Source organism: Mixophyes fleayi, chromosome 6 (assembly GCF_038048845.1).
Source record: "Mixophyes fleayi isolate aMixFle1 chromosome 6, aMixFle1.hap1, whole genome shotgun sequence".
Taxonomy (NCBI): domain Eukaryota; kingdom Metazoa; phylum Chordata; class Amphibia; order Anura; family Limnodynastidae; genus Mixophyes; species Mixophyes fleayi.
In genome coordinates this window covers 96,346,417-96,490,595 of record NC_134407.1, presented here as the reverse complement: position 1 = coordinate 96,490,595, position 144,179 = coordinate 96,346,417, and the positions used below count along the sequence as shown (strand labels likewise).

Below are 144,179 nucleotides of genomic sequence, written 5' to 3'. Positions count from 1 at the left end.
GACCACTGAAAATTTATATATATATATATATATATATATATATATATATATATATATATATATATATATATATATATATATATATATATATATATAAAAAAGTGTAAAATATACCAGAAAATCTATATACATGCAAGAGGTAATATTGCTAAATCTTTCATGATTTCTCCCACTGGCTCAGTGGTTAGCACTGCTCCCTCACAAAAATGGAGTCACGCATAGGATTCCACCCAATGCCCTAACTGTGTGGAGTTTGTACATTCTCCCTGTGTTTGCATGGGTTCCTTCCACAGCCCAAAAACATACTGGTAGGTTAATTGGCTTCTAACAAAATGGACTTTAGTGTGGTGTGTGTGTGTTAGAAAATTTAGACTGTATGCTCCAATGGGGCAGGGACTGATGCGAGTGATTACATAGGACTGCAACTGAGCGCATCCTAGATTGATGCCTCATCTTCTACAAAATTTGTAAAGAACATGGAGTCCTACTGGGAGAAAGGCAAATTATATTTATCAATAACTTTTCCGTAGAGATACCATGGCAGTCATTACAATAGTGCGGTCCCCTTCTAGCCTTAGGTAAATACAGGAAAATGAAAACACCATCAGGTAGTATACAGGGCAGCTCCTCCTCTTACACTATGTCTTTCAGAGACTTCCCAAGCTGTTCCTATAACATAAGCAAATACAAATTAAACAACATAGGTGGGGCTATTGGCCTGCCATAGAGTATCCTTCACCTCATTCATCTTCGATCCTCTAAGGTGGCCATTACGATAGGATGACCCAAGGGACAATAGAAAAGAGGACAAACACACCCCAGATCAGCCATGCATGCTGCATAATCAAAAACAATTTTATTAAAAAGCCGTGTGGAGAACATGTCTCTAAAACTGTCCTCTTCTGATGCACATCTAGTAGATAAGATTTGGTGAACGTATGAATAGATTACTATGGAGCTGCTTTGCAGTGATCCACTGTTGTGGCCTGAGCCTCACATGCACAAGATGTTGCTACTGTTCCTGTTGAGTCAGCCTTCAGTACTTCTAGTACCTTATGTCCATTTATCTTTTATGACTGTGGAATGACTTTTCTAATCAATGGTCTGTTTGGACCTAGCAATAGGATGTTTCCCATCCAGTCGGGAATCACAAACTGCTGTTCTGTATTTTTAAATCCCTCTATTCTAGATAAGTACAAAGATATTGCTCTAAATAAAATGTGCATAGCTTTATTATCAGCTGGTAGAAAACAAAAGGAAGGTAATATGCCATCTTGATTAATATGAGGGCATTCACTGGGGCAGTGTATGCTAATGTGGGGGAGGAAATGTCCCCCGGGTGTTAATTATATTTTGTCCACAATCTTTGACCTTCCATAACGTTTCTCGGACATATCACAGAAACATATCTATCCCTTCAATAAACCAGTCATAACCTCAGAAGCATTAATATAACAAATTTGGTGGAATTACAACTGTATAAATTATGATTCTGAAAGAAGCGACTACAGTGGTTTTTCAAAAATCTTATGCATTTTCTTTTTGCTCCCATGTATAGAGTAGAACACTGATTTCCCAAAATACGAAGGTGTGTGAGTAAAGTTGTTAAAATAAATAAAAGGACAAAGTTCAGCAGGTGACAGTGTCATAGAAAGAAAGAGAAAAAAAAAAAAAAAAAAAAGTGTACACCAACAATCAAAAAGTAGATACATAAACACTTGGTACAATTGAAAGCCTATAAAGACAACCACCCTATAAAAAAAAGTAATTGCTGAACTGATTTTTCAGAAAAAAAAAATTGAAGGCGTACTCTATGGAGTTAATATTTTTATATTTTGTATTGGCTTAAAGGGTTATCTTGCTACGTAGTATTTGGTGTTCCCTAGTTTGTTTTTACCATGCCTTAGACAGTCTACTTTAAATAAGAAAGGAGAATAATGATCAGAGATTGCATGACTGTGATCTGCATATATCCAGTGAGTTTTCTGAAAGAATTTCTGGGCACTTTTTATAGCCAAAAGCCTTGTACCTTTGTATATTAAATCTAAAATTTGATACGTTTTTTTCTTGTTACTCTAACGAATCCATTAGCCTTTTATGAAGAATATTGCTTGAGCACGTTAACATTTTGAATGCTGGTGCGTGAAACAGTATTGAGGCGTTATGCCTTTACTTGCTGGTGCATGCATTGATAACCTGTCTGTAACAAGGAACATATAGTGTGCCAGCAGGTACTTTTGTGTGACAGTTTCTTGGGGTTCTATTGCCCTGATTCATTAAATGTATGGGCGTGAACACTGTTTGGGAGTGATTCAGCAAATCTATAGGCGAGAGAAAGATTGAGTGCTAGAATCATGTGAACCCCATACAGAAAAAAATGCAAGTGAGGGACGCTGAGAGCACGTTCCTGACACACTACTAGAGGGGATTAGATTAACCCATTGTAATAATCATGGAGGATGGAAGAGGAACGTCATGTAAAATCAATTATTCTTAAACAACTAAATATCAACATGTATGTGACCAGTGTGTCTAGTTTCGACTGTGTAACTGTGGATCAAGAGATTAGCTGAACTGAGTTTCATCAATAGCTTTCCTTTTTAGTTTGAATTCTATATTGGAATGAGCATGTGCACTTAGCCTTTGCTGACTCCGTGCAAGGTACTTGCAGTCCACAGTGCTAAATAGCACAACATACTATAATGTATTGGTAATATGTCACATTTCCTCAAACCCACCAGCGAACAGTTAGATTCTTGGTCTGTACAACCCAGGCTTTAACTAATTTATAGCAGCTCCCATGGGGAGTAGCTCTGCAAATGATAAACAAATAAAAGTCATGTATTTTCTTTTAAGCAACAGAGATTCATCCTGAACTAGCTTCAGCTAGCATATCTGTTTTGTTTGCAATGTATTTTCTTTTGACTACACATGTTGATAACAAGCAACTCAAACAGGATTCTTTTAACTGCACATTGTACAACATGTTAAAAGCTTGTCATCATACCTTTAAAAAAATTGTCTTTAAAAAAGAAATTATAACACTGTGTAAAAATACATTTATGAACTGGAGCATAGAAGTAACTTTGGCAACAATACAATAAGAAACTCCAAAATAGCGTTAATACTGATATTTTTATAGTTTGTATTCAAGACACCAGGGGGTAAATGTAACAAGCTGAGAGTTTTCCGACGGGTTTGAAATACCAATCAGATTCTAGCTATCATTTATTTAGTGCATTCTACAAAATTACAGCTACAATCTGATTGATTGCTATAGGCAACATCTCCACTTTTCAAACCCGCCGACAAACTCTCAGCTTGATACATTTACCCCCAGAGCTTAAAGTTAGTCTGAACTGGCTTGGACAAGTTGCAATACCCTCCCATTTATTATTAATACATTTCTGAGGAAAAATAGAATGTTCATTAACCCAGCTTGACTGTCAATTGTTCAGAAAGACTTCGGTACAGCAAAATAAGTAGGATAAATTTATAGTTTATATAGATAATGTAATATTGCAGATTAAGTATACATATGAACAAATGTAGAGTATTTAATAAATGCTATAAATGCCACAAAACTGAGATTTTCAGAAATTAACCACAATTGTAAAACAAGGTTTCAGTGTTTAACCGGACAGTTCAATTCACCTGTGTTTAAAAAGCACCTCTCCAGTCTATAACAGATAAAAAAATCCTCCTAAGTCATCAAATCAGAGTCTTTATGGCATATGACACAGATCAAAAAGATGCAAACGCAATCAATGGAGTTAATGTAAAACATATGGTCCAGCAGTAGTTTATGAATCGACCAATCCACAAAGTGCATTTCTATCATGTTTGGTAAGCTGACATTTTCTCTGTAAGGGAAGTTTACAAACACACAATATGCATTAACGCAATACAAACAACCCTTTATCAAGCACCTACATTTGTGCAAATGTACCAGAGTTGTAATAGGGTAAGAGCATGGATTGATGGGCCACAATGTCAGTGTTTGCTGGTCTGCAAAAAATTGCATCACCCAATGGGAGGAGATGTGCAGATTGAGAAATGGAATTATTTAAATGAGATTGCAGAGGCAGAGCCAGTATCCATCTGAGGTGGTGCGGCCCCCTCAATCATTGAACCCCATCCCCTCTGCTTAGCAGGCAGGAGATGCTGGACAGCATCCTCTGCTCCACAGACTCGTTGGCTGTAACAGCATATCCGAGCACCACACTTCCAGCCCTTCACGTTCAAGAAGGAGCTTCAGATGCAAGAAGTTGCTTGTTCATTCTCCTTCATGTCACCGACACCAGCTCACTCCTACCTTTTATAACTCAATCAGTTTTGAGGCGCCAGCCAAACCACTGGCACTGTAGTTTCATATAATGTTACAACCTGTACAAGGTTGGAGGACACACATTTAGGGAGTCCCCCCACTCCTCACAAGTCAGTATATAGCCTTTTCCTAGTATTCAGAAGTGGCAGATGTTTATTCCTAACTAGATACCACACCAAAATGTTGTAGCCCCTTAAAAAAAAAAAAATGAGAGTTTAACAATATTGCAAATTAAAACATTATATGTAACACTTTTCAGTAGCTCAAATGCTCATATAATAAAAAAAAAGTAAAAATGTAATCAATTTGCAAAAGTATTCCATGTACAAGTGTAAATGATACAGTACAACACAGGATACAATATTTCAATCATGAAATGCAGCACTCAGAGGCACTTTAGTTCACCCACATGGTGCAGTTGTGTTACAGAAACACAAACCGACCAACATAATAAAGAATCCTCATTTATCATCCTCAGCGTGGACAGAATAACCTCACTAGTTATCCAGATAAAAAAAAAAACACGAAAGGTTTGCGGTTTATACAATAGAATTTAAGGAAGAATAACTGCACACTTAATAATGTATACGTTATTGTAAACCGTCCAATGAAGGCTGCAAGAGAAATGGGGATGCCGTTTTTGGAAAGGGGGTGTGTACGCATAAGCACTGGACATCCAGCAGGCCACTGAACACTAAATCTCAGAGTAAGCACGATGGGGGGACGGGGACGCATGAACTATTACCTTAATGCTTTCTCCTCCAGCTTCTGTTTCTTGGCTTGGGGTTCGTCTGCTGCTACCTTCATGTTGCCTAGCGTGGGATCTCTGTATTTGGCGTGGTGAGAAACGAGTTTGTGCTATTACCGTATATCTTACTAGGACCCTCAAGCAGTATTGCTATGTGACACACTTCCTGTTCTATAGCTTTCCCTTGCACACTGCTCTCTCCTCCTGTCTGTGTCTGTCTGTCCTTGCCGCTCTCTAACCTACGTTCCTTTCTCTCGTACTGTCCTCCAGCTATCACTGCTGAGTGATCACTGGCACTATACAAACCCCGCCCCTCATCGCTGGCATTATACAAGCTCCGCCCACTCCAAGACCTCGCCGGGCATGGTCACCATCTGGGGTCCTGTCCGGGCGCTTGGTAATAGTAGCCCTCAAGGGCGCCTGTTTTTTGTTTTTTTTTTAAAGTTAGTATAATGACAAATCGACATGTTCTGCATAAGGCGACCTTTGACACGTATGTATGATTTCAAGTGACGGATAATTCTCAGCGTAATTACAGCGTCATACATTTATCATCGTCTATAATAATTATTACTCAAGATTAGTGGACCAAACAAATCAGAGCATTAGGAAAATGGAGATAAGGCTGTGAATAATGAATTAAACCTGCAACCTGTTAATAGTTAGCTAAGGCAAGCTAGCTGACTACGGGTAAATTACAATGAAACGATTTACTACAGTTAAAAAATTAAACTCTCACATTAAACTATGCTATCATTTACACATTTATTAATGGTACTGACGGGCAGTTTAAGTTCCAAACCCTGTGCTGTCCAGCCTCGGCATAATCACCGTATACATATATAGAGAAGTTTCCTGCAGGCAGCGCCATGGTGCTCTGTCTGGTGAGGTCCTAAAGGCCATCTTTGTTGAGGCAGTACTGGCTGGATGGATGATGTGTCTGCTTAGGACGACCTGCTGATTTCAATTGATTTACTTCGGTAATTTATTGTTTTGTTCTGACCGTGTGTAACTTTATTCATAGTCTTTTAATTTTGTGTCGTTAGTTTAGTTTGTTTTTTTTTTGTACACTTTAGTTTGAAAAAGTTGCTAAATTTGTTAAAATAACATTACATATTCCTGTCTTAACTGGAAACATTCATATATCACACTTCTATGCCAGGTATTTATAATCTTAATAAACATTGTGAAAATGTTTCCCAATTACAGAATATATATATATATATATATATATATATATATATATATATATATATATATATACTCTCAAGTTAAAAACATGTTAATTGATGGATTTAAGTATTTGATCCTCATTCTTTACCCACTAATATCAGCAGATGTAATTAGATTTGTATGTTTTTAAAACAAATATGCAGTACAATTCAGACATCAGTTACACCATGATTAAACTGCTCTTTTTATTCCATATGTCGAATCTAAATCAGATTGTTCACCTGTAAGTGTCAGTTTATCAGTTATGAGCTCATCAGCTGGAGAGAATTAAATTCACTGCATGGTTTGAGGAAAACTCTGCTTTATTAGGTACAAGTCCCTATCTATATAGCAAAAATCACATATTACAGAAAACTACGCCCCAAAATGTTTTAGCCACTCATGCTCCCTTTACACAGATGTTAGTACATTCTCTCATTATCACACAGGAAAACTCCCCAGGGGGGGTTGGCTTATCGCCTATCTGCGATATCCAAGGTTCTAAGCATAGCCTTGCAAATAATGAATTACTCCTACAAAACAGGTGCATCTAATCTGTCTCTAAGCTATAACAGAACAAAATGGCTATAAGGCAACAAGATGGCGTCAGCTTAGCAAAATCACATTTCTCATTTCCCATCTTTTTATTCATTATTTACCCTAACACTACCTATCAGAGATCACATTCTTGCTGTCGCTTGTTAATGGGTACTTATACACATTCACCCTTGTAACAGAACATATGAATAGGGATGCCTAAAACTGGATACATAGAACAACACATCCCCCACCAATAGCAAGTCCATGATCCCTTTTCTAGCTGATAGATGGTCAATGAGTTGACAACCGTCTTGCACCCGCTGCATGTCCTGATGTCAGATCTTCACATATATCAGTGAAAATGAGAGGCTCTGGGGCCCCTTGTGCTTCCTTTTTGTCTTTAACTATGGATTTTTTTAGGGAAGGAAAAAAGGAAATGGAGGGAGAAAATAAACAGTGCGCTTGGCAAGTGTTATATGTCACTTATTTCACAATAGAAGGGATTGTCCATTGTGCTCCATATCTTCATAAGGATAGGCTTCAGTAACGACCACGTGGATTCCAAGGAAAAGGTTCTTGGTTTCTGCACTGATCACAACTGGCAGTAGTACTGAGAGTTCCACAAGGTTCACACTCATTAGATAGGGTGTACAGTACAGCGGTTAAGACAGATGTGGTAACTTTAATTTTTCTGGAAGAGAAACACTTAGCTTTAATACACTTGCTAATAAGCCACATCATCAGTTTTATTAGTATATATATATATATATATATATATATATATATATATATATATATATATATATATATATTAATAATACGGATTAGTAACAGTCTTTGAAGTACAACATGTATAAAACCTGATAACCATCCTCCTATACCCTTGAACCAATCGGCCAGGTACAGCCATGAAAACTATCCTTCTAGATAAGAATCTCCAGTGTGCTCCTTTAAAAATTTATATTTCATGTCTTAATTTTTTTGTAAGTGTTTATCAAACATTTTCTCTGGATCATCTGTGGCACTAGTTAAAAAGGTGCAACCCTGGGCTTCAATTTACATATTTAGGGTCAGGCAGTACCCTCCAGACTAAGTTGTCAGGTAATCCAATATTAACCTATTGTCTTGTGTAAATGTAATAATGTGTTGGGCCACAATACTCACAAATACATTTCTGTATTGGGTGTAAACCCGTACAGTCATGGGTTGTTCTTTTCTTGATTTGGTTGGGTTAAAATTACATATTAGAATTTTTCTCATTATGTATAATGATCTCTACATTAGTATTGGCATGAGTCTGGTTCTTCCAGACCTAGCTTTCCTTTCTAGACTAGTACACATCTACAGCCTACAGCAAAGGAACATAACATGCAATCAATATTCCTTCTGCTAATATCAATGAACACCACTCTCTGGTCTCCCTTGGACCTTTAAAAAACTTGTAGAATACATTTTGCTCAGACTCCCCTTGTCTGAAGATCTTGTAGTGTGATGCGTATATTCAGGTGCTTCCACTACCATGGGAGTCGTCAATAAGACCTAGAAAGGACTCTCATATCTGAGTTCAAGACTCCTCCTGACGTGCTTTTTCACGACCACCCAGTCCCCTGGTTACAGTTTAGGAGTACCTGCATCACAATTAGGGCCCGGAATGGAAGAAATCACTTGACCATGTATTTCAGTTAGTTGTTTCTATAATAAAGCAACATAGTTCAACAAATCACCATGTACATGCTGTAGTTGCTATGGAAAGTAACAGCCTGTTCTGTGTGCTGTGCCAAACAGTATCTCATTTGGTGCTAAACCTGTCTTTCCTAGCAGTGTTTCTTACTGAGATCCATGGCAGGCCTGTTTCAGCCATTATTTTCTGCATTTTCAATTTCATAGCACCATTAAGGCACTCCACACATCCCGAACTTTGGGGTCTGTGAAGGGTGTGAATAGCAGATATGATTCCGATGTCTTTTAACAGTTCCTGGAATCCTTGCACCGTAAAGTGTGTCCCTGTGTCACTTTCAATGACCTCTGGTACCCCATATCAGCAGATTACCTCACTCGTAAGTTTCTTGGCTACTGCTTTAGTATTTGCTTTCCTATACAGTCATGCCTCTAGCCAGTGACTAAAGAAGTCGACACAGACTAGCACATTCTCAAAGACAGAGCATTTGGCAAGTTGTATAATGTCTATCTGTATCCTCTTATAGGGATACTGTGTCTGGGGCGTGCTTTTCCATAGGACAGACTTACCCGGTTGTTCTTTGCACAGACTAAGCATCCTGCCACTAACACCTGTGCTGCTTGGGCAAACCCTGGTGCTATCCATAACCTGTTAGTGAGTACAACCATAGCATCTTTCCCCAGATGCACTTTACTGTGTGCTATATTGGCCATAATGGGATAAAGTGCTTTTGACAGACACAAACACTGCCCTTTACACCACTATCCTTGCACTTCTAGTGCTTCATGTCTTTTCCTCATTCTCTGTTGCTTGTCTCTGCATTAGTTGGAGTGTGGAACAGTCAAATTTGTCACCATGGGGGGTCACCATGTAAATAGACTCCCTGTGGAGTACTGGGGCTATGGCAGCTTCTCGTGCGGCCTGGTCTACCACTCTATTTCCCTTAGCTTCGGGGGTAGCGTCTCTGTGTGTGTCTTCATCACTGTTTGGAAGGCAGCTGGAACAGTGAACAGTGTCCTGATATGTTCAGCATGTTGACTAGTTTGCTTGCTGAACCTATAAGTCCCTACTTTTCCATATAGGGCCATAAACATGTGCAATTCCAAACGCATAACTTGAATCAACGTAAATGTTTACTCTTTGTCCTTTTGCATATATGCATGCAAGTGTCAGGGCCTTTAATTCAGCTTCTTGTGCTGACATGTGACTCGGTAGAGTCTGTTGAATCACTCTTTCTGTATGTGTGATTACAGCACACCCTGTATAAGGAACACCACCTATGTGGTAAGCGTGAGATGTCTGCATTTGGTAGCGATGTATCTTTCATATCAGATAAAACCAAAGATCCTTGTCTCATTAGTTCTACACAATCCTATTTTGTGTTTGCATTTTTTCTTCCTGTTCAAGCTGGGATGGGATTTCCCCAAATCCCTAGGACAGTGGTTCCCAAAATTTTGCAGTTCGCGGCACCCTTAGAGTTTTCAAATTTTTTCAAGGCAGCCCTCCAATATAATTATTGAGCAGTCCTGTTTTAGAAGTAGTTGGGTCAAAAAATTGTAATATGTATTTAGGTCAGGACAGAATTACTTATTTAGTTGTATGCAAAAATGCCCCCTCTGCATCCAGACACGCTGCCCCCTCTGCATCCAGACACGCTGCCCCCTCTGCATCCAGACACGCTGCCCCCTCTGCATCCAGACACGCTGCCCCCTCTGCATCCAGACACGCTGCCCCTCTCACGCTGTGACCCCCTCCGCTGTCGCCCTCCTCTGCCCCTGCTGTCGCCCTCCGCTGCCCCTCTCACGCTGTGTCGCCCTCCTCTGCCCCGCTGTCACCCTCCTCTGCCTCTCCTCTGCCCCGCTGTCACCCTCCTCTGCCCCGCTGTCACCCTCCTCTGTCCCGTCTGCATCCAGACACGCTGCCCCCTCTCTGCCACCAGACACGCTGCCCCCTCTCTGCCCCCTCTCTGCCACGATGCCCCCTCTCTGCCACGCTGTGTCCCCCTCCGCTGCCCCTCTCACGCTGTGTCCCCCTCCGCTGCCCCTCTCACGCTGTGTCCCCCTCCGCTGCCCCTCTCACGCTGTGTCCCCCTCCGCTGCCCCTCTCACGCTGTGTCCCCCTCCGCTGCCCCTCTCACGCTGTGTCCCCCTCCGCTGCCCCTCTCACGCTGTGTCCCCCTCAGCTGTCGCCCTCCTCTGTCCCTGCTGTCGCCCTCCTCTGTCCCTGCTGTCGCCCTCCTCTGCCCCTGCTGTCGCCCTCCTCTGCCCCGCTGTCACCCTCCTCTGCCTCTCCTCTGCCCCGCTGTCGCCCTCCTCTGCCCCGCTGTCACCCTCCTCTGCCTCTCCTCTGCCCCGCTGTCACCCTCCTCTGCCTCTCCTCTGCCCCGCTGTCACCCTCCTCTGCCCATCCTCTGCCCCGCTGTCACCCTCCTCTGCCCCGCTGTCACGATCCCTCTAACTCCTCTGCTCCGCTGTCACCCTCCTCTGCTCCGCTGTCACCCTCCTCTGCTCCGCTGTCACCCTCCTCTGCCCCGCTGTCACCCTCCTCTGCCTCTCCTCTGCCCCGCTGTCACCCTCCTCTGCCTCTCCTCTGCCCCGCTGTCACCCTCCTCTGCCTCTCCTCTGCCCCGCTGTCACCCTCCTCTGCCTCTCCTCTGCCCCGCTGTCACCCTCCTCTGCCTCTCCTCTGCCCCGCTGTCATCCTCCTCTGCCCCGCTGTCACCCTCCTCTGCCCCGCTGTCACCCTCCTCTGCCTCTCCTCTGCCCTGCTGTCACCCTCCTCTGCCCCGCTGTCACGATCCCTCTTACTCCTCTGCCCCACTGTCACCCTCCTCTGCCCCTCCTCTGCCCCTCCTCTGCCCCGCTGTCACCCTCCTCTGCCCCGCTGTCACCCTCCTCTGCCCCGCTGTCACCCTCCTCTGCCCCGCTGTCACCCTCCTCTGCCCCGCTGTCACGATCCCTCTAACTCCTCTGCCCAGCTGTCGCCCTCCTCTGCTCCGCTGTCGCCCTCCTCTGCCCCGCTGTCACCCTCCTCTGCCCCGCTGTCACCCTCCTCTGCCTCTCCTCTGCCCCGCTGTCACGATCCCTCTAACTCCTCTGCTGCGGGCCAGCCATATAAAAAAAAAAGAAAGAACACAGTAACTTACCAATCCGCCAGGTGCCGGGACCCAGCAGCCTCCTCTCTCCCGCAGCAGCTATCACTGAATATCGACGTCAGTGACAGCTGCTGCGGGAGAGAGGAGTCTACTAGTCCCGGCGCCCAGCGGATTGGTAAGTTACTGTGTTCTTTCTTTTTTTTTTTTTATATGGCTGGCCCGCGGCACCCCAGTGACAGCGCCGCGGCACCCCTGGGAGCCGCAGCGCACAGTTTGGGAACTGCCGTCCTAGGGGATCCTCGATATATACAGGTACTTCTCCCATCTTTTGAAACTTGCTGCAATAAGGCAGCAGGATTCAACATTGTGCACTACTTAAGTGTAACGATACAGGGAGTTAGCAGTGCTACCTAGTCTGGCTGCTGAGAAGTGTTTTGTTTGTGCTTGATTTAAAATTTTTGTTACCGCATGTGGCACCATTAGGGTTACTGGGTGCCCTAGCACAATATCTGTACTTTTCCAAACACTATGGCCGCTGCAGCCACTACTCGTATGACGGGGGTCTAATTGTGCAGAGCAGTATACAAGTGACCTCAGCTTGCAACCATGTATCTGTGTCTGTACTCCTTGTGCATGTGCACTTACTTTATAACAAAATAATGTGAAAGGCTTGTCATAATCTGGCAAAGTCAGTGTTGGCGCTGAAATTACTTCAGCTTAAAATTGGTTAAACATTTGGCTCTGCTCAGAGGAGAGTATAAATCCCTTGCTATCATCCAGAAGTGCTATTGCAGGAGCACAGATAATAGCTCTTAAAGTCTTAAGGCTTTTTTCATTTATGTACAAACATTGAATTCCCATGAATGCATTAACATACCCATGATTCAAAGAGGTATTTACAGTATATGATGATTATAGCACAGTAAGTAAGGGCAGTGAATGTCTTTACAACACTGATTGACTCAAAACTATTATGAGGAGAAAAAATAAACATTTTGTTATCTATCATAATTTGACATTATATTGCATTACTTTCTTTGAAACCATCTGATATAAAATTTGGTTAAAAAAAAAGCAAAAATAAACCCAAACACTATTTCATATTCAACTATGTTAATCCATTTCTCCTTTTCTCTTTAAAAATATACCTTCTACGACATACAGAAAACCCATCTAGTTCATGCATTTGCTATGCGAATAGCCCATAAACTCTAATATCTCTTTCCAAAACAAGGTAATCATTACTCAGCAGAGTCTACGTTCTTTAAATCCTTCAATAGTTTTTACTTATGTTTATTGTGGCTGTAGACCAAAACATATTTAAAACTTCTATTCATTGGAAGTTGGATCAATGCAATCTGGATTGCCTAAAGGGTCTTTGCAGCTGGACCTTCTGTGAAGAAGAAAAAACTTTTTTGCATAGAGATTAACATTTATTCACTAGGAATTACAGTAACTATCATGCTTGTCAGTATCCGTACACCTTTATCAAGTAGCCAGTAAACATTTTTGTGCAGTGAACAGCTGCTAAAAGCTTAACTGTGACGCTATGCGTTCCATGCCATGATTTCCTCAAAGGGGCAGTCCTTAATCTCACAAACAGGGAATGTCAAAGTGACGAGACCTGGGCGTTCAAAGCCACTCTTTTCTCATCATCACCTAGTACAGCCCCCTTGAATAACACTAATATGTTTCCTGGGTTTACAAACATTCAATCTGTAATCTTGGTTCCAGGCATACAGCCATTTGGAAGCAATAATGCTTCTCTTGTAAATAAGAGTACTCTCATTAGATACCTCACATTGTGTCTGTAAATCACTCAACATTTTCTCAACAAAATCTCCAGTGACCAAATATTCACACATATTTCCAGATTCTGTGATTTCCATGTTAAAAGTACAAATATATTCACAATTCTCGCTCACAGATGACATTTTATCTCGTAACATTTCTTTATGGGCATAACAAACCCTCCTGATTTCTGAGAACATTCATCAGCGCAATTTTAACACAGATAAAAATAGCTTGCAATATATCTGCATGTAAAAGCTCACTCCCACAATTCTCAACTTCATTAAAGAGAAAGCTATTTTTCTCAACTTCAGAAACAAAATTACTTTGTTCAAATACAGAAACGATTTGTTGGACCCCAGCCAGCTTTGTTCTGATACTAGTAATAATAGTGATAATGTACATTATTTACGGTCTTGTCCGTCCACTAAATCGTGCAGTAACGGACCAAAGATTTTAAAACTTCTTTTGCATCTCTTCAAAAGCTTACAATTACAAATGTACAACTTTTTCAACCTTGAAACATGTCTCTTGTAAAACGGTCAAGACAGACAAACACGGATCTCCCTCACACGCAGTAAGACGGAGATAAAACTCTCATACAGAGAAAGAAAAATTAACTGTTATTTTCCAGCCTACTGCTGTGGAACTACAAGTCCCAGCATTAGACTAAACACAATTTTTTTTTCTTGAAATATTGAAGTATTCTTGAAGAACCTTTTTATCAATGTTACATACATTGCCAGATAACAAAATACAGTCCTTCTTATCTCAACACACTGAAATCTTTTACACAGAATAAGGAAGGGGCACATTTCACTCTTTGGACTGCGCAGCATCAAACATACATTTTTAGTACACAACCTACTTGATTCATTATTTTAGTCATTATCATTTAGCTTGTGATACATTTAGCCTATCCACATATTTTGCGACTTTCCAGATCTCTTAACATTCCTTTGCCACCTCAAACTATCTCATGGCGTTTGGGCTCAATACCCCTTTGTTCTTGTCACATTACCACTTGCAACACCCTTGTTTCTCCATTAACACATATCAATTCCTTCTTTGGCTATCTCCGCTTTCTTGACAAATTACTTCCAGACCTTCTACTCCCCACACATCCTAGAAATCTGTGCATCATTTCTATGGGGGGGGGTTGCTGTCATCTATCTGCTTACTGTCTATATTCCCCTATATTGACAGTACTTTTGAGTCCCAATAGAGACTCTGGTCTAGTTTCTGTGGGTTGTCCCAATTGTGGCAGTCCCGTTCTGTGGACTCCTAACAGTGAATGACCGGTTCTGTGGGCTCCATACACTTGGGTGCCCCTTTTGGGCTCCATACACTTGGGTGCCCCTTTTGGGCTCCATACACTTGGGTGCCCCTTTTGGGCTCCATACACTTGGGTGCCCCTTTTGGGCTCCATACACTTGGGTGCCCCTTTTGGGCTCCATACACTTGGGTGCCCCTTTTGGGCTCCATACACTTGGGTGCCCCTTTTGGGCTCCATACACTTGGGTGCCCCTTTTGGGCTCCATACACTGGGTGCCCCTTTTGGGCTCCATACACTGGGTGCCCCTTTTGGGCTCCATACACTGGGTGCCCTTTTTGGGCTCCATACACTGGGTGCCCCTTTTGGGCTCCATACACTGGGTGTCCGTGCAGAATAGCCTGACAGCATCTGGGTCGAAGGTCTTAAAACTCTTTCTAAACTTCTTGACAAAGTTCTGGGGATGATGTATCACACATGCACTCAAAATTCACTCATCTTTCAGAAATCTAATTACCAATACAATTACAATAAACACTTGATTAGCAACTGTATAATTCTGAGACTTACAAATCTGCGTGCCTGATACCTTAGACGGACATGAGGAAGCTCTAAACAGAGGAGCCTGACGAATAGAAAACTCTACTTACCCGGGTTTAGTCAGTCCTGTGTCCAGGGCAACCTCCACTTTTCTGTCCTTGGTTCAGGGCAGCAGTCTCGGTGTCGACCTCCAATGCTGTCGAATCTAATTCAGATTGTTCACCTGTAAGTGTCAGTCTATCAGATATGAGCTCATTAGCTGGAGAGCATTAAATACACTGCATGGTTTGAGTGTACAATTAGCTCTGCTTTATTAGTTACAAGTCCCTATCTATATAGCAAAAATAACGTATTACAGAAAACTACGCCCCAAAAGGTTTTAACCACTGATGCTCCCATTACACAGATGTTAATACATTCTCTCATTATCACACAGGAAAACTCCCCAGGGGGGTTGGCTTATCTCCTGTCTGCTATGTCCAAGGTTCTAAGCATAGCCTTGCAAATAATGAATTACTCCTACAAAACAGGTGCATCTAATCTGTCTCTAAGCTATAACAGAACAAAAGGGCTATAAGGCAACAAGATGGCGTCAGCTTAGCAAAATCACATTTCTCACATATGTAATATAACCATATATTAATATTATGTTATGTTAATGTAGTGTAATTGTTGATCACTTATTTTAATTTTATCCAGAATGGATAGTTAAGGTGCTTAGATTTCCATTCCAGCACCTGAAATAAGTAGATACGGCAGTGGATCCCAAACTTTCTTAGTTCAAGGCACCCTTAGGGTCTACTATCCACTTCACTAATGAATGAGTTGGGAGGTTGCCCTGCTCTCCCAGGAGTCTGGGAGGGCTCCCAGAAATTCGAAGGTCTCCCGCACATTCCGGGATAGTAGCCAACTATGAGTTAAGGTACTCCGAGCCCCATTCCAGCATCTGGAGTAATTGGCTAAGGTACTCAGAGCCCCATTCTAGCACCCGGGATGAATGGATAAAGTACCCAGACATCAATTCCAGCAGACAGAATGGATGGCTAACATACTGAGCGCCCTTTCTGGCACCCAAATTGGTTGGTTAACGTCAGAATGGATGGATTATAGCTATGATATATATGTCATACTTGGCCACTCTCCCGGAATGTCTGGGACACTCCCAAATTCCGGGTAGGACTCATGGAAGAGCAGGCAATTCTCCCGCATTCTGCTCTCTTCCTAGTGGCCAGGATGAAAGCCTCTTTGACGCGATTCATGGTGATTAGTGTCATTTTGGCCCTCCGTCAAAATGACTATTTTGAGTCGGGCCAAAAATGAAGCATTTTGCTATGCTCTGCCTCCCTCCGTCTTCATACTTGGCCTCCTTTCTCCTGGTGGACAAGAATAAAAGTTGGCAAGTACGATATGCATATTTACATAAGCAATGTGTATGTGTGTGTATGTGTGTGTATGTGTGTGTATGTGTATGTGTATGTATATGTGTATATGTATATGTATATATGTATATGTGTATATATATATATGTGTGTGTGTGTATATATATATATATATATATATATATATATATATATATATATATATATATATATATATATAAAATCAATTTATAAACACTACACACAGTGCAGAGAACATGGGCTTGATTCATTAAAGAGAGTAAGGCAAAAAAAGTAAGTGAATATTCTGGACAAATCATGTTACAATGCAAGGGGTACGAATTAGTTTATTATTTTGCACATAAGGAAATACTAGCTGTTTTTTCATGTAGCACACACATATTTGATAGCTTTTTTTTTTTTACATTGAAATGTAAAGTTGAACTAGGACATGTCCCACTCCAACTATAAATTTGTCCTTGCATTATAAATGTACACACACACCCACCCCTCCAATGCAACATGGTTTTGTCAAGGTGCAAAGTTACTCCTTTTTTGCTTTCCTTTCTTTAATGAATCAGGCCACGTGTGTAGCAGAACAGAATGCACTATACAGGGAGAGAAAACACAGCAAGCTTCACTCAAGACACTAAGCAGCAGAGGGCACTACAGGAAACCGACTCATTCCGGTGTTCCCTAATTACAGCAGCTTTGGCTTTTACCTAATCCTTATGTTGGGCGTTTTGTTACCTGACATATAATGCGTTTCCACTTAATTTTAGGGAAGGACTTCAATCCCTTGTTTAATGTAATGTCATCAATGTTGGAACACAATACCCCCTCCCCCCACCACCCCTTTCCCCCCTTACTATGGTGTTATAAAAACTGGATCACATTAGAATTAGTCAACCTGGCTTGAAATCTCTTTCACTGCATATATAGCTGTACCTGTAGGATACAATATCCCTCACCATTTGATCCTCCTTTTATACTTGAGAATCCAAAGCTGGTAGCAGCTAGTAAAACATTTTAGGAGGACTTAGTATTTTAACCCATTATACACACTAGTTTATTAAATGTCTTTCAACATGCTAAATTGAGCTTGAATATAGTTATATTTTGAAGAGAGGTTCTTGTAGTCTGACAGATAAGTCCTATTTACAGTACAGTAGTTTATCTGCTGTATTACTTTTTCTACCCTTATCAGCCAAACAATATCTGTTTTACTTTTGTTCTATTTTGTTGGGGTTTTACCACTTATGGCTATTTTAATATATACTAATAAGAGTAATATTTTAGTAGTATCACCAATAGGTTGAAGAGGATTAGGTGTGCATCAGTTTTATTATCACTAGTATTTGATGCTTAATTACTCAATTTACATTTACTAACAATGGGCAACTATTGTTTTAGTAACAAGAAGAGTTCTGCAGAGCATGCACTGTTTAAGAATAAAGTTTCTTTCTAATTTTGCTTTTCAGTTTACATACAGTTAGCACATTTATTACTTTAAGTTCAACCCATTTTCAGTTCTATAATGTACTAAACTGGCTTATATCCAGTTCTATATCATACTAAATTGGCATTTTTATAAGATTAGCCTGAAACTGCATAAATAGATGATGATGATGATGATGATGATCCTGAAAACACCATTTCTGAATATATCAGAATTTGGTCAAGATGGCTAGAAAATATGTTTGGTCCAAGGACTGTGTTGGCTTGTGATTCAGTGTTTACAGCCCAATGGCTAAATCGGCCATGGAACCAGCTATTTGCCACATTTTGCTATTGTTAATTTTTAATGAGGAAGGCAGTACATGCATAAATCAGGGACAAACAGGTCAAAGACAAAATAAATACATACATGGAAACAAAGGGTATGGAGGGGATCTGCTCATAAGAGAGCTTACAATCTAATTGGAATAAAGCACATATGAAACAAGTGGAGTGTGTATGTGTCTCAGAATGGAGACTGGGACAATTGTGAGGGAAATAATGAGTAAAATAAATTGGTGTAGTGTAAGCTCTAATAAATAGGTGTAGTTTTAGAGAGTGTTTAAAGATAAAAAGGTCGATCTGAGTCTAATCTGGCGTGATAGGGAATTCCATAAGTGGCTATTGGCATGGTTGAAGTCTTGAATGTGGGAGTCAGAGAAGAGGTGCAGGTCAGTGGTAGATGTAAGAGGTTGAATGAGAGATTCTTTTAAGATGAGATGTATGAAGGTCTGGTGTTGAAGGTTTTGTAGGCGAGTGTGAGTTATTTGAATTTGATTCTAGACCCCACAGGGAGCCAGTGTAGGGATTTGCAGATGTGGAGTGGTGAGAAGATCAGTTTTACTGCAGCATTTAAAAAGGTTTCAAAGCTGGTATAGATGGATGAGACTGTCATATAGGAGGCGGTTGCTCTAGTCAAGGAGGTAGATGATGAGAGAATGAATAAAATGTTTATGGTAAGAAAAGGGGAGTATTTTGAAGGTGGTAGTGACAGGAATGGGAGAGCATACCAAGACAGGGGGCATGGGAGTCTGAACAATTTGTGATGTTGATGGTGAGGGAGATTTAAGAGGAGGTAGTGACTCTACGAGACAGGAGGATGATAAGCTCTCCTTTGGACGTGTTGAACTTTGCTATCTCCATATGGATATTCCAATGATATATAGAGACAGTTTAAGTAAAATTATGCAGATGGACAGAGGTCGCAGGAGGAGAGGTAGATTTGGGTGTCTTCAGAGTACAGTAAGCCATATGAGCAAATTAGTTCACCAAGAGAAGAGGTGTATAGCGAGAAGAGCAGCGCGCCGAGAACAGAACCTTGTGGGACCCCAACAGATAATGGGAATGGAGGAGAGGATGTGCCATTGGTAGAAACTCTAAAGGAGCCGTTTGATAAGTAGGAAGTAAACCATGAAATAACTGTCATTGAGGCCAATGGAGTGAAGGGTATGCAGAAGAGGTTGATTAACAGTGTCAAAATCTGTTGTGATATTACCACCTTAATGCTCTCCCCCATAAACAGTACAAACATTAGATACATGTAATTTCCAGGCAACTTTGTATTGAGGTCTAAATTCTTAAATTAAACCATCTGATCGCTTCTCAATATGTAAAATCTTTCTAGTAATGTATTACCGAAGAGAATGCTAACAACACTTATCATTAGTAGATAAGACAGAGAATTGATGTACCGAGCATTATTGTTCACAACCCAAGATAAGTGAATTATTGTACGTGCACATACTAGAAGAAGTATTCCAAGACATACAATTGTTATAAGAACACATGTTCTTCCAAAAACGGACAAGACACTAGGGCACATAACTCCAAGGCATTACATTCTGACAGATATATTTTGGTATGTTGTAGTTCCCTTCACATCCATTTATTTCAAGGACAATGAGACTTTTTTTGAAAGTGGAAGACAAGAAATGAAGGGAATATCCATGAGACATTTTACAGGTTTTTTTTTTTTTTAATGATCATTGGTATACTGGAATTGCCATACACATGTTTTTGAAGGAATATATTGCCGTTTTGACATATAGGGACAATCAACCAGCAGGAATTATTAATCTGGATATATTTTATTTGTAATCAATAGATAATGCTACGCTATAACTTATTTTTATTTATTTACCTTTCTATTGTGCAATTTAGGATTGTTTTATATGCTACACACCCATTTCATGTGATCTATGATGACATATTATTTATTGCTTTTTAAGGTCTATTTTTTTGGTTTTATTATATTGTGATTTATATTATTATAACCAGGTTTGCATGCGTTATATTGAAATTTTATGATTTTTTTATTAGAGAATAAATTTGTATGTTATGTTATACCAGCGCTCCTATTTTTTTCTATACCATATCAATTGAGACATTCCAGTAGGATGCCTATTTGGTAGCTGCCAGTATATTCAGCGTAACACCATCCTTAGATGGTGTACACAATTAATAACGGTCTCAGTTCTGTAGAGCGCCAACACCTGTTTAATTAGTAGAAAGTCTTCCAGACTGCAGCGCTCTTTTCAGCTTTTGCACAGAGTAAATACAACAAAATATGATTATAAATACGCTTCCTCTTCCTAGGAGTAATGTGTGTCTAAAATGAAATTAAAACCTAGCTGTTTTACCTTGCGCTGATCATCTTGCCTTCTGTACCAATTAATAGACAAAACTTAAGCTGCTATTTTTGAGAAATCTGTGATTGGCCTTCAACAAGCTTGGCCAACCTGTTGCTCTTTAGGTGTTGCAAAACTACAAGCCCCAGAATGAGTTGCCAGTTGATAGCTAGCAAGTAATGCTTTGATTTATAGTTCCACAACACCTGAGAGCCACAGGTTGGTCAGGCCTGGCCTACAACATACACCGATCAGCCACAACATTTAAACCACCAGCCTGTTATTGTGTAGGTCTCTCCTCTTTCCCGTGTCACCAAAACAGCTCTGACCCCTCACAGCATGGACTCCACAAGACCCCTGAAGGTGTGCTGTGGTATTTGGCACCAAGAATTTGGCATTAGATCCTGTAAGTTGTGAGGTGGGGCCTCCATGTATTTGACTTGTTTTTCCAGCTCATTCCTCAGATGTTCAATCTGATAGAGTTCTTGGGCATTTGGAAGGCCAAGTCAAAACCTTGAAGTCTTTATCATGTTCCTTAAGCAATTCCGGAACAATTTTTGAAGTGTGGCATGGGGCATTATACTGCTGGAAGAGGCCACTGCCATCAGGAATTCAGTTGCCGTGAAGAGGTGTACTTTCTCTGCAACAATGTTTAGATATATGGTACATATCAAAGTAACATCCACATGAGTGCCAGGATCCAAGGTTTTCCAGCAGAACATTGCCCAGAGCATCACACTGCCTCTTCCGGCCTGCCTTCTTCCTTTAGTTTATCTTGGTGCCGTATCTTCCTCATGTAAATGACACACACGCACCCGGCCATCCAAATGATGTAAAAGAAAACCTAATTCATCAGTCCAGGCCACCTTCCATTGCTCCGTAGTCCAGTTCTGGTACCCGTTCCCATTGTTTGTGCTTTCAGTGGTGAACAGGGGTCATCTGACTGGTCTGTGGCTACGCAGCAAGTGCCAATGCACTGTGTGATCGGAGAACTTTCTATTGTAGCCAGCATGAACTTTTTCAGCATTTTGTGCTACAGTAGCTGTTCTGTGGGATTGGACCAGATGGCCTGGCCTTCAATCCCCACGCACATCTATGAGGCTTGACAACCATGATCCTGTCGCCGGTTTACTTGTTGTCCTTCCTTGGACCATTTTTGGAAGGCGCTAACCACTGCATACCAGGAACACCCCACAAGACCTGCCGTTTTGGAAATTCTCTGACCCAGTTGTCCAGCCATCACAAAAGTCGATCACATCCTTACGCTTGCCCATTTTTCCTGCTTCCAACACTTCGACTGACTATTCACTTGCTGCCTAATATATCTCACCTCTTGATGGGTGTCATTGTAACAAGATAATCAATGTTATTCACTTCACTTGTCAGTAGTTTTAATGTTGTTTTGTAACACTTCACACATAACACAATTAAGTGGAAAAAAAAAGATCCTCTACCTATAACAACCAATCGGATATTTGCTTCAGTTTCTTTAATTAGAAAACTGACAAAATATGGTTGTTTGTCTATGGGTTACAGAAACTTCTTTTCCTATGCAATAGGCTTTGTAAATATCCCCTAGTGTGCCACATTTTGTGCACTCAATCACATGAACCTTTAGTTGTAGGGTAATTGATATTCTCAGAGATCAATAGGAACACTTATCAGTAGTCTCCAAAGTTCATATTGGACCGACTGATAAGATACATTTCTCATATTTGTTCACGTAAGCTGTGAATGAAACCTTTCATTGGCTCACCTGTTGTCTTTACTATGGTGACTGACCACATGTGAAATATTAATATAGCCCAGATAATATATCTGGAGTAATGACACATAAGTATTGTGGAAATTATACAATAGAGTATATTGCAATAGCAGGTATAATCTTCCAGAGTAACACATTCTGTAGGGGCGACTTTATTGTTTCCGTTTAATTCCATATAATAAGTGTATATTATTTATTATATATTTATAATACTCACAGCATTCCTATCCAATTTTGTACCAATAATTTGTTGACAAACCACATAACAGAAATTTTGACTGATACTTGTCTTCATAATTTCTTTAGAAGATGATTCACAGCCTCTTCCTCGTCAATGGTTCGGGTGACATTTTCTTGGAGAAACACTGGAAAAGCGTTGTGAGCCGCTCGGTCTGCGACTATTTCTTTGAGGCTCAGGAGAAAGCATTAGATGTTGAAAATGTGCCTCCTGTTATTCCCACCCCGCATCATTACCTTATCAGCATCTATCGAGAAAAGATGTTCTTTGTGGCAGTCATTCAGAGTGAGGTGACGCCACTTTTTGTGATTGAATTCCTGCACCGAGTTGCTGACACCTTTCAGGTAATTTATACAGGAGTAAAGTTTTTCTTGTTGCATAAACTACACTTTTTATGGAGGCAGCCATTTTAGTAGGAGAACCAGAACCAATGAGAGTGCAGCCTACCAATTCGTAATAAACCTATGATATCAATGAGGCATGATCAGAATGATGCACTGATTCCCAAAAGACTGCTTCCAGTGTGTGAATACATATCAAGCAGTAATTAGAAAGAGCTTAGGTGGGAGTAGTTACAGTGTGATTACAAGTTAATGTTATCATGTTCTTGAACATTTGCGCTTTATTCAGTGTGTGTGTGTAATATTTCTGTAATTGTCTGGCAGGATTACTTTGGAGAGAGCTCAGAGACATGTCTTAAGGATAATGTGGTTATCGTGTACGAGCTGCTGGAGGAGATGTTGGATAATGGATTTCCTCTGGCAACAGAGTCTAATATCCTGAAGGAATTGATCAAGCCCCCAACAATACTGAGATCTGTTGTGAACTCCCTCACAGGTCTGTGACACCATCACTTGCTATTTCCAAGGCACTTTTTCTAATAGTGTATGTGGTCAACACAGTAGTCAGCATTGCTGCCTCAGTGCTGGGGTCATGGGTTAAATTTCAATCAGCACTCCTATCTGTGTGCAGTCTATGTTCTCCCCGTGTTTGTATAGGGCTCTTCCAGGTACATTAGTTTCCTCCCACATTCCAAAAATGTGTAAATGATCACATATTTTCTGCATAGTACTGTGTTATAATTAGCACTATATAAATAGAAATATATTTCAGCTGGTTCATTGATTGCGATGCAGGAACACACAGAGGAAAGGAGTGTTTTTCTTTTGCACAACTTTCCATTATTTCTGAATATTGACTTGACTTTCATTAAAATAGAGTTTGTAATTTAGATATTTATAAGCTTCCAACAAAAGTATATAGATCACCATGCTTAGTTGGTACATTGCATTTTTTACTATTCTGATGGTAGCTCTCATTGCTTGCACCTTTTAGTGACCCTATTCCTGGGTAATAGTCCCAAAATGCCTGTGTAACTACTTGTGAGTAAATACCCTGAGGAGACAGCTGATTAACTGCATTATATCTAAAGTCATTTGAGTACACTTCAGTGGACAGGCAGTCAGTGCAGTTTTACACTGTGGTCAAAGTGGATATTTAGAAATGGAGCTATGGAAAATGTAAGTGAATGGAATTTGATAGTTTTAAAATCAAAAGCGGTTGAATTGTTGGCATGAATTACCACCGTATACCAGCCCATTTCAACCACTGGTTTTACAGATTAAGAAGACCTAATAATACTAATAGCCTTGGTGGAACAGTATGGAGGTTACATTTCATTAAAGGAACATTACACTTAATATCATTTTTATTCTTTTAGTAAACTAAACAGCTTTATCATTGTTCTAGAAATTTAGTAGGTTCTGTTTTTGTCCTTACTGCTTTTTTTCTTTATAAACACAGAAAAGTATTTTTTATTATTGATGAGGAAAGCAAATGGCGTTTCACTAATATTTAGAAAGGCATTCAGACTATAGACAATACTGTCTTCCCATTTATTTGTCTGTTCACATCCAAAAATAGTGTCTTATAGTTACACCACACTATGATATGTAAACAATTAAAATGTCCAGATAAACAGCGCTAAATTGTACCCAAAAATCTCTTGAAAAATGTGTTCAACATACAATAAAATGTAACATATGTATAAAAATGTCCAAGTAGCACAGTAACCATCTATCTTTGATTCATCATATGAAATCCCTTCAATGCTGGATATGCAATATGTGTTCACAAAGAAAGTTGTGACTTTCACCTCACCATCACCTCCGTATGAAAAAATGAGACATCAATTCCTGCAAGAGGGTATGGAATAGTGGGCATGTAGCAGGTTCTTTATCACTCTTCTCCGTTTCCTCTTGAATAAAAATATCTTGCTAGTATATGTTTCTTTCCTCGTGATGTCTGTGTCCTCCCCCTCCGCCTCGTTCTGTCAGTATGAGAGACTCTTCCTCTTCCTCCTATGCTCAGTACGAGGCAGGAAGCGGCGTAGATCACACGATCTCATGGGATGAGATTGACATTTTTATACATATGTTACATTTTATTGTATGTTTAACACATTTTTCAAGAGATTTTTGGGTACAATTTAGCGCTGTTTACCTGGACATTTTAATTGTTTACTTATAATGCAATAGGTTTGTGTACCCTATTTGTCCTAGATATCTGGCAGCTTTTTTGATCATTGAGCACTGACTGTTTTTTTGTTTTGATTTTTGGACCACACTATGATATGATTATACTATTATATTAACGGAAAGTATATTTCTGTAACCTCCTCCATACAATAGTCAGGTTACGTAATCTCTAGATAAAGGGTGTGAGTTGGAACTGTTCTTGTGTTAAGAGGCTAAAGGTAAATAATGACTAAGTGGAATGTTGCTACCCACAGCTGCTGTGTTCTACATGACATGTGCAGGAGCCATTACAAGTGCACATGTTCCTGTTCAATAACTACTGGAATCAATTTTATGCATCAAATCTAAAAAAAGGGGGACATTTTTAAAGCAAATCCATTAAATAAATAAATAAATAACAGATCTGGTGCTCCTACATGCATCAAACCTTGGTTGCAGAGAGTATTTTTATTGTATGTGCTTCAGAGGATAATTTACAGGTGTATTGATAACCATAGAGCATTTTATTACCTGGTTTTTTTAACCTTCTCCTCATTTGTATTGCTTTGTTAGCTACAGTTTTTATAACTGCCCCAAAGTAAGGTAAAGGGAAATTAATCTGCACCATGAATATGCATGTTTGTTTGTTTTTTTTTGTTTTCTAAATTGTTCAGTAAAAATTTCGTTATATACAACAGTGTGCTCAATGTTTGCTCTTCATATTCTGAACTCACAGGGATGTATTTTTCAGAAGTTTTGCAGTGATTGGCTCCCAAATTTAAGGAATGCTTCATTAAAATAAATAATAATATGCAACATAAATACGTTTTGACTATCGGGGACTCTACATATGGTGTTATTAAATGTTAAGTAAAATAAAAAGAATCAATTCTCATGCATATTTAAGTTTTACAGAAACATAAAATTATAAATCCATCTTGAAATTGACAAATGTACACTTTACAATCATGGAAAACTTTTAACAATCTAATAATTTATTTCTCTCCATCTTAGTCCTGTGGCATTAATTACTATGGCTCAGACAAGCTTGCAATCCACATTTGCAGAATTTATTATAGTTGCTATTTGCCAAGTTCAGTGAGTATTAGTGGCTAAACAAGCCAGAATGAACTTTATATATTACAAAACTACATTATTATAAATTTCAGTGAGGAACTCTGAAAACTTGGTTTGGTGTGATACCTGACCCGCACAGGATCAACTTTGTTTCATTGAATTTTTTCTCATTTAAAAGGGAGCAGTAACATGGGAGAAACATTGCCCACTGGACAACTCTCAAACATTCCATGGAGAAGGGCAGGAGTCAAGTACACCAACAACGAGGCCTATTTTGATGTAATTGAGGAAGTGGATGCTATCATAGACAAATCGGGTAAAAAATGCTTTTCAATAAATAATCTGGCTCCTATCTTGCCTGTCAAACATGGCTTTTCATGAATTCAGGTACTGGCGACTGTCCCACTGTGGGGGTGTAATTATATAGCAAGGTTGAAAAAAGTCATAAGTCCATCAAAATTAAGTTTTTATTAATTATAATTTTGGTGATTCAGAGGAATGTAAAACAAAACCCACCATTGTGTGACATTTGCCGAATTAACCCTGTTTAAGTTAATTTCTAACACTAGAATGGCAATGTGATTATTTACTTGGGTCAATCGGCTCCATAATGTCCTCTTTTTATAGGTACAAATCTAGCATTTCTTGTAAGCGTAGACTCTAATCTTAAATCTGGTTACTGAATTTACTATTAACACTTCATCTTATGAGGAAAATCACAATTTAACTATCCTTGCAGTATGCTGATTTCTTCTATTCTATTAAGTCAGAAGTTTGTCTATGTTGACTTTCCCAAAAATTAGGTTGGTTTAAGTTGTGGAAAAATAGACCCCTTTTTATATGTAGAAATATATCGAACTTTAATTTAACCTTCCAATTCCTTTTATTAATTTAGTTGACCACAATATTCAACATGTGGTCTCTGCTGCTACGTCAGTTTTTTGGGGAGGTGAAAGAAGGGAAGATAGGCGTTTCCCTTATCTGTTTTCCCAACTGTATTCAATTGTATGTGTAAATGGCATGGTTAATACATTTATATACATTACATTTCACCTGCCAATTCACAGCCCAGTTTGCCACTTTGACTAAATCTTTGTTTAGCAAGTTACTATATACTCTGTATTAACAAATCTACACAGTATCTCATGTCATCATTAAACTACTTTTTAGGCCATATTAAAGTAATTCTATCGTTTTCAAATAAGCATTGCCCAAGCGATTGTATTGTGTTTCCAACTCACAAAGTAATTTATTTTAGCAGATGCAAAGTTTAACAGTTCAATACATGATTATAATATAATACAGTACAGCCAATACCAAAAGATACATACATACGGCTGCATTTGCATTCGCTTCGCTGCGCTCCCACGGGTACCAGTGGACAGTAGTTCACTCTAGAATACTGTGGTCAGAGAATGACTGAAGCTAGTGGGAGCACAGCTATGATTATATACATTCAGTGTTACAGAGAGAACAATGCAGATGACGTGGCTTGCTTCTATAGGTCCAGGATTGAGGTGGGTCCAATGTAAACAGGTCATAGGCTAGTTCAAACAACTCCCTCAAAGGCTGAGGGTTAACATTCCAGATGATTCTCCCGCCCAGAAACCAGTTACAACTAGTCCATTAGTATTTTACAGTTTGGTATCACTTTGACTATTTATTCCCTAACATCAAAAACTAGAGTATGCAATATTCGATCTCTTCAGCGAATGAACCGGGCAGCTGCTGATGAATAGGGGATTAAAATGATATCAGACATGACACATTTCCTACAACCTGAACCTTAAATAACACTGAAGTGTACATGTAATTATAATATATAAACTAATAATAAACCAAATACTATCTGCTCATAAATCACTGTATAACGGAACCAATATGAATTATATAAATAACTAAATGTTGTAATGCGAATGTGTGCATGCTTATTTTACCGTGCGATTGCAGTATGCCACGTGTAGCGTGGCATACTGAGTGCAATCACACACTAAAACAATATTAACCAATATACTTTCGTTCATCCAATTATAGGACTTTGACAGCCATTTACAATATTATTAATAAAAAAATTGCAGAGGACATACTGATCCATGTGGCACACCACTAGTTCCTTTTAACCCAATCTGAATATGTTCCATTTATAACTACCCTATGTCATCTAACATTTTAACTTATCTACCCATGTACATAGCTTTTTGCCTCAGATATAGCTCTCATTGTATGTCTGTTATGTGGTATAGTATCAAACTTTTTCAAAATCCAATTGCATCCATTATATCGCTGAGATCCAGTTTGAAATTTATTTCCTCATAAAAAGTAATCATATTTGTTTGGCATGACTGGGCCTTTATGAAACCATGCTGACACTGTTACCAAATTATTTTTACAATATATTTTGACTAGAATGTCTGTCTGTTTGTCTACAAAATCTGGCTTGCACATCTATAATTTTCAGGTTCAGATTTTTTTGTTCCACATTCACTTTCCAACAATTGTGCCACACTGACTCTGTTGGTGTATATAAACATTGTGGTCAGTGGACTGCTTTTTTTTTTTTTTTTTTTTTTTTTATTGTTTTTATTTATTTTCCACTATCTTTTTATAATATTTTATAGCATGTTTAGGCTATTCCTACACAACATATGTACTAGATTATTTTACTCATTTGTGAATACAGACTACAAAAATGATTTAAGAGGTTAACTTTCTCTTTATTATTGAATTTTTCATAGTATGTTTTACGTGACCAATATTATTGTTTTAATTGGTTGGCGTTTTACTTGCTTGAAAAATTAGGCTTACTACCTTTATAGCAATCACTTTTTCAGTTTAAATTTTTGCTAACATTTATTCTGACATATTTTGGTCTCCCCTATCTCCACCTCTTCTATGCTGTTCCTAACCAGTGCCTGTTCAAGGAGCATCAAACCTTTTTTTTTTTTTTTTTTTTTCTCCCCCCCATGTTCATTAACCTTAATGTTGTCAGTTGCTCAATTAGATCAAGAATCTGGAGAATGGTTTAAAGAGGACAAGAAAGTTGTCTATTTACTGTTGGGCAGTATTGAAAGTGGAAAACGTTGTGGATACAGTGAAATATCACAATCTACTACCACTCATTCATTTAATCCGTTTAGTTTTTCTCCTAAAATTCTGCTCGGTTTAGTTACTTTGTCATTTTGTGAGTTTGAATATTTTTATTACATTAATTGAAGTGTGCCCACAAATCTGCTTTTCTGCAAAGATGCTATAGAAAAGTGCAAAGTAAAGACCAAAGTAATTGTAGTGGGATAAATTGTAATGGCATTCTGAGTAAATAACCCACGAGTACTTCACAGGTTAAACTGTGAAACAATATTTTGGTGGTGGCAGTTTTAAAAATAATAAGTGTGTGATATAAAAGGGGATTTAAATCATTGCTTGGCAGACCAGGTTGTTTTGCTGTGATTTAAACCTTTTTAAACACACGTCACGCAGGGTCAGTTAAGTGCTGGTTTGTAACCTCAAAAAATATCCTGGCACTAAAAAAACTATGTTCTCAAATGATCAAAAAGCTGGTGATCCAATACCTGAGGGCTCTCAACTAAAAAATGGACAAAAAGCAACCATGACGCACTGGAAATTGTTATACACCACTGACCAATTGCAGAATCCATGAAGCTTGAAAGATATATTGAGTATTTATTATAATAATTGATAAAACAATCAAAAGAATAAAAGCATACAATGCAATAAAATAATCAGTGCACTGATGTAAACACCACAATCTATAGAATAATAAAAAGCATATAAAATATTTCATGATCACCTTCCTTTCTTATTCTAGGGGTCAGACACTCATTAGGCTTTGCAGAAGCTGAGTCTGGGGATCTCGCTGATTTCGCTCTCTAAGAGACCTAAGAAACAGGCTGTTTATCGCCCACCCCACCCTCCCTCGCTTCCCCGCAGCTGTTGGACATGGTGTCTGACGGTCAGCAGAAACTGAAACAGTTTCGGTTGCCAGGCAGATTCAGATCTTTCTACCTACTTCCGGCATCAGTTAAGTGGAAGGGAATCCCTAAGGTGGATCTCCTAGTGGATCATTTGTCCACGACTTCACCCACCCCTACTCAAGGTAGAGTCTCTCTGCAGGACTCAACTGACAGGAAATGTGACATTATTCTCCGCTCAGCCTATGTAGCAGCAGGGAGCTTGTTTAGACCCACCATGTAAACAGCCTTGGTTAATAAAGCCATTCCGCTATGGTCAGCCGTTGGTTAAGAGTATCCAGGCTAATGTACCTAGAACTGAGCTTCTAACATTAGCTAAATGCATCCATGAGGCCGTGTCGGTCAACTCTAGGTTCTCGGGCCTCATCATTGCCCGCCGCGCCTTATGGTTACGTTCCTGGGTGGTGCATGAGGACTCTACACACACCTTAGAAGTTTCACCATTTGATGGTATTGCGCTGTTTTGGTCCGAAATAGAACGGGTAATTCAGGTGGTCACAGGAGGCAAGGGTACCTTTTCACCTGTCAACTCCACCAAACCAAAGCTATTCTGGTTTCGTTCCTACGGGAGTGGTTTGGGTGCACCTTCTAGAGGGCAGTCCTCTGCTCCTAGAGGAGCGCACCTCAGAGGCCGGGGCTCGGCAAGATGTGGAACCCCCAGGCCAGTGAACAAGGCTGCGGCATGAACAGATCCCACTCCAGGATACTGTGGTGGGGGCTCATCTGCTACGCTTCCAGGAGTGGCGGTGGGCAGCAACTACAGACACTTGGGTGCAGGGGATTGTCACGCGGGGTTATGTCATAGACCTAGCTCAGTCTCCTGCAAGGCAACTCTTATCCACAGCTCTTCCCTCTGCCATCAGGCACAAGGTACTTCAGGATGCCATCAGGAAGCTTCTATTGCCTGGGGTAGAAAAGAGGCAAGGGTTTTTTCTCCAACCTATTCCTCGTCCTCAAGGCGGTTGGGTCATTCTGTCCTATTCTAAACCTGCAGACCCTCAACAGACAGGTCCGCGTGCTCGGATTCTGAATAGAATCCCTGCGAACTGTTTTTGTAGGCATGGAAGAGGGAGAGTTCATGGCTTCTATAGACATCAAGGTCGCTTATTTACATGTGCCTATATGGAAGAGACACCCATGTCTTCTACGCTTTGCAGTACAGAAACATCACTTTCAGTTCAGGGCACTGCCTTTTGGTCTGGTCACCACCCCAGTGTATTCACCATGGTGATGGCAGCCCTCTTGCAATCCCAAGGAGTCAGTCATTCCCTATCTGGACGACCTTCTACTGAAGGCGCCGTCCAAAGTTCTGCTTTTACACCACATACGATTCAGTTTCAAGAAGCGCACTGCTGGGTGCTGAACCTTCCCAAGTCCTTGCTCAACCCGACTCAGTAGACGCGGTTTCTGGGCCTCAATTTGAACACTGTCTCCCAGAGAGTCTACCAAGAGGTATATTTACTAAACTGCGGTTTGAACAAGGGGAGATGTTGCCTATAGCAACCAATCAGATTCTAGCTATCATATTGTAGAATGTACTAAATAAATGATGGCTAGAATCTTATTGTTTGCTATAGGCAACATCTCCCCTTGTTCAAACCCGCAGTTTAGTAAATATACTTCCAGAACTCTCATCTCAAGTATCTCTTCTCAGTTGTATAAAGCTATAGGAATCCATGGTATCGGTGTTCGAGGTGGTGCCCTTCGCATAATTTCATTCTTGTCCTCTCCAAAGAGAGAGATTATTCAAAAATGATGCCGCTCCCATGAACATTTGGACAGGCAGATCATCAGACTGTCCAGAGCCACGCACTTATCTCCCTCTCAGTGTGCTGAACAGATTCAAATCTAGAAAAGAGCCAGTCCTTCTGCGCATGTCATGGACCCTGGTCACCACAGATGCCAGTCTATCAGGCTGGGGCGCAGTCACCTGGTCTCTCCGGTTTCAGGGTCTCTGGTCTTCTCAGGAGACACTCTACCCCTCAACGTCCTGGAACGAAGGGCAGATCAGAGCGTTAATTCAGGGGCAACTGTTTCTAACCGGGAAACCCTTGAAAATCCATTCAGACAACGCCACAGCAGTGGCTTATCTAAACCACCAGGGGGAACTCGCAGCTCCATGGCAATGTGAGAGAAAACCAGGATCATGTCCTGGGTGCAAAGTCATGTTCCAATCATCTCTGCTATCTTCATTCCAGGGGTCGTAAATTTGGAAGCCGATAGTTGTCACCAGGTCCACCCAGGAGAATGGTTACTCCACTAGGAGGTCTTTGCCCTTCTGGTGCAGCGTTGGGGCACTCCAGCAATCTATCTCATGGCATCCCGACTGAATTTCAGGTACCTCTTCACAGCTCGAGATCATGGGATCCTCAAACAGATGCCATGACAATCCCATGGAGCTTTGCACTCCTGTATCTGTTTCCTCAGTTTCCCATGCATCTGCAGGTGCTAAATACAGTTAAAAAATGAACATACGCCCACAATTCTGGTGGCCCCGGATTAGCCACGCAGGGCATGGTTCTGAGACATTCAGGGAATGGCGGGCGATCCATCCTTCAGTCTACCTAGTCTTCCAGATCTTCAAGTTCAGGGTCCTCTTCTTTGCCATTATTTACATCAAATGATTTTGATGGTGTGGTTGTTGAGACCTTGATTCTCCAAACGAGAGCGTTCTCGCGGTGTGGTGAGCACCATGATCTGAGCACGAAAACTTTCATCTTCAGCCATTTACCATCAGGTCTGGAAGGTATACATCCTCTGGTGTGAATCTCGAGTTTGTAACATTTTTACAGACTGGTCTGCATAAAGGACTCCATCTGGGTTCGTTTAGGGTGCAAGTTACTGCACTCTCTATATTTTCAGCGCTGACTGGCAGTTTTACCAGAGGTACAGACCTTCCGTCAGGGTGTCTAACTCGTTCAGCCGCCCGTTGTACATCCAGTTAAAGCATGGGATCTCAACCTTGTGCTGAGGGCTCTCACTAGAGAGCCCAACATCCCTTTGAGCCTTTGGTTTCAGTGGATCTACACCATGTTACTTGGAAGGCGTTATTCTTAGCCATTGCGTCTGTTCAGCATATCTGAGCTGGGAACGGTTTGCTGCAATCCTTTATTCTTGGATTTTCACGAGGGTAGAGTGGTTCTTTGCACTAAACCCTCCTTTGTTTCAAAGGGGGTATCCTGGTTCTATTTGAATCAGGAAATTGTTGTTCCAGCATTCCATCCTTCTACATCTTCAGATGACACTTTACCCTTGTTGGACGTTTCTCGTACACTTCCGTGTTATGTCGATCACGCGGTTTCTATTAAAAGACCAACAACCTCTTCATTCTCTATGATGTGCATAAGAGGGGCTGGCCTGCTTCCAAGCGGTCCATTGCTCGTTGGATCACTTCCACCATTCAGTTGGCTTATGTCCATGCCCCTCACCCTGTGCCGGAGGCTTTGAAAGCACATTCCACTAGGGATGTGGGCGAGTCTTGGCCCCGCCACGTCATGGTACTTTGGCGGAGCAGAAGTGGCAATGTTGTCGTCTGTTCATACTTTCTCAAAATTCTACAGGTTGCAGGGCTTTACATCTGTGGCAGCTTTGGTATGTCCTCAATGTAACGGAGTGTCCCCCCAATTGTAGCAAAGAGAGAAGAGGATTTGTACTCGCCGTAAAATCGGTTTCTCCGACTCCATTGGTGGACACTGCGAACCCTTCTTTTCCTCTGAAATTGGTTCTGTTTGGTTATGGTTTTTGCCTTGTTGGCTCTTCTTCTTTGCTTGGTTAAACAAAACTAAGCTTGCTTTTTCAGAGTTGGTTCATAGTTGTTGAGCAGTGGGATATCGCCAAGTATGATAAGTAAGTGCTTAAACTCCTAGACCATCTACTATACCCTAATGTAACACAGTGTTCCCCAATGGAGTCTGAGAAACAGATTTTACAATGAGTAAAAACCCTCTTTTCTGTGCACTTTTGCAAATTGACTTCGTGTTAAAGTGCATGCTGTATACAGGGTGTACTGTCAATGGAATGTCTGCAGATCACATTCTTTACAGAGGGCCATTTGCTGTAAATTATTACTGTACATTGTTATCCTTCAAATATTGGACAGGTGACTGAGTACATTGAAAAGAGAAACTACATATTGATACTCAAGTTCTAACCTTTTTACTGTATTTTAATACTGTGTAACACTGTACAATTCATGACCCATCCTCAGCTGATATAGGGGTTATCTAACATTATTTCTATTTCCACGGCAGGTTCCACAGTGTTTGCAGAGATCCAAGGAGTGGTGGAAGCCTGTGTTAAGCTGTCTGGTATGCCCGACCTGACTCTGTCTTTCATGGTAAAATAAGTCAATATATTATGTCAACATTGTTATTTTTTTCCTTTTGATAATCCTATGGTATTTAGTTTGAAATACAAATGCTATTCGTGGTTGCACTAGAGTTGTTGGGAGTTGTCACCTATGGCTGGGTTTAAAGTCGCAGATCTCTCATATACACTAGCTCCATTTTCTGAAGTTTTCCCAAATGACTTATCTGACTCGCTAAAAAAAAATACAAAGATTTGTACAAACAAATGACTCAGAATGTACAGAAAATCAGCAATTTAACAGCCCATTTGAAGCACTACCAGTTTTCATTTTGTCTTTTTTTAGATGCCTTCTGTATGTTTGTGCTAAAAATTCCTGCTCCTAGTCCACATCTCTATATGTACCACTCCTATTCTATACTGGTGGTAGATGTGCTTTACCTTGTGACAACTTTGTTCTAAAGAGGAGAAAATGGGAGAGAGCAGAATAGGACGTCCGATCCTTACAAAGCTATTTACAGTGAGAAAGGGCTTTATATGAAAATTGCTGCAAGTAATGTCCTGCTAATACTCTTACTCTATTCGCAGAACCCGCGGCTCCTGGATGATGTCAGCTTCCACCCTTGTGTACGTTTCAAGCGCTGGGAATCAGAAAGAGTTCTCTCCTTCATTCCCCCTGATGGCAACTTTCGGCTGATGTCATATCGAGTTAGCTCACAAAAGTATGTTCTAAAAATCTAAGTTACGCAGTGAGCAAGATCCCTTCACTAGCAGCCCATACAGTTTATGCAGCTAAAAGATAAAATACTTTGATCTTTTTCATAGTATATGAAAAAGATCAAATATAGGGCTTTATTTATTTAGCGCCACTAATTCCGCAGCGCTGTACAGAGAACTCACATCAGTCCCTACCCCATTGGGGCTTACAGTCTAAATTCCCTAACACACACACAGACTAGGGTCAATGTTAGTAGCCAATTAACCTACCAGTATGTTTTTGGAGTGTGGGAGGAAACCCATGCAAACACAGGGAGAACATACAAACTCCTCATAGATAAGGCCATGGTCGAGAATTGAACTTCACAAACATATTTATCTTTTTCTCCCATAGCCTGGTTGCCATTCCAGTATACTTAAAGCACAACATCACCTTCCAGGAGAACAGCTCAAGTGGAAGGTTTGATGTGACTGTCGGTCCCAAGCAGAACATGGGAAAGATTGTGGAAAGCGTTGTGCTCACTGTAAACATGCCAAAAGTTGTACTAAACATGAACCTCACCCCAACACAAGGAACGTACATGTTTGATCCGGTTACCAAAGTAAGTCAATTTTTTTTTAACCAATTCACTATTAGGAAGCAGTATTATTAGTGAACGACGAGGCCCCACATTATTATTAGTTGTGGCAGAGCCAAAAATAATCATGAAACTTGCCTGATTTTGTTGGCAATTAACTGAATTGAGTAATGTCAGTTAACTTAATATATTTCAGCACTATTGACACTATAGCCACCCATTGTTTTCTACCACTTTGTAAATTTATTTTGATGATAAAGATAACATATAGAAAAACAAGTCATGCTTTCATAGTTTTCCTTTTTTGCCTACCAATCCATTTAATTGAGGCAGTAGTACTAACTACTGTGCAGTAGACAATTATTGGTCAAGTCCCTTAAAACAGATATTTTACTTTTGCCCAGTCTATCCTCTTTCTTACACCCCCTCAGAAAATGGACACCGAGCTGATCTACACAGTACAAAAGACAAAGGAGTCAATTCTTAAACAGTCATTTTATATTTGAATAAATATACAGGAATCTGTTATTTTCTGTCTGGTGGAACTGAGGTTTGATATTAAATCCCAACTTTATATTTACTTTTAATTCGCTGTCACAACCAATGCTTGCTGGTCATGGTACAACATGTGCATCTGCTGACAAATAAACCAGCCTTTAGAACAGTCCCTTAGATGTGTATTCTGTTAGGTGGTTGCTAACTGCCTTGATCATGATGTGACTTTTGTTGTGACATGTTGCATCTAGTTGAGTAAAATGTATCCTTTCTATTGCTACTGACTGAATGCAGAATCTGCTACTTTTTCACTGCTCTTCTTAATTTCATAGATCAATAACTGACCCTATTTTTACTTTTGCTGCTTAATCGCAGTGAACTTGCCACATTGGGGGTAGGACAATGTTTATCTGCCATATTCTCTGTATGTATTCACCACTAACAAAAGTGATTAAATCTGCTTTAAGTAATACATTTAATACGCTTTTATGTAATTTCTAATCTTGGAAATTAAATTTATATATGCTGATATACCCAATTATGATATTGCAGTTTACAGAAGAATTGTCAGAATGTCTTGAGCAGATTAACTATAATATAGGGGACGGGTCACTAATTTTATTTCAGAGTTCCAAATATATGTAAATGTAAAATTGGACTGATGTCAACTGTCAGAATATAAAATACATAAATAACTATTATAACTTTGTATTAATTGATGTAAGTTAACTAGCCTCACCAGTTATGGAGTATTGAGGTAAAGTGACAGTCCCTTGCTATGCAGCAGCTGCAAGTAGTGGAGAGATGCCTTAATAAGGGATGAGGGTCATGCATAGAGGTGTAAAATAATAGATTATGAAATTTATCTGCCTTATCTGACATTGTAAATGATTAAGGTGCTGACAATAACATTTTCACTGCTTTCCATAACTAAAATATTTCACATTTATCCTAATGGGGAACACTTGTTTCGAGTGCAGTGAATGAAGCTTGAGCAGTTTTGAAATTACTGATGACTTCTACTGGGGACCCAGCCACTACCGCCAGCTGTAGTGCCTCGGATCTCCAGGCCACCAGCAACATTGAACCGGGACACACACCAGAAGCGCAGTAACAATAAGTGGCAAACTTAAGTCTATCTAAGACCATGCAGTGCGTAGTTCAGTTATCCTCTGCCTTGAAAAGGATCCTTGCAACTGTCACCACATATGGACCACTCAAGCATCTACTTCTGATGGTCCACTAAGGCCACCCTTAAAACCGTTTACATGTAGACAGGGGCCTCAGTGCCTTCTCAGATTCCAGTTCATTCCCATCATTATCCATTTTGAGCCCAACCCTTTGGCCTGGCTACAGCACCAAGAGTATTCACAAAGATCACGCAAGGGATGGTAGCCCTTCTCATGTCAAGAGGGTGACAGTCTTCTCTTTCCTGAATGATCTGCTGATCAAGGTGAATTCCTTGGCCTTGCTTCAGTCGCATGTTTGGGTTACCGCTTCGGGTTTAGAGACTGACTGTTGGATAATTAACTACAGGTGATCCAACCTGACCCATTCCCAGCATTTGATCTTCCTGGGCCTTCTGTTCCCAGGGTCTTTGGACCTGGGAAGAATCCAAGCTACTGATCAATATGCTGAAACTCAGAAGTATTCAGCGCTCTAGCCACAGGGCACAAGTTTGAGGAAGGACCATAAAGGGTCAATCGAACAATGCCATGATGGTGTCTTAGCTAAATCACCAGGGGGGCAAGAAGAGAGCCCTGGCAATGAGAGAGACTGTCTGAATTTTTCATTTGGTGGAACAGAATGTACCAGCCATTTAAGCAGTCTTTATCACATGGGTAGAGAACTGTGAATCAGACTTCCTCAGCAGGTCCTTCATCCTGGAAAATGGTCCTTTCACCAATAGGTATCCCAGCAGCAAGTACTATGGTGGTGTCTTTATGGTGAACCACAAAGTTAAGCTCTTCTGCTTCAGAACAAGGGATCTGCAGGCATTTTTACTAGACATCATGTCGGTTCCTTGGAATTTCCAAAGTAAAAAGAAGATGGAGTTCAGGTGATTCTTATGGCACATGACTGGCCCAGGAGGTCTTGGTACACCAACATCCTAGGCATAGCAAAAAACCCAAAATGGCACCTTCCTCCAAGACCAGACCTGTTAAGCTAGGGCCCTTTCTTCCACCAGAGTATACATCTGGTGGAAGAAGGGGCCCTGTATTTTTTTCTTTTATTACATTATGAAAGTGCATTGACATTTTATCACTATTATTGAATTGATAATCATCTGTACTACATCTGTTGTGCTTTTACTTGTTCACTGCATAAGGGTCCCATTTATCAAGATTGGCCACCTTGATAATTGACCAATACACTACTTATTGAAGTGCTCAACTGAATAATTCTATCTAAGGGTCAGACTCATAACTGATTGTTTGAGAACATTCACCGTTAGTTTATGTACATCTCATCTTTCTGTCTTTTCTCATCTGAATATGTTTGGCATAAATGCATGGTACCACCATAATCTTCTATATCATTGGTAATTGTAACATGATTATGTTTATGGAAGTTTGATCATATCAACATTTAAAATCATACTATCAGACGCCTTGGGAAACTCCTTGTACAATTGTTAGTTAGAAGAGTTGGAACCCCCTCCCCCCCATCCGCCATACACAATATCTTGGGAAGCACAGACAACTATTTTTTTTCCTTACATACAATAGTTTGAGGTACTAGTATTATCCACAAAGTTACTGATGGAATGATGATACATGATCAAACAGTACTCGTTTTTGTACAGTTTTGGGCACAGCCTGGCAGGAGGTAAACTAGCCCTCTTTTCCGACCAGGCCCCAAGAAGTCTGAAATATTTAATTCAAAGATTATCAGGAAGTGAGTTGTTTTTTAAACTTGGATTTTAAATGCAATGCAAAGTTACATTTACACTAATCTGTTACATCCTAATACTTGTATCCTGAATCTACATTATTTAGACAGGTTCCTGTCTCTCTAACAAGTGACAACAGGTAACAACCTCTTGCTGGGCTTTCAGGCCAAAGCAGGTTTTTGTCACTTCTGCGTTGAAAAAGATCTAATTAGGCTAATTGGGGTTTCCACTAACAAAGTTACAAAACCAAATCATGACATACTGTCTCAGAAGCTACAAATCAATACCTCAGAAATTAATTAATTTCCTATACAGAAATACAATATAATAAAATCGGTACATTTGCAAAGATAAAAAGATACACCGTATCTCTAATTAAAATAGATATCTACAATAAGTTATTCTTGTGTTATCCAGCCACACAAGGGGTTCTCTGACACTGGCGCCCAAACCTTGATCAAAGCTCAAAAACCTGTTTTAGTTAGGAATTATAGAAATATTTAAATGTCCTTGGGTGTTTACTTATCTGCGGGTTTGAAAAATTGGAGATGTTGCCTATAGCAACCAATCAGATTCTGGTTCTCATTTATTTAGTACATTCTACAAAATGACAGCTAAAATCTGATTGGTTGCTATAGGCAACATCTCCACTTTTTCAAACACACAGTTTAGTAAATATACCCTCTCGTGTGAATTGAAGGTGTTTCCTACCTTTTCATTCAGGTTGGACAGGTTACTTCTATTCCTGGAGAAGAGTCTGGAAAGAGGTTAAAAACCTGGCTCCTTGAATTTTCGGGTCCCCGTCCTGTTTTATTTTCGAGAAAAGTAACACTTACCTGACGTTCAGACCTTCTTGCTGGGAGTGAGGCATGTGTAGACTCAACTTTGCAGAATATCCTTCTTTTGAGTCTGAGTTGAAGTACTTTATGTGGAAGATCACTTTCCTGTTTGATATCTCCACAGCCCGTAAAGAGAGTTTCAGAGTGGGGGGACTCCCATCTTCCACAAGGATTGGGTTCTGCTTATAACTAAGCCTGCCCTTCAGCCCAAGTTGGCCTCCAGTTGCCACCTGAACGAAGATACTGCGATTCCGGCCTTGGGCCAGGATAAGTGTCCAGAGGAAGAGGGCTCCCTGGACTTGGTTAGGTACTCACATATTTACATGGACAGGACTGAGGATTTACGCCGTACGGATGACCTCTTGGTCCTATATGATGTCCACACGAGAGGCTGGCCAGCCTCTAAGAAGACCATTGCAAGGTGGATTACTTTAATAATTTACCAGGTTAACATTGTGGGGGGGCTGCGCATTTCATTAGATCGGCCAGTGTCTCTTTGGCAAAACAGCACAGGGCCTCTGAGCAGCTGTGTAGTACAGCTATCTGGTCCTCAATGCACACCTTCACAAATTTCTACAGATTTTATACCTTTGCCTCCAAAGGTGCCATTTTTGGAGATAAAGTGATGCACACCATGACTTCTGAGCAAGCACCCTTCCTTATGTACAGCTTTGGAACTTCCATAGCGTTCCAGTGTCCCCCATTCGAATGAATGAGGAAATGGGATTTTTGTACTTGCATGAAATTCTTTCCTGAATCGAATGGGAGACACTAGATGCCCTCCCTGTATGCTCTTTGTTTTTGTTCCTTTTTTCTTTCTCGTTTTCTTATTTGTCACTGTTATCCTTTTGTTAGGATTCTGATTCTCTCTTTTCCCTCTTGGTTCTGTCCTTGGGGGCTTTGTGGAACAAATATTAAGATCTATAGGTCAGCCGATGGGGTATAGACGGGGAGAAACTTCAGCTGTGCCGGTTTTAAGTGCCCAAGCTCCAGTCACTGCACTCTAAAACAAATGGGGAACACTGGGGTATAGAGAAAACCATAACATTATCTCCACTGTCATTATTAGGTTCTTACCTGGGACATTGGTAAGATAAATATACAGAAGCTACCTAATTTAAAAGGAATCTCCTCTCTGCAATCTGGAGCCCTAAAACCAGAAGAGAACCCCAGCTTAAACATTAACTTCAAGATCCAACAGTTTGCAATATCAGGTCTGTATAATTTTTTAGAGTTTTGCAAATCAGTCTGCGCTCTTATATCTTGCTCATGCTTGCTTGGCTACCCCACCCCACAAGTAGCCAATTAGCATTATCTTAATTATATAATCTGCTTGATGCACATAAACATGTAGAACAATACATAAACCATAGAGGACTATATTTTTAAGAGCTTATAATCTAGAGCAAGGTTTCTTAGCCAGGGTTTATGAACAGTTGTTCTTCCTGTTAATTTGACATTTTCAAATTATGTTATTTTGGTATGTAGTAGAGTAATAGTTACTATTACACTTGGTCTTCAATTGCAACGTTACAACTTTAGAACAGTTTCAAATGTACCTTTTCCATTATAATTATGGATATCTGTTGAAATATAGTAGCATTTTAAAGGTAACTCCACAATTTTCTTTTATTTAAACAAACATTTTTTCATATTAAAGCTTTATTTGCACTTTTTATTTTTTCAGGAAGTAGACATTATGGGTCTCTTCCGTATGGGGAGTCTACTTATTTGTAAAGCTTATTTTCATGTTTCTTTCATGTGTAGTAAATTCATCTAATGCAGAAAAATTTTGGGCTTGCACTGTTTTGTGAGACAGTGGTTTTGTAGCTTTTATCAGATTTTCAAAGGTGTCTGTCGCCCATTAAATGCAATTTAGCTAGGGGTTGTGTATCTTGTTCCACAATGACTTTACTGTTAAAAGGCCATTCTGTACACATTACCTTGTATTAGACCTCTGGCCCTGCTTATTGCTATTCATTGTGTATAACATTCACCTTTTATATTTTTGCTGTACTTAAAGTAAATGAGAAATTACATTGAAGTAAATGCTAGTTCCTATATATTGTTTCTATCTGTAGATACATTGATATTATCATCGAAATGGAAGTATGATAGGCCTGTGACTTGGCCAGCTGCTAATCTGTGCTGGTCAATACCATTTGAGGAATGGGATTTTAATGGGAACTTGGCTATAATGGTTTTGGTTGTTGTACTACTCGTTTAAAACTTGTTGTTTTCAGTAGTTTAATAATATTTGTTTATGAAGTTCATTTACCAGAAATTAATGGTAATTACAAATATTATCAAAATGAAATACAATTATATTCTGTCAAAAGAAACAGTCTGAAATTTGCTTGGTTAGACTAACCTATTTAAAAACAATGATTTTAAACAGTCATTTGCATATCACTCCATACTCCTTAATACTGCATACAGACCCAAATGGGGGGTGGGGAGATAAATATTGCATAAATTGGGAGCACTAAGACCGCCTTTCAAAATGTTCTGAACACAACTCTATCTGCAGGACTAAAGGTGAATCGACTGGATATGTACGGTGAAAAATACAAGCCTTTTAAAGGAGTGAAATATCTCACAAAAGCAGGAAAGTTCCAGGTGCGCACATAACACATGCTACATCTATACTGCAAGGAGGAGGAGTACACAAGGCCTATTCCAACCCTGAACATGTCTCCAAATGTTTTCACTTGTGCCTAGTAACAGTACAGATTCAAATTGCGATTTAGGGACTCTAGAAATAGGCAGTAGTGGAAATGCCAAAATATAAAAGGGAACAATCTGGTTATTCCACAGAACTGAATATATATACATTTATTATATGGGGTGACATTGAATTGTGCCTTCTCCAAATAATGAATGAGTAATGTTACCTGCCAGTAGGGTAATGGAATAAAATAATGGATCCAAATCAATTCTAAGTCCTTTTTTATGCTGCTGTTTTTTATAGGAGTAAAGACAAATACCATAATCATCAAATATCTGCCAATTTCAACATTGCAATGAAGTTCTTTAATGTAGAATTTTTTTTTATTTTTTTTGACCATCTATAAAAAAAAAAAGTGCTATTCATGTATTATACATATCTCCATTGTATCTATTGCATGTGTGAGGCCAAAACTACATTGTAGTCATCTAAAGCTGGGGTACACACTACAGTAATTATCGTGTAGTTCACACAATAAATGTGACTATTTGGTCAGATATCGCATTAGTGTGTACTCTCCTATGATCATGTTTTATCGTACCAAAACACACCGTATTGTTTGATTTGGTTTTCTAAAATCCCACATTTGCCCGACCGTTTCATTGATCGTTATTTTTGGGAAGTGTGTATGGACTCCCAACCAGCACTGTAGGCAGATCTCTATAGTGTGTGCAGACACTACTTTCAGTAGCTGTTATGAGATACGAAGAGCATAGATCTGCAGGTAAATTATGTAGGTGTGTACACATAAATCGGCATGCTCATTCGGACATTATCATTGGTAAAATTGTTACACAATTTGCATCTGCAGTAATTTTATGTAGTGTGTACTCAGCTTTAAACTAGTTTTTATTTGTGTATCACATTTTATATTCCGTGTATAAGATGTATACACACCACTGTAATAGAACACTGTCTATTATGTTAATCTTTATGAAATATCCATTATTCTTGCCTTTATTCCAGCATAAGCAAATGTATTGAGCCTTTCACTGACCTAGGTTTGTCCATTGAAGGATTTCTTTTTTTTTTCTTTTCACCTGTACCATCAGCAAAATAGCTGGTATCAGAATGTTGGAAAGTGTTAGATTGTGGTTTATGTTTAAAACTTAAAGGAAAAAAAGAGTGATAATATAATTGGTGTCATCATGTATTTAAATTATGGTTTATGTAACACTGCTTCATGTGTACATGAAGATAGATGTGAAAAGCCAGAGTGACTTCTTGTAATATGGTTTGGGTATAAAATGTTTAAATTAAAAAAAAAAAAAACACACCCTACTGAACTAATGTTGTGATTGAATTATTTAGCTTTAAAATTCAGTTTGTAATGTTCATAACTACATATTTAAAAATCTCCATACCTTCACAGATATATTTTTTTAAAACTTTCTATTCTTCCCAAAGTAGATTAATTTTTATACTTGGGTTAAGTCTATTGTTGGGGGACACTGGAGTGTATATATAGTGCAGCCAGGAGCACGGACACTACAAACTATTTGAACCGTAGCTCCTGCAATTCTATACCAGGTACCCACCAGAGCCTGTTATTTTTTAATCAAGCCTCAGAGGCAGGGCCGCACTAAGGGTATTGGCCAGTTCCTCCTATGGACCTCATTGAGGAACAAAAGACTTTCTTGCTAATATCATATAAGTCATGACAGCAGTCAGAGACAGTCTGCCTCTGGAGACCTATCCTCTTCCAAGTACAGAATCACTTCCAGTCTATTCTGAACACCTCACAATTAGAGATGAGCGGGCTCGGATTCCGCTAAGAATCCGAGCCCACCCAAACAGTGCGGATCCGAACGGGATCCGAGCACTGTTCGGATATTTCCGACTGGCAAAAAAATGAAAATGAGGCTCTGTCGTCCAAGTCTCGCGTCGAATCTCGCGAGGGGTGGGGGAGGGAGGGCCCAGAACAATTCAATCTTGTACCTCTTTTTTTGGCATTATGTGCTCAAGCTACCTCGGTGCAACCTTTTGGCCTAAAAACAATATTGTGAGGTGTTCAGAATAGACTGGAAATTAGTGGAAATGATTGTTATTGAATGTTATTGAGGTTAATAATAGCGTAGGAGTGAAGAAAAAAACACAAAACTGGTTTTTAGCACTTTTTATGTTTCTTTCAAAATCCGAATCCAAAACCTTTGGTCAGGTGTTTTGCGAAGCAAATCCGAATCCAAAACACGAGACACCAAAAGTGGCCGGTACACATCCCTACTCACAATATTGTTTTTAGGCCAAAAGGTTGCACCGAGGTAGCTTGAGCACATAATGCCAAAAAAAGAGGTACAAGATGGAATTGTTCTGGGCCCTCCCTCCCCCACCCCTCGTGAGATTCGACGTGAGACTTGGACGACAGAGCCTCGTTTTAATTTTTTTGCCCGCCGAAAATATCCGAGCAGTGTTCGGATCCCGTTCGGATCCACACTGTTTGGGTGGGCTCGGATTAGCGGACTCCGAGCCCGCTCATCTCTAGTTAGAAGATATCAGAGATTGTATGATTTTTCTTAGGGCAAAATTTTGTTTGTTTTTATATTTTTTGGGGGGAAGTTTAGGAGTGAAGAATCTTCTGGATCAGTATTTGAAAGGATTCATAGTGTATCCCTGCAGTTCCTGGCAGCGGTAGTGGAATTTAATAATTGGTCCCAGAAAAGGAGTAGACAGGCCCCCACCACAGATGAAGCTGGGTAGGCAGAAAGCCAGTCAAGACGTGATAGCTGAGCATCTGGCAGTCCAAGCCTATCTCCCTCACTTAATACCTCCCCCTAGAGGCAAAAAAGATTGCACTCTGCGTTATTAGATCATTGTTTTTCCTGTAGGAACATTTCTTGAGAAGTTTTAAACCTTAGCTCTTGGAGCATTAATGAGAGGCACCCCTTGCCCCTGTATTCTGGCTGATCTTATCCATCTCGGGTCCAAATAAGACTACTTTGGGAGGGTAAAGACTCTAAAATTCACTTAAGACTCCTGTGGCTGGATCATGTAGAAATAACTTATCGAAGATATTTATTTTAATTAAGAGTGCAATGCACCTTTGTATATTATTGCAAATGTACTTATCCTTTTATAGTGATATGCATTTTGTATGGAAATGTATTAACTTCTGAGACAGTTGGTCATTTTTGGGTTTTGCAACTGACTAGAGACAAGTAATGTCATATGAACTAGACCTTTTCATCGCTCACTGACAAAAATGACTGCTGAGCCTGCAAACCAGGAGGTGGTAATTATATTTGTTGGCAGACTCACTATGAAAGTGATCACAGATGAATGAATTTTGCAAGTTAAACTGCTTTCAAAGCCCCACTATAGTGGGGCCGCTAATAGTAGTGTTAAACTCCTCCAGGCTGCTTTATGTGCAGGATGCATGAATCAGTCTGGATTGGTTAAACGGGCAGGAGGCTGGATTACCTCCTGCCAAGCTAGTGTACAATTTTTTTTTTCAAGAGCCCTGTTTTACACCGAAATGCATTATACCATCTGTACTTCTGGATATCACTAATACCTCAAATTAGGACACATGAGCAAATAAAACATCACTGCTTAAAGAACCTGCTTTGACAACTGCTTACTCTGCTGTAGTTCCTGTCACTTGCAGATTAGACCAAATCTAATCAGTTATCCACCTGTTCTGAGGGTGTGACCCTGCTTCCAGTACCAACACTCTCTGCTACCCTGCAGCTCTGGCTAGTGTGATAGGCCAGGGGAACCATCCACAGCAACCCTGCTCTGAAGAAAAAAAGGTCATGAGTACCAGCAAAGGAGTACAATAGTAGCAAATGCTACCCAGAAGGATGCAGTTCTTGGTGCTGCTAAGGAGCCTAATGGTGGCAGCAGCAGCAAAAGACCCTCCTTACTTCAGTTAGAGGGCACAGTTGGGATAAAGAAAAGGGGATGGTGGCAAGGCAAGCCCAGCAGATCCCCCCATTAACACAACAGGGTGCCGTAGAAGATCGATCCTGTCACAACTCCACATCTGCCGCCGACACATTACACCAATTCAACATGCAGAGACTGCATCCCACAAGTAGTCTGTGGCTCCCTGAATTTGCTCTACTAAAGGCAGCAAATTCAGACCCTGGTCTGCCAGCTATCAAGTCCTGTCAGCTGTTCAGACCACCTTTCCACAGCTTTATTAACTTATTCTTAAAGCTGCGCCCCCTCCCCTTCCCTCCCTTATGTGAAGTGACAATAAGGCAAGGTTGGAATACAATAAACAGAACAGTCAAAAGAATAGGTAAACCTGCCATACATTCCCAACCCAGTAAACAGTTATAGTTTTGTGGGAATGGGGTTCTGAGTGAGTTCTAACACTCGGCACCAGAGATATAGAAAGGGAGAGCTGGACAGGAGATTTTCCGCCGCTTCTGGTGTGCTTCACATACAGAGTGCACTTGCCAAGGAGGCAAAAGCACAAAAATAACTTCCGCCCCAAATGACACCCCCATCAGACCAACCCTGTGGCTAGCAAGGCCTTATTGTATCAGTAACCCCTACCTGACCAGCACATCCCTTATAGAAGCAGCCTTAGAGATCAATGCAGCTTTAATTACCGTATCTCTTCCAAAACAATGCTGGGAAAGAATTCTAATTACCATATTGCCTCCATGCAACCACAACATGGGGCTGTGACTCCTCCCAGAGTAATAAACTGCTGGGGGTGGGGCAGTGGCAACAGCTGCACCTTCGATCCCCACTCCAGCATTGTACAGGTGTCAGTGTTGTGCAATACATTGCCCCCTTTAGACTGATTTATCTGTTGCATATGCTACCAGTAATACAAATTAAATAAATATTAAATAAACTTAATAAAACTGAAGTAGTGGTTTGGCATGGCTCCTGCACTGTAGGGCACATTAAAAAAAAAAAATAGGGGGGAGAGCTACAGTTCAATTTCAGATATTTAAAGTTGGGATGGGATATCGAAAGAAAACATTGGTTGTTCTGTTGTTTTAAACATTGGTTACAAAACATTGTTTAGTCCTAAAAAAAACTGGCTACTTAAACATATAATACACTAATAAACTTCTGAAATCATCCTTCTGTTTATCTAAATGTAGGCTCAGTGTGTGTGTAAATATATATACACACAAATTATAAAGATGTACACATTTTTTAGCAGTACAACATGTTTTTGGGATAAAGCAAAGTTGTTATTGAAGAAAAAAAACACGAAGCATTTACAACAACAAGTAAAATTTTAATGAAAGAGGTCTGCTTATCAGTCTCCTTTCCTGCAAATGAACCTGGTACAGGAGTCTGCAGCACGAGGACGTTTGCTCTCAAGGTAGCACTTTAAATTAGATGTGTCTTCACATGTTTTCATGTGCTTCCTGCAGTATTTGCAAATAGCTGTCTTGTGCTCATCATCAGCTTTCCTTTTAAAGTGTTCCCACTTTTGGATGGTGGCATTTTATTTTTAATACAACACTAGAGACAGAGTAATGAAGTAGTGTGGTGTTTTGCGCTTTGCTGCTGGCGGCTCCTGCTGTTGGTAGCAGCCAGTGGTACAATACAATACATTAATGTCTATCCTCTCCATGTCCTGATTCGATTTGCACAGGCACAAACAATACACACTGACAAACTGACAAACAGACTCTCTCCATCTCATAAGTCTCACGCAGTCTTCTCTTTTAGCCTTTAATTTATTTATTTTTTCCTCTCTTTTCATCCACACACACTCTCCACTCCTCCTCCCTTCACTCTCTCTGTCTCAGGACACTCAGTCTGCTCCTCACCGATGACAACGCTGTGTCTGACTTATGCAGAAAACACAGTGAGTAACTGACACTCACTGCTCAATTACCAATAGCTGCCAGTCAGGCTGCCCACCGAAACCCCCCCCCCCCCCCCCCCGTCCAATGTGTTGCTGCTGATTGGCTCACCAGAGTGTCTTTCACTCTCAGCCCCCACCCCAGCAACAGTATGCACGCTACCATCCCTAATTTAAAGTGCCTGCGCTCCTGGCTGCACTCTTAACCCAATGTCTCCAGTGTTACAAAATAGGACGTAGGAGAAGCTATACAGTACACTGGCAGGACGACCTGTCAAGAAAGCACAAGGATGAGACCAATGAAATGTAAATGGCTTAGAAATATATTTCCACAGCATCATTACTTATTTAAAGTTGTGTGTTCTTATGGATGGATCTATATTTATTTTTTTCTTAATTAGCTTTTATGAATATACAAACCGTTGTATGGCTGAGTATATTTTGTGTTTTCCAGATAAATGTTTGCACATGTTAATGGAAAAGAAGATGAGTTTGTGCTGCCAATTAAATACAGACATTACTTAAGATTTCAGTATATAAATGGTTTATTTCTTGGTTTGTAGTGACCAAACAAAACACAATTAGATTAGATATTCAAGGTACAGATCACCTTGTTCTTAAAATGTGTCCCAGGACATAGGGCAGGTATGATGTTAATTTACCCATTTTACTCCTTGAAGGGCCCCCCCCTTAACAACAAAAGTTTGACTAGCTTAGTAACTTTTTTTGTTGGTTTTTACAGTACGTAGTGGCTACAGCCAAGAAGTAACAGTCTTGTTGTCACTGAATTGCTCTATTAGAGGTTAGCATGCGTAAAAAGGCAACATGGCATTTTCCATTCAAAGAAGAAAAAAAAAAGGACTTAATTAGCGCAGTGTAAACTAGAACCATACACAAGAGCACAGCAAGATTTGGCTAGAAGTGAAGGCATACCAGCCTTGGGATGCAAAAAAAACAAAAAACTGTTACTTGGGTCAAGACTAGCCAATATCCTGTTCACATACTTGTGACTGTTCTGATGCATTCAGCTTGTTATGTAAACACCCATTTATGTGACGTGGAAGAGTAGGATATAAAAAGGAAATTTGCTCTTTCAGTTCAAGATGAAAAGCTGAACATTCTTGTGTGTGGACCTAAAAAACCCAACATTAATGGGATTGGAGGCCTCAATTTGTCACTAAGGATTAAACATGATGCTACATAATGTTTTCAAGGGAGAGCAAAAAGGATAAGTAGCATATAATGCTACCCACAATAATGTTTTTTGGACAATCTATGATCTTTGTCCTCCAAACCATTCATACATAATTTAAGCACATCCCAATATCTCTGAAGAATTGTCCCATGATAGTCAGATTCAGATTTTAAATTTATGTTCCAACTGCAACATTTCATTTTATATAAAAAGCAGACATCTACCAGGAAGTATAAATGATCACCAGCAATATCCTCATACCATCATTACTGGCATTGCATCACACATAAGGTAGAAGTGCTAATATTATACATTCTTCATCTCATTGTACTGCTCTCCTACTCAAAAGGACACTTAATTAATATTTGTACAAAGTCTACAATTCTCTGCATAGTTTGAGAAAAAGAAATTAAGAAATAACGTGGATCTTAATGGATGCAAATAACACTAAATTAGAAAAAAAAAAAAAAAGTATGGCAGATTAACAAGCATTTAGTGTTATATTTGCTCGTGATGCTTGCATTATACTTTCATTATCAGTGTGCATAAAAATATGAAGGCAGTGCTATGTATGTTGGTGGTAAATATGTAATGAACATCAGGTTATGAGATCTGGTGTATTGCACATGGACTGGTCTCTCCCAGAGCAAACACAATGCTAAGGTCACTCCATGGTAAAGAAATGCACTATGGGGAACAGATATAGCCTGAAGCCCATAAAAATATCAAAATGGTGAGTTAAGCAACTTACTGATGGAGGAGCCTAAGGATTGCTAGACAAGACTTGGTACCAAAATAAAAAAAAATAAAAAGTCTTAATTGTCTTTAGGCTCATTTAGAAAGCAAATTCCTCATCAGTGTGTGATTAGACTGTATTTGTGTGCTTTTTATATTCGGCGTTTGAATAGTTTGGCTCCCAGTGAAGTGTTACTGGTACCATGGAGTTTTACGGGCCCAACGCAGCGTGAATCCAGCATCTGTCCGGATCTTGATGGATGCTGCTTCAGCCTCTCTCACAGTCTCTTTTACTGACTGCATGAGGTTCTGTGCATTATGTACAAGCATTTCTGTTGCCTGAGACAGAAAATAAAATAGTAGTTTATAATACATCCATAATAATGAACCACAAACATAAACTAAAATTTAATCAATCTGTGATAAACATGAAGTTATAAATGGTAGGTATCTAAGAATGTTCTTGTGTACATAAATGAAGTCAAAAATTAAGAAATAGATGTCATACTGGCACTAGTATACTGGAGGGTCATTTAAAAAAATAAAATTAAAATTATTTGATAGGAGATAAAGTTCTTGTATGAATGGGAATTTGCTACATTATACAGTAACATTCTATCTATATCCTTGCTAATCTCCACACATGAAATAATCCCGTATTGATAAATTCATATTGCCATTTATTGCATATGAGTTTTAATATAAAAATGAAATTACTTTTTTTTCTACACTGTGTTTTCACATTTATAAGGCTAGGAGGACACAAGCAATTTTAGATTAAGTCCTGAAGACTGAAAAATCACATAAGTATCATGCTCCCCACACCTCTTGTATTGTAAGCTCATTTGGGCAGGGCCAGTTTTAGCTTCTATTTCATGTCATCGTATATAACTTGTTGGTGTCAATACTCAACGCTAAACAGAGGGGATCATAAGTCAGTGCTTTATAAATAAAAAGATAATGCAACATTACAGTATTTTATGTAATTAATCATATGAGAATAACCACCTAATGAAGAAGAAAAAAGTTTAATGAACAACGTCCTGCCTTAGATCCAGTGTTAGTCTCTTCGCCGATGCAGATAAATCCGATGCGGAGGATGACAAAAGAAAACCGATTTCAGAAGAAAACGACAAGAATATACACAGACTTACCTGATCAGCGACTGTCCACATATTCGATCCTAGCAGAACACTGACAGGAGGTTCTTCCGAATGCACAGGTGTCCGGCAGTAGTGTCTGCCGTCAGTGCGCCCTCAATGATTTTTCATTTAAAGCGGCAATGTCAGGACCACGCAGGTTAACTGTTGAGAGGGGTCCCGAGATTGCCGCCTTAAATAAAAAATCATTGAGGACGCACTGCGGTTGGACACTACTGCCGGACACCTGTGCATTCGGAAGAACTTCCTGTCAGTGTTCTGCTAGGATCGAATATGTGGACAGTCGCTGATCAGGTAAGTCTGTTTATTCTACTCGTTTTATTCTCAAATCGGTTTTCTTTTGTAGGTGTCCTCAGAGTTGGATTTATGAGCATCGCCAACGCGTACCCCACTCCTTAGATCACCTATGAGCTCCTGAATAGATGATGAATCATTCATCCCATTAAACGCTACGGTGAAGATAAATTGCCCAAGTGTTATTTGAGATTCTAGAGATTAGAAATAACTTGTGTATTACAACACTATATATATAAAACAATACCTTAAAAAAAAAAAACAGTCTTTCAGAGATTAATAATTTGATCACTCAACTAAAAATTTAGCACTACCCTAAAGCCTGATTTTGTCTATCTCACCTGCTCAGACTCTTCATCACTGATGTTGGTCCTTCCCAGCATAGTGGCCTTAACAGTGCTGAGAATCTTTAGCTGGGTGCTGATAGTTGGAATCCTCTCACACACCTGCAATGTATATGGGATATCATGGGAATTATTTCATGAAAATGTTCAAATATTTTTTAAATTCATGCACAAAAATGTATACCTGTACTGTAAAGTGTAGAAAAAATGCAGCACGCTGCACTCCTAAAAATACTTCAAAACACCTGTATTCATCAAAGCTCATCATTTATTTTTTTTATTGATAGGGGCAGATTCAGTTCAAAATTATAATCCACAGAGTGCCTCCGGAACAACTGCAATGTTGGGATATCGTAGCACCCAGACATGTGTGCAGCCGGACATCGTGCTGTTTGGTGGCACATACCATTGAATTGCCCCCAAATGTTTGCCCTTGCACACAGAAACAAAAGCATGAAAGCCACATTATGCCATTTGCTTATTGCAAGTCTTTATACTCTTCTATTCACATGACAAGACTTTCTTTCACATTGTTCGAAATTTCCCATTATAAAACTTACCAATGGAAGCTTAACTTTAGTGAACAACCAAGAAGGGCTTTTAAGAAAACAGGTTTGTTAATTTTAAAGGGGAAAATAAATATTTTGATCTGTTGAGTAAAGAGAACTGTACAGTCCTGGCTTTTTGTAAGTTAATCACTACGTGCTGCCTTTTAGCTGTGAAAAAAACAGTCTCACATTCTGATACACTAACTGGGATTAATAAATCTGTCCTTTTAGTAGCAGTGTAACCTGCAGATTATTTTTATATCCATTGTCTGTTTATATTACAAACAAAAACAGCCATAAAGAACAAATAATTAGCATTGCTCTTATTCTATACATCACAATACTGACAAGTTTGAGAAAGCATATTCTGGTAGTTCCCAAAAGTGGATATTATAATATAGCAGCGAAAAATATCAGTTCACAGATATGTTCTCCTACATTGAGTTTTAAAGGAAATGTCATTCCTAAATGACTAAACCTAGACTGACTAGTCGATATTGTACAATTCATAAAAATACATTTTCATTTACCTGTAGCAAGTTAGTACGGATCCTCTTATCTGTGCACTGTTTAGCCACTTCTTTGGCCAATTTGGTCACCTCATCTGAAGCTTTAGCAATGTCCTTGGCACACTGAATAAGGGCTCTCTTGTTCCCGCTGCCTCCTCTCACAAGACGAGACATTTCTGCCATGAGCAGAGCCATGCGCTTAGCTGCTGCGATGATATCGTTACCCTGCAATGGGAAGCAGTCAGGGTAGATGTGTAAGAAACCCATTTAATTGCTACATTGATCACCCACATTTGTGCTAGGCAGCAATGTACAAAAGTAACTTCAGGAAAGAAACCTACAGCATTAATTTGCAAGGACTAACTCAGTAAAACAAAGCAGTTGGATCTATATTACTTGTCTGGTTAGCAGAATATAGGTGGAAATAAATAGTGCTCTAGCTTCATGTGTTTCTCTCAGTGGCATAAGTGGAATCTTGCCAATTTAAAAAGAACTCGTTATTTTATCCAATTCCAGATTTTAGACTGTTAACAAAATGAATTTATGTAGGACATTACTCTTAAATGATTGTTTTTGTAATATATTTAAAATCTTCTGAAATTCTGCCACAGAAACACCAATGAGAGGTGCTAGAAACAGACTTGTTAGACTTCCAGTATTAAAGATACCTGCATGTTGGAAAACCAAGACTTTTCACATACCACAGTTAAAAATCAGTGACACAAAACACTGAGGGGTACAAGAAACACGTGTAAGTGTGGACAGTTAAGGATGCTGTAAACAAATCTGTCATATGGAATGGTTTTCAATGCAGGATACAAACAGCAGAACAGTCCCACACGTGAGTCGTCCTGCCAGACTGCACTGTATGGAGATTTGCACGCCGTGGATTAGTACTAAACAAAGCAATACAGTTACATGCACCGATGGAAACAGTTAGTAATTCCACACCTGCAAGTAAGGTAATATGAGGCTGTGAAATAGTGGGAAGGTTCTACATTCAGCACCCATAAAGACTACTCAAGCATTTTTACCCAAGAGAGCAAATAGGTATTCTAAAGAACATTAAAATAACACCAGGTTTGGATTGCGTTTTAAAGGATAATTCCACAAACATTGAAAACACAGTTTTGAGTGGAAAATATTAAGTAACCCCACAGATTGTAAGATTGCAAGCAAAGCCTTCTTAACTCAGTCTGTACTACCCAGTATTGTTTATTACTGTGTATGTTCCTAATTGTAAAGTGTTACGGAATTTTCTCACACTATATAAATACATTTTGATGATACTGATGATAGTTACTCAGGAGTTCAGCCTTCAAGGTGGGTATCTAAAAATATTTTCACACAACCAATGTTGCTCCTTCTGAGTGTTTGTGAACAACATGCTGCCTATCAGAAAAGAAAAAAAAAGACTTGGTCAGCAGGAGTAGGTCAAGTACAGCAGACATTGTTGCAGCCCCTTTTGTCCTTGCTGACCTGGTCTTTTCTGGGATAGGCAGCTTGTCCACTAAGGTTTGACTGTGAAGGTGCAACAGGACACAAGTCATTGGGGTTTAAGACAGGATTTTAAGTCACTGAATTTTCATTTTGGCTGGAATTTCCTTTAAGGGGCCAGCACTATTATCACTGATTGAACTGCACTCAAAACTGTTATTACATAATAAACTTCTGAGTGAAGCAATAATTTCTTGCATATTAAAATGCCATCAAATTCTTTGTCTTACTATAGTAAAACTTAAGCTACAAAACTGTTTTTTTTTTTAGCATTAAATACTTGCAGTGATATTAGATGAAAGATTCTTTGAAGTAATAAAGGTGCATTTTTTGTCATAGTTATTTAACATATAATAAGTCTCATACATTTTAATGGTTTTATTGTATGCTGCTACTAATTATCAATGTATCAATGTTGGTTTAGGAGTGCAAAACCTAAATCAATAAGCTCAAAAATAATACTTGACTGAAGATAGTTGTTATCTGATGCGTGCCGTCTATTCCAGCTTGTCTGTTAGTTATATCCTAGTTATTTCTAACATGTATATATGCTTGCTCTTATATACCTTATTGTATCAAATACTTATTTATGAGCATAGATCTTTGTTCAGGATTTATAGGCCTTTTTGCAGAGTAAATGCACCTGTACAGCATGCAATCAGGATTGTGAAATCACTTTCCCAGCGCTGAAAGAACTCTGCAAGCATGTTCCATCGAGCAGACGTGACAGGATAAGAACAGAGTTAGAATATTTATTAGGGAATGTGATTTCACGATCCAGATTGCATACTGTACATACACGCCCGCTGCAAATACTCTAAAAAAAATGCAGTTTATGCTTATAGGTCTTTTGCAAAGGCAAACCATTATAGTAGAAAAACTATTACATTATTTTTGATCTAAGGCATATGATCTTAACATATTTACTCACTATTGGATTATTTTTATCGTTGGGCATATAAATGTATAAATTGAATCTGTGCTTACATAATGAATAAGGCATATTGGGTATCATGTTTAACCAGAATTAATCTCCTTACAATTCTTAAATCCTGAACCAAGATCTGTGCTCATAAATAAGTATTTGATACAATAAGGTATAGAGGAGCAAGCATATATACATATTAGAAATAACTTATACCTAACCATCAGGACATACCTAAAACAGACAAGCTGGAATACACTGCACGCATCAGATAACACTATTTTTCAGTCAAGTATTATTTTTGACTTAAGTTTTCTGCTCCTAAACGAACATTGATATATAATTATAAGTACTGTGGAGTGAACAGAATGGTATATGACTTTAAGAGAATGTTGACGGATTAATATCTTCAAAATAATTAATGACATTCATAAAAAGACATGATGAAAGGTTGTATTAAAAAAAAAAAAAAGAAAAGTATATTGTATAGCAAAATTAAGTACAACAGTTTTTATTATTGTTTTTTGTTTTGTTTTCTAAGTGCAAATAATGACTAAAATATTAGACCATAAGTGCCTGACAGAGAATGAACACATTATCCAAGCTTCAATATCTTACTTACAAGTAACATGCTCAGAGGGCTTTTTAGATTTCTCACTATTTTGGGATCAAAAACACTTTTCAAAAACGTTTGTTCCAATTTAAACAGTTTTTTTTCCTCCTATCCCTTCTCCCCTATAACAGTCCAGCACATTCTAATCATAACTGGAAGGTGAGTAAGAGAAAACAAAAACCCACTTTAGTACAGTATCTTATAGACAGTATTAGTCACAGAGAGCGATCAGCAGTCTGCCATAGACAGTGGCTGCAAAAGTATTGCCATGGTTTTGTATTAAAGTAGGCTACTTTGGTGGAGGAATGAATAAGGAAAAACGATAAATCCTTTTAATAATCAACCAAAATCAGGATCAAAGTGCACTAAAATCAGAGTACATTTTAGTCAGTAAATCAGCCATGCTTGACATACATGGAACCACTGATGTACATAACATATTTATCAGTTAAGGAAGCACAGGGTAATTTTAAGGCCTAGCTAACTTTAGAGCCCTACTCAAAGCAAGCAATCAGACTTGCTTTTTGATTTATTTCTATGGGTAAAAAGGACATTATCTGCACCATATTAAAAAATAAACCCTTTTGTGCCTTTATAAATTTGACATAATTATAACTTTTGAATACCATTTTCAAGTTATACAGAAAATATTTCCCAAGACTGCTAACTGTCAAAGACAAGACAATCACACTGCCATTCCAAGCCATGCGTCTGTTCTCTGTGTAAGCAAACGGTATTCACAAACCGTGAAACAGCGATAACAGCAGGCAGCATAGATGCATGTTGAAGACATCCACTATTGCCCCTCCCTCCATAAGCTACCTTGGTCCTGGCTTATTTCATATATTAGAACCTAGGGGCAGGTACATTTTACTGACAGAACCATTAAAGTGTAATTTCATGATGAGAATAGCATCCTACAACAGTGGGTAGATTTTACATTACCAATGCACATTATAACCACACAGTGGTTTACAGTTTCTTGTAAGTGCTCCAGAACACTACAGCAGTCATAAGCTTGCATCTATGGAAACTGGTGTATGGGACAAAGGTGAACAAATACAACCACCTGAATGTAAGGGTTCTGAATGTCATTTTTCTATCCCATTTCTGAAAATGAAGGTAAATGTTTGCTTGGTTGCTATGAGTTACACCTTTATCCTGTGCATTTATTTTCAATGTCCCCTAGTTTCTCTTTATACACTTCCTGACATGCACATATTAAAGGTGTTTAAATTGATGGCACCTGCTAAATGTTAGTAACTTCCAGGTACCGACAATAAAATTATTTGTCAGTGCGTCAAATATATTATTTTAAGCAGTGTTCTCTTTTCCTCATTCTAAGTAACTCTTAATTGAATAATGACTTATGTTTTGTGTATCATTTAGAGAGAACCCACCATGTTCATAATGGGGACGTGTACAATTTAAATTAACACATAGGAAATGATTTGCTCTTTCATTATTAATAAATTAATGGGAAATTAACACCAATAAGATAAGATGATGCATATAAAACACAATTTACTTCTAGTCAATAAAGTATTTTATTGTACAAGTCTTAAGATTATTCATCTATATACTTTGTCAATGTGTAGATATTGGTCAGTATTAAGGGCACATTTGTTTTTTTAAGAAGAAGCTTAAAACATAAAAGTACATAAATGCTCTGAGTTCCTCCCACACGGACTCATTATAAACCCAGTGGAATGGATATGTATTCATCCCTGGTCATTAGCAGACATAAGGAAAACCTGTCATACATGTCTACAAATTAATTGGCAGATAAGTGTTATAATACAAACTAATAGTACCAAGTCTTTCAAAAGTAATTATTTTCTATCAACCCATTTGATTACTTTTTTTTTTATAAAAGGTGTTTGGTGTTTTTCTGAGTGAGAAACTATATGGCAATTCTATTCATTTACAGAACTATCTGATTGATACACCACCTTTCTGTCTAAAAGATCATGAAATAAGCCTAATTGGACTACCAACTCAACACATCTGAATACATTAAAAAATAATCCATACACAAGCCAATATCTATTGATGAAGCCATACATGGGCTCACAGACACAAGCCAGCACGTATAAACAAGACACTCAGCGACACTATCAGCTTGGCGCAGACGGGATGCGCAAACCGTGTCATGAATGGAAGGACAGGGGTGAGATGCACATGGCACGGTGGAGGATGCATACTTTGTAACCATTGAATACCTTACTGGACCATTTGGTAGCTTCCCGATGCAAAGACTGAGCTGCGGCCAGCATTGGCTGGTTAACAGGCTGCCCCTCAGGCACTAGGAGCAGCTCTGGCTCATAATCATCTTCAATGTCAGAGGAGAGGGCAAATTCCACTGACGCCTCCTCCTCCTCCTCTTCCTCACGCTCCTGCTCTACCTCAGACTCAACGGCTTCTCTACCCTGCGGGGTAGTTTGAGCAGGGCTTCCAGGAGACTGGGAGGGCAGGGAAGGGTAAAGAAAGGGGGACAGGGTTAGTATCAGAAGTAGGAGGTGGGAGGAGGGCAAAGGATTGACTGCACCTGAAGCCAAACCGTGTGTGTGTGTGTGTGTGTGTGTGTGTGTGTGTGTGTGTGTGTGTGTGTGTGTGTGTGTGTGTAAAAGTAGCATTTTTCTATTAGATACATAAATGTTACAACAATGGTATTAAAGAATACTGCTTAGTTACAATATTTTAAGTTAATATGATTTACAGATTCCAGGGATAGATATATACACTTAAATATTTAACAATTTAAAAAAAAAAAGAAAAATCATGTTACTACAAGCTTAGGTCATAATAAAACAAATTATGGGAAATTTACCACACACTTAATGGATGAAGGTTATGATGGAAGCCAGCTTGTGGGGGAAAAAACTGGAACCCTTAGTAGATTTCATTGGTCCATTTGCTTAATTTGATCTTAGTGTTTTGTAGTGGGTTACAAAACCTTTGTGCCATTTACATAATAAATTCAAGAACTCTGCTAATTGTTTATTTTTATACACACATAAGATCATAGACTCAGATAAGTCTATGAAGAACTGTTTGTTTTTTTGTGGCCAAGTCATAAATGGCACTTATGCTGTAAAAAGTATTGGAGAGGCAAAACATTTATGGATTGTATGAAAGTAATCCTAGCAGCCTTCTTTTTCTATACACTTCCACATCAAGATAAAACACTGTAATAAAGTGTTTGTGATAATTTACCTTTTCTGAAGTATACTTTTTCAATGCTTTGCAAGACATTTTAAGAGAGAAAAAAGGTCATGAGATATAGGACATTACCTAACATTTTTATTTATGGCTGGGTGTGCTATGATAGAACAATACAAGGTTGGACAGAGTTAAATGGAATAACAGTGACACAGAAATGGAACTATTGTTTAAATCTTTACTGGTTGGTACCTTCTTAGATTTCACGGTTATCATTAAAACTGGTAAATAAACAAAAATGTCCCATTACAGCTTAAAATTCAATTGAAATTAATAAATATTAATTGTTAGTATACAGAACTTCAGGCATGAACATCAAAAGGTGTGTACACAATACTGCACCTATGAACCAACACGGTCAATATCTTTAGGAATGAAATCAGCTACGGTTTTCCAATAAAACCTTAATGGAAAGTAAACACATTCTAAATCTAGTTTTAAATAAACTTATGGTGACCAAAGTGGGATGTAGTTAAAAAAAAAATCAACACCAAAAATGTCTACAATCGTGGGTACATATGCATAAGGTTGACAGTCAAAATGTTGACATAAATCACTAGATTTAAAACGGCAATACATTAAAGAAAAAAACAAAAACCTGTGTGCAACTCCCCTAAATAGCTTAAGCAACCCTAGTGCGGCCAGCCCCTGCTGATACTAGCAAAATCGGGGAGACAAAATGTGTGGCGTACCCCCGATTTTACTATTATTGGGCTTTGCCAGCCTTTGCTGGCGGCACTATAGCAGGGAAAACCGCAGCGTGAGGTCCTCCTGTCATAATGACAAACCAGCCCCAGACTGGTCAGCACGGAGCTGGATTCCATAGGGAGAATGGGTACGCAAAAAAAAAACAATGCGGACCCCACTCCTTGGTGCAATTGAGCTCTTACCATTGAATCAGTCATATATATTAGAACATATAGATTTCCCACAACTTGAGTCCAGGCAGTGGAAATCCTCCATTTTATAAATATGACTGAACTAACCTAAGCGCTCATTTGCACCAGGAGTTCTTATTATGTAGTATTGTGTCACTAAGAGGGTTTTTTATTTTGCAAAACCAAGGATCCTTGAATTTATTACAGATGAAGACCCTAGATCTAGATGAGAAATAAAGAGGGTGAATGAAGGTATTGTTGGGGTGTTTTTATTTCAATTAAAAGACTTTTTTCTTTCCGCACTACAGTTCCTAGTTGGCACTGGGTGCCAGGGCACGCTGGCACTTGTGGCTTTCTAGGTGCCAGCATGCCCTGGCCACCATGGGTATGCTGGTGCTTGTAGAACTGCAAGGACAAACATGCCCAAATACTTAATGGCAGCCTGAGCATGCTGGGACCTGTTAGTGCACCAGGGAGAGAATGCATTTTTACTAGCAAATTATTATTACTGCACACCCACCAGTGTGGGAAAAGCCCTGATTAAACCTAGGAAGGGGATCCACATTTTTTTTTATTTTTGTTCGTACATTTCCTCCAGTTTTGTTTTATTTATGTATTGCCGTTTTAAATCTAGTGATATATTTTGACCATCAACATCACAAGCCTGTACACATTTTACATGTGAACATTTTAAACGGCGTCAACCTTATAAACATGCAGATATGACTACCAACCTAATAACTGAGTAGACATCATGTCCGTAGACATTTTGGTGTAAACATTTTCTACGGATGACATTTTTTGACTGTCGACATTTTATACCCAATCCACCAGAGTAACCATGTAAAATCACGGTTATACATATCTGTTATGAAAAAGACAAGGTTTTCTTCTGAAGTTCCAATGTAAGGTACCTTAACAAGGGAACACCACCTTCAGAGAACTCTATCATGCAGATCTGATTATTTAAGTTTCTTTGGACACAAAACAGAAGTTTATGTCTGTGCATTGGTTACAACAATAGCTACACAACAAACCTGCTGAATTTAAATTAAATATCTGCCTACACGATATACTTTTGTGAAGGTGAATTTCCCCTTCAACTCCCAGGCAAGTCTTTGAAGTTTTACTTGGCTTAGCTATCTCATAGATGAATTTGTTAATTGCTCACTGGTAGCCTTACTTCTGAGAAATCACACCCCTAGTCACTGACTTGACTGTAAAAACTAATATTCTTTGTTGTACAGCATTCTTCATGGTACTTTCCAATTCATAAGAGCTGGAATTGTACAACTGATAGATGTCAAATTTTTTTTAACCAGCAATTTTATATTTTAGTGTAAAAGCAGGCTGAAGAAAATGGAAAAAGTACTTATAAAAACCAGACACATTCATTAACTACTTACCTGTCCTGTTTAGATATACAAGATTATTGGTGATGAACAGAGGTGCACAAACTTTTTGGGCTGAAAGCCTCATTGAGAGATCATATTCTTTTATTACAGTGTCGTCAAAACCTTTCTTGCTTAGGTATGTACTTCGCATTTGCTACAGATCCTCCTGTTTGCAGTTATGTCATGTCTATCAACATTGTTAAAAGGATCCGTAGGGACAGAAGTGTGTGCACTTTTGTGGAGATGCGCCACAAAAGAGGACATGTACTGGGTGTGTTCATGTGACATAGGAAGGTGCTATGCCCCTCCCCTGTAATACATTCCCATCACCTCTCTAGCACCACATTTATTCACACCTCTCCCTGTTGTAGTAACACATTTCTCCTCCACATTACCCCTTGAAAACACATTCCTGCCTCTCAACACCCCTGCAGAAACATGCCCCCCTCCTCCATCATCATCCCTGTAGCAATCTATGATCCCTCTCATAAGTCCCAATTCCCTATCACTCCTACAGCATCTAATCCCCCACACACTCCCGATTAACAGCACATTTCCCCCTAAAACACCCTACAGCAGCAAATTCTGAAAATTACCATCCTTTGCACAAGTTTCTGAAACATGCAACTAGATGTTTTAAAAATGGCTGGACTTCACAGTAACCCTACAATAGATTGGTTAGTTACCTTAACAGTTGCTCAGTGGACCTTTGGCTATAATAACTTCAAAATTCAATGCAAAATAATTGTTTCATTTCTCAGCAATTTGTACTATAAATATCTAATATTCCTCACATTCTCAAAGTGTAAAACTCTGAATTAGGGGGTTAATTCCCCCAGGGTATTTAAACATTCTTCTCATTCAGTCTCAGCCAGTCATTTGAACTTCCTTCGGAAAACCTCTTGTCAACTAGGCATAGTCACTTAATAAACATGAACACATTTTAGATTACTGAAAGTAAATGCTATATGCATGTATTGTTCCACAAAACCACACATTTAAAACAAAGAATGGTTGTAGATTACAAATTGGGCACACTTTATCAACATTCTCCGGCCCCTTCCTTATGTTTGAATGTGTAGGCTACATTTATTAACTTTACTTCTGTTCTATTACGAATATTTTCTGTATGTCATGTTCCTCAAATATTACCTTGCTGGACCACTTGCGAGCTTCATCGTGAAGCTGCCTTGCAGCAACCATCATTGGCTGATTCACCACCTCGCCCTGCTTCTGCTCAGGAAACTCCTCGTCCTTTTCTTCAGGAGGAGGTGGTCTGGGTGGTGGAACCTCTCCCTCAGGAAGTGGCGGCTTTGGAGGTGCAGCCTCATCAGACAACTGGTAAATAAAAATACACCATTAAATAACAATTTTGAAGCAAAATAACAGGGTTAATGCCTATTCAGAGGATAATGCAGCTGCCATTTTTGAAGTCTGTTTATATATATGTCAGGCTTTAATGAAATTTAACAGGACATATAGTCTGAAAGTGATCCAGATTCTAGTGAATATTTACGAGGCAAGGACAGGTCCATAGTAGAAACAGATATTCCCCATTCCTTTAATGCAATTAAATAAATAAAATACCCTACTATGTAAAGATAGCAGAGACTCACCCGCAGATGTTCCAAGTCAGGGGGAGGAGGTGGGAATTCTGGCTCCGGAGGCTGGAATGCTTCCCTCACCTTGGCCACAGCTCCCAAAATCCTGTAACCAGAGTCCAGGAAACCTTTCTGTAAAGCTGATGACAGTAGAGGGATCCCTTGAGTGTATAGGACATGTAAAGAAGCAATTCTTGCTTTTCAAGCTAGTTTTTGTTAAATAGGAGAGTGCACCTAAATATTTATTAGACTTAAAAGAGGACTGTCCCTGAAGAAAAGAACAGAGAGTGGAGGAGAAGGTGAGTCTGGTGTGCTGGATCTGGCGAGAAGAGATTTCTTGAAGGATGAAGTTGATATTGATTCCCGACCAGGGTCTTGTGTGGAGTTTGTATGTTCTCTCCGTGTTTGCGTGGGTTTCCTACAGGTGCTCTGGTTTTCTCCCACACTCCAAAAACATACTAGCAGGTTAATTGGCTGCGTGTGCGTGTGTTAGGAAATTTAGATTGTAAGCCCCAATGGGGCAGACACTGGTGTGACAGCGTTCTCTGTACAGCGCTTTGGAATTAGTGGCGCTATATAATAAATGATGATGATGTTTCTTTTGAAGTTGGTGGCAATGTCCAGTTCAGTCAAGAAGAGGGCAGTGCACAGAAAAGACTTAAAGGTGGCAAAAAGGCAATGGGTGCTGCCCATCAGGGGTGAATATTAAGTGCTTAAAGTAAATTGACTTGGCAGGAGATATTAGTGTAGTAAGAAGACACACTTTATGTTCACTTGATCTTGCAATAAATGTTCAGTAAAACAGATGTTTCTGAGTAGGAATGAATTAGATATGAAAAGTGCAGAGTTACATTATTAAGCTATACAACTTTGGGACATATTTGTACACATAGTAAATTGCCAACTGTACATTAGCACACCCTACAAGTGCCTTGAAAGTTTTTCCTGTGCATAAGCCATTTTGGACAGAAAATCGAATTTCCTTGCATACTTGAGTAGAACTGTGTTCCAAATATAATACTGTAGATTTGAAAGTATCCATGTTTTACTTCACAAGTTGTGCTATACACATTAAAAAGGTCCCCATTTATAGTTTTAAAAAAGGCACAAAGTTGCTCTTGGACAAACCATGATGCAAGGAAAGCAGAGCAAATGCATTTATTGTTAGGCTGCTTTACCATGTAGCACACATATATTGGGCAGCTATAGTTTCATTACGCAATTTAGATTCGAGTTACCATATACAAGCTAAATCTGTCCTCGCATTTTAAATTTTTTCCCCCTGCAGTGCAACATGGTTTTGCCAAGTTGACAACTTTTTTTTTTTTTTTTCCCTTTGCTACTAACTTGAAAATGACGGCCAAATATGTTAATTCAACAGAACATATATTTTTCTTTTACAAAACACTCTCCTGGGAAAACTAACTATATATATATATCTATATCTATCTATATCTATATCTATATCTATATCTATATATATATATATATATATATCTATCTATATATATATATATCTCTATATCTATATATATCTCTATATCTCTATATCTATCTATCTACTATATAAAAGCCTAGTGGCGTGTGTGTGGGAAAAAAAAAAAAAAAACAATCTGCACCGCCACCTGCTGGGCGAAGTTATACACTGACCTACTAAATTCTTAGTGTGTGTGGAAAAAAAACCCTCAGAAAGGGCTGAAATTTGGTATACTAAGATGTTTTTAATTTGTTAATTGTTAAAAGTGTTTATAAAGATTTTTAAAAAATATATATATTTCTTGAAGGAGAAGTGACAGTTGGGAGTGGTTGGTGGTTGCCGGGGGTGACAGTGGGGAGTGGTGGTGACATGTGGACAAAACCACGTTAAAAAAGGGCGCTTGCATCGGGAAATAACGCTCTTTCCCTGAGGAGGCCTGGCCTAGCCCCAAATGCAAGACAAGAACCTTTTTAACACCTTAAGTAGCTGGATTTGACTAGAATGCACGAGTATCATGCACGGGTTAACGTGTGTGTGTGTGTGTGTGTGTGTGTGTGTGTGTGTGTGTGTGTGTGTGTGTGTGTGTGTGTGTGTGTGTGAGATATATATATATATATATATATATATATATATATATATATAATTATTTTATAAAAAGGAGCATAACTTTAACAACCAAAACTTTACATTTACATTAAGTAACTTTTCATTACAGAGTCCATTTCAATCTATCTTAACTTATCATACGGGACTGAAAACATGGTTTTATTTTCAGTACAAGTTTCCAAACTTCTTATTCCTTACATTTCGATAAATTTGTAGGGGGGAAAAAAAAAAAAGTAATTAAAAAGAAAATAAATATTAGTCTGAACATAAACTGTGTCACAGATGAAATAGAACTCCTGCTCTAATGGCACAGAGCTTGTTTTTGAGTGTTCCCCCCCCCCCCCCCCCACCCACTCAAGACTGCACAAGAAAAAACTATTTTATGTCAAATGTCTGACTGCTTACCAGGGTCCGAGATGTTGCCAGCTACAGCTTTGGCCTCTAAAACCATAGGAGAGATGGTCTTACTAAGCTCATCTGATGCAGTCTTTACTGCCTCACGGAATTTTGGATCCTCCGAGTTCTCCACCTCTCTTTTGGCCACCAACAAAATGCGGTTTGCACGACGGGCAATACTGGTGGCTCCAGCAACCAACATTTGGGGCTGCATATTGGCCATGGCCACTTTGCATTTGTCAATATCTTTCTTGATAGCTTCCTCTGATGCATCCAACAATGACCTTGTGTCAATAGCTTCATCTACCAAGCCTAGTACAGAAAAAAAGGTATTAAGCGAAGAGGAATAGAAGAGTCATTTTATATTGTATGGGAAAAAAAGAGAAAATAAAAAAAAATGTGTTATTTATGCAAGTATTGGCAGTAACCACGTTTGGTTTGAAAAGAAGCAATTGGCAATAAAATTTAAGCACACCTGTCATCTTCTCTACATTATCAATCCACTGATTTTTCATGGTTTCAAAGTGCTCATAGGCAGCCTGGTTCCCAGGATTACTCAACAGAATGCGAGCGGCAGACACAACCTACAAGAAATACAAACTGTCTATTAAAAGAAAAAAAAAAAAAAAAAAAAAATTATCTTAAAACACAGTGACAAGAGGTGTGAACAAGGCATGGTAAGAAAATATAAAAACATACAAACCCAAAAATGCAGAGCTACAGATCTAACTGTCTCAATAGAAAAAAGTGGTCTGGGTCACGAATAATATTGATATAAAAGTGGAATTTATAATGTCAAAATATCAGAGTAAAATTCTATACTGCTAAATGACATACATACATACATACATACATATATATATATATATATATATATAATTTTAATTAGTCCATTACGGATGTAAAAGGAGATATACTGCTATCTCGTTTTTGACCAATATGGCAACACAGTGCTTAATGGATACAGCTACAACATTATCCGAATATTCCATAAAAAAAACAAGGACAGACTTATCTGTATATGACCGGATGGCTTGAATCTGAAGAGCCGGCGTTGGTTGCGGCTATCACCCGCGTGTGGGACCAACCCACTGTGCAGCTGTGCAAAGCTCTGGGTCTGGTGAGAGTAGTAATCAATCAAGTAAATGCAGAAAGATGTGCCGTGTATTCCCAAAATCCTAGCTGATCAGGTCCTGAGCTGAATCAAATACAGCGGCTCATGTATCAGTTCACAAATCTGGAGTTGGAGTTGTTAGGAAGTCTCCAAGTGGTCAATTTAGCAGATGAGATGTCGAATAGATGTAGATTAAAACAACTTGACTAGATCAAAGTACCCCGAACGCGTTTCATTACAGATTGTAACTTCTTCAGAGGGAATGTTCAGATCCTTTGGAGGCTCATAAGAGCCTTATATGTGTTACACCTTCAATCAACTAATCAATGATAATATCACACATCCTTGATTTATTCGTGACCACATAAATCATGGTATATTGAGAAGCAAATTCCTCCTTAAATAAATCACTAATACCAAATATCTTTTGTATTACACATTATGTGCTATTGCTCTATAAATTCAATAGAAACCTTATACAACAGACTAATTGTTGTGACAGATTCATAATGGCAGGAATAAAGAACTAAAAATATAGCATAATGACTCAGATACTGCCCTATGTGCCATGATATGGCAAAAATGTGTGAGTAAATAAAATAAATGCATATTGCAAGATAATATAAATCTACATAAACATTGTAGAAGCACATGGATAAACAATATATTTTTATTTTTTTATTTTCTACAATATATATTGTTTATCCATGTGCTTCTACAATGTTTATGTAGATTTATATTATCTTGCAATATGCATTTTTTATTTTATTTACTCACACATTTTTGCCATATCATGGCACATAGGGCAGTATCTGAGTCATTATGCTATATTTTTAGTTCTTCATTCCTGCCATTATGAATCTGTCACAACAATTAGTCTGTTGTATAAGTTTTCTATTGAATTTATAGAGCAATATAAAAGATATTTGGTATTAGTGATTTATTTAAGGAGGAATTTGCTTCTCAATATACCATGATTTATGTGGTCACGAATAAATCAAAGATGTGTGATATTATCATTGATTAGTTGATTGAAGGTGTAACACATATAAGGCTCTTGTGAGCCTCCAAAGGATCTGAACATTCCCTCTGAAGAAGTTACAATCTGTAATGAAACGCGTTCGGGGTACTTTGATCTAGTCAAGTTGTTTTAATCTACATCTATTCGACATCTCATCTGCTAAATTGACCACTTGGAGACTTCCTAACAACTCCAACTCCAGATTCGTGAACTGATACATGAGCCGCTGTATTTGATTCAGCTCAGGACCTGATCAGCTAGGATTTTGGACACACACGGCACATCTTTCTGCATTTACTTGATTGATTACTACTCTCACCAGACCCAGAGCTTTGCACAGCTGCACAGTGGGTTGGTCCCACACGCGGGTTATAGCCGCAACCAACGCCGGCTTTTCAGATTCAAGCCATCCGGTCATATACAGATAAGTCTGTCCTTGTTTTTTTAATGGAATATTCGGATAATGTTGTAGCTGTATCCATTAGCCATTAAGCACTGTGTTGCTATATTGGTCAAAAACGAGATAGGAGTATATCTCCTTTTACATCCGTAATGGACTACTATATATATATATATATATATATATATATATATATATATATATATATATATATATATATATATATATATATATATATATATATATATATATATATATGCCATTTAGCAGTATAGAATTTTACTCTATGATATTTTAACATAATAAATTCCACTTTTATATCAATATTATTCGTGACCCAGACCACTTTATTCTATTGAGACAGTTAGGTCTGTAGCGCTGCATTTTTGGGTTTGTACATTTCTGTGTTTTTCAGGTGGGTGCAGCCACCTGTATATCTGCAGCTGCTCGACCTTCTGTACACGCTTAACATTATTATATTTACCATATCGGCGCCATTTAGGGGTTTATTTGTTTTATGGTAAGAAAATATGAAGACAAACTGGGAATCAGTTGAGTAGTAGCAGAGGATGAAATCTCTTCGGTTCTTAATACACAAGTGAAGAATGTATAATTGCATTTTCTAGGTCACTGGAAAAGCTTTTATAGATTTCCTTGTCACTACCAACATTCCTCAGGAATAAGAGGATTTATGTACTTACGTTAAATCCGTTTCTCTGATTCCGTCTGGGGGACACTGCTTACCATGGGTTGTGGAGGGGAGCACGGGAGTTGGCACCTAGCTAGTTAAGTTTAGCACTGCTGACAGACCCCTCCCCTCTACAATCCCCCTGCCTCTTCCTGTTCAGTTAATTAAAAAGCCCAAGGCGAAAAGGCCAATCAAACAAGAGCACACAGAGGAAAAGCAGAAGGGAGGGATCGCAGTGTCCCCCAGACGGAATCAGAGAAACGGATTTAACGTAAGTACATAAATCCTCTTTTCTCTTTCATCCAGTCTGGGGGACACTGCTTACCATGGGGACGTTCTAAAGCAGCCCCCTAAGGGTGGAACCACTCTGAAAGTCCCGCTCGTAGTGCACTACGAGCGAAATTTGCATCCGCAGATGCAAATACAACATTAAACTAATAAAATTTTGTAAAGGTGTGGACAGAGGACCAGGTGGCTGCCCTGCAAAGCTGGTCTGCAGGAGCCCCATTTCTCGCTGCCCACGACGCCCCTACCGATCTGGTGGAATGGGCCGTAAGTCTCTCTGGCACAGGACGGTTAGCCTTTATGTAAGCTTGCTTAATGGTTGCTGTAATCCATCTTGCAATGGACTGTTTTGAGGCTGGCCAGCCTCTTTTATTAGAATCATAAAGGACAAACAGAGAATCTGTACGTCTAATCTGAGAAGTTCTTTTGACATAAATGCGGAGAGCCCTAACCACATCTAACTTTTCCATAGACTGTTGATCAGAATAGGAAGTAGATGAAAAGACCGGAACTACAATTTCCTGGTTCAGATGGAAAGCCGAAACTACTTTTGGAACAAAGGAAGGGAGGGTTCTTAACACCCCTCTGTCCTCGTGGAAAACCAGATATGGTTCCCGGCAAGACAGAGCTCCTAATTCTGAAACCCTACGTGTAGATGCAATAGCTAAAAGAAAGACGACCTTCCAGGTAAGACAACTAAAATCTGCCGTAGGTAATGGCTCAAAAGGAGGCCATTTAAGCATATCCAGTACCAGGTTAAGATCCCATGGTGCTGTAGGCGGAACGTAAGGAGGCTGAATATGTAAGACTCCCTGAAGAAAAGTCCTGACGTCTGGCAAGTCCGCTAACTTCAGGTGAAAGAAAACTAAAAGCGCTGAAACCTGACTCTTAATGAACCTAAACGGAGCCCTGTTTCCAGCCCATCCTGAAGGAAAGCCAATAAGGGAGACAAAAGGAAGATGTGTGACAGGACTTATTTTCGCACCATCTAACATAGGCTCGCCAAATACGATGATAGATGCGAGCCGAAACCGGTTTTCGAGCTCGCAGCATAGTGTTCACTACACTGGGGGAAAAACCCCTAGCTCTCCAGAGGCTGGCTTCAACAGCCATGCCGTTAAACTGTAAAAGATCCTAATCTGCGCTTCCTAGTAAAGACAGAAAACACAAAACAAGCTGCCCAACAGGAGAGCAGAGGAAACCCCAAATCCTCACAATAGAGAAGGAAAGAGAAGAACTCCTAGGCACTAAAACAATCAAAACCAAGTCACAAGAAAAACAAAAAACACACCAGTATGTATTTTGAACATATATTGCAATAAAAAAAAATAAAAAAATGTAGTGTAATTGTTTACATAATAAACAAAATTGCTTCTGGCCAGATAGCAGGTGGAAATGTTAAAACAATGTCAAATATAAATCGTGAAACGATATTTGAACAACTTCTTTGCCACAAAATTTCCAGTTGGAGTTCACAAATACTTGGGAACTATTTGTGAACTCCAACTGGAAATTTTGTGGCAAAGAAGTTGTTCAAATATCGTTTCAAGATTTATATTTGACATTTTTTAACATTTCCACCTGCTATCTGGCCAGAAGCAATTTTGTTTATTATGTAAAAAATTACACTACATCTTTTATCCTTTTATATTGCAATATATGTTCAAAATACATGCCGTTAAACTGAGCTGAGGTAAATTCTGGTGACAAAACGGACCTTGGAGAAGAAGGCCGTCTCGTGATGGAAGACGATATCCTTGTCCTACCGCCATGGATATTATGTCTGCGTACCACACTCGACGCGGCCATGAGGGAGCTATTAAAATCACCGGCCGAACACCTTGCCTCACTCGAGTAAGCATGGGAATCGGGGGAAACAGATAACCCAACCTGAATTCCCATGACATGGACATCACGTCCACCGCTAAGGGGTCTCTTGCACTTGCGCAAAACCTGGGAACTTTTGTGTTGTGTCTGGAGGCCATGAGATCTATATCCGGAAGACCCCACCTCTGAACTAGAGACTGAAATACTTCCGGGTGGAGGGACCACTACCCTGGCATCATCGCATTGTGACTGAGGTAATCGGCCTCCCAATTTTTTATTCCTGGAATGAACACTGCCGAGATTGCTGGAACATACTGTTCTGCCCAAAAGGACAATCTGAGCTGCCAATCGCATTGCAGCTGCACTCCTGGTTCCTCCCTGTCTGTTGACATATGCAACAGCCGTGGCATTGTCGGACTGAACCCTGACTGGGTGGCCCTGAAGAAGAGTCTGGGCCCCCCGGAGAGCTAAAAGAATTGCCTTCAACTCTAATGTGTTTATTGATAATAAAATTAAATGAAAAAACCTAGCAGTTACTAAAATACTGCCCAACTCCATGGGCACCTAAAAAAAACTGAACAGGAAGAGGCAGGGGGATTGTAGAGGGGAGGGGTCTGTCAGCAGTGCTAAACTTAACTAGCTAGGTGCCAACTCCCGTGCTCCCCTCCACAACCCATGGTAAGCAGTGTCCCCCAGACTGGATGAAAGAGAAAACATACATCTGCACACACCCTGTGTGTTCCGTTCCTCTATGATTAACGACTGCAATCAGAAAAGCTGGCCGTGACTTGTAATGTGTAAGATAGGCTAATGTTGTAACAGGAGAAGAAAAGCAATTTTTGCACAATGGGTTAACTAAGGACGAGACCTGAGAAGAGATAACTTTGACAACGTTATCAAGGTATTGCTTTCTATGGTTACCAAGTTTGTTCTTTTTTCAGGAACAATCCAGTACCATAAATAAGGGAGCTGGTCACAGCAGGATGCCAGATGGAACAGGCAAGTAGTCCTCACTAACCAAGTCGTCTTCTTAAAGATAACGGTAATCTTGTTTTTACTATATTCTGTCTAGTTTTTGTTTATGTCGTTTATTACTTAATAGGGTCAATTTCTATCCTGCAATGTTTACAACATCTGTTCTATGTCTTCCAAGATATAGTTCCCCAGTGTCCAGGATCTCAGCAATCAGGGTTGTGCAGACAACAGCAACTTTAATCAGTATGCGCACCCGGGACACCAGAATGGATCCCAGATAGCTTTAATTTTTTGTTTCAGTGTCTCTGCGTTGGGAATGCTTAATGTCAGTATAAACATACTCTGTTGGATTACTGTTTTATTGTTCTATTTGTTACTTCTTATAGCAAGATGCTTTTGTTGCACTTTGTTCTATGTTTCCGGGTGGATGAGACTTGCTCGTTTGCCTAGTCCCACCACCTCAACTTGGGAATTGTGAGAGATGACAGATTAGTCTCCACCTTCTCTTCATTGTTACAGTTTGTTTTATACACTGGCCTTCTCGCAATCTGAGCCCAACCATCCTGTACATGCTCAGACAGGCCGAATCCCTATCTTTCCTGTGGGCTCAACATCAGTGCCCTCCCTCTTTGTTAGCTGTTCACTCTCTTTCCCTACCTCGCTGCCCCAAACATTTCCCTCACCTTCCCTGTATTCACAGCAACGTTTATCTTTTTTTTTTTTTTTTTTATCTCCCTACTCTAGTTACTTTTGTGGTGAATCATGTCCCTTATGTCTAACTTAATGCTAAGGAATTTAATACCCCTCAGGAGAGATCACTCTTGCACAGAATCCTTAAAGATTGAAATGCTGACTTTGTATTTTTACAGGAAACACATTTTAAGCACAGCGGCCATCCTTTCCTATCATCCCCTAGGTTCCCAACAGTGGAATATGCTTCATGGCCGTCAAGAGGAATGGAGCGGTTATGATCTTTAACTCTGTATCATTTCAGCTTACCGTCTATCTGGATCATGAGGGACATTTTACTAAGGAAGGACAACAAATTATTACATTGGCAAATTTGTACACTCCCAACTTGGGTCAAATAGATTTTTGAGAAATTCTTTACAGAACTGAAAAAGATGCACCAGTTCCTCTTACTAATAGGGAGAGATTCCAACACTATTCTGCCGCTTGACTTGGATAGTTCAGGTTCAAGGCACACCTCACTCCCGAGAGCGAACTCTAGAGTGCTTCTTAACACACATAGCCGGGGCTGGTTTGTTTGATGCTTGGAAAGCCCATAATCTCATCTCCCGATACTATACCTTTTTTTTTTTGCACCCCCATAAACCTTACTCCAGAATTGACATGCTTATGAGATGCAGTAAGACTATGCAGTTGCTTTCTAAAATGGGCATTCTCCCTAATCAGATCACTGTGTGATCAGGGCTTCATTCGATCTCCTGAATAAATCTCAAGGTTGTTTTTCCTGGAGGCTGAACAAGTCCCTGCTTAAGAGCCTCCAATTTAAAGAGCAAATGTCTGCTCAACTCCAGGAATATATTGATCGCAATTTGACTTCAGACTCTTTACTCCCTACTGTGGGGGAAGTCCACAAATTGGTCACTACAGATACACTAGAGATTAAGCATCATTCTTTTCACAAAAGAAATTGCAAACTCACAGATTTGGTTCCATTACCGCTAGATTGCAGCAGCTTGGGGACATTCATAAACAGACCCACTCGGACTCTGTTTATGAACAAATCCTTCCCGTTAGAAGAGAGATCCAATTGCTCCTCACTGACAAAATTGAACAGGCCAGCTGCTGGTTGAACCAGAAATTCTATGAAAGTATTAAATCTGACACTATGCTTGTGAATAAGTTGAAAGCTAAATGGTCTACGCAAGAAAGGGAAGGTTAATTATGATCCCACTGTCATTAATGGATCTTTCCACCAATTCTACAACTCTCTTTATAATCTACAAAACAATGCCCTCCATACCAGCTGTTCTACAACAGTACCTAGATATCTGCAATCTTCCTAAACTAAACTCTAGCTTCCAATATGAATTCAGACATAAGGGCGGAAGAGGTGAAAGTGGCACTAAAAAAATCAGAGACCTTCTGAAGCTCCCGGCGCTGATGGCTTCCCCATCTCCTACTACAGAACCTTCTCACATATTTTACTCCTGCATCTGACCTCTATTTTAATCATGTCCTTCACGGTGATAGGTTTCATTCAGACACTATGCGCTCCACCATTATAGTTATCCACCCTACCTAACAAAGACCCCATGATAACTATAGGACTATCCCTTTACTGAACACAGCTGTCAAACTATTCACAAAAATCTTTGCATATAGACTGAATGTACATTTAACCCAACTTATAGATCCTGACCAAATTGGTTTTGCCCCCATTAGGCCCTTCCTAACACCAGAGGAACGGTGGATCTCCTATTTGATACTGGCCTTAGCCAGGAGAGCCTATCAAAAGCCTTCTCAGCACCTAATTATGTTTCAACCCCTTAAAAAAGTAGATTTTTTTTGTCAAGTTTCTTCAAGCCATCCTGGACTTATACCATAACCCTTGGTCTTTGGCCTCGATGAATGTCTTGTGCTCCGCCGGCTGTAGTATATCTAATGGTACCAGAGACAAAGCTATCCCCTCTCCCCCCGGATTTAAGCATTGAACTGCTAGCCAATGAAGTCCAACAGTATCCAGATGTGAAGGACATCCAGATTAGAGACCGACATTATAAAATTTCGCTCTTTGCAGACGATGTACTTCTCACCTTGACCTTGCCTCAGATTTCTATTCCTAACTTGTTTGGTTAAAATCTTTCGATTTCTACAAAGAATAAACCAAAAGTGAATTATTCCAAATTGAAGACACTTGCCCTTCACCTTCCCTCCAACATGAAGAAATTATTAGAAAGTAATTTTGATTTTCGGTGGCAACCCCTAGCAATTTGGTACTTGGACCCTCACCAAAACTTGTGACCAACTTTTCCAGGCTAACTACCCTCCTTTGCTGTGTCTCATCAAACGAGATTTACACATTTGGAGCTCCCTCTATGTTTCATGGTTTGGGAGGATCAATGCAATCAAAATAAATGTCTTGCCCAAGCTGCTGTGTATCTATTTCAAACTTTGCCGAAGAAGATCCCAGATTCCTTCCTTCTCTCGCTCCAAACCTTGTGTGGCAAATTTATATGGAGCGGTAAGAAACCGAGACTTTGTAAAACTTGCCTGGCTACATCCAAGTATAATAGCGACATGGGCCTTCCATTGTTTTAACATTATTACCATGCAAAGCAATTAAGTGACCTTATATCATGGCAAACCAGTTTGAGTCAATAAGCAGGTTCATATTGAGAGTGCGATGTCAGTAGATATGAGAGGGAGATATCTGCCTTGGATTCCTAGGACCAACAGACCAGCCTCAGCCTATTCTGTCCCTCTGTTGGCTTCACGTTGGAGATTTGTTATAAATTAAATAAAAAAATCTGAGATGGCACCATACCCCTCCTCACTTTCAACAATTTGGAAGCACCCTCTTTTTACCCCTGGGATGTACTGCAGCTTTTGTCCAACCTTAGCTAAATACAGGTTTGGACAGATTTCTCCACATCATACAATATCTATAAACCTAGATGTTGAGGCTATATTTCAATTCTATATAGCTCTATTTTGTCTGCTTACTCCTTGCCTATGGAATCATTTGAACAGGCTTGGGAACAAGATTTTGGAATAACGCTTGATGGGGAAGGATGGCTGCTCATTCACCAACATGTTTGAAAACCCTCTATCAACATGACTGTACGAGAGAACACATACAAAATATACACAAAAGTAAATGGTCCCTGACTTCTGGCTCCTGGACTAAGCAGATGTGCCCTTTGAGCTCTCTATTGGGGCCCAGTATTTACCACCACTCTAGACCCCAAAATCATCTGGAGTTGCCTTGAACCTGCTTTGATGTCCATCTTAACCATCTCAATGCCCTCCTGGGATGCTCAGATGTCCTCCTCTATTGCTCCGTTAATGGAGGTCTCCATCCATGCAGACCCAATGCTTTCTCAGAGTTATCCAGCGGTCTCCACCAAGCTTCCCTGCTGCATCTCTCCTCTGCAATGAACTGCAGTTATCCATACATTTTAAAGCTCTCCCTTCACCACAGTCCCCAGTATGGCGGCTTATACCTGCACTGCTTTCTGTCTAACCTCTCCATTCCAGTGAGTCGACCACTACTGATACTTCAACCTGATACTTCACCTGCTATTCAGCCTCTATACCGTGGTTGCTGGTCCAGGCCCCACACTGCACAGAGTGTTCTGTTACGGTATGTTAATTTCATCACTCTATTTGGTATCTCACTCTGCAGGTTGTTGCTCTGTTACTAATTATTAGATGCTGCTTATATCCCACTGTCTCCGTTAGTGCCTCTCTTTTCTTCCCCCTGCTCCCTCCCTTTTCCCTTCAATGGGTCCCTCGCCTAGCACCTCAACACCGGTCCCATTTTCTCACTAGAGCCCACTGTTCTATTCCTTCTACCTCCTCCCTTTCTATCCCCTCCTCTCTCCTTGCCAACACCCGCATCATAAACCCAGCATTCCCCACTCCCCGCTCTCAGTTACTTCATTTGCAGTAACTGCACTGTATCCATGCCTTCTTAATATCAAACTCATTTAACCACCTTGCCATCACTGAAACCTGGCTCTCCTCCTGATACCACTTCCCCTGCTGCTGTGCCTTATGGGTGTCTCTCTTTCACCCACAGTCAGGCCTGGTGACCGTCCGGGCAGTGGTGTGGTCAAGCTCCTTTCTCCCATTTGTACTTTCAGAGTCATCTCTCCTGAGCCTTCCCTTATGTTCTCCTACTTTGAGGTCCACTACATCAGTCTCTTCTACCCTATCCATTTCAGACTATCTACCACCGCTCTGTCTCCACCTCCCAAGTCTTTTATAGCTTTGTGCCGTGGCTCCCCCACTACCTCTTCAGATGTTCTCTCCACCCTCCTGGGCAACTAACCACCCCAACGATAACCTCTCTGACCCGGCTTCAATCAAACTTCTTGCACTTTTGTCCTCCCTTCTTTAGTCACAATGGACCTTCTTCCATCCCATTGTCTTGATCACTCTCTTGACCTTCTCTTCTCCCACCTCTGCGCTCTGACTATACATTCCCTCTTTCTGACCATCTTCTCCTCTCCTTCACATCTCCTGCACCTCTCCCCTCACCCAAACCATCTCTCGCACTAGGCATAATCTTGACACTGCGTTTTTCCCTTCCTTGCTCGAAACGCTCCTCTCCCCCTTAACTACCATTGCCTGCCCATCAAGACGGTCTCCCTCTAAAACTATACCCTTCTGCCCTCTATACTGCTGCCGCCCACCACCTATTTGCTGCCATCGTTTCAAACCCCAACCTTGTCACTAAAAACTTACACAGTTCCTTCAAAAATGCTCAAGCACTACTGACCACCTCTGAAAAAATCTCGCTCCCTGACAGATTTCCTTCATTTCAAGTTTATGCTCTCCTCCTACAGCTCTGCCCTCTCCAAAACCAAACAATCCTTCTTCAAGTCTCTCATATTCGCTAAATGGTAGAAACCCCGTCACCGCTTCGCTACTTTCAATTGGTCTCCAGAAAATTGACTACCACTTGTATAACTTAGTCAGTAATAAAGACACACTTTAAAATGCAAGTTAATTCAACTCAAACTGATGTTTTGGCAAAACTTTCCCTCAACATAATGAACAAACCAGGAGTTCTACCATTTATTTCTTCATTACGCAACAGCATTCTTAAAGACATTAAGTGCCATCACGTAACATGTCTTTGTATGTTATTAAATAGTGTTAAAAAGCATCTAAAAATAGAGATAAAATAAATTTGAACCTATCAAAAGCCCTAAAGCTTCGGGGGCTATGCGGCCTCTAGCTATTCAGTTACATTTACCATACCACACTATATATAGATATATATTATTTGAGGTAATGTGTCTACCATCTCTTCCTACTCCAATGTTATGGCCACCACTTGTCATTAGCCACACCTCCAAATTTTAGAGCTTTGAATGGATTACTACACATAAATGATTGACAGAAGGTTTCTGGGAGGAGATAAGAGAATTGTGTGACAGACAGAGGAAGTTACTGTATTTCTTGTAGTGTTTATTTTTAACTAGAGTACCATTTAATCTAACTAAAATAGGTAAAGTCCTATGATAAGAATATTATTATACATTTAAGTCTTTAAAACAAACCTGAGGTGTTAACTCCCTGGCCGACTTTACAGCTGCTTGTATTCCTTCTACAGTGGCTTTATTAGCGGATCCCACAGCTGCTGCTTTCTCTGCAGTGGCTCCTAGGCGAGCCGCGTGGTTCTCAAAGTTGGCAGCTCTCTCCTCAAAGACCTGTTTCCATGTTTTAAAAGAGGATAAATTATATGAAATGTATTACAGTGCCAGAAATGAATAGTTGGAAGACTAGTTGCAACTAACCTCTTCTCTGTTTGGTGCGTCGGGTGGTGAAGTAGCTGCCACGGCTAGGAGTTTGATAGGAGTGGTGGTGTCACTGAAAACATCAGACACCTCCTGTGTCATCACTTCCTGCATTTTCCCCTTCAAATCCTTTATAAGGAATAATGGAACATTATCCACAATTACAATACACAAGTCCTCTTATGTTCATTATAACTACTTATGTATTTACACAGAGCTGTATGGGGGTCTCTCCTTCACCCATACAGTTTGTTACCTTCTCTAACAAGAAACCAATAGTATGGAAAATCCTATGTAACAGATGGTCATAAAATTATGTAGCAAGAATGTGACAAGTGCAATTACTTTCAATGCATCCTGAAGCTGAGCAGCCACAGCACGGGCCTGTGGTGTATCTCCTTCACCCCGTGCAGCCATCTCAGCAAGCTGTCCTGCCAGTTGCTCCACACGGTCACATTTCGCCATCATATCCTGGCGGAAAGGTCCCATCATAGAGTTGGCCAAGCGACGACCCTCTGCTACTAGACCACGAATGGCAGCCTGACCTATACAAAGAAGAAAACAATGCATCAGCCATAAGTCTTCAAAAATAAGAAACACCTTATAGGAAAATGCCAGTAACGTTTAAACATTAATGAGGGGTCTGTACGCAAGCTAGATACTGAGCTATGGTAAATTAACACTGTGTTCTACATCCATTTTCATTGGTGGCACAGTGACTAGCATTGCTGCCCTGACAGCGCTGGGGTCATGAGATCAATTACAACCTGGAGCCTATCTGTCTGGAATTTGTATGTTCTTCCTGTCCTGTATTTGTGTGGGTTTTATCTGGGTGTTCGAGTTTCTTCCCAAAGTCCAGAAAAATACTGGTATGCTAAATTGGCTGCTGACGAAAAATGGGCTCTAGTGACTGTGTGGTGGGGAACTTAGACTGAATGGGGGCAGGGACAGATGTGAATGATTAAATGTTCTCTGTACAGCGCTGTGTAATATGATGGTTATATGTAAAGAAACAATAATTTTTTACATTACATTTAACATCCTAAATATTTGCTACTTTTTTTGGATATCATCATCATTTATTTATATAGCGCCAACATATTCCGTAGCGCTTTACAATTGGGGACAAACATAGTAAACTAATAAAAAAACTGGGTAAAACAGACAAAGGGTGAGGAGGCCCTGCTCGCAAGCTTACAATCTATGGGACAATGGGAGTTTGACACACGAGGCTAAGGCTAAGTCTACATTTTGCATTTCGGCCCAGCCAGGCTGCAAAGGTAAAAGTGACTCATAAGCTAAATGATCCTGTCACACTACAATGTTGGTCAGGGGGTAGTTGTTTTGTGTGAAATTGTGTAACGGGTGGTATTAGGGTAAGGTAGTGAGGTTAAGAGGGTGGTTCAGGAATATTATAAGTTAGTCTGAAGAGGTTTTGAAAATAAGCCAGTGAATAAAGGAAACTGACACAAAACCACTATGTTCTAATATTCAAAAATCCATAGAGATTGTCACAAACTTGAAAGTAGACACTTTAAAGTACATATAAGTTGAGATGCAATGAAGTCAAATTTAATAAAAATGATTTTACGAGGCAGTCGGTCCAGGCAGTCCAAACAGAACTGCCAAAAGCGATTGGGTCTCAAGGCCAAATTGCATGATCTTGGGGATAGGACAAACCACCTTGAAACTAAAATGGACAAAGTTATTCCTCTCACCGGGACACGTGGCTGATGTCCAGCGCCTGCTCCATCTGAAGGAACAGCAAGAAGATCAAGAGAATAGGGACCGGTGTAATAATTTGCACATCAGAGGTATTCCGAAGGTGGTGGATCAATCCCTCCTTGATCAGTACCTGAAAAGACTTTTTGCCCGTCTCACCCCTGCTACCCCGGAGGATCAGCTCCTCTTGGACAGAGCCCACAGAGCCCTTCGTCCTCAGGAATCCTCCCAACCTCAGGATGTCATCATTCATTGTCACTATGTCACTATTACACCACTAAGCAGGCAATTCTGCGGGAATCTCGCAAGACTGATTCAATCTCATTCAACAATGCTTCCCTGAGAATCTTCCAGGACATTGCCCATCTTACTCTCTTAAAGAGACGAGAATTGAAACCAGTAACATCCATTGTCATGACAATAGCATTCGATATCGCTGGGGATTTCCGTTTCGCCTTCTCTTCTGGCATCCTAACAAACGCCACTCAGCCCGGACCATGGCGGAGGCGGCCAGACTTCGAGACTCCAGGCCCCGGCCCTTCCTATTCATCCCCTGATGCAAGGATCGAGCTCCAGCTCCTTGGGCACTATCTCTCCATCTCGGAGGCTTCCAGCTAACGAGTGGACGACTATGACAAAAGCCACTAACCCATCTGCTTTTTTTTCCCAGCACGTCTGGCCCTCACTGGGGGAACTGGGGTGGCCCATCTTCCACCTCCCGATGGCTCTTAGGATCTTTTTCTTGAACGTCAAAGGTTTGGACAGCCCACAAAAACGCACAACACTTTATCTTACACTCAAACATAGGGCTGACATAGTCTTTCTTCAAAGAAACACACTTCATCCGTCACTCACATCCGGAATTGAAGTCTAGACTATATCCTTCTTTCCATGTTTGCAACCCTAGACAAAAGAAATGGGGTGTTGCTACTCTCTTTGCCTCCCATGTGACATTTGAGCTGCTAACCTCACACTCTGACCCCCGACGGTCGCTTTCTAAACCTGGTGGGAAAACTCAACAATACCTTATGCACTTTAGTTAATTTGTATGCCCAGAATCAAAATCAACACTTTTTTTGCTGCCCTGGAATCTTTGCTCTCACAGGTATGCCAGGGAAAGGGGATTATGGCAAGGGACTTTAATGTCGTAGTAGATGAAACTGTTGATAGATCATCCATTCTGGCTCCCCCCCTGGCGGTTCGGAGTTCTGTAAATCTAAGGCCTTGTCGTCCCTCCTCTCTCACCATCTCCTCTGACTCTTGGAGGCTTAGAGAACCCTCCGCCCGAGACTATACGTTTAACTCCCCAGTCCATAGCACCTATTCACGAATAGACATGGTCTTCTTCAGCCACGATCTGTCCCTGAAGCTCCAGGCAGCTCACATAGACCCAATGTTCTGGTATGTCCATTCTCCCATAACTGTTGACCTCTCAGATATAGTCTCCCGCCCTGCCACATGGGGCCTTAATGATACTATACTTCACAACCCACAACTTACTCTAGAGCTTCAGACCCTTCTAGAAGGATATTTTCTCCTCAATTACCTTCCAGATATGCCTCCCACAACCCTCTGGGAAGCCCAAAAGGCAGTGGTGCGGTGGCCACCTTATCATCATGGCCTCATGCCGCAGGAAGCTGTCCATCTCTAAACGCATATCATTGGCTATACAACTTCAGACTCTAGAGTAACAACAGACGATACTACCCTGGCCAAGCTCCTCAACGTATGGTCTGATCTGAATCTCCTTCTCTTGGAATCCACTGCTGCAGCCCTGAAACGGCTGAGGCAAATGCTTTACAAGAAGGGAGACAAAGCAGATAGGAGCTTGGCCGCTCGTTTCAAGGCTCAGAGATCTCAAAATAACGTTATGGCTTTGAAGTCTGCCTCTGGCTCACCCATTTACTGCCCCGACCAGATCGGTCGCGAGTTTCAGAAATTCTACTTTGCATTTTACAACTTCGTTAGACTGATCCCTGGGAGTGAGCCCCCTGTGGATACCAGAGCAGCTTTCCTGAGACAAGCAAACCTCCCTACACTCACTTCTAGCTCAGCCCAACAATTAAACGAGGAAATTACGTTGGAGCAAATTCAGCGGTTATCAAGGCACAAAAGACTTCTAATACCCGGGTCCGGATGGCTTCACTCAGTGGTAGTCAGTTTCACGATAGTGACTACCCGACACAGAACAGAACAACATGAGGATTCTGAATGAAGACTACACCGACCTGTGAAAAACCTACTTACCGGAATGAAGATGACTTCACATCACGACTCCCTGTCTTGCCGGCTGGAGAAAATGACGTCATGAGCAAACGCGACTTAGCTTAAAGTGGCGATGGACGGACCTGCCTGTCATTTATGTAATGCAAGTACTCTTTTAGGGGTTAATGCTAGAGTTAGGGTCAGGATTAGGGTTAACCATAACTCCTAACCCTAATATCCCTAACACCCCTAACCGCCAAAAGAGTACTTACATTACATAAATGACAGGCGAGTCACTCTATTTGGCATCCCATTTATCTCAGGTTCTGGTTACCTATCTTCCCCACCAGAATATAGCCTGGGTAGACTTGGAAACCCACTTCATCGGGATCCCTTCCTTGGTATCTCTTTGGGGCCTCCCTAACAGACAGACCACCAGAGGCCTCATCCCTCCAATCTCTTAAATTTTGCCTGTCCCTATGAGACACCTGTCGGGTTAAGAACAAATTGTCCTCCCTCATTTCACCTCTGACTCCCCTCTGGGGCAATCCACACTTCCCTCCCGGTAACTCCTCACAGCAATTTAAGCACCGAACCAGGCAGGCATGAGCGGGAATGGGAGAAGGACCTGCCCCCCCCCACCCCCCAGATGACTCTTTTTGGCAGGAAGTCAGGGAGGGTATTCCCAAGAGCTCAATCTCTACCTCAATCAAGGAGACGGCCTACAAGATGTACAAAAGGTGGTAATATACACCAGACAAGCTGACTAGAATGTTTCCTGCGGCCACTCCGGGCTGCGGTCAGAGGGGTACAATGCTACATATATGGTGGACCTGCCCTCGTATAGTTCCTTACTGGAACATGGTCCTTGTACTTATAAATTCCATGTCAGTACAGCAGGTTGATATGGACCTTTGGTCATTTCTCCTCTCTTGCCCCATACCTGATGTGATCGCCCCTTCCAACAAGCTAATTTCTCACATACTGGCAGCTGCCAAATCCCTAATAGCCAAGCATTGGAAAGACCCTAATCCTCCCTATATGCAGGAATTACAGAATTACATTGGGCATGTCGCAAGCATGGAGTGTATTACATACTATCTCCATGACAACCCCATCAATTTGATAAGGTGTGCGCCCCGTGGCTCTTGCAAGCAAGCCATAATTGCCTATGCGCTCAGGCTCCTCCTTCCGCAGTTGGACCATAATGTTTGGGCCGCCTCCGGATCCCCCAGGCTGGGTGCGGTGCATGGTAAGAATCTTGTTCTTGCTCATGTTTGATTTTTAATTCTGTGAGTCACTTTGTCCCCAGACGTTTTGCACATATTGTTTGTAGCTAAATTCCTGATGCCATTAGTGCCTTTCCAATTTTCCTACCCCCCTCACTTATGATCCTTTACCCTTTCCCCGCTTCCCATTTATATAATACATAAAACTTAGAGGACACATCTTGTATATTCATATTTCTTTTTGAGCATTATGCCGTTTGTATTTTTCCTTTTGTCTCCTCTTTAAATAAAGAATTTAAGCACTGGAGTGGTTTCCATTTTTGGGTCCATGTCGTCTTTCTTTCATTCAGACCCAGCATTATGTTCGAGAGGTGATATCGCTCTTCTCAGCAGTTGATTGGGATAACCCTCTTGATACTTTATTATTAGCCGTTTCCTCCAAGAAGGGAGCGATCTCGTCCAACTATGCTTTTCTGAGAACTATAATAGATCACACCAAAATTAAGTCGGGCCTGAGTGGATGGCTGCGCCATTTCCCCCAATTAACAGAGCAGGTATTGTTGAAAGAGCTGGCCACCTCGATGAAGCTTTTCCCAGCCTCTATATATGCAGAGATGTTCCTCAACATATTCCATAGAAGCTACCTCTCACCACATTGTCGAAATATTATTGGTCTCTCAGCTGATTCTAGGTGTCCTAAATGTGGTGAATCCCAAGCAGACCTATACCATTGTTTATGGGCATGTCCTATAATCAGGGCCTTTTGGACCCGGGTATGGAGGTTTGCAACTGCAGATTTAGTTAATTATTTGCCACTCACTCCCGAATGGGTGGCATGTGCGACCCTCCAACCTTTAAAATGGCTACACATTAATCTTAATACAACCTCAACACATTCTTATCACTCATCCCAAAATGTCCCCACATGCCTCCAACTGGCTACAAAATTTCACCACATACCACTTGCTTGAACATAGCGCCACATGTCCTTCACACCACCACCACCACTTTTACAGCTGGGGCCCCCATAGAGATGGCACGTAGTGCACAGCAAACTGAATTCCCTTCACCTCCTCTGGTATGTTGCGTGACCTACATGCGTTGAACAGAGGATGTCACGAGACATGGATGTTGGTTGCTCCCTATCAGTCTTATGTTCTACTCTATAAGAAAGAGAACAATAAGTCTGATCGGGAGCAGCTGGCTTGGGCCCACAGGAGAAAATTCCCCGGGCTGCCTGCTTCCACCACCGACTTAAGGGTAAATTTATCTGAATAGCCTGTTGCTACAACATTTCAAAGAAGTGGATCACAAGTTCTTTTAAGAACACAAAACAAATTAAAACAATGTTTTAAATCTTAACTTGGAAAGATATTCTTTAATCAGAGAGAGAACCAGTTCGTTAAAAAAAAAAAAAATATATCACACTCAAGCTGCATTCATCTGGTTCTTCTCTTTAGATTTTAAGCTCTTTCACAGATTTCATCATATTGTGCTGTATATGTCTTTATTAAATATTGTAAATATTTCAGTTATATGATCATCATTTGTGTATGTGATATTATCTAAATGATCAACATGGTCCATAATTTTGACAATCCCCCACATTATACCATATACACAACAAGTATCTAACAATTTTTTTTCTTACCCACTCCCCGATCATCCACAGAGGGATTGTCAATCCAGCGTTGGGCCTGCTCCACTTTCCCTTCCATATTCACTGCAGCTTTCACAGGGCGGCTGTTGGCCACAGCACGGTTCACCTTAGTTTGCAGGTTCTGCAGTGAAGTTGCAATCTGCTTTGCTAAGGCACGTGCTTCTGGGGAGTCTCCTTTTCCCCTGATGACAAAATGAGATGTCACAATTTTGCATGCAAATACATTTACACCAATAGAGTAATTAGAGGATTTAAAAAACGTGAAAGGTTTTAAAATGTGTATAATTTATGGGAATATCTGTATCATCATGAACGCACAACCTCCACCTTACTACTTACTGACGACGAAGGTCAGTCAGCTTGGCAGTAAGAGCTGCTATCTCCCCTAAGGAGCGCAAGATGTCCTCTCTGTCTTTCGGATCCTCACACAGCTCAGCAATCTTCTTCGCCTCAGCTAGGATGCCTCGAATGTTCTCCTCTCCTTCTGGTCCACCATTGGGATCTGCAAGCCAGCTCTTTGAGATGACAATGTAAAACAGATTAGACAACTGAATTAGGTATTTCTTAATGGTACAATTATTACACATTACTAGGGCTTCAAAAAAGCTTGCATTGAAAAAGTTAAATAAGTTAAATAAGTTAATATTTTGTGGGAAAAACCGTACAATAACTGCATACTGTTAAATGTACCATCAAGAAATATATTACAACAAAGCTGAAAATACACAGTATACATAAAGAGATTCATTTGTGGGGCAACTCAATGAAATTATAGCTCATAATAATCAATTAAGACATAACAGAGGTAATGTACAATAACATTTTTTTGTATCCAATTAAACATGGTTTGAACAATGCATTTTAGAAAACACACCATTTACTCAATTATCTTTAAAAGGAATCGAAGTCTGTTCTTTTCTAATTTTAATATCTAACTTCTAGAAAAATGGTCTAACAATATGCTACCTGATAATAAAAAAAATATTTTTCGTCTCCAGGTTTATTGATCTAAAATCAGTATGCTCAAGCCAGTCCTCGTTCTAAGAGCATCTATCTCACACTATAATATCACTTGCACAATTGACTCATGTAGACAGGCTTAGGATACCTAGGCTATAGACAACACCATTGTTGATTAGGGAGAGAAGTAACAGTAAAAACAGCTGCTGGTCCAACAATAAAATCTTAACTATGACTGAAAATGGTCATCATAGATTTGTAAGGTATCACATTGCTCCATAGCGCTGTAGAGAATACAGGATATACATAAAACATGGACATACAAGGTAAACAAAATAAATGCATGACATGAAAACAAAGGGAGGGCTCTAGTAATGATAGAGCTTACATTCTATGTGGAGAAGGCACAGCTGAAACAAAATGTGCAAGTGTGGAGATTGGGCAGCTGTGAGGGTGCTTTAGTTAGCCAGAGTAGTATCATTGGGGATAACGTAAGCAGCTCTAATAAAGAAATGGGTTTTTAGATAACATCTATAAATTTAAACGCCGCGGGGGAGTCTGATTGAGCGTGGTAGGGAATTCCATAAGATGATAGCAGCATGAGAGAACTCTTGTAGGTGGGAGTGAGGTGGTTATCAGAGTCAAGACAAGGAGCAGGCCAGGCCAGAGGTAGGTATAGGATGGCGAGAGGAGTATTTTGATATGAGATTTGAGATATATGAAGGGGTGGTGTTGAGGGCTTTCTACATAAGGGTGAATAATTTGACTTGGATTCTGGAGGACACAGTGAGCCAGTGTAGCGATTTACAAAGTGGTGCAGCAGATGTGGAGAGGTGGGAGATCTGATCATTTACACCCAGGCCTACAAGCTAACCAGACAGTAGAGAAGGATATTCACTGCCTAACCCATGCACCCATGCACCCCAGGACCACACACACATACTTTACTGACCCCAGGTTGGGGTTAATATAATAGAGAGCAGTTTCTGCAGCTTTGACACAAGAAGGTCCAGGATGTGACAGTAGGGTGCACAGGGTCCAGCAGTCAAACAGAGATGGCAACAGTTGGCAGCTGAACAGATATTGAAACAGCAATGACAGTTGAGATTAGTGGCACCAGCAGCTGATTACAGATGATCGTTCAATAGATTCTAAAACACCCTTGTTTTTGGATGTAAAATCAATACTCAGTTTTGCTCTGATGTGTACCAACAATATTCAGAAATACCCAATGCTTTATATTTGTGAGAATAATGAAACGTTGGAGCTTGGTGAAAGGCCTGAGTGAATGTGCAACTTACTCTAACTGCGGTCTGCATGCAAGCATATAGAATATATAAAAATGTCTGTCAATTACATATTTCTAAAGGGCATATTTAAACAGTCAACATACTTGTACACATTGGGGGACATTTATGAAAAATGGTGTTGTTGCTCCTAGAAACCAAGCACATGCTAGTAATTATTTTTCTAGTGCAGTTTAAGGAATGAAAGCAGATAGGTGATTGTTTGATGACATCAACAATAGTGCATTCATTTTCATAAATGGCTCCAATGTATATTTGTTTTTCACGCCTGATCACATTACACTTTGACTGCGTTATTTCATGTTGCTCAGTCTTACCTGGGCAGCATCAATCTTCTTCCCAATCGCCTGCTTGGAGTTTGTTAGGGCTTCCAATTTGCGGGCAGCATTCTCTACTTTAGCTGTTAGGAAATCTAGTCCCTGAGATACCTGTTGCGATTTCTGCATGGCAATAGGAGTAGCTCCTTGACCCCTTTATAACAGAGGAGACAACTTTAAATGCATCACTTTAAAAATAAATTTAAACTTGGAACGGTTCTCTAGATTTTCAGTAAAATCTAGAGAACAGAACTGACAAGACAATTTTAATTTGCACTAAATTTAGCACTGCACAAACACAGTAAAAGACAAAAAAATAATGTATTAAATGATGAAATAAATGAAATGACAAGCTATTACAATAAAATACATTTTCTGCAACATTACAAATTTCATTTTACATAATACATTATAAAACTATCTTGAAGTTTGTTTCATTTTTCATACACAGACATTTCTAATCTGTGAGCTGTTAAAAACTGAAATACAAAAACTACCTTATTAGAAATAGCAAATATTAGACATATATATCTAGTCCTCCTGTCATAATAGAATGTAGAGATATTTAATATTAGACATATCCATCTGAATTCAGCGTGGTGGAGAGTGGGAAAGTTCAGTTGCTACTAGTCACTGGTATTTTTAGAATATAAACATGCTCCTCTCACCATTTCACTGGAGGAGGGAAGAGTTCCAAAAATGTATGAAATTTTTTTTTTTTTTTTTTTTTTAATAAAACAAACATACTCCCATGGATGTGCCATACAAAATGTATTGCAATGCTTATACCGCTCTACATGATAATTTGACCAGTATTAGCAATACATGTACATTACAGAGGGCACCCTAGTGACCACCATACAATACAGAGGGTACCCTAGTGACCGCCATAGAATACATAGAGGATTCTTGTGGTTGCAATACAGATGGCATCCTAATGCATACAATACATATAATACAAAGAGCATTCTTGTGACTGCCACACAAATTAAGCTATTGTCCTATTTCCCTTATGCCCTCCTAGGTAAAAGCAAAAAGTATTTTTTAAACAGAATATGGAGTTAATTTACCTCCATTTACAGACAATTTACTTCCATGCTTTCCTTCCCCCAATTTTACAGGATCCCCTCCATAACTTGTTAGCACATGTCTTTTTGTATTTAAAATATGGCCTAAAGGCCTGTAGAGAGTACATTAAGAAAGAAAGGAAAACACCCTTTAGCATTTTAACACAATGAACAAAATTATATATATTTCTATATAGGTGCACAGCCAGTGGTTGAGTCTGGAGTAAATAGTAAGAAGTACGGCCTATATTGGTCAGCCATTATTGGGGTATCTGCAAGATCACCCAAAAGATGTTGAACAAATTTACACAATATTGCACTAGTTGGCAGGCCCTAAACATATACTACATATAATTATAAATATATATATATATATATATATATATATATATATATATATATATATATATATATATATATATATATATATATATATATATATATATATATATATACACACACACATACATATATACACACACACGCCTTTGCTCACCCCCACAAATGAATTGGCTAACCTAACTGCAGGTGTTTAAGAAAATACTGGTTTGAAATTCCTTGCTCAAGAGTATAGATTGTTCTGTGGGATAGCCATCATCATCATCTGTTTCTATTCACTGCCTACACCACCATGTCTCCGCGGCCCCCACCCCACTCAGCAACAAGCACACAAAATCGCTGCCTGTTGCAATCCAAATAGAGGACCGCTCCTAGCAACCAAGGAAGCCTAGGGCGGATCTCACATAGGAAAATAGGATGCGACTGCTGCTATCTCCTCCAGCCCACACACTCATCACCTTGACTGTTAGTCTCCCCTGTGCACTCATCAACCCCTACTGTCAGCCCCCTTCCAGCCGCGCGCATCACCCCCACTGTCATCTACGCCCCCCCTGCAAGCATCGCCCTGACTATATGCTAAAACTCCTCCCCCCCCCCCCCCTGCGCTTATTCTCCCACTGTCGGCTAACCTCCACAGCGCTTATCGCCCGACTGTCAGCCGCCCCTCCCCTTGTATTGGGTGTAAAAAAAAAAAAATTTGAACAAGAAAAAAAAAAATGCAGAGGATACATGAGGCAGCCTCATTAGGGCACCGGCCTACTGGGAAACTTCCTGGTAAAGCCTATGCCCAATTCACCCCTGACTTGAACTTAGAGCAGGGGACTTGCTAGATTAGTGATGTGAAATGTTATATTGATGAGAGTTCTTTGGTTTCTTAAAACATTATCCATAAAAGTATGTGTGGACTACATTTTAGGAGAGCTACTTGCTACAAGTTAGAAGTAGATAATTCCGTAAACACCCCTTACCTAAACTAACAGCTAACCGAGAGCTAAATATACAAATGTTTTTTGATCGGTATTGTGGGGTGGTGGCTGGGATAGTGGCGAGGATGTTCGATATGGTTCCGCATGTATTGATTGTCGCTATATCATATTTTGTCTTGCACTGGATGAGACTGACCTTACTATGTTCTGTGCTCCTGTGTCTCTACATGTTTTCAAATCTTGATAATTTCCAATGTAATATTTTGACTGTTTTGGACTGTTCTCTCATGCTATATGTGTCCAGCTATAGCAATGGTTGGAGCTTGGATGCCATGTACCCTGGGACAGCTGATGTGTTTACCTAGGATGGGGATATGGGGGCTTAAGTTCCTCTCCTGGAACGTACGAGGACTTAATGACCAGGTCAAAAGATCTTTGGTCCTCACACAGACCAAAAAATATAGTCCTGACATGGCGTGCCTGGTGGAGACTCACTTGACGAGGGAGTCGTCTCTTGGCCTTAAAAAGTCCTGGGTCAGTTGGGCTTATCGCTCTGTCTACTCAACGCGCTCAAGAAGGGTGTCTGTTCTGGTGAGAGAAAAAAAATCTACAATTTGTACTGGAGGAGGTGCAGCTAGACCCCTATTGTCACTATGCATTTCTCCGAACCTTGATAGATAATTCTCCAGTTATACTCCTAGCTGTGTACATCCCCCACTTTTCAATTCAAAAGTGCTCAAGAAGGCCTCTAAATTTATTCTCATCCCATCAGATTTTTTCCCACATAGATCTGGCCTTGATCTCCAATAGGCTGGCTCCTCTGATCAGAGAAATCTGCTACCTTCCTAGGGGAATATCGGACCACTCCCCAATGCTGATGGTCGCTGCCCTTGTCTCAGATGCTGGAATTCGATTTTGGAAACAACCCATTTTGGCTTACACTTATGGGGACAGGTAGTGATCTTGTAGTGAACCGGGAGGGGTTCTTTTCAATTAATATAGATAAAAAGTATAACTCACGGCGCTGGATGGATCACATATGAATGCCAGCACCACGAACAATGGATCACTTTAACATATAGAAAAATACATAGGGCAATATAGTCCCAACAAAGTGAGTAGAAATTTTCTATGGTGTCCCTGGGGTCTTAATCCCTCTTCCAAGTGTGTCTTAAGTGGCCAGATGATAAATGTAACCACGTGAGGGGGTCCCCGCAGGGGATAGGCTTACAAGATGAATCCTTGAAATAGTGCACATCTAATCACATCTGATGGTAAAGACGTTATCTTTTTTCCGAATTAACTCCAATGGTGAAACATTCACAAAAATAAAAAGATCATGGCATAATATCATTTATTAAAATGCAGATTATAAAACATTAAGACAGAGGTTGATGTGCTTCGAGGAGCGTACCAGAAATAGGAAGGATCAAACAGCTTAAATAGATGACAGATAAGTAGGTTTACCCGGGTCCAATAAACTCTCAAATGGCTATGCAGAATCTCCAGATAGTCCTATGAAGCTTCTCCCCGTTCAACCAACGCGTTTCGAATCGAAAGGATTCTTTATCAAGGTGTCTTTTCTTTTCAATTAATGCCACCATAGTCAGACCACCGGTCCTTTGGGATGCCTTCTGATTTGGAGTAGACATATTTATTAACACTGCTACCTGCTGACTTGGTTGCATGTGCAGAAGGAATGGGCCAATTACTTACTTTTCTCCAGGCACGCACAAGGGGATAAGAATGGTAGTCTCATGGCATATCTGGCTAGGACGAATTACAAAATAACTCTATATCATATCTGCAATATCTGACTGATCAGAGACTACCCATTTTCAGATGGAGTGAATTGCTATTGTGTTCCGAGCCTATTATTCTGATTTGTACACCTCTAGGGCGACCATCATGCGCCCCAGCTGCATGACTATCTATGTAGGGTACGTCTCCCCAGGTTCTCCTTAGATGGTGCAGATTGCATCGAGGGTCCCAGCACTGTAGAAGAAAATGAGACAGCAATAGCATCTATTCCTTGTAACAAAGCCCTGGGTGGTGTTGATGGTCTGCCCATTGAGCTGTACAAAAAATTTGTTAGCTTCTTTATCCCTACGCTCCTAGACCAATGCCAGGAGTTTTATGAAGCGGCCTCTCTGCCGCTATCCGTGTCAGAGGCGGTGATAGTAGTTATTCCCAAGCCAGGTAAGGACCCGCTATTACCCGACTCATATAGGCCAATCTATTTATCGACAACTGACGTAAACATCTTGGCTTGAGTTCTTGCTATGCAACTAAACACGATCATTGCCCAGCTGATCCTCCCAGACCAGGGAGGTTTTATGCCGTGGAAGTCCATAGCCATCAACCTTCGACACTTGTTTACCCATCTACAGATGCCTGGTAGTCACAGCGACAGGGAGGTGGTCGTCTCCCTGGATGCGGCCAAAGCGTTTGATTTCATGGAATGGCAATATTTATGGGCAGTCATGCATAAGTTTGGAATTGGTCCCAAATTCTTGTCCTTGGTGCAACTGTTGTATTCAGCACCGGTGGCCAGAATTTTTCTAAATGGTCACACAACCTCCCTGTTCAATTTGGGCAGGTGCACAAGGCAGAGGTGTCTCCTCTCCACATCCCTGTTCGTCATTGCAATAGAAACCCTGGCGTGTTTGATATGCGCGCACCCTGGAATTTGTGGCCTCAGGACTGGGGACAGGGAGGACAAGGTTGCGCTTTATGCCGACGATAGTCTCCTGTTCTTGAAAGATTCGGAGAAGTGTCTAGACACATTACTAAACCTGTTAGTATTTTTCCTATTGGCGGGGGTCTCCCGGAGAATGTTACCAGGTCCCTTCCATTGCAGTGGACATTAAAACTTAAATATCTAGGAATATGGGTCACGAACGAATAAAACTGCAGATCAACCGCAAAAGGACTGTTTGACTTATGAATAAATACCAATATTCTGCATTATTTATTATTAATATCCAGGTGTTATTATATTTATGTTCCTCTCATACCTAATTTCTCAATCAAGATATAATTATGTTTCAATGTATAACAATATCATATAGCACTACTAACATAATTGGACAACATTTCTTAAACCTAGATTTAAACTTGTCTAATTGTATTTAGTAGGTCCTAATAATTATCTTTTCTCATATAATTGTAACACTATAAAACCAAAATAAGGGCTAGTGTGTTATGATAAATCCTGTTTGCTAGATGTTAATAAAACATCCAGTTATAGCATTAGTATGCTTAATAATTATATAATTGCATAACATAGATGATACCTATATAAATCAGGAGATCATCCTTAGCAGTGCGGATGAGATAATTTTCATATCAAGCTGATGCAAATGATCTAATAGAGTGGTTTCTGCCTGATAAAAGTAAGGTAACTAATATTATCACCTAAATAATAAGCCAAGTTTAAAGACAACCTAACCTAAAATTGGGGTAGTGGCTGAAGGTGCCAAACCCTATGAGAGGTAAAAGTAGTGCTTTTCATAAAGTAGGTATGACTCGGGAAAACAGAGCGAACGCTGACGTGTGTTTCGCTCAGAGAGCTTTGTCAAGGTAACCTGAGTCAGGGCAGTGTGCTTTATATAGCCGGTGGGGCAAACCCCCTATGGCGTCACATATTCTAACCAATCGGAGATGCCATTAAATGACAGCGATTGATGGCACTTTCAACCAATAGGAGGCATCCACGTGAAAGATGTCCGGTCTCCACTAAATGGCCATTGGTTCTTATCAATGAGGAAGTGATACTGGTTAATAAACAGAGATTTTGGATGATCGTAAGGTAAGGGAAATGGAAGAGCGTGATTTATAGTAATAATCCTAACATATAAAAATAAATGGAAAGATGGCTGTTTATTATGATTCAATGATCTTATTAAAAATTACATACATGCTCAATCCAACTCTAATTGCCCAAAATGTGGAGGTGCTTCTCCTACCTTTTGGCATCTGCTCTGGAGCGGTCCTGTGGTTGGAGACTTCTGGTCACGGGTGGAGATATATATACAAAAAAAAGGTTACTACTATTCCATTACTGTCCCCAAAGACCTGTGCATTCGGTTTGAGGGTTGATTTGTTATTAGGAAGGAGTGCAACCAGATACACTCTTAATCTCTTGGCCTTGGACAAGGTCGCTATTGCAAGAGTGTGGATGGCTCAGGGTGGGCCGGACTTTGGTGCTTGGGTTGCCCTGGTTAATGTGGCTGTTGGACATAAGAGATATACATACCAGTCCGGAAACACTATGCCGAAGTATTTTAAAGTTTGGTCACATTGGGTAAAGTCAAGATATGCAGTGAGGTCCCTGGACGCCGGAATTTAAGAGTTCTTTCTCTCTTATGTGACGAGGCCTGTAACTGTCCCCCCCTCCTTTTTTTCCTCCCCTACACCCTATGACTTTTGGTTGAATGATGGTACCTGCTCACTCACTAGGGTCTATTCTGGTCTACTATTCCTTCCCACAGTAATCTATGCAAATGAGCTGGACACAACCTATTATGCTGTATCATACTATAGATAGATTATTATGCCTTTTGTTACTCAGTGCTGTACATGTTTTACTACTTCGATATTTCTAATTGTATTTTGCTACACCATTACAAAACCATGTCATGTTTGTTTTACTTTCTTTTGTATTGTTTTCAAAACTTCAAATAAAATTACTTGATTTAAAAGAAAATTGTAAAAATATTATAAGCGCTGTCCACTCTTAGGTCCCTGTATGGTTCCTGCCCCTAGGCGTCCAACTCCACTGCTACCCGAGAATCTCCACATATATACACCGCGTTGAACACATAGGTGAATATAGATTTCAGTGCAGTCGTGTACAAAACAGCACATATTATTGACTATTATCTGGTAATCGTGGGTGTCCTATGAGACAAAGGGTTCACTCCAAACAACTAATACCAACCTTCCACCAAAATACCAATGCCAAGTACACAATTTTAATAAACCGCACAAAATAAAAAAAAAAAAAACACCTATCCACCAGCGACACCACTCTCAGAACAAAATCCTTTTGTGCACAATTCATATTTTGGATGTCTGTTATCAACACTACACAGGTATGATACCAAGGACAGCAGATCCTCTGACTAGTGACATAAAAATTAAATGCTGAATATAAAATATATTTATTGGCGCAACGTCACCTTCCCTATCTTTCCTAAGCTCAGGTAGACTCTCTTAATGAGGCGATCTCTGCTGAACCGTAACCAAACTATCTATGACAAATAAACTGACGTTGCTTCAGGCCCTGATGGCTTCACAGCAACTTACTATAAGAAACTAATGCCAGCTCTTTCACCTCTACTGTTAGATTTGTTTAACCCAATTCTTCTTGGCAAGAAATTCAACGTGGCCACCCCTGGAGCGAAAACGGTTGCAATTTCTAAGGGGGGGCAAAGCCCAAAATCTATGTGCTAGCTATAGACCCATCTTCCTTTTAAACGTCGATCTCAAAATTATTTACTAGACTTCTGGCGTATAGAATTGCTTCTGTTTTAACTTAGTACATCCAGACCAAGTCTGCTTTATCTCTGGCTGGCAGAGAATACTATAAAAGCCATAGCAGAAAAGTGGTTCCTACTCTGGTTGTGGTCCTCAGCGCAGAAAAGGCATTCGAAAGGGTCTCGTGGTCCTATATGCGAGTGGTACAGAGTAAGACTGAAATTCGAGGCCCCCTCATCAAAGGTACAGCTGCATTATACTTCAATCCCACTGCCATGGTCCTAGCAAATGGTTGCTTCTTCCCCTCCTTCCCAATTGAAAACTGTATGGGAGAGGGATGTCCCATTTCGCTCCTCTTCTTTGCCTGATCACAAACCACTTGCAGTGAAGATCCGTAACAACCCAAATATTTTGGTATATAGGTTGGCCCGCAAGAACATAAGCTTTCTCTATACATGAATGACGTGCTCCTCCCGATAACGAACCCACACCCTGTGCTCTGGAGTGATGTGGTTGATTCTCTACTTTCAAAATTAATTCAGATAAGACTGAGGCCCTTGCCTTGAACCTTCTTCTCGATGTTTGACAATGTTTAAATCAGAACTTTCATTTCAAATGGAAACCCCAGAAAATTAAATTCTTAGGAATTTACTTAATAAAGCATTATGATAAACTTTTATCAGCTAATTTTGCCCCTTGATATGTTAAAAAGGGACCTTAGGATCTGGGATTTCCATTTTATGTCCTGGATAGGCACAGTTGTTACGGTGCAAATGAACCTACGTCCCAGGCTGCACTATCTATTTCAGACACTCCCAGCGAGTCCCTTCCTCCATCCTCAGAGACACACAGAAATGAACCTCTTAATTTAAATTGTTAAGTAAAAGCCCAAGAGTCAGACAGATATCACTTTTCACAAATGGAGACCTTGGCCTCCCCTGCCCCCATGAATATTACACCTACCCACCACACCCAAGCAGCACTAACACATTCCAACCCAGGCTTACTCTTTATCTGGAAATATTGTGCTCACTCATTTAAAAACTAATACTCAACCAAGAAAGAATGGTACCCTTTTGGCATAATCCGACCTTTTTTCCAGGTCTTATCCAAGAGCTGTCATGAATGGCACCAAGGACCAACACGGATATTGGTCCTTGGTGTATCTTCCCAGAGTTCTCTGAGCTCCGCAACTGCTTTAACCTTTATCCTGGCTCTTTTTACAAATACCTAAAGATCTGCAATCTCTATAATAGCAAGATCAAACCATCAGCCCTTCCCTCTAGAAATATTTTGTCTATCCAGAACCCATCCATAGGTCTACTATCCATTTGTTAATCCCTGCTGCTCCAAAACGACTAACAGACTAAAGAGCCTGACGAGATTCAGTGGGAAGAAGACATGATAGACGGTGGTGTTTAAACACTTAACCTGCGGGGTCCCGACATTGCCGCCTTAAATTAACATTAATGAAGATTGCACTGACGTCAAACTCTACTGCCGGAGAGCTGTTCATTCGGAACAAGTTCCTGTCAGCCTGCTGGTGCCATTGGAAATCTGCAGAGTCAGTTTTCAGGTAAGTCTGTGTATATTGCAATAGTTTTTTGCCAAAATCGGATTTTTTTTGTAGGTCTTCTCTGTCGGATTTATTGTCATTGTTCAAGCGTACCCAACCCATGGTAGATGTTCTAGAGGCTGAGGAGTGGTCTCACATTAGGGAGGCTGTCATTAAATCCTCATATTTGCACCCGAATCAAGGAATATGTGCAAAAAAACTTTTGTTTAGATGCATTTGGTACACACCAGAGGACCAAAAGCTATGTATCCGACTGTATCAGACCTTTGTTGACGGAACGGTGACTCCTGCAGTACTCATGTGTGGTGGAGCTGTCCAAAGATTAAGACCTTTTTGGTGGGAAATTAAGGATCTAATATACATAAGATTACCCAGGTACAACTCCCCCTTATCTCTTCTCTTCTTTGGCGGGTGCTAGACGTAACAAAGTAGATAGGGAAACTTGCTAAGCATATACTCACTGCAGCTAGGTCTGGCAATTTTACAAACTAAAAACACATCATAAACATGATTTATGACCAGCCTAATCAGGCGGGGGCTGGCAAGTTTAAGCCCGGGGGACGCACACGCGGCTGCATCACGTGACACGCGATGCGGCTGCGTTATCGATGACGCGGCTGCATCGCGTGTCATGTGACGTGGCCGAAGGTAATAAATAAGAAATATTGCATCGGAAAGGGAGGGGGGGGGGGCGCAGCCCTAACAGCGGTTGGACTGAGCGGCCCGGGGGGTGCTGCCCCTCTGCCCCCCCCCGGCCCAGCCCGCCCCTGAGCCTAATCAATTCTTATCAGTATGGAACGCTCAGACTGGACACCGATTCACAAGATCCCCCCCCCCACCCTGAAACAACTAAAACATAAGCCTGAGAATTCGCCCTCTTATTCTTTTTCTTTCCCTCCCCTGCTCATCCCCATAACATAACCAGGTATCCCCTTCCTTTGTACTATCAATTTGTGTGTTCTGTTGATCCTCAGCCTCCCCCTTCAATAGCTTGTTCCTTTCACTTTGATATAATATATAAAAATGTAATAAAATATTAGATATTTAAAAAAAAAAAAAAAAGAGGGAGCAATGCATTCACAGAAACGAGGACTTAACCAATCTATGTATCAAAAGCTTAAATATCCAGTACTGACAAATTTAAAATAGAGATAATTTAATCATAGCATAAGTTTATGGAATAGATACATTTTTCTGATCATATAAAAAGGTATGCCATCAGGTTTATTGCTGCTAACAGAACCATAACTCCAAGATGATTTAAAATACACTTGATCCTCTGCAACAGGTTTTAGTCTTAACCTTGCTCATTCAAGTTGAATTTTATCTAAGGAACATTGCCTTATGTCATATTGTATTGAAGAGTAGCCACATAAATGACATATCACATAAGTGATAGCTGCAGCAAGAAATACAGATTGCATAGTCACTAGGAAGGAGGTTCAAGGTTGCGAGCACACAGCATTTTTTTCAGGTGCCATTCCTATCTCAGCTAAGAAATAACATGGTGAATGCAGTATAATTCCTATGGATGATATCCCCACAATATAAAGTGTTCATGATTCCTATTTCAAGCTGCGTTTATGCTGCTTTCACCATGCATTGAACACTGCTCAGTCAAAATGGACAGTGGCACATAAAAGCATCATGTTTTGCAGTCTAAAAGACTCTCCAACTGTTCAATTTTTAAGCAACTAAAATTATTGATGTGTTCTAAATGGATACAATGTTAATTCAGTTGTTATACCTTGCTCTTAGATCAGCCACTTGATCAGTCATCTGTCCTAGAGTCTTACAGGTTCCCAAGATGTCCTTCCTCTCCTTCCCTGCACAAAGTTCCCCAACTTTGCCTGCCTCATCTAGTATCTGACGTACGGCTTGTTCTCCAGTATCACCTGGGTAGACAGAAGCGGATTTAAGGTCCAGGGCAAGCAAAACAAAACACAGAATCCTGAAACGAATGTTAACACTACAAAACACATTACATTTTATAACAGAACATTGTGGGGGTGATTCAATTAGCCGCGAGGTGTCTCCGGAATGTCAGCGAGACACCTCGAGGCGGAAATTTGACAGAAATCGCTGCTCATTTTTCCTCGCACCCCACAGTCCGCACAAAGATTAGATAAAATGAACACATGCACACACATTACTCATTTCATCAAACATAATTCCTGCTACAAAGTAAATTGCATAGTTCTACATGATTTATTAAAATAAGTAAACAACCAAAATCAAGTAAATAACAAAAGAGGACACAGGAAAGAAGCTATAGGCATCACAGCAAAGGTAGAATAAGTTACCAGGACCTCAAAAAGACCAACTGTACTGACGGTGCATTGATATTATTGGTCTGAATATGTGGATGTGACAAATTTTTGGCTGCATCAATAGCCCACAGAGATGCTGGTGATGGAATGAATGTGTGTATATGGAGAAGAGACATGTGATTAGGGAAAATGAATAAGAGAATGGGACCATTTTTCATATTTCATTCTTACCTGGCGGAGCATTTGGGTCCCTCAACCAACCCTTTGCCTGGTTCATTTTAGAATCAATCAGTGCAAGTGCTCTCTTCATGGCCTCTGTATCCTATTAATTTATGGAAATGGAACAAATTATTTTTTCATCTCAAAGTATTCAAAACTCTGTCAACAACAAGTTTCACATCAATGGAACAACTTCACCACAGCAAACTGGTCCACATGTCTTACTGTACTTTACAGTAACATGTAATATAAACACAATTATATAAAAACAAAACTTGCACCCAGTCACTTTGGTAACATTCACAATAATAGCCAGTTTTCCAATTATATCTATTTGAACACCTACTGTATTGAACAATACTAGAAAATTACATCTCATAGTCCTGAAAGGAGAAAGGAATTTCACATCTTAAAACAACCGCTGCTAGCTCAGCATACCTTATGTAACCTGCATTAGGAGCAGGCCCGGCGCTCCCATTAGGCAAGGTTAGGCACTTGCCTAGGGCGCCACAGAATGGTAAATGACTTTAAAACTGTGCGGCGACCGCTGACCATACCTGTCACGGCTGCCGCACAGCATTCAGATGCACGGGGAGGGGGAGGGGGGGGGGGGGGGGGGGAGAGGCTACTGCTCACCAGTAGAGATAGAGGGGAGGAGACGAAGCAGAGAGGTGGCGGTGGTGAGACAAGGGGGGGGCGGCGCCGATTTAGTAAAAATGCCTAGGGCGCCATGGACCCTAGCACCGGCCCTGATTAGGAGGTGACCCTCAGGGACCCCATAATTACAAGTTTACTGCCACTCACAGCTATTAAAGAACTACACAGTCACCAAGAACACGACGGAAGATTCCAACTACCACTTAGTACATAAGTAATAAATACATAAGTAATAAGTAATAAATACAGCTACTTATATCTGATATGGTATTACCATTAATGTGTAATTAAAAAAAAAAGAAAAAAAGAAAATGAATAAAAGAAAATAGCTGGAATGCCCTAACAAGTGAAACGTTTTATTTTTTGTCCGCTTTGGTCCCATATATAGAAATTATTTCCTGTCCTAAACGGGTGACGGAGACAACATTTGAATTTCACTAAGTGTTTATTTGTATTTCCATGCACAGACAAAAACATCAACACTCTCCTACACATCAAAACACTACAAATGTATTTTTATTTCTTTAAAAAAAAAAAAAGTTACAATAGTAATGCTCCTGTCAAATATAAATAACACACTGTCTTATAAGGAGCCAGAGAAAGCCAATTATAAACAATAAAACCATATTTGCAGAAACAAAAAACATTTTGGTAACTATGATCGAACGTACCAATTTTTATTACATTTATAAATGTTACAAAACAAAAAGTTCAATCTCATCTATAATCTTTTAGTAGAAATGGTTATGTCTGATGTATCAGACTTAAAGACAAAGAAAAGATAATGTAAATGCTAAAGGTTTGGTCAGGGTTTAGAAGTTTTGCCTTAATTGGGTCTTAAAGCAATGAGGCCTAACAAATTCTAGTGCACACCCTATACATTATCAATGTGATGATATTTTGATTGAACAAAAATGTATGGCCCGCACATATTTAAATGTTAGGTTTAAAATCACGAGACTTTGCTGCAAGTGGGCATGCCGTACCATGAGGCCACAAAGCCATGTTTTAGATGACATAATAATCAAACAGAAATTTAGGTCATAAAACATTACAGAATTATCACATAAATAATTGCAACATCTAACACACATAAAACCATTAGAAGAGACAAAGCACAGCACTCTCAGGTTAGCAGGGCATGCTGCCGCTGCAGAGGTCTTACCTTCTACACCCCAGAACATAAAAGAAACAAATAAACAAAGAGACAATGTGAAAATTCAAACCCTGTAATAAGCGCTAGGATCTTTGAACTTTAAATATAAAAATATGACGGGTATAAGCAAGCAATAAAAATATACATCATGCAGTTAAACTGAACACATTATTTCAAACTTTAAAAATGTTAATGGCTATAGCTACAAAATTATATGCAATAATAATGAAAACTGAAATGATCAGATGCACGTTAACAAAAGAACATCCTTAAGAAAAAAAACAAAACAAACAGAATTCCCAGATTCCCAGTGCCCAGTCTACTTTAGAGGACACATTTAATACACTCTTCTCCTTGGTGAATAAGGTCATAGGAGACACCGTGTTTTGGGTTTTTGCCCACTATGTGGTAAAGTAATAAAATAGCGAGAGCACCCAGAGACAGGTTCTCTTTTAAATCAAACCACATTCATAACAAATAATAATTTTGACTTTGTATGGTATATAACATTTTGAGACGCCACATAATTTATCTGTATAATTATATATATATATATATATATATATATATATATATATATATATATATATATATATATATATATATATATATATATATATATATACACACACATATACACATACACACACACACACACATATACCGATACACCACGTTCTCTTATTTTTTGTCAGTTTAAATTGCTCTCTGAAAAATACTATACTTCTCTTAGGTTACACCTCTCACCTTGCTGGCCCAAGCATCTTCATCCCATGAAGTAAGTTGAAGTACCCGTATAATTTCATTTATCTCTGCACTCATCTTCTCCACTGTGAAGTTACGGTTTTTGAGAGCTTCTTCAATGCCTTTACTGCGGGAGTTTTTTGTTGTCACAAAGATTTTCATGGCTGGTAGTAATAAGAGGTGGGAAAAAAAAAACAATTAAAGAAAAAAGAAAAAAAAACTAATGTCCAGACCTCCCCTCAAAAACTTTCCTGAAGTAAGAAATCCAGGACAAGCCCAAAAGGAGGAAAAATCTATTCCTAAAAGCCAAATACGGTAGCATCTGAAATTCAGGAGATACATACCAGAGATCAGAACTGGTAGGAGATCTTTAACAGTGTTCATGGAATTTACAAGCATGATCCGATGTTCCTGGTGGGTCAACTCCTGTTGACGTTCATCGATCATTTTCGCCATCTTCGTCATTCCTAAAGCAACACAGACATCTAGTCTCTAAGGAACTACTTGTTACTTACTACCCTTAAAGTGTCCCTCCTTACTTTACAGTATATTTAGCAGATATGGCATAGGAACTAATTTTAGTTAATTTAAATTATTTGTAAAGGTTTTCTCAGTTTAAATAGCTAAATAAAATATTAACACTCAATCATAGCTGGTGACATTTAAATATAACACAAATTCTCATATGCTTTACTATGTGAATATTCAGTCAAACACAACTTCTGGTATAACAGAAAGTCTCTAATGCACATGGCATTTTTTATTCCATAAATAGCTTTTGCATTTAATTTTAAATAAATAATGGCATCTTACCATTAGGATATACTTATTTTATTCAAAGCAATGGCACATACCAGGCTCTTGGACACATTATACAGGGGGGGGGGGGGGGGGAATCAACTTTCTTGATACTACCTGGAGGAAATATTTCCAATAACAAAAACAACCTGAACTTAATCAAGTAGTGCAAAAAGTAAAAAAAAAACAAAAAACAATAAAACAGTTACTAGTAACATTTGAAGATATGTAGAATATAATAAAGTGCAATAAAAACTTTGCAGGAACTTGTAAAATCTGAATATATTAGAAATATAGCTATTGTTATAGAATACTTTTTATGCACAGTACACTTCCTTTATTTAGCCTATTGAAATGTAGGAATTTGTATACAAAGTTTAGCGCTCCTTTAAAAAAAATAAAAATAAAAGATTACTACTAAATTCACCCTTATGCTCAGAACTTGAGGAATATAGTAAGTTTGTATTTTGGTATCGAGATCATATATCGATCAGCGCTCTCTAGGCTTGGAGAAGGGTGGTGGATGCTGCCACTATCCTAAATCGGGGGTAAGCCTGGAAAACACCCACAAAGTAAAAATCAATAGAGAGATACTTGCGCCTAATCTTATATCTCTCTATTGAAGTTTGTATTTTGAATGTTGTATAAAAGATTGAACACTGACAAAACATGTGACAATTTTACAAGTGACATCACCAAATTGTACAGATATTGTTGTGTGTGGACCGAAAAGTGGTACAGGATGAATATTTGGCTTCATACATATGTTTAACTTCCAAAACACAAAGTAAGCAAATGGACTTTTACTCTTTTTTTGTGTTTGATTTGATCAATTACAACATTGCCTGCAGCATTCACAAATGTTATTGCTCAGTAAAAAAGACAATGGAGCTCTATGTCTTGAAAGCATCCCTGCAGAATATATATATTCTGTACTTAATGAGTGCTGTCACATTTTCTCAATGCTTTTTAACAGATACGTGTTTAGGAATACTTAGAAAAAGAAATATTAAAATGAAAAAGTAACACTGGCAGCCGGTGTTTTCTAGTACAACCTATAAATTTTTGTATCACATTTTAATTTAAATATTTATGTTACTAGTTCAACAGAGTACTAACCACTACTAGTAGGAGATCACGTACCAGGCCCCAAGTTCTTGGTGTAAGTGACCAGGTCCTCCATGTTCTCAACTACCTCTGCCACAGTTAGATATTCCAAGATACCTTTGCACACTCTTATGATCTTCCTCACCTGATTAAAGGCAGAAATAGCAAACACTTTACAATATCAAATAATAGTTATAGAACTCATCTTGGCAAATATATATATATATATATATCTATATCTGAAACAAAGCACAGGCAGGGCGCCCTGCCTGTGCTTTGTTTCAGTGACTAATTTCTCCTGGATTGACCATCTGGATTCAGGCTTCTATGTGGCTGCCACTCACACATGAGTAAAGTGACTGTGGACTTTTCTAATACATTGGGACTATTTTATCGGATTATTGTACTTGACACTATGAAGTGTATGTATATTTCATAATACTTACCGATGTGGTAGATAGCGCCAGAGTATCAATTGTTGTGTTCCATATATATATATATATATATATATATATATATATATATATATATATATATATATATATATATATATATATATATATATATATAGAGGGTATTTATAAACAGATCCCTCATTTCTTTGTGTAACTAGAGGGTAAGTAGCGTCAGCAAGGGTAGATTCATTTTATAAAAAGTACAACTTGGTAAATCCCTTTCAAGATGGTTGACCTTCCGTTGACAAGGAATCCCAATTATACAAGTAATTTTCTGCTTTTCTGGTATGATAGGTAAAAGTGATCATCAATCAAAATAGGCTGGATTTTGTCCCCCGAACCTCTTTGCATAATTTTGTAAAGCAATAGCTATGCAAAATTGTGTAAAAAGGTGAATGGAAAGTAGAGCCTTCTCTATGATGAAAACACCAAGCAAGCATAGCAAATTAAATGACACATTGGGAATGTGTTGCCTACCTCAGCTTCATCAAATGTCAGTAGCAGGTCTGAAGTGCCAGAGAGTATTCCTCGGGAGCCATCGATAAGGTAATCACGAGCTGGGACAGAGTACGGGTCCGCATGTAGCATCTGAGCAGCTTGGACAAGCTTAGCACAGGCATTTTCTACTCTGGGGCAAAAGAGTGATGTTATATTTACCCTGAGAACAAAGTATGACCTTACATGCACTATACAATAAAAGAGGAAGTCAAATAAAGATGTACTCATTGTAAACCCCTTTGCTGCCAAGGCCTTTTTTCACACCTGTGTGCCAATTTTGTCAATCCAACATCAATGTTTGTGGTTTTTTTTGTACAGTACAAACAATCCTGCCTTGATGATTTTTCAGAAGACTTTGTATTTTCCAAAAATACAATTGGCTTCTTTATAACCCAAGACTAGACAACCTGTGACTTAAGTTAAGTTTATTTATTTTATGACGTTATCCATCCTGTGGGTGAACATCCTATGAATTGGTAGGTCTATGCTTAATGTACTCCAGAAAAACTGTGTGATCAAACTACCAGCTTTCAGTAAACTGGCCCTGAATGATCACGAGATTAGTTTCACAAAAACTTCGGACCAAGCCAAAAGTCTATTTAGCAGTGCAGAGGTCTTTTCGTGTAAAGTAAAGGGTGTTGAGGGCAAAGCTTGTGCTTCAGAACTGCTAGACACACCCTTAACATAATGTGAACAAGGCCCATTTTCAGGTAGAGTCACTTTCATAAAAGAAAGATATTGTAAGGTATAAATTGTGCTAAGTACTGTGTATTGCAAATAGGCTTTTGCTTAGACTGTACCATTTCGGTTTTTTAACAAGGCATGGCAGGTACAATTTTAGCCACAACCTAAAAAAACACATTCATGACGGTGACTGTTATACACTCACAATTCTAGAGAAAATAAGCAGTTCACAAGTATTGCATCATAACTAGCACAGGACATAACTACATTGAGAAATTTAGACTGCTCATTTATTTTTCACAAAAAGATATACGCAAGCGCTTTCCTCAAACAACCAAGTGAAATAACCACAATGAATGTTTAAATATACACAAAAGTCTCCTTAAATGTGTAATAAAATGAATCAAATACTACAAATATATTAATAAATAGTGTCATTATTTTCACAGTGTGTTATAAAGAAGTTTTAATGTGTGCAAAAAATGTAGAAATACTACTCAGAGACACAGCCCTGCTGGGATGCAGCGGTAAACAGCTGAGCTCCCCAACCTTTGCTCTAGCACCGCCCAGGACGAAAACTGGAAGCGACCTCCCGGTCGTCATGGAGAATGCCGGAACGCAGTGATCAGGCACAGCGAGTCGCAGCGGCTAGGGACACCGCCATGGCTCGTAACACCAACGAGAGAGACTTATACAGTAGGTGGCCCAGGAGGGTCCCACTGCTAAAAGATACATAAAGCCAGGTTGGAGTTTGCCAAAAACACACCTAGACAAGTCAAATTCAGTGAGAATGTCCTGAGCACCGATGAAAGCAAATTACAGCTATTTGGTAAAGCACATCATCCCTGTGTTTACAGAAAGCAAAATTAAAGCTTTTAATTAAAAGGATACCTTCCCAACAGTCAAAAATATGGAGAAGGTTCAGTAATGTTTCAGAATTACTGTGCTGCATCTGGCATTGGGTGTCTCGAACATGCACAGCATCATGAAATATGGAGATTAGCAGGCCATTTTGAAGCGCTACGCTAAAACCTTTGTGGATCACCATCAAAAGCTGGGTCACCATCAAAGGTCATGGGTCTTCTAGTAAGACAATGACCCCAAACACACAAAAAACACACAGGAATGGTTCAAGATAAGATACTGGACTGTTCTGAAGCGTCCAGATATAAATCCCATAGACCACCTGTGGAGAAATCTGAAAACAGCAGTTTGCACAAAAAGAGTGGACCGAACTGCTATTAGAGAGGTACAGGAAGCTCATCCATGGCTATAGGAAGCAGTTGATTCATAATATTATTTAAAAAGCAAAAATGTTAAACAGAAAAATATCTAACAATTATTTGTGTTCCCTCATACAGTACTCACTTGATAAATGCAGGAGGCATGTCCCTTTTCATGACCTGATCTTCAGTGGTTTGGACAGTCTCTTTCCCAACCTGAAATTACAATAATATACAATCAACAGTGTTTATTTATAGAGCGCCACAGATTCCGTAGCGACGGACAATCATAGAGAGATCAAATTACTGCAGATAATACAATTAATACCAAACACATGAATACATTTAAACATCATAACAAACAGGGATAGTCATGAACCAACAGTTACAACAAGCACGGATAGAGGTAAGAATTTCATGTGTATTTGTAAACAAGACATCGGGCAAGTACAAGCTAGATGAGCATGCAACAGGATAGAGAGGGCCTTGCCCGCGAGATCTTCCATTTTATAGGGAGAGGAGTAATGAGACAGCAGGACCAAAAGGGATACTAGTGAATATAGTGAATGGAGAAAATAATGGGAGTGGACATGTGGGTTTAGGAGGGGGTAGGTTAGACAATCGTGAAGAGTTGTTTTTTTAAGGGGGCATTTGAAGGATTGTAGGTTGGGGGAAAGAGTCCAGTAAGGCAAGGCAAAGAGTTTCAAAGGTGGGGAATAGTGTGAGAGAAGTCTTGGAGATGGGAGGACATTATAAGAGAAGATAGTTGAAGGTCTGAGGTGGAGAGGAGTGGTCGAGCTGAGGCTTATCTCGTGACAAGATCAGATATGTATGAAGTGGACAAGTTAGTGAGAGCTTTGTAGTTGAGGTTAAGCAGCTTAAGCTGAATTGGAGAGGGAATGGTGAGCTAGTGAAGGGATTTACAGAGTGGGTCAGTGTTCAGCAGAATGAATAGAACAGCAACAAACAGGATGTTTTTATTCATGAACCATCTTCTAGGAACAGTTCAAATGTACAACCTCTACCAAGCCAGCATTCAGGATACTAAAAGTTTTTAAATAAGAGTGAAAAAAAACCGTTGAGAAATACAATCCATGAGGTAATAAAAAGCAAAAACAAGAGACAATCAATGTGTGTAGGGTGCCCAAGATACACCGCTAATGTGCATACTGCTGAACTTCTAAACCTCAACTTACCTCTCTGTCCAGTGAGCATGGGAGGAGGAACAAATGCATCCATTGTGTGGTTCATTTTAGTATTACTCACTAGTAGTACATTGTCCCCCTAGGCATTCTTTCCATAAACTAATTTCAGCAGCAAGGCAATTCATGAATGATAGGCTGACTAGTCTCACTCACTGGTTAACATGCAGCATCAGCCTTGCACACAGTATGCTGGTGCTTTCCCCCCCCCCCCCCCCAATGAACATTCCCCCCTCCCCTCCGATGAACAACCTTACCTGGTGAACACCCCCCCAAAAGAAATCGCCTTAATATATGACAATAAGGGAGAAAACAACTACCATCCCTCAAGAAATCCAGTTTAACCCATTATCATACTTGTAAGCCTAATCTCCTACAAAATTCAGGGTAATTAACGAGGTTTACCCGGCAATTTTATGATACACAGTTTGTTTAATCACTTGCACTAATTTTTTCTCTTTTAATACTTAAGCCATTATAAATAAATTTATTATTTTAACAATATTAAATACAAGTCATATTTTAACTTGACGTCCCTCCTAGCTTCATATTTCAGTGAGTTATAGTGCACCATACAAGTTCTCAAACTTTTTGTTTATTTTTGAACATTACTGATATTACTATCAGTTTTCTTTATAAACTATTACAAAAAAAAAAAAAAAAGGTGATAATAAAATATCTTTAAAATATACTTAGAGATGCTGCAGCTCCTTGCTCTTCCTTAAGCGGCAGCGGAAACATCAGTGTGACGTCAGGTCACACCCCACCATCACTCACCGACAGGGAGAATCTCATAAGCGCAGGGGCGGAGCAATGATTCCCCTGCGATCACGATTGACAGCTGCCTGGCTGTCACTGTGACAGCCAGGCAGGGACATCGGGGACTGGAGGAAAGGACAGGGGCGTGTACCACCGGGCCCCTTGGTGAGCCTGGGCCCGGTACAAGAGTACCCCCCTGTACACCCCCCGATAGCGGCCCTTCTTGCCATATCCATGTGTCTACAGGGTTAACTAAATTAAGAACAAGAGATAAAGGTAGAAGCTAAAATGCATTTGAACACTTGTCAAACTGCTAAGAAATAATTTGAGTTATTGGCCCATCAGGCATAACCTTGAAATGCTGATCATATTTTAACTGTGTCTGTCAATATAGTAATTCCTAACAAAGATCTAAATTCAACTTCTGCACTATACTTGAGTAAGTATGTACCCATATCTCTATTTTGCATCACTCTGGGGCATTGTTTAAAAGACAGCTGGCTATACATGGATGTTAAACAGCAGCTCGCTCAGCATATAATTTAGTGTTTATTTCAAGTACATCATTATGCTCAGTAATAACCATGCTTCGATTTTGGTTTTACTTGTTTTCTAACATTGATTGAATTCTTGGAGAAACAGACTATTGATAAAATAGGAAATACCAAAGAGTAAAACTAAATTTGTGCAATCATGTTGATGTATGCAATCGAGACCAATGTACTAATTTATTGTGTAGTGTGTGTGTGTGTGTGTGTGTTTGTTATCCTTGTAGATATATTTCTGTGCATGTTTAATTCATGTCACTATTGTATTAATTCACTAAACTGTAATGCTGTAAGGTTTCACTGAAAATAATATTAACTTTGTTAGAAGTAACTCTGGTGTTTTGCCTTAGTTTGTTTGTATAGCAGTGCACAGAGTACCTAGCCGCCAGATGCTAAAAATTTAAATGCTGTCTAAGCATATGTTTTCATGGGTGCTTCATATGAAGTAAAATACTTTTGAAGTGCATCTGGGTATGTATCAAAAAGGAATTTTAGTTTTTGTTGAGAGTAGTTTATGTGTGCAGTACACCTGAATGTGTGGTTCTTAACCAGGGATGCGTGCACCCCTTGAGGTGTGAAAAAGAATTTCCAGGGGTGCAAGTGGTAACGATAGGTTTTTAACTTTTACATTTGTAATATAAAATTATAAAATTTGTCTCAACTACACTATGCACTCACAAAACTCGTTAGCTGGGTGGAGTGGGCGTGTAGGGGTTTAATTTCTTGATAAGGTCGGAGATGTAGGAGGGGGATGTATTGTAGAGGGCTTTATAGAGGAATAGAAGTTGTTTGAATTGTAGCCTGAAGGGGATGGGGATCCAGTGCAGGACTTTGCAGAGAGGGACAGCAAAAAAGATGTATAGCAGGAGAGGAAGAGATTTGTCTTGATGCCACATTCAGACTGCAAGGGGCACTAACTGGTCAGGCAGACCAGAGAGGAAGAGACTGCAATAAATAAGGCAGGAGATAAGAACATGGATAAGGCTCTTCTTGACAGGACTGTGAAGTGAATGGATGTGGGGAGAGAAGTTATAGACAGAGTCAATGATGACCAATAGGTCTGATGCATGGAGAACAGGTGAGAGGGTGACATCATCAACTAAGAGAAAGGGATGGAAAGTCAGTGGAAAGATGACAAGTTCAATATTATGATTATGTTGAGCTTAAAGTAGCGTGCAGCCATCCAAGTGGAGAAGGCAGAGGCACAATCGAACAGTAATCGAGAGTAAACAAAGGGAGAGGTCAGGGGAGAAAAAGTTGTTTAGAGTATCATCAGCATAGAGGTGAAACTAAAAGCTAAAGGAGCCAATCAGTTGAACAAGAGAGGTGGAGTAAAGGGAGAAAAGCAATGGGCCAAGAACAGAGTCTCACAGGATGCAAAAGTTAAAGGAAGAGGAGGCAATGTACACAAAAGGAAGAGTTGTTGAAAAAATAATCAGAGAGGTAGGAGTAGGAGGAAAGGATAGTGTCACGAAGGTCATTGGAATAAATGGAGTCAACTGTGCCGAAAGTGATAGAGAGGTCAAGGAGTAGCAACAGGGACAAGTAGCACTTTAACATAGCCAAGTGTAGATCATTTGTCACCTTGGTGAAGGCAGTCTCTGGAGTGGAGATGACGGAAGCCTGATTGTTAAGGATCAAGGAGACAGTGAGTGGTAAGAAATATTGTTAAAAGGTTGTAGACTAGCTATTTAAGAAGTATGAAAAGGAAGGGGAGTAGGGAGATGAGGCGAAAGCTGGACAGGTGGGGTCAAGAGATGTTTTTATGATAATGAGGGTGATGAGCATATGTTTACTGGCATCTTCCCTCCTGCCTACAAAGAAGGACCGTGTCACACATCGGGATCTTAGCCGCACTTACCTCATCCGCCGCTGTCATATCACGGCTATCTGGGTCCCTCCTGGTCGCCTGCTGCATGGGCGCGGCCATCTTGGATGCAGTCAGGTGATCATTCCAGACCAACCAGATTCAGCAGCTGCGATCACATGGACTGTGTAGCCAATAGTTGTTTGGGACATCCTATTTAAACCTGCTGCTGTGATCTGTTCATTGCCAGAACATCACATACTCTCCTGAGGATAGTTCTTGGCTCCAAGTTCCAGTTCTTCCTGATTCCCTGTGTTTACAAAGCGATCCTCTTCAGTGTGTATCATGCATTCTAAAGAGCAGATATTCTTCCAAGCACGCTCATTTTCCAGATTCACCATTCTGCAAGTACTTTGCACTTCCAAGCTGCTCATTCTCCTGCAAAATTCTACATTCAGCAAGAACATTAACAGGAAGGTCATCCAGGCCGCCAAGTTCAGTTTCAGTCCTGCTCCAGCTAGGCCCAAGGCTCCCAAATCGGATCAAAAAAACAGTCGACCGTGACAAACAGGTTGAAGAGGTGGGCTAGCTGGTGGCAAGCGAGGGAGAGAGGTCAAGGAGACAGGTTGAGTGGGGAGAGGAGTGATAGGACCTAAGAGTCCTCTGAAGTAGGAGCCAAAGTGCAGAGGATTAAGAAGTATATCAGTTTGGCAAGAAAGAATTTCACATAAGATTTCCTCCACAGACTCTCAGCCAAACGGGAGCAGTTTGCCGGTAGCAATTAGCTTAGAGTGCCGGGGTTTGGAACAGTGGGGAAATGTGGTTGCAGGGAAAGCTTCATCAACTCAACAACTGCATTAGGGCAGGATTGGACCATGCAGGTTGCATAGTGTTTGCACTTATCGGTGCATGTTTGTGAGGGAGAGATGAAAGGAGAGGAGGTTGTGGTCAATGAGCAGAAAGGAGGAGTCAGAAATATCACAGAAGTTAAGATAACAGGAGGTCAAGCTAGTGGTCACCATGGTGTGTTGGTGAAGAGTCACTGGGTGGGACCATCGGCGGAGGGGAGGAAAAGTATTTTTTGGGAGACAGAAGCACAAATAGGGTCATCCTCACAAATGAGTGGGTGGGTTAGAGGAAGGAAAGTGTGACAGCAAGGTGGCAAATTTGTGGAGTGTGTGAATGTAAAGGAGCAGACATGTGACAAGGGATGGGGTAGGATGGTGCAGGAGAGACGAGAGAGTACCAGAGGTGGGTAAGTGGTGATGGGAGAAAGAAGGTAGTACTATTGGGTATCCAGCATGATGAAGGGAAGGAAAAGATGGGAAATGAGGTAAATGTGTGGCTAGGTGACTTATGAATAACTTATTGTATAGATTTATTTCAATTAGTGTCGCCGTGCGCCAATGAATATAATTTCAAATGTACTGATTTTTGTATTAGAAATGTTTATTTATGATGCATTTTCTCCAACATATGACTACTTATAATAGCCATATGTTGGAGGAAATGTGTTTTTGCAAGAAAGGAAGAAAGGAAATCCCATGCTAATTAGGCCTAATTATTTATGAGTGACCAATACATACTGTATTTTAGCCTGAATGCACAGGAGGGGGACATTAGACTTTGAGAGATAGTAAACCTAACAGTAAGTAATTTAGGAAATCACAAATTTATGAAAATTGGCTAAGTTTAAATCCAAGTTTGTGAAAATATTACTTCCTGATGCTAATCATTGAATGGAATATCTCAGACTTTGTGGTGCCAACTTTGTTTGACCACTAGTACCTCCAACTAATGTGTAATGGTCCTTAAAAGGACCCCTTGAGCAAATAAACATCATGCGAGTGAGTGCTTTAGGTGGAACAGTCAGTTTGTTACTCACAGTAAGAAAGAGACCCAGAAACTGTGCAGGAAGTACATCCCCTCATCCTTCTTCCACCAACAGACCGGGTGGCAAAGTAGGCCCTTCCGGTTACAAGAAGGTACATGTCTGATGGAGGTTGACTAGGGTGGAGGGAGAGAATAGACCTCCTATAGGAGTAATGGGGGAAGGGGTCTTAAAATGCTAAAAGGTAGTTAAGGGCAGGATCCTGAAGGGGGGTAGTGTGAAAAGCAAAAATGGTAGTTACACAAAGTGCTGAAAGGTAGGGAGTGGAAAGCATATTGATCAAAATATATGGTAAAACTAAAAGAGGTAGAAGAGTGAAATTCAGTAAGAAACAATGCAGGACTGGCTGTGGTAAAGATTACAGATGGGTAGGCATCTTGGAAATGCAGAAGTGTAACAGAAGAATTGACCAGGAATGTCAGCAGGTCATGTTTCAGGAGGGCTGATGCTGGAGGGCAGAAGGGAGTATCTGAAGATACAGGAGGGATTAGTGTTGAAGGTGGGCAAAGCAGGAATTGAGCGTAGATGCAATATCTGGAGAGATGACTGAATTAGGAGCAGAGGGGCGGATCAGGCAGACTCAAGGCCTAGGTGGGATGCAGGCCTGGTGTGGTGGGGGATAGAAAGCAGGCAAAATCGGGATCAGTAGTGGTTTAGGCTTGCTGGGTAGTGCAGAAGGAGGAGGTTCCAGCGGAGTTCCAGGAGTCAGCAGTAGAGAAGCTCGGGCTCGGTTTTCAGAAAACCGAGCCCACCCAAACATCGCAGACCCGAGTACAGAGCCTGCTAGGCTCAACACTTTGGCACACCATCGGAACTCAAAACGAGGCAAAACGTCATTGTTGCATCGTCAGATCTTGGATTCTATAAGTACCGCCCTCCACAGAGATCCAGGGCCATTTCACAGAGAGACACAGAAGGGGTAGCAGGGTTCCTAGCAGTCTCCAGTGCAGTTGGGCAGCGTGATTAGTGAAAGAGAAAGAGGAGGACTGGCGGGGTTCTTTAAAGTCTCCCTAGACATTCTACTGTGCCATAGCTCACTCAGAAACAGGAGAGGTTTCAGTGTTCAGTGCTGAATCAGAAATAATAGAGCTGGCAGTGCTCGTAAAAGTCTCCAGTCACATTGCTCTGTGCCATCAATATGGATTCACATCAGTCCACAGAAGACCAGGAGCACCAAGCAGCTGCTGTCACCAGTCATATTGATAGTAATCCCTCTACGTCATCTGCTAAAGCCTATGTTAAAGTGCATAGTGTTTTAAAGTCAGGGAAACAAAAATGTAAAACACACCTTTTACCTTGGTAAAGAAATAAACAGCTGTAATCAAGGCAAAGTTAACTGCAGAAAAACATAAAATTGCAAACATGCCATTCTTCACACCCAGTGACAAGGAAAGAATGAAGCCTTCGCCTTTCTGTACGAGTGCTAGTTCTGCAACGGTCAGTGAGGCATCTTCATGTAAGGTCAGTCATGATGATGCAAGACCTTGTCATTCGAACTCCAAAAGTGGTGCCAAAATACTTTTACGTGTAAAAGCTGGGCTGGAAAAAAACAGTAAGGCAGAAGAAACTGTATGTTCAGATTCAAAAATGACACAAATCCCTGAGGAGAGTCTATCCACGAGTGCTATGTGTAAGGCTGACTTTTCCAATACTGTACTCACAAAGCCTCCTTTCAGCATTTCTGCAGATGTGTGGATGAGAGGCCTAAGTGTAGGCAGAGATACACAAATTGAGGATGCCACTTTGGAATTGCAACAGGATAAGGGGGATATTTGTGTAGCCGACGACAGCGCTAATGAGGATGTTGATGATCATTATATTGTTTGTATAAGTCCTGCACCAGTGGAAGCAGTCCTTGTCAGTGATAAAAAGACGACTATTGTCATGTCTGGGCATAAAGCCAAAAATTCCACCTCTTGTGTGTGAAATTATTATTACCCAACTTCTGACAACAGTTGTCTAGCCATTTGTAAAGCCACAGTCAGTAGAGGTAGGGACCTTAACCCTCTAGGAACCTCATCCATGTTACATCATTTGAAGAGAGTTCATGGGAAGCTTTTGGGAAAATCAGAAACTCAGGATAAAAAAAAACAAAAAAAAACAAACAAACAAGGAGTCCAGCATCAGCTAGATCTTTTCTCTCCCCTAGATCCGGGCACCTGCAATTTAGCCCCATAACACCATCCTAATCAATATCCTCACAAGCAATCGGAGTTAGTCCTGCATCCAAGCTGCTAAGGCTAGATGACTCCTCCACTATCCAGGATTCCTCAGAAGAATTCTTTAGCGCTAGTGCCCATTCTGTTGCTGAGGGTGGGATCTTCATCCCAGAAGCAAAAAGACTACTAGTAGTTTACAACAATTGACCGTTATACAATCCTTTGCAAGACAAAGCAATTATGAAAGCTGTCACCCAGTCGCAAAGCGGATGACAGACGCCAAGGCGACTATGCTAGTATTAGATCTGGTTCCAACAGCCACTATTAATGCAACTGGTTTTAGACAGTTACTTGAGGTCTTGTGTCCCAGTTATCAAATTCCATCAGGACACCATTTTAGAAAAGCTATTCCTCACCTCTACCAGAAGGTTCGTAAAAATGTAATTACTGTGCTACAAAATGCCATTCTACCGACTATACACTTAACCGCAGATAGATATGTGGACAAGCAGAACTGGGCAACCTGAAGATTATATGTCTAACAGCCCACTGGGTTGGTGATTCACCTTCACCAGCAGGAATAGCAGCAGCATGTACCCAACTACGTCAGATTTTTCCAAGGCAGGCTACTCTATCACCGGCTTCACTAAGGCATACAGCTGAAAATCTGTTACAAAAACTAAGGGATGTCATTGCAACATTGCTTCTCCCGCTCGGACTCGCCTCAGGATATGTCATTTCTGATAATACCACCAATATTGTGAGAGCATTACAGCTGCGTGAATTCCATCACATTCCCTGTTTTGCTCACACGATCAACTTGGTGGTGCAGAGCTTTTTGAAAAATGATAGGGACGTGCAGGAGATTCTGCCTGTGGCCTGTAAAATGTCGGGACATTTCCGGCATTCTGCAACAGCATGTAGGACATTGCAGCCGCTACAAGACCAATTTAATTTGACATGCCACCAACTAAAGCAATAGGTGGTATCTCATATGAAAGGTGGGAATCCAGCACAGCCAGGAACCTTGTCAATGATCGGTGTAGGAGGATACTTCCTAAAAATGTGGAAAAGATGATGTTCATCAAAATGAACTACAAATTCCACGAGGAAGGCCCTTACCGCCAAATACATGAAAGTACAGACTTCTGTAATGGTGGATTCAAGCAGGGATGAATTAATATTGTGAGAGGATGATGTACACACTGATGAGGGCAAGCATGAGGCTGAGGATGACGACAACGTCTTGCCACTGTAGAGTTCATTAACAGCATTGTTTCCTTAGGTGCCTTAAGCCCTTTGTTAGCCTGTTTTTTTTGGACCCAAATAAACCAAGCACTTCAGCCACAAAAGTGACAGTCCTTGTCGCTGAAGTGCTTGGTTTGTTTAACTGTGCGTGTCCTTTTTAAAATTCATTATAAGGGTGGGTAGAAGGGCCCAAGGACAATTCCATCTTGTACCACTTCTCCTTTCAGCTACCGCTGTGTGGCAATGTTAACTAGATGTGCTATAAACTGCCATGCGCTTTGCAAAATTTAGCTTTCCCAAGACACGCATTGATGATGCAGATGAGTTAGCACAACATTTTGAAGTCTGGTCTACTCTAAAATAATTGACCAAAATGTGTGACACTACTGCAGAAACTCCACCTGATCCTACTATTAACATCCAAAGAATGGTGGAGGATTATTTATTTTTTAACGGTATAGGAGACAACAGTTTTATTAACAAAGAAGAACATTGTTTGCAGAAGTAATGCAAGCATGGATATTTAAATAGAAGTGTATATGTATTACTCAAACCTTCCACTTTGCTGATGTTTCATCAGTATTGCACAAAGTGTTTGTAATCTGCACTTTACATCACAGGTACCTAGCTATATTTTACATTTTTGGGAATTGTGGTTGAATCGGACCTTGCTTTTTGCTTTGAATGTCAATGGCTCTTTTTAGTGCATTATCTGGAACAAGATATACTCATGTCAGAATGATCACAGCCTATTTTTGGACACCTGGCAGATTTACCCTTCTGAAGTTTGTTTACAATCATCCTTTCAATTGCTTCTCTCTCGTATGTGTAACCATATACTTTGTTTTTCACTAAGTTCACCATCTCCAACTGTGTTATAGGACAAGTGAAATTCGCAGTGCTCTGGGCAAAGGCAATCTCCTCATCTTCATCTTCCAAAGCTTCGTCTGCAGGGGCCGATGACACACCCATTTGTTTTCTGAGGTCTCTTAGCTGTTCTTTAAACTGGACATATTTATTGCCTTGCCTCCTCTGTATTATTCTTCTGAAGCGCTGTGTATCTCTCGTGTACAAGCTCTCTTAAATCCGGGATCTCATCCGGTGGGTCACCTTTTAACTTAAGTATGGTCTCCTCAGACATGGTTTAATAATGTAGAGTTCATTGACAGCACTATAAGACCCAAACAAACCAAGCACTTCAGCCACAAAAGGGGCACTCCTTGACGCTGGAGTGCTTGCTTTGTTAAACTGTACATGTCCTTTTCAATATCTTACATAAGAGTGGATGGGAGGGCCCAAGGACAATTCCATCTTGCACCACTTTTCTTTTGTTTCTGCCACTGCCAAGTGGCAATGTTTCCTAGATGTGCTATGAACTGCCGTGTGTTTGTGTCGTTGCTCTGTCGCTTAGCATTCAGTCAGCTAGTTGCAGTCTGTGTCCAAAAGTGTATGAAAATAATATTGTGACCTGTGAAGTGGTCAAAATTGACTGGAAATTAGCGTTATTGAGGTTAATAATGTAGGAGCAAAAAAAATAATAAAAAAATTGTGATTTTAACATAGTTTAGCAATTTTTCTAAAAATAACAGTCAGTGAGCATCTCTAATCAGCAGGGGTCCGGCATCAGAGTGGGTCAGTCTAGTGAGGAGGCTGGGTCAGGTGTGGCAAGGTGGTCAAGAGGTCTTGAGTAGGGAGAAAGAGTATAACTCCACTTTGCATTTATTGAGAATTGCAAAAAAGTACAAGAGTTGTCAGGAAAAAAAAATCTTTAGATTGCCATGTTCAATACCATAAGATGGACAGTTGACAAGCATATTTCTTAAAAGCAGGACCACATTTCAGTTCTGGAAAAAAATACAAAAAAAAAACCAAACAAACAAAAGAAGTGATTGACCACAACCTAACCTAGCAAAAATAAATGAAATTTACAAAGTAAAATAAAACTTAAATATAACTTGTCGTTGGAAAGTTAAAATTAGAGTTATCCTGTGACCCTCTATGGGGCAGTCAGTGATGAACAAAGCCTTGCTACACCTCAGAATATGAATGGAAGGAAACAGAAAGGTCATTTGGAGAATATACTTCTTTCACAGCAGCGATGAAATGACCACAAAACCCCATTACTCAAACTTTCCAGCTGCATAATCAACATGAAAAACAAATGGGACACACAAAAAAGTGAAATAATTAAAATACAGCTTAGCAGTGAACTCAACCAACTTACCAAGGCTTGTGTCTTATTAGTTCACTGCTCAGCTGTACATTTTTATTTTTTTTAAAATTTGTAACTTTTTTGCCATTAACTTGGTTAATGGCAATGAAGTAAAGTATAGTTTACCATTCAATAAAGACAATCTCAGAAAGGAAATGCTCCCAAATAAGGATCAGATTGGACAGGATAATAATTTTTTTCCTTAAAATACTAGTAGGCACAAAAAAAATAAAAAATGGAATCTTTAATAAGATTTCTACATGGAAGTAAAAAGCTGCAGCACATGGAGTGACAAAATCATTAGGGAGCATGATTTATGTGCGTGAGACAGAAAATATAAGCAATGATTTTACTTTTCTAAAAGGTAAATTTTCCACGACCTATGAAACATAAATAAAATGTCCCTTCTGATATATTTGTGATTTTATATAGTAGGATGCTGAGGCAAGGAGCGCATTATGAGATACTAGTAATTGTTCCCCGAAAGCCGGATAGTGGGAATGGTCTTGATCTCTGCTTGAATGATAGCTTACCCCCAGAGAGATGCGGAGTCTAGTGAAAGAGAGGTATTCACCAGGGATTCCCGCAAAGGAATATGGTCTTAGCTCCCCATAGAGGGCAGCAGGTCGCGGTCCTCTATGGGGCGCAGAGCAGATAATTCAGAGAACCACCAAGTAGCTGTAAGGCAGAATGGAATGAAGCCCCAGGTATATGGAAATTCAGGAACTGGACGGATGCCGTGTCATGATCAGCAGTATAGCCATGAGTCTTGATAGTGGAATAGGCTGAGCAGGTAGTACTGCAAAGCGATGAGCTGCAGGACTCAGAAGGACTGAGGTATACGCTAGTGTAGTAATTCAGGAACAGGACGGATGCTGAGCGAAGCCCTATAGTCACAGGTCTAGCAACGGATTAGGCTGAACAGGCAAAGCTGTGAAGCGATGACCTGCAGAGAGCAGAAGCACTGAGATCCACACAGGTGCTCTAACTGTGAAACAGGACCGATGACGAATGAAGCTGCAGCAGTTAAATGAACAGCCTAACTCACGAAGTCAGGAACAAAGGCAAGTATAAGCACAAAGGTAAGTATAAGCATGAGCAGGAGTCAGATGTAATGCTTCTTATCAGGTAGGGAGACCTGATGATCTGACACTCATGGAAAGGAGGAGGACCCTTATAAAGGGAACTGGCTGGTGATCATCCAATCACTGCGGAACAGAGGTTTTAAAGGCTCCTGGGGTTGCGCATGTGCAGAATACTTGGTAAAATGGCGTTGGAGGATAGAGAAACGCCAGGCTGTACAGCAGATAGCAGTAACCAAGGTAAACCACTGTACATAAGGATCAGAATGGAACCAAATCGGTGAGGTGCGTGATAGTAATGGAACTATTAAAATATTTCAAAAAGGGATAAACATTACCACTTCTCATATTGCAATTAGCCCACTAACAACTTTATTGTCAAAGATATCTCACCACAGAAGCAGCTGAAAAAGGCAGTTAGGAAGGAGACAGGAACTCCCTGGGATTAGGAGGGACATGTTAAGAAACAGCTGTAAAGAATTTCAAGAATGTAACTTCCTTCTCCAATATACCATTAAGAAAGATCTGTCCTATATGACATGTAAATTATTTGTAAAGTTATTGTGGAAAACAGTGTAATTGAAGATCTCCCTGGAATAACAAATCCACTCATAACGAACCTTTAACCGTTTATATACAAGTGTGTTTTGAAGCTTTTTTTTTTTTTTTTTCTTTAAAGTCTATAATGCAATGTCTGAGACTGATGTGAAAGACAAATTCACTGTACTGTGTTATGTGATTTGGTTGTTTCGTTTTTATAGCACCATCTTAAAAATGAGTGATCTGAATCTTGTAGTAGGGCGTGGGCTCAAGTACAAATAGACACATAAATAAGAGTGCAAATGGTGCTTTTTAACAGGATTTTGTCACTTAAATCTACAGGGACCAGCCCAGGTTTTAAAGATATCTGCCTTGAAATGTCCCTTTTTCATTATTGATCAAGTACATAAAATTATATTTTCTTAACGATGGATGCAATTATTACCATTTATTAATTTTCTCTAGGTTTTTCAAGTTAATATTGATTGAACAATATTAAAAATGCTAAAATACACACTATCACAATCTGTAAACATGACATGATGGGGATTATGGTGCTCCAAGGTCTGCCAAGACAGTAATTATCACAAGTAATGTGCATAGATGCACTTACTTAGCAGCTGTGTCCCAGTGACAACTATGATTAACATATTGTGGGGGTTAGCTCCTTTTCAGCTAGGCTCAGCAAAATACCTGTATTAACAGTCAGATAATCTGCAGGTAAAGGTTTAAATCTAGTATTGCTGGCTGGCTGGCTTTTATTTGCATCAAAACAAAGTCCACAGTGTTTTCTGCGCTGCGCACAGTCAAACAACAAAATTAAACAAATCCAGCTTGTCTGAGCTCTAGCTAACAGCAAAGCAAATCCTATCTATCCAGTGTATCCTACCAACTCTGATCACAAAACAGAATTACAAGCCAGTTCACAAATCCTCAAACAGTCCCATAGACACACACTTCTTATAAGAGATCTGCCCTCAGGTGATCTCTACCACAATTAACCCCTTCTTTTAGAACACAGTTCTGGAAGAAAAATACCTGCCTTCTCAGATTCTATTAGTCACATTCTCACATTATACACACACACACACAAAGAGTTTCCAGTATATGCACAGAGAAGACTTTGGACAATAGTTTGTAAGTTCATCTTAGGTTTGAGCTTTCACAGTATCCTGCAGTTTCCTCCTGCCAGATCATCTCCGACAGCAAAATGAACTAAAAGTACTAAAGTCTGTTTCTAAACAGTGCACTAGCCTGAGTCTTTCCAAAACTTGACTCATTAATACCTATATTAATATATATCTAGTTATGTAATTTACTGATTCGCAATTAAAAAGGAGCTAATAAATCCCACAATTTCTCACATGAACCATGAAAATAAAAAGACATTGTTTAGTGTGAGCCCTATGTCGCACTGCTGCTATGTCCCATTGCTGTTCTGTATTTCCTCCCCATTACATTAGACACAAAGTATCTCTTAAATATTTAGGACAGTGTATTGATTGGATCAAATACAGATTAAAAAAAAAAAAGTTATTTGTGAAGCTACAATGTCACTTGCCCTATCCTGTATATAAAGCAACTAATCCACATGGTCTATTTCTACACTAAAAAAGTCTGTAATTCACTGATAGTTCAGTTAGACCACCCCCTAACATGCTAACCTGCTGTGGAGGAGTAAATTATTTATCCCTTCTATTGATTCCCCCCATATTATCTCCAAATTAAGGCCCCTCCATATTCATTCTCCCCCATATAATGCCATCTCTGTATTAATTTTCCCTAGTATCATGCCAGCCCTGTATTCCCAGTTCCAATATCATGTTCCCCTTTTATTAAATCTGCTCATATCACACCTCCCCATATCATGCCCCCCACAATGACCATGATATTATATGTACCAACATGACACCCACCCACATAAATTCTCTGTGTGTTCGCATTAGAATATGACTGCCCGGAGCACTATAATTAGTCCAGACTACCCATGCTATGATGTTCGAGCTGTCCAACATCAAACACCCCGCCCCCCAACCCCTACGGAAAAAAAATATGAAAAGTCCCAGTAAGGTCTATTGCCAATCTGCCCCTGCTTATACTGCTCTCATACTGCCGCCACGGCAATATCCCGGGTACATGAACCCGGGATATTGCCAGGGGACAGGTTCCCAGACAGGCAAAATCCTGGGTTGACCGGGTTCACACTGAACCTGGGTATACCTGGGTCTGACAAAAGAAAAGAAAAAGAAAAAAAAAAAAGGTCCTTTTACCTTAGTATTTCTTCATATAACCTTTCTATATATATATATATATATATATATATATATATATATATATATATATATATATATATATATATATATATATATATATATATAAAAAATTTTTTACACTAGTCGGTGAGACCCGGGTTGAAAAACCCAGGTCTCACCATTCATAGTGTGGCCGACCCAGGAATTACCCCACCAAAAGACCCGGGGGTAAATGTATCATAGTCCGTTTTCTTCAACTCGCCGGAAATCGGCGATTTCCGGCGAGTTGACAGCTAAAATTTAAAGCGGCGCTGGCTTGTAAAAGGCAAACAAGCCAGCGCCGCTTTAAATTTTAGCTGTCAACTCGCTTCCGGCGAGTTGAAAAAAACGGACTATGATACATTTACCCTCTGGAGTCATTCATACTGCAGCCTCAACCCGGGTTTTTGCCGGCTGCAGTATGAAAGGAATATTACAGAGACCAGGAACAGAGAAAATAGAGGCAAACAGCATCAAAATGAAGTTCAACACAGCTTTTACTTCTACTACTATGTTGCTTTATCTTACTAGTTTCATTCTCTGCTTTACAGTCACCTATTTATATCAAGAGGCAAAGTTTTAATTTTCTCTGTACTGGGAGACAATATACAAAGCTGCTTCCTGTGTACCGATATTTGGTGTTGTTTAGAGGGCAACAAAAATAAGCATGCCAAAAAGAAAAGAGGTAATGTACAATTCAAAACATTAAAGTGACGTAAATATCTGAAAATTACTATGATCTGTCAGTCCTAGAATGTTGTGTATCTAAAGAATAAAAAAATAAACAGACACTACATAAAATGTATATCCACAATAATAAATGTTACCACTAGAGTTCTTTTAAGTTGGAAAACACCTTAAATCACACCCTATTTAATTTAAGTAACATGTTGTATTCTGTAAAGTTGTTAACTCCATAGATGGCAAAATCTCAAGACAGGAAAGAATTAATGATTCTTACTGATCCTGAAACACTGACAGCTGCCACAAGCTAAAGCATCTGTTAACAGTGAAAAGTTGGAGGAAGGCAATGGAAACTGATAAATGTCTGTTCTTCTTACTTATCTTAAACTCAAGGAAACAGAACAAAGTGGGTGGCAGAAACAGAAGCCCACTGTCAGCTCCACATTCTGCTGTCACTCACTTCATCAGGGTGAGCTAAATTAGAATGACCTTTATACTACAGTCCCTCAGCCTTTATCCAGGCAGACTGCTCATAATAAACCAGAGACAACTGAGCCTGCCATGGATGACACACACCCTGCAGTGACCCTAGGAGTGTAGACAGAAGTGGCCAGACCACCCACTTATGAGTAGTGGGAGGGGGGGGGGTGGATGAAAATGGAAAATTCCAATATAAAAAGTAACTTGATATGATGTTGGACCACCATATGTGGGTTCATGTACTCTTGGATATAAGTATGCTTTTCTGTACTGCACATACACGGTAATATGAAGTATGTCAAAGTCTGTATTTGGACTTGGACATATCTGTCCATTGTTCCCCTCTATGCTTAGAGAGGTGAAATGGGGGAAGGAAGGGGACAGGCAGAGTACAGTAAGGGCATTACAAGCACCTTGTATTGTATGTAGAGGTGGAATCTGGCACCTGCTTCCCTCTGGTGTAAGATCTGTGCTTGCCCCGCCTGTAGAAAAATAAAACAAACCCCCTCTAAATGTGAAAGCTGCGTTAGAACTGCTCGTCGGGGCTGGCAACAAGATGGATCGTCAGTGTCCCGCTAGTAGGGAAAAATACCAAGTAAAAATTCATATTTAGGCGTGGTTATTTTTTATTAACATAGTAATCCATAGCAACTAGATTCTGTCATTTGAAAGTGCAATTTAGAAAATTAAAACAAAAATAAACCCTGGTCATTAAATAAACCCAATGGTGTGTTTTTTGCCCCAGTAAAAATTAGATTTCTTTTACTACAATAAGCTAAACCTAGTGACTTATTTTTTTTACTCTGCACTAAGCTACATTCCCTTTTATTTACAAAACTGTATTTAGGACACAAACGTCTCAATAATTTAGAACAGGTATCTTTAGGATACACACTGTTTGTACTTTAAGAAGGGGAATGCCTGCCAGCCAGGATTAAGGCCTTTACGGATCTTGGTACCCCTGTAAGCACATGGCTCTAGGCTAAAAGAACCGTGAGGCTAAATAATTGCACATCTATTCAGGAATACATCAGGCTTCAACATACAGAACCTCTCACTTTTGCTTGTTTGGGAGTGCTTATCTACATTTATATTGAAACTAAATTTCTCATACATGAATTCTCTTCCTATACAATACCAAAATTATTAATTGTCCCAAAGTGTTAACAATTTACAACAGAATTAAGCTAATTTTCTGTCCTGTTTTCTCTTGTCTGCATATGTCAGGTAGTATATACCCTTCTGGGATAACATTAATAAAAGGAATTTTATACCGATACCTTCTTACTAATTGTTGATTTTTTTTAAAAAAAATCCCAACAAATAGTCCTTGTTACATGGGACCTTTCACAAAAGCACATCCTTTATTATCATTGAACACTGAGAAAACTGCTCTGCTTCTTCCTCACATCTTATATTACTACTGTGACTAAACGTGTAATCGTGCAACTATGGCATTCATTAGAAGATCAAAGCTTTGTGTGCTTATCAATGTAGTATTTTTTTTAGATAGCTCTTGTCTTGGAAGTTTATTAGCAAAAAATGTGGGGCAAAGAAACATCAGCATTCCAATAATCGCAATTGGATTGGAATTTAAAAAAAACAAAAAACAATAGAATTAAAAGTTAGTGCAGATTAGAATTAATTTCTATGTCTAATTTGGTTGGAAGTCTCTTCAATGGTTCCATTTTACTGTGTACACCATCATAAAAATATTCACATTAATAGATATATACAGACAAGCCTCTGAAGTAATATTTACGGATATAAACATTATACTCACCCCACTAGGGGAACCAAATTGTGGATCCTATTACAGGTCATGGTTAAGCCTAGGCTATGATTTTACTGATCAATCCTCTCAAATCAGCCTCTATGATTCCAGAACGACTCTGCAGTATGGAGAGAAACTATACATACTTTTTCCATGTCCATGAAATCTATGGAAGAGTTTAATTGAGTGGCTTAATGGTTCCGCCAGAAGATCTCCAAGATACATAGTCAGTGTATTATATGGTTTGAACATGTCCCACTTTTTTTATTCTTTGGAAACCTAAACATTTGGTGTCTTCACAGTGCTTGGGCAATGGGTTCTATTTTGACCAGTTCACCATCTGTTTCAATGTTCTCCCTGTGTTTGTGTGGGTTTCCTCCCACAGTCCAAAAATATACTGATAAGTTAATATTACTGTGTGTGTGGGAGAGAAATTAGACTGCAAGCTCTACTGGGATAGGGAATGTTGTAAGTGATTAAATGTTCTCCGTGAAGTGCTGTATAATATATTGGCACTAAATAAAAAGTTTACTATTCATGTTTTGTGATATTGAACCCAATTTCAGTATTGTGATTCATTTATACTCCAGTAAAATGGATGTATCACCAATACATTAAAATCACAATAAAAAGTATAAATATAAAACAACTGTTCTGCAATGACGATTAAAACACTCCCTGTACATAGCCATATATTTATGTTTGTTTTTGGTTTTAAATTACACCCCTCGCCATATCACATGCTGTACACCCTGGCCAGACTGTATTATCTGCAAATGTGGGACAGCTGGCAAATACTTGCTTTTAAAACATTTCATCATGCTTTTCCAGCCCCTAAGACTATGGTTGGTTGTTTCCTCCTTTACAGATGTAGATACATTTTCAAAGCAATCACTACAACATGGTAGTAGGCATCAGAGGTAAAAGAAAAAGTCTTCTTCAGGCAGGTACAACAATTGCCTGCCACCCTAATGGGAGCAACAGTGCTGTGGGGGACTGGAGTTTTGGGAGAAGTCAACAAACTGGCTGACAAGTAGGCAGAGTTCACACTTAAAGTGGTGCCCGAATAACGAATAAGTACATAATAATTTCTTCTTATAGCTAGACAAAATATTTTATTTTCTTTATGTACGTAATATACAAATATTTTGCACTGCTCAACATAGTGCCATTATTTTAATTTGTTTGGCGCAGCATAAACTTATTACAGCTCTGGTAACACATTATTGATTTTTCTCAATTTCATAAAACCATATTAATATGGTAAGAAATAGGGATAATTTGGATTTTTAACATTCTTACATTTAGAGAAGGCATTATGCACATATAAAATGAAACACCAAACTTCAAGCTTTTACTATTGATGATGTGTAGAATTGGAAACATGTAGCAGACGGATAAAAACAGTGTAGTGGACAGGAACAGGGAGTCAACAAGTGCAGGCTAGATGTTGCATTTGTAGCTAATCACAGATGTGTTTACTAAATGGCTGTTACTCCATCTGTAATACGGTAGTGCTCTGGTTACACCACACATGCAATTTTCAACCACTACTTCCCTGCAACTCTCTGTTCTGTGGCTTATAATAAACCTCTCCCCGTGGTTATGTAGTATGTCAACTGAATCCTTGCTCCATCTTCTGCTACTTTATTAACTGTTTAAAAATAAGTTTAGAGCTGCTAAAACTCTTTATTGCCAGCATTATAAAAACTGCAAGGCTATGAAGCATTGCTGGTCTTCAAGCAATTCAAATGCCAGTTCAAAGATTAGCATATTTATTTTGAACTATATACATAAAAAAAAATGTTTTTTTTGTAAGAGATGAAAATTGTTAGAAAAACGTCAGACACACTGTATGTGAAACATGCAGTGTGTAACCAGCATGCTCTTGCAGTTGGAGGTGGGGCTAATGGATACCACTCAAGAAAATATGCAAGGACCCTCTTCCTCTTGTCCACACATTCTCCGTCAACTTTGTATGATTTGTTATACAGACTGTCTGGCTCTAATATGCAACAAAAAAACTGACTTTAAAGCACAGGTAAAATGAATATGGGCATAATCATCCTACCAACAGTATGGGCTCAGCCACAACTCTGGGATTAAACAGAGTACTGAAATAAAGGATCGCAGATATACAGATCAGTCTGAGCAAGGAATGACAGTGAAGCAATAGGACACCTGTCATGCAGCTGCCCTGTCTCCAGAGAGTCTACAACTGCTCTATGTGGCCACTTTTAGAAGGTGATATGAGCAAGAATGGTAGGTCACCTTTTTTAAGGTTTTATAACTGCATCCTACAGATATAGGGAGCAAAAAAGTGCCGTTACATTTATTCTCCTTAGGAACACAGCTTTTGAAAGGGGAGGCTTGACAAGAACAAAATCTCTGCCAAAATGTAAAAGATGCACAAATAAGGTCACAATTATAAGAGATATTAATTTGATATACTTATTTAAACAAGTTGAGGAAATGAAATAGTCTTTGCACTTTGCGAGCAGTATATATAAAAATGAATGCATTTAATTGTCAATGGCATTTTGTAGGTTACCTTACAACAAGCTTATTACTAATCATTTTACCTGTTACCTTGGCCCAGTACCCTGATGGCCTTTCCTAAAAAAGGAAAGAACTGTAAGAAAACCAGGACAAGAAGAATATATGTCAGGAGTGGAGTATACTAAATAAAATGAACAACAACAGAGCCGGACAGTAGCCACAAATTGTGGGAGGCCTTAAATTTTCAGTATATTGAGTCTTTGGAAAACTATACATTGCACATTTAAAATCAGTTTATGCAGAGTCTGCTGTTAACTATTAACAGACATAATACATAAAATGGTGTTCTACAGAGGTCACAAAAGAATGAGTAGCCATTATTATTATTTATAAAGCGCCAGCATTGACCACATCTGTACAAAGTAGGTAGTACACACCGGGCACTATAATAATGAAATTACTTTGCACTTACACAAACATAACAAAATAGCACTGAGAACCATGTCCAATGAGCTAACAGTCTAAAGGAGACGATCATAAGAATTGTTCGATACCTGTAATTGATAATCTTGCTTTAATTGAAGTAGAAAATGTGCACTAAATTATAGCATCCAGGTACCATTGACAAACCTGTACTTGACAAATAAAAGCTGATTGGATTGTGTGGTATAGTGTAAAACTTGCACCTTATTACAAAGTTGGTAAACGAGTCCTACGGATAGTACAGGTTTTACTTACTGTAATTCCATTTTGTGATCAAAACATCTAAACTGGAATACAGTACATAGTATGTTACTATGGCGGGAATTTGATTAGATGCCAGGTTTCATGATGTGTCTCGCTGACACTGAGGCTATGACAGGCGGCACATCGCAAGCAATTGAATCCCCCCCAATGAGTCACAGTAATTATACCCAACATTATAGAGGAGTACAGAGGATAGTTTTAACATTCACACAAGAAACAATGATCTTTGTATGGCATCAAAATAGTGGTGCTTTACCTCTGACACAAAGTTGCCCATTTGAACCTAACAGTATAGTGAGATTAAGGAGTATTGATAAGTTAAGAAGACAGACTGCTATGGAATCTTAATAAGCCATCATTTCCTCTCTTACAAACAGAGCAAAACAGCCTCATCAACTACCAGATTCCTCACACATGGAATGCAGTTGGTAACAGATCCCTGGGGAACACATGGGGCAGCTGCCAAATTGCTCACTCAACATTTCAGTGGATGCAAGGGGTCTATCTAACCACTTGGATATAGCAACCATAAAATGGACATATGAGTTAACCAATAGAGTACATTTCTATTGGTTATCCTTTAACATTACTCAGTTCAGGACTTGTTTGCATTTTTCATTAGCCAAATCTGTGGCACTCAGAAATTACCATAATTACCTAATTTCAGACATAATCATGCAGCCTATATGGGAAATATATCATCTGCAGAGTCTATACAATAATGGGCTGGTATAAAATTAAAATAAATAAATAAAAGATTAAGGCAGTGACACTTTGGAAAAGCAATTTCATTACAGAGTGTCTTAATTCAATCAAAATATACAGTAAGAATGCTGTGCGACAGTCTTGAATAGAAATGTACACTGTGCAATTTGATACAGACACAAATAAATGACAGCACCAAAGGAAACTGCCCTGAACTGGCACTGTGATTGATGGTAGGGAAATGCAATATTTACCTCATCAAATGTTTATAAATAACATGTATAGTAAATATGTTTGTGCATAATTTGCAGTGTGGAGTTTTGTTGGCAAAATGACAAAAATAATGCATATATTATTTTACATGTTTTGACACCCAAAATATTTTTAGACAATGATAACACAGACAAGCATTCAGGAGCCTTTACAAAAAAGTAATACACCAGATTACAATGTTTATCTACTAAGAGGTATAAAAGACTAGAAATTGCATGCAGTTCATACTGTATGCAACACAGTTGCAATCATTCTCTATACATGGCAATATAGTTAGAAGGAAAGAAGAAATTGAGAATCAGAAAGGGTTTTAATTTTTCAGTTACATAGTGTCTTTAAATAAAACTCTTTACTTCACAGAACAAAAACAGTTATGTAAATAATTATGCACAGTACCTAAGTTTATGCAAAAAAAAAATTTTTTTTTTTCTTGGGGAACAATTTTGGTAAATGTGTTTCTGTATTAAAACCTTCTAAAACCACTCACCCGAACAAGGTTGCTGACTGCTGCCTGCACAGCAGCCACAGGTGCTGTAAGCTCCGGTATGGCCTTCCCATCAACCTCCCCTTCTTCATGCATGATGACCAAGTGAGAGATCTGCTGGGCCACCGGCTCCAGGATACTCTCTATGGTCTTGGTGTGGAACACAGGCATGGTGGAAGTTTTGTTATTCCTCAGTCACAAGAGAAAATAGCGACAAACACTCAACCTTGCTGCCAGCCAAGACAGTGGCACCTGCTGTCACTGTGCCCTGCAGCTAGATGTCACGCACCCAGAGCCAACACCTGTAGTCACCTCCTACCCCACAAACTCCTGCTGTGTGGGGTGTGTGCAACCTCCTCTATCCTCAGTCTCTATAGTTCTGCACAGCTGCCAATACTGCGGTGTCCACTGCTTCTTTTACGATTGTGGATGTCTTGCACCTTCTTTTACGTAGTACATACGTGCTTTCCTTTCCAGAGTGTCTTTGCCCTTTCAGCGGTTTCCCACCTATACCAATCCGGGTACCCAAAATCTCCGGACACTTCCACAAAACACTCCCAACTCCTATCTCTCCCTAGCTGCTTGGTGACGTCTCAGGCGCCCCGCCTTTTTACGTACAAAAGACCCATATCCAGGTTTCGTTCCCTGCTGTCTTCTTCCATTGCGGTCATTGGCTGCGCCATATGCCAGTCACACGAGGCACGCCACTGTTGCGCTCCATGCAGTGACGTCACGCGCCGAGATCTCCTTATAAGGAGAACCCTGGAAGCGAGAGAGGGATTCCTGGAGCTATGACATCACCGTAGAGGGAGAGGAATTTAAGGAGTGAGATGTGAAAGGAGGCCAGACTGTGAGATCAGATGGGCTGACAATATGGGTAAAGCGTAAGCAGAAAGAAAGAAGAGATACCAAGCGGCAAAAGAACTTAATGGATAACGCATTGTGTATCTTAAGAGAAAAATGTGCCACACAATTAAGATTCCCATGATTTTTAAATCGAAAATCCCGGAAACTCATGCGAGAGGTGAAACAGTCTATTAGGTATATCAGTATTAATGTATTGCAAAACGTTTCTAGAATAATCAAACACGTTCTAATATGTATTTTCTGAAAATAAGGATACTAAAGGTAAATAAGGAAAGAGCAATGCAAATGTTGTTTTGTGGTATCAATCATACATTTTTGAACAAATGCACACATTTAATTGGGAAGAGCATAGGTTTGCAGCACAATAGTGCAGTATCTGGGGGGAGGGGGGGGGGGGGGTGCAACATTTTTAACCTCAAAGGAGAAGCTGGGCAGATTGTAGCCAGTTTTTGGCAGTAGATCATTTTGTGGCTTTATTTGTGACAAATTTTTGTTCGTCTACAGTTCGGAATGTCAATAGATGCACACTTCTTGGTAAAATGGATAGTCAAGCTTGGTGTGTAGGATAGTGTTGTAACTACTCATATTCCCAGTACACTCGTGGCCAAAATTGATTTGTAAGGCACCACAGTGCTCAGCAGCACTGTACAGTAGGGAAAACAGTACATACAGGGGCATATTCAATTAGCTTTTGGATTCGCGGTAACGCGCGTTGCCGCGAAAAGTGCGCGTTCTTGCGGGTATTACGGTACCGCATTAACGCGGATTTTCGTTCGCAACCCTATGGGCTGCGAACGAAAATCCACGTTATTGCGGTACCGTGTATTACGTTTCGCGGCTGTTCCGGCGCGTTACCGCGAATCCGAAAGCTAATTAAATATGCCCCACATAATGGACAAACAAGGTAGACAAAATAAATGCAGACATGAATACAAAGGGTGAGCACCGCTCATAATAGAGCTTACATCGAAATTGGAAGAAGGAACAGCTGAAACAAGAACAAGTGTAGCTCAGATTGGAAATGGGTACAATTGAGTAGTATCAGTGGAAATAGGGTAAGCTCTAATAAGGGGATAGGTTTTCAGAGAGTGTCTAAAGATTTGAAGACTGTGGGAAAGTCTGGGCATGGTAGGGAATTCCAGAAGCAGCTAGTTGACCAGAGGCAAGATTTAGGTCAGATTTAGATCTAAGAGAGGGGAAGTATTATGATATGAAATTTAAGATGTATGAATGGGTGGTGCTGAGGGCTTTGTAAGTATGAGTGAGTAATTTGAATTGGATTCTGGAGGACACAGAACCGGTATATGTATTTGTAAAGTGGAGCAGAGAGAGGAAGATGAGAGAATGGATAAAAGTTTTGCTAGCATCTTGGGTAAGAAAAGGGTGTATTCTGGCAATATTTCTAAAGTGAAGGCGATAGGGAGAGAGACTAGAAGTGAAAAATAAAGCGGTGTGACACCAAGCTAGCAGTTTTGAATGACTGGGGAAATTGTTGGTTTGAAGGCGATATGAGGGGTGGTGCTGACTCTGGGATGAGCAAAGCTCTGTTTTTGACATGTTGAGCTTTAGGTAGCATAGATACATCAATGGGTACTTAAAGGAGAAGCCATTGGTTACATAAGATAATGCAGAAGGCAAGAGGAAGAGATGTAGATTTGGGTGTCATCAGCATAGGGGTGGTAATTGATGCTGCATGAGCGAATTAGTTCCCCAGAAGAGGTGTATAGTTAGAAAAGTAGAGGACCAAAAACAGTCTTCATGGAACCCGAACTGATAATGGGAGTAGAGGATTTGCCAGAGGTAGACATTGTGTTTGAAAAGGGCGTGGTGAACAGTGTAAAAAGCAGCAGAGAGGTCCAGGTGGATGAATGTGGAAGAATTGACCCTTAGACTTTGCTGTAAGTAGGTCATTGATCATTTTTGTGAGAGCAGTTTCAGTGGAATGTTGCGGGTGGAAGCCTGATTGCAGAGAGTTGTGAATGGAGTGAGAGGAGAGAAAGTGATATCGGCAGTTGTACACAAGTCGCTCAAGAAGTTTGGAGACAAAACGGAGGAAAGAATTAGGACAGTGGTTGGAGAGAGAGGCTGGGTTAAGAGATGGTTTCTTTAGAATTGGTTAGATGAATGCATGTTTACAAAAATGTAAATGTGGCAGTGGAGGTAGACAGGTGGAGATGACATTGTCATGCCGTACTAAAGTAGTCCTCCCTGGTGTACCCGAGTACATGCCTGGAAACTCTGCTACCAGGCCTTTTTTGCTTCGTAGTTAAAGTTGGTTCACAGGGAACATATCACACTGACTGGGGTGTTAGAGCTACATGACGTACGCTGATCTTCTGGCTGTTGCATATTTAATTCTCTCTACCTAGTTGACCAACTAAATCCAGGCGATTAAGCATATGCACATGATATAGTGGGACGTTCTCTCCCTCTACCAGGTGTTACCTCCATGTCTCTCGAAGGCGATCGAGACCACCAAGAGATTTTCTCTCATAAAGGAACTGAAACAGCGAAAAACCTGTGGTGGCATGAGGCATCTCGCTTACTGCAAATAAGTAGGGGAGAAGTTCGTTCCACCACTTCTTAGTTTCAATAAAACATTTCAACTTTGATTTTAAAGTACAATTAAATCATTCAACTAGATCATCTGTCTACAGAAGATATAGAGCCTTTCTCACCAAAGTTACTTCAGGACCCCTTGTATCAACTGAGACATGAAATTTGTACCTTGGTCAGTGAGGACCACCTTTCGCAAGCTCACCCTGGAAAATAATTCCTTTAACTTAGTGGCAGCCTGTGTGGCCGTGGCAACCTGCAAAGAGAATGCTTCCGGATACCTGGGGGTAAATGTATCAAGCTGAAAGATTTTCGGCAGGTTTGATAAACCAATCAGATTCTAGCTATCATGTATTTAGTACAGTCTACAAAATGACAGCTAGAATCTGATTGGTTGCTATAGGCAATGTCTCCACTTTTCAAATCATCTGGAAAACTCTCAGCCTGACACCTTTACCCCCTGGTGTATTCTACAATAACCAGAGTGAAATAAAACTCAAAGAAGATGGCTCAATAGGCTCTATTAAGTTCACTCATATTTTTCAAAAGGAACACTAACAATGGGGATGGGACCAAATGGAACAGGGGCTGGATGTTTCATACCTGTTCTTTTACCATCAGAACATGCTGCACAAAATCTAGCAACCTCTGCAGACACCTGGCCAAGAAAACCTTGCCGTGATCCAATCCACAGTTTTATTCCATCCCAGGTGTCAACCTCAAGGAATGAGTGGGCCAAAGTCAACACCTGTTTTCTAAAGGGGATGGAAACAGCCAATCCTCATATAACCTTCCCCAGTTTGTTTATGTTTGTCCTTTCGGTATAATATATTATTTTGCAATATTAAATAAAGATACCTGAGCTCTTTCACACTGTTCAAATTTTTCTCATCAACAACCACAACATTTTCAAATGCCCATTTTAAGCGCAAGGACTTTCTGTTTGGCCACTCTGAGGTTGGAGTGCAAGGGGAAGAGTTAATACTTCCTTATTAATATTATGTTAACAATAGATGGTGAAACTCTCTCTCCCACCAGAATGTCTCGTGAGACCCAGTCCTTTTGGTCTTCTGTCTCCAGGTTTTTGGAGTTTTTAACCTGCTTACAAATCAATTGGGAGCAAATGAAAATATCTCTCATAGGCACTCAGTGGTTTAAGAAATAACCTTTTTTCCTCAAAGTCCACAAAAGAGCAAGAAAGTCCCGCCAACCTCAGCATAGCAGAACAGGAGCCGGTACTCAAGGACAAACTCCCACCCTCAACTTAACAATCTGCTCTTTAATGGTTAAAGAGACCAAAGCAGTCGGGTAAATCCTAACGGCCCCATGGATACAACCAATACAGATAGGGTTATGCTGTGCAATTCTCTCCGGTGGAAGTAAGCCATGCTGTGTTAAGGTGTTACTGAAACCTGAGTTCACTATGCCTTTAAGCACCTTGGGCCTGATTCATTAAGGAACTTAAATGAAGAGGATTCTTATTTCAGACTCCTGGACAAAACCATGTTACATTGCAAGGGGTGCAAATGAGTGTTTTGTTTTGCAAATAAGTTAAATACTGCCTGTTTTTTTCATGTAGCACACAAATACATGATAGCTTATTTGTACACTGAAATGTAAAGTTGATATGTGTGTGCTACATGAAAAAACAGGCAGTATTTAACTTATGTGCAAAACAGAACACTCATTTGCACCCCTTGCAATGTAACATGGTTTTGTCCAGGAGACAGAAATATAAGGTTTTATTCTATGCATCACTGTTTACTAGTTACTAGATCCTCTTCATTTAAGATCCTTAATGAATCAGGCCCCTTATTCTCAACCTGCACCAGTACCTGTATCACCGATCAACCTGGAGTAGCAGAAGCTACGAAAGTGAACAGTCCATCAGCAGACAAATGTTCACGCTATGCTGTTGGCCTGCACATGCTGAACAAACTGGCACCAGAGGTGTGATGATTATGTATTATTGTTATTTTCCCTTAATATTCATGTATGACAATGTGTGTGTTGTATGTAACCTTTCAAAGTGTGCTTTGCTGACTGACCTTAGTGACCTGTGACAGAGTCTTTTGAAATTAGCCAGGCCCAGGGACAGATAAGCATCTCTGCGGAGTTTGTGTATACACAGGATGTGGACCTGACCAGTCTGGCAGAACGAGCAGAGGTGAGACTCATGCCCTCTGAGATGCCAGGCATATTTCAGGGATAGATAACTCACTTTGAAAACCCTGTGTCATTCTGGGAATCAATCTGTCCTGACTGACAGCTAACCTCTAAAGGTGGGGTGAGAGTTATGTGAGAGAGGTTTAAATTAGAGATGAGCGCACTCGGATTTATGAAATCCGAGCCCACCCGAACGTTGCCGATCCGAGTTGGATCCGAGACAGATCCGGGTATTGACGCCAAATTCAAATCTGAAACTGAGGCTCTGACTCATAATCCCGTTGTCGGATCTCGCGATACTCGGATCCTATAAATTCCCCGCTAGTCGCCGCCATCTTCACTCGGGCATTGATCAGGGTAGAGGGAGGGTGTGTTAGGTGGTCCTCTGTCCTGCTATAGCTCGTGCTGTTCAGTTCAGTGCTGTGCTGTGCTGTGCTCAGTCCAGTGGTGCTGTGTCCTGTGCTCTGTCCTTCTGAGGTCAGTGGTGCTGCTGGGTCCTGTGCTGTGTCCTGTTCAGTCCAGTGGTGCTGTGTCCTGTGCTCTGTGCTTCTAAGGGCATAGTTATTTCCCCAATATTCCCCTGTGTTTAAAAAAATAAAAAAAAGTTATTTAAAAAAATACCAAAAACTAATTTAATTTTTTTTTAATTACCACAAAATTTGCACAACCAATCCTGCAGTATAAGCCCATTGGTACTGCAATATTACCAAGTTCACACATTCAGCAGTAAAAGTCCAGTGGTACTGCAATATTACAAAGTTCACACATTCTGCAGTATCAGTCCAGTGGTGCTGTGTCCTGTGCTCTGTCCTGCTGAGTTCCGTAGTGCTGCTGGGTCCTGTGCTGTGTCCTGTTCAGTCCAGTGGTGTTGTGTCCTGTGCTCTGTGCTTCTAAGGGCATAGTTATTTCCCCATTATTCCCAAGTTTTTAAAAAAAAAAAAAAAGTTATAAAAAATATTAAAATAATTTTTTTTTAAAAAAAAGTAATTATAACCAAATTTGCAAAACCAATCCAGCAGTATAAGTCCATTGGTACTGCAATATTACCAAGTTCACACATTCTGCAGTATCTTGTGCTACATATAATGGAGACCAAAAATTTGGAGGATAAAGTAGAGAAAGATCAAGACCCACTTCCTCCTAATGCTGAAGCTGCTGCCACTAGTCATGACATAGACGATGAAATGCCATCAACGTCGTCTTCCAAGCCCGATGCCCAATCTCGTAGTACCGGGCATGTAAAATCCAAAAAGCCCAAGTTAAGAAAAAGTAGCAAAAAGAGAAACTTAAAATCATCTGAGGAGAAACGTAAAGTTGCCAATATGCCATTTACGACACGGAGTGGCAAGGAACGGCTTAGGCCCTGGCCTGTGTTCATGACTAGTGGTTCAGCTTTACCCACGGATCTTATCCCTCCTCCTCCTCCCCCCCCCTACAAATTATGCTGTCAGCAACAAAACAGCAAACAACTCTGCCTTCTAAAGAGAAATTATCACAAATCCTCAAGGCGAGTCCAAGGGTGTTGGTGGTTGTCAAGCCTGACCTTCCCATCACTGTATGGGAAGAGGTGGCTCGGGAGGAGCCTATTGATGATGTAGCTGGCGCTGTGGAGGAACTTGATGATGAGGATGGTGATGTGGTTATTGTAAATGAGGCACCAGGGGGGGAAACAGCTGATGTCCATGGGATGAAAAAGCCCATCGTCATGCCTGGTCAGAAGACCAAAAAATGCACCTCTTCGGTCTGGAGTTATTTTTATCCAAATCCAGACAACCAATGTATGGCCATATGTAGCTTATGTAAAGCTCAAATAAGCAGGGGTAAGGATCTTGCCCACCTAGGAACATCCTCCCTTATACGTCACCTAAATAACCTTCATAGTTCAGTGGTTAGTTCAGGAACTGGGGCTAGGACCCTCATCGGTACAGGGACACCAAAATCCCGTGGTCCAGTTGGATACACACCAGCAACACCCTCCTCGTCAACTTCCTCCACAATCTCCATCAGATTCAGTCCTGCAGCCCAAGTCAGCAGCCAGACTGAGTCCTCCTCAATACGGGATTCATCCGAGGAATCCTGCAACGGTACGCCTACTACTGCCACTGCTGCTGTTAGTCGGTCATCTTCCCAGAGGGGAAGTCGTAAGACCGCTAAGTCTTTCACAAAACAATTGACCGTCCAACAGTCGTTTGCCATGACCACAAAATACGATAGTAGTCACCCTATTGCAAAGCGTATAACTGCGTCTGTAACTGCAATGTTGGTGTTAGACGTGCGCCCGGTGTCCGCCATCAGTGGAGTGGGATTTAGAGGGTTGATGGAGGTATTGTGTCCCCGGTACCAAATCCCGTCGAGATTCCACTTCACTAGGCAGGCGATACCAAAAATGTACAGAGAAGTACGATCAAGTGTCCTCAGTGCTCTAAAAAATGCGGTTGTACCCACTGTCCACTTAACCACGGACATGTGGACAAGTGGTTCTGGGCAAACGAAGGACTATATGACTGTGACAGCCCACTGGGTAGATGCATCCCCTTCCGCAGCAACAGCAACAGCTGCATCAGTAGCAACATCTACAAAATGGCTGCTCGTGCAAAGGCAGGCAACATTGTGTATTACAGGCTTTAATAAGAGGCACAACGCTGACAACATATTAGAGAAACTGAGGGAAATTATCTCCCAGTGGCTTACCCCACTTAGACTCTCATGGGGATTTGTGGTGTCAGACAATGCCAGTAACATTGTGCGGGCATTAAATATGGGCAATTTCCAGCACGTCCCATGTTTTGCCCACACCATTAATTTGGTGGTGCAGCATTACCTCAAGAGTGATAGGGGTGTGCAGGAGATGCTTGCGGTGGCGCGCAAAATTGCTGGACACTTTCGGCATTCAGCCAGTGCCTACCGCAGACTAGAGGCACATCAAAAAAGCATGAACCTGCCCTGCCATCACCTCAAACAAGAGGTTGTGACGCGCTGGAACTCCACCCTCTATATGCTGCAGAGGATGGAGGAGCAGCAAAAGGCCATTCAGGCCTACACAGCCACCTACGACATAGGCAAAGGAGTGGGGATGCGCCTCAGTCAAGCGCAGTGGAGACTGATTTCCGTGTTGTGCAAGGTTCTGCAGCCATTTGAACTTGCCACACGAGAAGTCAGTTCCGACACTGCCAGCTTGAGTCAGGTCATTCCCCTGATCAGGCTGTTGCAGAAGCAGCTGGAGAAAGTGAGGGAGGAGCTGGTAAGCCATTGCGATTACACCAAGCATGTAGCTCTTGTGGATGTAGCCCTTCGTACGCTTTGCCAGGATCAGAGGGTGGTCACTCTTTTAAAGTCAGAGGAATACATTCTGGCCACCGTGCTCGATCCTCGGTTTAAAGCGTATGTTGTGTCTCTGTTGCCGGCGGACACAAGTCTACAGCGGTGCAAAGACCTGCTGGTCAGGAGATTGTCCTCTGAAGAGGACCGTGACATGCCAACAGCTCCACCCTCATTTTCTTACACATCTATGGCTGCGAGGAAAAAGCTCAGTTTTCCCAAAAGAGGCGCTGGCGGGGATGCTGATAACATCTGGTCCGGACTGAAGGACCTGCCAACCATTGCAGACATGTCTACTCTCGCTGCATTGGATGCTGTCACAATAGAAAAAATTGTGGATGATTACTTTGCTGACACCATCCAAGTAGACATGTCAGACAGTCCATATTGTTACTGGCAGGAAAAAAAGGCAGTTTGGAAGCCCCTGTACAAACTGGCTCTATTTTACCTGAGTTGTCCCCCCTCCAGTGTGTACTCGGAAAGAGTTTTTAGTGCAGCGGGGAACCTGGTCAGTGAGCGGCGAAGAAGGTTGCTTCCTCATAACGTTGAAAAAATGATGTTTATAAAAATGAATAATCAATTCCTCAATGAAGTACAGCACTGCCCTCCAGATAGTACAGAGGGACCTGTGGTTGTGGAGTCCAGCGGGGATGAATTGATAACGTGTGATGAGGAGGAAGTACACACTGTAGGGGGAGAGGAATCAGAGGTTGAGGATGAGGACGACATCTTGCCTCAGTAGAGCCTGTTTAGTCTGTACAGGGAGAGATGAATAGCTTTTTTGGTGTGGGGGCCCAAACAAACCAATCATTTCAGCCAAAGTTGTTTGGTAGGCCCTGTCGCTGAAATGATTGGTTTGTTAAAGGTGTGCATGTCCTATTTCAACAACATAAGGGTGGGTGTGAGGGCCCAAGGACAATTCCATCTTGGAACTTTTTTTTTTGCATTATATAACCAATCAACAGTCGTTTGCCATGTTCAAAAAGTAAAACCAAATTTAAACAAATTAATGAAATTAAACCATAAGTAAAATGCTCTATCATAATTTAAAACAAGAGGTATTGACGTGCTCTAAAACTACTGTATTGTTGTTTATATTTTATAAACACTACACTTGAAAGCTTGAGTCTTTCAATGAAAAAGTAACTGTCCATTACACGAATATTTGCAACAGGGACAATTTTAGGGTTAAGAAAGTCAACTAATAACACTTCGACGCTGTCTGTCTTTATAAACACTACACTTGGAAGTTGGAGGAGGTATTGTGGCCCCGGCACCAAATTTACTACCGGGGCCACTCCACTGTGCAGTCCATATTTAGGTGTATCAGATATTAAACAACGGTGACAGTTGATGCCCAATTTTTTAATTATATTGTTGGCGCTGTAAAAAATTGTGTTCCGGGCACACCACACTACGCAGTCCATACCCTTTTTTGGTGGAATTCTGACCCGTCGAGGGTTTTTTAATTATATTGTGGCCTCGGTACCAAATTGTGTACCGGGGCCACCACACTACGCAGTCAAGATAGATAGATGCGTATCATAGATAAAGTACATTCAGTGGTGTGGGGCAAATTGAAAAATATTCAAAATGCACTGACATTATCAAAAACAAGAGGTTTTCACACGCTGAAACTCCCACATGTATATGATGGAGAGGATGGAGGAGCAGCCGTATGTGCAGTGTAATGCAGACCTGTTGAAGGTTTTTTTATATATTTTATTGTGGTGCCCAGTGCCCACTACTCTACGCAGTCCAGATACTATTTTTGGGTGTAATTCTGACCTGTTTAAGGTTTTCTATATATTTTTCATTGTGGTGCCCAGTGCCCACTACTCTACGCAGTCCAGATACTATTTTTGGGTGTAAATCTGACCTGTTGAAGGTTTTCTATATATTATATTGTGGTGGCCAGTGGCCAGTCCTCTATGCAGTCCAGATACTATTTTTGGGTTTAATTCAGACCTGTTGAAGGTTTTCTATATATTTTTTATTGTGGTGCCCAGTGCCCACTACTCTACGCAGTCCAGATACTATTTTTGGGTGTAATTCTGACCTGTTGAAGGTTTTCTATATATTATATTGTGGTGGCCAGTGGCCAGTCCTCTACGCAGTCCAGATACTATTTTTGGGTGTAATTCTGACCTGTTGAAGGTTTTCTATATATTCTATTGTGGTGGCCAGTGGCCAGTCCTCTATGCAGTCCAGATACTATTTTTGGGTGTAATTCTGACCTGTTGAAGGTTTTCTATATATTATATTGTGGTGGCCAGTGGCCAGTCCTCTACGCAGTCCAGATACTATTTTTGGGTGTAATTCTGACCTGTTGAAGGTTTTCTATATATTATATTGTGGTGGCCAGTGGCCAGTCCTCTATGCAGTCCAGATACTATTTTTGGGTTTAATTCAGACCTGTTGAAGGTTTTCTATATATTATATTGTGGTGGCCAGTGGCCAGTCCTCTACGCAGTCCAGATACTATTTTTGGGTGTAATTCTGACCTGTTTAAGGTTTTCTATATATTTTTTATTGTGGTGCCCAGTGCCCACTACTCTACGCAGTCCAGATACTATTTTTGGGTGTAATTCTGACCTGTTGAAGGTTTTCTATATATTTTTTATTGTGGTGCCCAGTGCCCACTACTCTACGCAGTCCAGATACTATTTTTGGGTGTAATTCTGACCTGTTGAAGGTTTTCTATATATTATATTGTGGTGGCCAGTGGCCAGTCCTCTACGCAGTCCAGATACTATTTTTGGGTGTAATTCAGACCTGTTGAAGTTTTTCTATATATTATATTGTGGTGGCCAGTGGCCAGTCCTCTACGCAGTCCAGATACTATTTTTGGGTGTAATTCAGACCTGTTGAAGGTTTTCTATATATTTTTTATTGTGGTGCCCAGTGCCCACTACTCTACGCAGTCCAGATACTATTTTTGGGTGTAATTCTGACCTGTTGAAGGTTTTCTATATATTATATTGTGGTGGCCAGTGGCCAGTCCTCTACGCAGTCCAGATACTATTTTTGGGTGTAATTCTGACCTGTTGAAGGTTTTCTATATATTATATTGTGGTGGCCAGTGGCCAGTCCTCTACGCAGTCCAGATACTATTTTTGGGTGTAATTCAGACCTGTTGAAGGTTTTCTATATATTTTTTATTGTGGTGCCCAGTGCCCACTACTCTACGCAGTCCAGATACTATTTTTGGGTGTAATTCAGACCTGTTGAAGGTTTTCTATATATTCTATTGTGGTGGCCAGTGGCCAGTCCTCTACGCAGTCCAGATACTATTTTTGGGTGTAATTCAGACCTATTGAAGGTTTTCTATATATTTTTTTATTGTGGTGCCCAGTGCCCACTACTCTACGCAGTCCAGATACTATTTTTGGGTGTAATGCGGACCTGTTGAAGGTTTTCTATATATTATATTGTGGTGGCCAGTGACCAGTCCTCTACGCAGTCCAGATACTATTTTTGGGTGTAATTCAGACCTATTGAAGGTTTTCTATATATTTTTTTATTGTGGTGCCCAGTGCCCACTACTCTACGCAGTCCAGATACTATTTTTGGGTGTAATTCTGACCTGTTGAAGGTTTTCTATATATTATATTGTGGTGGCCAGTGGCCAGTCCTCTACGCAGTCCAGATACTATTTTTGGGTGTAATTCAGACCTGTTGAAGTTTTTCTATATATTATATTGTGGTGGCCAGTGGCCAGTCCTCTACGCAGTCCAGATACTATTTTTGGGTGTAATTCTGACCTGTTGAAGGTTTTCTATATATTTTTTATTGTGGTGCCCAGTGCCCACTACTCTACGCAGTCCAGATACTATTTTTGGGTGTAATTCTGACCTGTTGAAGGTTTTCTATATATTATATTGTGGTGGCCAGTGCCCACTACTCTACGCAGTCCAGATACTATTTTTGGGTGTAATTCTGACCTGTTGAAGGTTTTCTATATATTATATTGTGGTGGCCAGTGGCCAGTCCTCTACGCAGTCCAGATACTATTTTTGGGTGTAATTCAGACCTATTGAAGGTTTTCTATATATTTTTTTATTGTGGTGCCCAGTGCCCACTACTCTACGCAGTCCAGATACTATTTTTGGGTGTAATGCGGACCTGTTGAAGGTTTTCTATATATTATATTGTGGTGGCCAGTGACCAGTCCTCTACGCAGTCCAGATACTATTTTTGGGTGTAATTCAGACCAGTTGATGGGTTTTTAATTATATTGTGGGGAACACTCCTCTACGCAGTCCAGAAAGATACCTCGTTGCAACGTTTTGTACTAAAAAAAAAAAAATATTGTGAGGTGTTAGGTGTTCAGAATAGCCTTTAAATTAGTGGAAATTATTGTTATTGAATGTTATTGAGGTTAATAATAGCGTAGGAGTGAAAATAAGCCCAAAAACTTGATTTTTACACTTTTTAGTTTTTTTTCAAAAAAAATCC

General features: G+C 40.1%; 3 protein-coding genes across 6 annotated transcripts in view; 1 reads left to right on the top strand and 2 right to left on the bottom strand.

Annotated features, from left to right (window-relative positions):
• The window catches only part of ADK (adenosine kinase), a 226,369-nt gene extending 220,987 nt beyond the window's left edge, over window positions 1-5,382 (bottom strand). The window contains exon 1 of the mRNA XM_075217059.1: window positions 5,073-5,382. Coding sequence (XP_075073160.1) covers window positions 5,073-5,134 — 62 coding nt within the window. The 5' untranslated portion in view covers window positions 5,135-5,382. The remainder of the gene's footprint in view (window positions 1-5,072) is intronic.
• A 112-nt stretch (window positions 5,383-5,494) lies between these two features.
• AP3M1 (adaptor related protein complex 3 subunit mu 1) lies at window positions 5,495-43,644 on the top strand. 3 transcript variants are annotated; one of them, XM_075217056.1, is made up of 9 exons: window positions 5,495-5,568; window positions 22,778-23,053; window positions 23,375-23,546; window positions 26,481-26,618; window positions 34,542-34,627; window positions 35,185-35,318; window positions 35,708-35,915; window positions 41,188-41,332; window positions 42,649-43,644. In XM_075217056.1, the coding sequence occupies exons 2-9, from the start codon at window positions 22,781-22,783 to the stop codon at window positions 42,747-42,749; spliced, it is 1,257 nt and encodes a 418-aa protein (XP_075073157.1). In that variant the 5' UTR covers window positions 5,495-5,568; window positions 22,778-22,780; the 3' UTR covers window positions 42,750-43,644. The 3 variants fall into 3 exon arrangements, with proteins under 3 accessions (XP_075073157.1, XP_075073156.1, XP_075073159.1); XM_075217055.1 differs by lacking the exon at window positions 5,495-5,568 and adding an exon at window positions 5,949-6,055; XM_075217058.1 differs by lacking the exons at window positions 5,495-5,568; window positions 41,188-41,332; window positions 42,649-43,644 and adding exons at window positions 5,949-6,055; window positions 36,719-36,787.
• Window positions 43,645-49,149: 5,505 nt separating this feature from the next.
• On the bottom strand, window positions 49,150-131,419 carry VCL (vinculin). 2 transcript variants are annotated; one of them, XM_075217067.1, is made up of 22 exons: window positions 130,818-131,419; window positions 107,575-107,645; window positions 105,502-105,652; window positions 104,606-104,714; window positions 103,009-103,131; window positions 102,668-102,828; window positions 100,120-100,210; window positions 99,366-99,513; window positions 88,230-88,383; window positions 85,985-86,160; window positions 85,637-85,827; window positions 79,175-79,374; window positions 78,830-78,958; window positions 78,593-78,742; window positions 66,498-66,606; window positions 66,032-66,334; window positions 63,559-63,683; window positions 63,095-63,280; window positions 58,671-58,910; window positions 53,435-53,638; window positions 52,354-52,458; window positions 49,150-50,897 (listed from the first exon to the last, which is right to left on the bottom strand). In XM_075217067.1, the coding sequence occupies exons 1-22, from the start codon at window positions 130,983-130,985 to the stop codon at window positions 50,751-50,753; spliced, it is 3,441 nt and encodes a 1,146-aa protein (XP_075073168.1). In that variant the 5' UTR covers window positions 130,986-131,419; the 3' UTR covers window positions 49,150-50,750. The 2 variants fall into 2 exon arrangements, with proteins under 2 accessions (XP_075073168.1, XP_075073169.1); XM_075217068.1 differs by lacking the exon at window positions 58,671-58,910.
• Window positions 131,420-144,179: the final 12,760 nt, after the last annotated feature.

Bases quoted from the DNA above. Each gene is read 5' to 3' on its own strand.
- AP3M1 (XM_075217056.1), top strand. From the start codon at position 22,781: ATGATTCACAGCCTCTTCCTCGTCAATGGTTCGGGTGACATTTTCTTG. The intron at 23,547-26,480 runs GTCTGTGACACC...CTCATTTAAAAG, and splicing joins TGTTGTGAACTCCCTCACAG to GGAGCAGTAACATGGGAGAA. The intron at 26,619-34,541 runs GTAAAAAATGCT...TTTCCACGGCAG, and splicing joins TGCTATCATAGACAAATCGG to GTTCCACAGTGTTTGCAGAG.
- VCL (XM_075217067.1), bottom strand. From the start codon at position 130,985: ATGCCTGTGTTCCACACCAAGACCATAGAGAGTATCCTGGAGCCGGTG. The intron at 104,715-105,501 runs GTAGGCAACACA...GCCTTTAATCAG, and splicing joins TGACATTTGATGAAGCTGAG to GTGAGGAAGATCATAAGAGT. The intron at 88,384-99,365 runs GTATAACAACTG...TCTGTTATAAAG, and splicing joins GTGGCTGATCTAAGAGCAAG to GGGTCAAGGAGCTACTCCTA.